Source organism: Lampetra planeri, chromosome 78 (genome assembly GCF_965212315.1).
Source record: "Lampetra planeri chromosome 78, kcLamPlan1.2.h2, whole genome shotgun sequence".
NCBI classification, from domain to species: domain Eukaryota; kingdom Metazoa; phylum Chordata; class Hyperoartia; order Petromyzontiformes; family Petromyzontidae; genus Lampetra; species Lampetra planeri.
This window is the reverse complement of record NC_136183.1, coordinates 703075-836014: the sequence shown is the minus strand read 5'-3', so window position 1 is coordinate 836014 and position 132940 is coordinate 703075. Positions and strand designations below refer to the sequence as shown.

Sequence of the window (132940 nt, the reverse complement as noted above, 5' to 3'; positions counted from 1 at the left end):
GCCCCCGTGTCCAGCAGGATTCGGGTACGCACTCTGTTTACCTCTCCGTTCACCAGCGACGTGGCCCCCGTGATCCCCGCCACCAGCTCCCGTAGCCAGTCGCCAGGAGTCACCGTTTCTGTGGGCGTTGTTGCTGGAACCTGTGTGGAGATCACTCGCTCGCCATTATTCTCATCATCGTCTATTTGTATCGGGACCGCGTCGATTGCACCCCTAGTTGGTCCGCTCTCTAGGGGGCGTTGGAGTTTAACCCCCGCGTCTGCCTAGCCCGGGTGATTTCAGGACAGTCCCTTACTAGATGCCCTCGGCGATCGCACATATAACATGCCCGGGGAGGGGGGGCGGCTCCGTAGTGGGCCCCCTGCCCGCTCCCTCTCCCAGTTTGTCGCTGCCTGGACTCCACCTCTAGTTGGGTTACCCTTCCCGTTAGCCCTCCCACCGTGGCGCGCAGCTCCCCCATCTCGGACTGGATGGCCTCAACGGAGGACTGCAGCTTGGTCATATTTTTATTCGCTTCCTCGCGTATATCTCCTATGCCAGCCTGTAACCCGGCTACCCACCCTGGGGTGGTCTCGCTGGGTCTCTGGGGCTCCCTTGCCCGTCCCCTTACTGCGATGGCGATCTCTTCCTCCTCGTCGGAGAGTAGGCTCGCCACGGCGCACTCTCGTCCCCTTCCTCGATGCTGCGCGCGCTCACCCGAGAGTTTCTTGCATTTGCGCGCGCGCTCGACGAGGGTGTTAAAGGAGAGGCGTGCACCGTCTACATTTGGCTGCCACCACGGGGTGCGTGCCAAATATCGTTGGATTTTACCGGCGGCGAGGCCCTCAATTATGTTGGCCTCGTACTCTGGGTACGCGAGCTGGGTCAACATGCGTACATCCTCGGCGTAATCTCGTAAATCTTCGCCGGGTTGGCGGCGGCGTGCCTCTAAGGCAGTCTGCGCATCCTCCTCGTCATATGCGCCGAAGCGCCGTTCGAGTTCGCACATTAATTTTTCCCACTGAATTTGTGCGCTTGCGGGCAAAGCTTCCACAAAGTCAGCTGCCCGCCCATCTAAATGTAACTCTAACTGCTGTAACGCCTCCTCATCTGACCACCCATTAACTTTTTTAGCCCCTCTGATGCTGCGGGCAAACGATTTCCATGATGGAATTCCTTTGCCCGTAAATGTGCATTTGATTTTAATCTGGGTTGGGGGGCCTCTTTCCCTTGGGGGTGCGGGGGATCATCCCACTTCTGACACCAATATGTGGGGGTCGCTGGCCCCCGAGATCCCTCCCTCGGTACCCCTAATGGCCTGGTTAACCTCATTACTCGCCCCCTCGCTGCTAGGCGAACCGCTGCTGGGTTCTTCACCCATGGGGTGAGAGCCGTCGCTCGAGGATCCCCCTCCCCCGCGGGTCCGCGTAGTAGGCATGGTTAATTACGTACGCGCACACTCACACACAGCTCTGCGCGGCACTCACTCAACACTGACCACTCACGTTAGGACCGCGCACCTGTATTATACACGTCGTGAACGTGCGCGCACACCCACATACAGCTCCACACGCGTTACCCACTCTTGCGCCGCTCTGCGCCGCGCTCGCCGCCCGCTGGCCACTCACGTTATGATCGCGCACCTGTATTATACACGTCGTGAACGTGCGCGCACACCCACATACAGCTCCACACGCGTTACCCACTCTTGCGCCGCTCTGCGCCGCGCTCGCCGCCCGCTGGCCACTCACGTTATGATCGCGCACCTGGGGTACGCCGATTACGCACGCCGCGAGCTTACGCATACACAGTACCACACGCGTTCACACTTATAACACGAGATCACACGAGGCCACGATCAGCTATTAATGATTTATTATCTGCTACCTGGGACTGGTTGTTGAGTCAGTATGAATCGACGAGGCTTGCCTACTCTACTAACCCGGGACCTATTCCCTATTTATCGTTCACGAAATACTTTTACCTCCTTACTCACGGTTTGAGGCACTCGACGTTCCGTGGGTTTTCCTCGCTGCTTGCCTCGACACGTCGCACGGACGTCCGGAGGGCAGAGCTGGGGCCGTCTTCGACGCTGGCTTCTCGGAGTAAGAGAGAGCTATACCTCGCTACGCTCCCTTTTTTATCCTAATTCCCGGACTCAGGCCCCTACCCCCTTCCCACGTACCGTGCGCCTTCGCTATGCTAATTAATCCTCTGTCCGCGCGGCGTAAACTCTAAACAATGGCTCGCGCCCCCCTTGCACGAGCACCGCGGCTCCGCGGCACCTCCGCGGCGCTTTTGTTCTGCTAATCAATGAGCGACCTGCGCGGCGCAAATTCCAATCAATCCCTTTCTCCCGCAGGCCCCCCCATTATTGCAGTTCATGCGGCGGCGTCCGTCACAAAGGTGCGCCGTGGGAATTTGTGCACGGCTCCCCGCGTGACCCCGCTCTCCCGATTACTCATACTAACAGCCTTATCCTTTAACTCCCCTAACAATGGTGCCTGCGTGCCCGAGCGTAATTATGCCGTCCCTCCGCTGCCTGTGCGGGGGGTGCCTGATTATGCAATTCAGATGCGCTGCGTGTTTTCTAATGATGCTCCTCTATCACAATGCTTATTCCCTCTGCCTGCCCCGTCGATACTTGCGTGTGTGGGGGGAAATGCGCCTCAACCGCGGTGGCCGAATGCCCCACGCTGTGACCACACCATATTAAGGCCGGTCGCAGCGCCGCGGCGCAACGTAGCACGGGGGAGGTCATCCAATTCCCTGGTCGCCGGAAACCGTGAAAGTTTAATCCCGATAAGGGCTTCTCGGATAAAAACCGGTCGGCCAGGTGACCTCCCCCCGGAGCTCTATGGGGGGGGGGGGGGGGGAATGCGTGCGGGTGTGTTCATGTGAGGTGAGGTGAGGGGGACGCGGGGTCGGCTCCGTCGCTTGGTGGTGGCGAGGTCGGAGATGGGGCGCCTGCTGAACGGCTTCGTGGCGGCGGCATGACACATTCAGAACGGGTGCGGGGCTTAATTCCATTAGGAAAATAACCAATAAAAATTGCCAAAACCCAGCCCAAATTTCGTAAAGAAACCCCCTCCCACACATTTGAGATGCGGGGTGAGACCACGGCATAACGAAACGAACCACGAGCATCTGTCAAATATCCAGCTCGCAGTAAAGAGAGCTGACCATGGCGAAGAGCCAGACTTGGTTGTCTGGTTGTTGCGCAGAACATTTATTCAATGGGGCGAGTGCAAGGAGGCGGCTTCTAGCGCCATCCGGCGGTGGGAAGGAGTGGTGCAAGCATTTAAGCAGAGCCCACAGAAGCCAGGAATCCGCTCTCACTATCCAACTCGTGCCGTTTAGTTTGATAGTTCTGCAGAGCATCGTAATTGTGGCTGAGAAGTGATGGTCTGTGATTGAAGAACTAAATTGTGGCGAGGTGGTAGAAAGCAACATTAGCGAGTAATCTCAAACCCATATTGTGTAGCGATGGTGCGTGGCATGTACTCTAGTGCAAAGGTGACACGTGAGGTTGCTGTGCGAGTACCCAGTAGGAGTAGTGTGGTGTAGGGGAGTGTCTGCTTTAAATAAAATGTTTGGAAGACCTACGGGGGTCTCAAACACTCCCAGAACCATGAAGACGAAATGAGAGCAGGGTTAAAGTGCGAAAACCTTTGACTCGCACTCCATTGGTGAAGTGGGAACATTCCCATATCAGGATGGAGATAGAAAACAGTCTGAATGGCTAACGGTGGTTAAGGTCGCCTTATCGAAAGGTGTACGAGTTCAGAAACGGACACGGACATAGTTTGAGTGGATGTATATTTTTGGTTATTACTTGTAAGATACTGTATGTTTGTGACATGCTCTTCGAAGTTGCACTATCATGTGGAAATGTATAAAAGGAACAGGTGGTGGATCCAAGTCATCTCAGTCAGACATCCCGTGACACCTGGGCGTCCCGTTACCTCCTCTCTGTGAGCTTTTGACACTTCACGTGTCCTCGAAAAGCACCTGGTCTGGCACAAGTGCCATGGTGACATCACCACCACTTAGTGTTAAATGGCGGATCTTGATGTTGTTGGTGACTGGCCTATAATTAAAGACAGTCAACGTTAATAACCTGTCGCCTCAAGTTAAAAGTTGTATAACAAATCGCACAAATTAACCCACCATACAGGCACTAGTAACCTGGCCAACATTAATGAGTGATCCCGGCAATTGTTTATATGGTTGTTGACTACGTCACAGCTTAACACAGTCGATGAAAAGATGATGCGAGTGCGATTTGTATATTGCATTCAAGCACACTGTGTGAAGTAAATCATAATTAAACCGATTAAGAAATAAATTGGGAGCTTTGCCGAAAGGCAACACGATACACGGCCGCCAATTTAATGGTAATGTCCAACAGTTAACGTATAGAATCAACATCACTTCATGCATAACCATCAAATTATGCTACTAGATTACGAAAAAAGGCACTCTTTGCATTTCGAAAATATTTCACGACACTGTGATTGCATATTTATTGAAAGCTCATAACTTGACTGGATGACGCCTACAGCTGCATCCATTCTTGTGTAGTAAGTATTCAGGAGGCTTTGACGACGGGGTCGGAGGCACACTTATTTATTAACACCAACTTGTGCACAGTAACGGGTACACACAGTACTTAAAGGGGTATCGTCCCCTTCACTCGGCTAACAGGGAGACACAAAATCTAACCCCGCTAACCTACACCCAAGTCCTCTACTACGGAGCTAGGGGAGGCTACCTATCCCAGCCCTGGTCAAGCTGGGATCCCGGCACCCTGAGTCTCCAGACCGGCTCTTATAAGAACGTCAGTCTGGGCTCTCGGGGCCACGCCACCGGCTTGCCCTGGTCGGCCCTGACAAGGACAGCGAGCCAGGGGAGCTCCGGGGCCTATTCTAGCTGGTCTTCAGTCTTCGCTGGTTTAAGCTACTACTCGACCTCGAGCTCTCCGGCTCACCACCTTTTATAGTACTCGGCCCCCGGGAGGGGCCCGTGGGGGATGCAGGTGCGGACGTCGGTGTGAGCACCTCCTCTGTGTACGACCCTAACCACGCCCCTTGTGTTTGTTAGCCATCCGCGCCCATACACAATTACACCTCTACACTTGTATTGAGAACAGCCTGTGAATGAGTTTTTTTTTGTCAGTCCTGGTTGGCGATCTTCCCAGACTCCACTTCACACGTGCAGGCCCCTCCTACTCTGCTGTGTCCAAAAGCCCCACTCACACATTCACAAACTCCTGCGGGTCGCCTCGCCCTCCTTCACAGTCCGAATGCTCCTCCTGCTTCACGCTGCCTGCATCCACATGGAGGTCGCGTCCTGGAGTAGAATCTTCCACTTCCACTCCTGGCCATGTGTAGTGACTGTGAATGTCACTGTGTGGTGCCGAGCTTACGAAGCCACGGCAGATAATGTGTTGGCATTACGTGTAGCCCGCTTACTGGGCGTAGTACCAGCCCAAGCGGGGCTTGGGTGAGCGCTGGTCAGTGCGGAGGCACCACATAGAGTGTGCGGTGCGGGCTCCCGGTGAGGGAGCGAGAGGGAGCATCAGCCAGGCAGGGTTACGTTGGGGCATAATACGCTGGTTGACCTGCCGACACGTGACCGGATGATATTGGACGGGGGCCGCTGGGCAATCACGTGGTAAAATAGCTCTCCGGAGCCTTCGGGTCAGAGCTTGAGAGATCTAGAAGGTGGGTGGGGCGAGGGGCGGAGCCAGCCCCAGCCCAGGCCGATATAACGGGGGGCCCGTGAGGGGCTCAGATTTTTTCGGGTTGCTGGTGAAGATCCACGTCGGGTTAAAGAACCCTCTAGCCACGCGGTCCGGGACCCAGCTTGTGGTCCGGGCCGGGATAGCGAACAGTGTCTAGTTCTGCCGTAGCGTGGCTAGATGGGGATTCAACACCCAAGTGTAGGTTGTGTTATGTTATGTTGAGTTGGTGGAATAAATAGTGTTGCTCTCAAGACAATGTCTGCGACTCAGTTGAACTCACTACACATGTTCTTCAAGTGTTTGAGATGAGATAAAAAAAAACTTTGAGTTGCTGAGGCAATTAAACAAGCACCGTATAAATGCAATTATTATAACATAGTGAATGATTGGGAGCTTGAATTGAGTGTTCAAATTCATTCGTTTCATTAGAAATGCCTGTGACAAAGGTGCATCTATTGGATTTTTATTATCTCAAACTTGCACATCTACCTGGTCTCTTTCACTTTGTACTGTTGAAGAAGTCCACCCACACCTCCACTTCCACAAACTGCTGGGAGTTACCTCGCTCTGCCTCACAGTCAGAAATCTCCTCCTGCTTCACTTTGCCCCCCTCCAAATTTCACCTTCGCCTCTTCATATTTCACCTTGATACCTTTCAAAGTATAATAACCTTTCAAAGTGTCCAAGCAGGAATTTTCTTCTGGTTCTTGTTTCATGAGGGATGGGCTCATTGCAGCACTTTGGCTTTTACAAGTCGATTTCAAACTCCACCCCTTCTTCTGATGACTATGTGTTCTCTGGTGTCTTTGCAGACCTGATGACTGTGCAAATGCCTTCTCACACACAGTGCACTTGAAAGGTTTCTCTCCTGTGTGCGTTCTCTTGTGTTGTTTAAGAATAGCTGAACTTGAAAATGCCTTCTCACACACAGTGCACTTGAAGGGTTTCTCTCCTGTGTGTGTTCTCTGGTGCCTTTTAAGATTTTGTGACTGTGAAAATGCCATCTCACACACAGTGCACTTGAAGGGTTTCTCTCCTGTGTGTGTTTTGTGGTGCTTCTTCAAGTTTCCAGCGTAATTCGTGATGTAAGGACACTGGTCACAGTGGTGTTTTTTTATACTGAGCTGTGCCGAGTGTCTTTGCTCCATCAGACCAATTCTGCAGAGGAAGCATCAGAAGAAGCGTCAGCTGCAGACAGAAAAAAATATGCACACCATCTACGTCAGCATCGAGTCACAGAAGAATGCATATATACAGTCACACTTTAATTTACCGTCTATACTTATTCATATATTTATGATGTAGTGAAAAAGATTCCCCAATTCAACATACGGGCTGTTAAGGCACACTATAAGAGGGCAAGTGGTTAGAAATATGCCTGAAAGACCGAGTATCTTCAAATTAATGTTAACCCAAAACTCCACACACACAATTTCGGCTGTCTACAAAAGGAACATTTATTTAAGCAACATTAATCTAACATAGCAAAGGGTGTTGGACATAATAGTATTATGCACACATGTATAAATTCATATTCAATCGTAACTTAAGTGAAGCCAGGCTCAGTTGTGCTTGAAAGCTCGGATGAACAGATCTAATTTCAGCTGCATATGTGCTGTGTTAATTTTATGACTGTTACCATGCTAATAAAAAGTTCCAGAGGAAAACAAAAAAAATATTGTTTTGATTCAATCTCCGATTTCAAAAGAGTAATTATACAGCAAATACAAACTTGACACTGTTACACACTGACATGGTAAAAATGTGGTGTTTTGTTGTATATATAGGCATTTTCCCAAAATTGAAATCAAGAATAATTCTTCCAATATTTTTTGGGACATGAAAGGGTGAGGTACAACCCGCTCCCTCACAACAGATACCTTTCACACCGACCAAGCAACAGAGATAAGCCATAAAAGGTAATTTTAAAAAAACCCAAAAACAAGAGAAGGGGGAAGGGGTTTTGCTAATGAGATTCTGGAAAATCTCGACAGGACTTCAAAAGGCCCCCTCAAAACAACAGACAGTAGACGCCACGATATACATATTTTTTTTCGTTTCTCTTAATACAACGGTTAAAAGTTCAGAACTTAGCGACAAAGATGAAGTCGATATCATAGTCTGCCACACTCACCCAGATTAAAAACCAGACTGCAGTCCCATTGGTGGGCTTGATTTATTAATTACCTTATTTTACTCCCATTCACCTGACATATTGTTTCTTGTTGTATCTTGCTATCTACATGACGTTACCAAAAACCAAGAAATACGAATTCCAGCAGTCAAGAAAGCTTAAGTAACAACTAAATATAACGTGTAAAACAGCACAATCCCTGGATACAGACACACGAAGGTTAATAAAACCATAGGAATATACGTGGTTATAACAATGATAAATCACAAATCTTGAATAAACAAACCAAATAATAATTATGAAGTATTAGACCAAGGGTCATCCAGGAGGGATGAGGCGAAATAGGTCAATCACACATAACCAAGATAAATGCATCTCATAGAGAGAGCCTCCCAACCGCTTTTGTCTCCCAGCAGCACGTGATAGAAATTGCATACGCATGCAGAGGGCATCTCCCCTTAAAAATAAAAATCAGATACCACGATGGAAGTACGGTAAACACTACATAAAACATAATTTAAGTCACTGACAGAAATCAGAACTACAAAAGTGGTACGGTATCAAGCTATAAGAGGTAAAATAATATTGTTTTACTTTCAAATGGTACAACAGAGAAATAACTTCAAAAGCCACAACACACCTCTTTGTGAGAGGCAAAGAATGCCACACCCAGCCGTGGGGGAAGAGGGGGAAAAACATACCCGGACAGGGGGACCCCCCCCCTCCTTCCAGATTAATTATTGCAGAGGGTTGGAGGACTGAAAGGACGCACTTGGGGGCAATCTGGAGCAGCTGTTTCCATTGATGGCAGGATGGCTTGAGGAAGGCGCCGGGAACCAGGCTTTGATGAAACTTATATTTAAAAAAATCAGAACACACACACGTATGCCGGACAAACAACTATTCCCACAGGCTGAGAGCGAAATCAAAGGAAGTTCCGGTGGTTTTTGAGAAGGCGAGCCGAGGGGAGAGATTTTCACGTAAAAACAGAGACACTACCCATACATTACTGCTACTGCAAGGGACAGAAGAGCTACGACCAGCGAGCAGACTCCGGGGCACGGCCTCGAGATCAACAATGGGTGGTGTCTCGCAGAGAAGAGGGGGGAGGTGATACTCGGTGCTGAGTTCGGCATGGACCGACATAGTATCGCTGAAAGTTTTATTCTACATTTATCCTGATGTTTTGAGTCGCTTGCAAAGTCAAGGATTGCGATAAGTTGTATTGTACTAAGCTATCAGAGTTGTGTAAGAGGTGTGCAAATACAATTTACAAGTTTTGAGAGCGAGTGCCAGCTCCCACAAACCAGCAGGGTTGCGATCGGCAGGCTCCGGGAACCTGCCCCCGTGACTGGCACATTGTCAACGAGCTGCACCAGCAGAAGCCACGAGTCTACGAAGTCAACGCAAAGAGTTGAGTACTGCAAGCAGCAGGCTCCGGGGTGAGAATCTGCAATCAACCAAGGATGGCGAGGCTTGCTGTGTAGCGACGGGTCACGGAGTCAGAGTTCAGCGCTGACAGAAGAAGTGTCGCTCAAAGTCACTCTATACTGAGTGTCAGCTCCCACCCACCAGCTGCACGATCAAGGAGAGCAACGTCAAGCAATCAACCTCGAGAAAGGGCGGAAAGCGCCCAGCATCGTCCAAGCCAGCATCGCTGAGAACCAGATGCACGCGCAATCGTGCACCGCCAGAGAGCACGGAGCAGGAGAGAGAGTACGGAGCAGGAGAGAGAGCACGCAGCAGCGCCACCGAGCGCCACCGAGCAAGGGTGTCAGCTGCCAGCGAACAAGCGACAAGCGTTTTGCCGACTCCGAGGAATTAATCGATTGTTCCGATTACCCAGTTTGACAACGTAATCATTGAGGGTTAAATGTAAGGAACAATGAGGAGAACATCTCCAGGAGTACGGTGTTAACAATTCCAAGCATAAGAGTTCGCATATTAGAGTGTTATGTTTTTGCTTAGAAATTAAAGTTGCTTAACACAGAAGTGTCTGAGTGGTGCCTTCCTACGTTCATGCATAATAATCTTAATTGTAAGAACTGTATCGTGTGGTGAGATGTGAATTTGGAGACCTGACATAAACAAAACACAGACATGATCAGTCAATGTTAAAGCGAGAATAATTGTATTACCCGATTGATAATACAACCCTAGACAACGATGCCGAGCTTAATTTAGCATAATTACATCACACTTGCATAACTTCCTACAACTCATTGTTATTATCCCGTTTGATAATACGACTCTAGACAACGAAGCTAAGCCCAGAGGCGTAGCTAGGATATTTTGCGCCCGGGGACGAACTATAAAATTGGCGCCCCCCCCCCCCCCCCCCGTTTAATCACATTTTCCTATTACATCGAATAAGGAATAACAATTTAAATTTTAATGAAACATTGTATTTAAAGAAGCAAATTTATAGAAATTATATTACATGGCTCACTAAGTCACTGTCGTAGACTGGTTGACATAGTCTACAAAAGATTAATTTTTCTTGATTTCACTGTCGCAAACTGGTCAATCACGTAATCAAAATCTGTTTTTTCCAATGTTTCTCTTTCAACGCTAAGAAGAGCAAGATCGCTGAGACGATCTTGTCCCATTGAAGCACGCAAATACGACAAAATAAGTTTCAATTTGCTGAACGACCGCTCACAGCTTGCAATTGAAACTGCTATTGTTAATAAAATTTGCAGTGAAATTCGCAAATTCGGAAATATGTCGTCTCCATCAAACACAATAAAACTAAGAAGATCCAAAGAAGTTTCTGGTAGAACTTCATTCCGGTTACTGAGCAGCATTTTGCAATCTCCAATTTCTGTGAAAAAGTTCGTGGCCATTGATGTCGGTGTCATAGAAATTTTCAAAATCTGTGCAATTTCGACGAATTGCATCGACATCTGTGTCGGATAGAAGAGTTTTGACGTCCAGCAGAAATCCAAATTTTGTGTTCATGTCTTTTAGTCATAAAAACCGTGTTGACATCTCCTGTTGAAGTCGATAAAATACGCTCTTCATAACCCGCACAATTTCTTCTTCTGCTGAAAGTCCTGCATCTCTTGCCAGTTCTCCTGGCATCTTCCGACGTCGCCTAATTCTTCTGTCCACATCGATCCCCCAGGCTGTGCATCGTGTTTTGGCGTTTTCTACAGCAACTTGGCTCAAATCATCCCGAAACTTGACACATTCATGCTCCAAAGATTCAAGATCAGTTGCTGCTTCCTTGAAATTCATAGTAGGATCCTGTAAGCGCTTCTGAACACGATAAAATTTTCCAAGAATGACATTCCAGAAATGTAATTAAACTATGAAGTTAAAAATTAATACGCATGCCTGTAACTGTTCTGCATCACTTCTGGTTTCAGGCGTCATAGTTACGTCCTCCGATAATTTGTCTAGCAGCCCTACTAGTTCATCCAGTCCTTCATAGATAGCTTTAACAGCTTCTGATCGTGCACTCCAGCGTGTTTCAGACTCCCGCTTTACTGTGATGGGCACAGCGTTTTTTAACTCTTCCCAACGAATTGTTGAACGAGAGAAAAAAATATATATACTTTCAACTGTTCCAAAAAATATGACGACAAGTGGATCCTGTTTAGCTGAGTGTACTCCTGCTAAGTTTAAGCTGTGGTTGTCACAGTTGACAAACAATGCTCTGTGATTTTTGTCACATATTCGTTGTTGAAGGCCGGATATATGCCCAGTCATCACAGCAGCATTGTCATAACATTGTGCCCGACAGTCGGCTAGAGGTATGTTGTCAAATTTCAGTCTCTCGACGATGGCTCTATCTAGGCTTGCTGCATCTTTTGCATGTATCTCGATATAACCTAAAAATGATTATTTGATAGTTACTTTTTTAGTTTGAAAATCCACATCCACAAATCTTATGACCTGAGAAAGCTGTTCCCGATGTCCTAGATCAGGAGTTGAGTCAAGTAAGATACCGTAGTACTTGTTTTTCCTGATATCACTCAACAAATGGTTCTTTACAGTCGACGCAAGTATGTGAATACATTCATTCTGGATTTCCGGTGACAAATAAGAAACTGATCCCGGATTTTCTCCTGCGGGTTGTACGTGTTTTGCTAACAATGGGTCATACTGAGCAACGAGTTTGATCAACGCGAGAAAGTTTCCAACATTTTTATCCTCATCCGCATTCAAATTTTCCTCATGGCCACGTAGTGACAAATTTTGTGAAACCAGAAACTTAATACAGGTGAGTATTCTTTGCAGTATATCTCGCCAACGTTGTTTTTCCAAATGAATCTGAGCTTGAACCACTGCGTCAATTCCAGTACCATCAATTATCCTTCGTTCGGCTTCCTTCCATGTAGTAAAAGCTGTGCGGTGGCTAGGATTGTTTTCATCAGAATTTAGTTTTTCTGGCTTTCTCCACTTGTTGAAACCGTTTGTTAACTCAAATGAAGCTCGTGAGTTTGAACTCGATGATGTAAATAATAGACAACAGAAACAGTAAGCAGCGGTATTGATTGGTGAATATAATAGCCACGAACGATTCACTTCCTCTCCGTTCGCTAGTCGGCGTTTAAACCATGCTGATGTAATTGAACGTTCTCTGGATACTGATGGTAGATTGTCTCTGTGCTGAAAAGGCAAGGATCCGAGAGTAATCATTTCATTCAGAAGAGGCTGTGATATTTTCGATAGCTTTGTCGTTTTATCAAATTCTAAGTAACCAACATCGTGAAACCTTAGTACAGCAGGAACAGCATCATAATGAGTATCTTCAGCTTCTCTATCAGAAGATTCTTCTATCTCATCTTCCCCGTTACTGTCAACAAGTTTATCATCATGTTGAACCTGTTCAACGACGACGCCCTGGTCCTCAGTGTTTTCGGAGTCTTCCTCAGCATAGACAGTAACATCTGTCTGAACCATGTTTTTCTCAGAGTCCTCAATGTCTTCAACCTTCTCGTTTACATGCTCTGAAATAGGTGATTGATAGCCGCCATCTTCTGATTCTGAAGAGTTGGAGTTTGCAGCTTCAGCTTCTTTCTTCTTGGCTTTCTTTAAAAAGCTAGCCAGTAATGTACTTGACTTTTTTGATGCCATTTCAGATTTTTTTTTTCTTTTACGACATTGAGCGCCACTTCGTTTTCTCCCTGACATGGCTGACAAAAATGATAAATATATTATTATATCACTGAGTGCACTGAAGTGAAAAAAATGTGTAGGCCTAGACAATAACATAGTGGCACTGGAATAGTGCTACTACATGCAGATTAAAAGTACATAATTTATACGCTTAAAGACAGATTATGCTGCAGATATTTAAAAATATCGATATAATAAATTGTATTCTATATTTTAAAAGTATTAATTTATTTATCAAAAAATATCATAAAACATACCTCTTGTTGTTCAAGTAACCAAAATAGGTCGCCGCTTTGGACGCCACCGCTTATAAGCTTCTACTGTCGGTCGTATGCGGCCATGTAACGGCATAGACTTTCCTGCCGAGGTTGACGCTCGTCCGGTGGCTTGTAGTCGTGGCACGGTGGTCTAGCTAACACAGTAACACTCTCACTTAGTGTCCGCCAGCAAGCATGGCTCGGCTCTTAGGTCAGTTCAAATGTAAGGTACGAGCGACGTACACGTATAAGTGAGCCTTGTAGTTAATGCTGCTAAATGAAGGCCACGCTCTGTTGACGTGCGTGGGCTGCTCCGGCTGCTGCAGCTGCCTGGAGCGTGGTGTCACTAATAATAACAAATAAGTATAACCCGTAAAAACAAAGTTTTTCACTATAAATCCTTTATATGCGTGGCAGCGAACTTAATATAAAGGATTTAAAAATATATTCGCCTGTGGAGGACGCCGGGATCGATCCTGCGACCTTTGTTATGGGAAGCGAGGGCGCTACCAACTGCGCTACTCCGCCACGGCCTGTGGAGGGGTTACGCTCTGGGCTCTTATACTGTGACGTTCAGCCAAAGCGATGAATGAGTTATATTTGAATATATGTAAAATATTTTTTTTTGCCTAAAAGTGTAAAATTTTGGGAATTTTTTTTCACGAACATTAATTGTCTGGCACAACGAGTCTGTGTGGAAAATGTCAGCTCGGTTGGATCACGGGAAGTGGGTTAAAAAACGAGCCAAAGATTTGCACGGTCCTAAGCAAGCAAGCAAGCACGCAAGCAAGCAAGCACGCAAGCAAGCAAGCAAGCGAACTTAATATAAAGGATTTAAAAATAGGCCGTCGTAATTTCCGCCACCAAAAAACAGGCCAGTGACTAAGGCTGAAAGACTGCGCCTGTCTGTTGTTTGGGACGTTCTTTCATGTACGTTCTTAATAGGCGCGCGTACCAAAATGTAATTACATGACATGTAGGCTATGTGTGGCGGGATATATAAACTTTTAGGTTGAGGTGTAGATTTGTGCAGTAGTTTCAGGCTGCCGCGCCCGCCGCAATAAGTTATAATGTAACGTTGTAAGCCTCATTTTGGCGCCCCTTAACCTTGGCGCCCGGGGACATATGTACCCCCCTGCCCCCCCCCCCCCTAGCTACGCCTCTGGGTATGACTGTGGCCGAGAAGAACCGAAGCTTCGTTCGGAGCAAAGAGACCACGTAGCTACCACACAGCATTGCGCAGCTGATTAAAAGAATGCCGCCCGACTGATTCGGATCGCCTCCACACTTTGAACACACATACGCAGTGTAGACATGTATTGTGTACAGTGTACACACAAGGTACACACAGTGTACCCACAGAGTCTGCACATACACAGTGTATACACACAATTTATACACACACACACAATGTATACACACAGTGTACACACTATACACACAATAATGTTCACGTTGTTGAGCTCACGCACCCAAGGGGTCTCTGTTCAAGAGAGGGAGCAATGGAAAATAAATGTAAATAAACTTAAACTCAAACCCCGCTCTCTGACGTCACCACTCCGCAGGACCTCATCGGCGTGAGACGTCAGGGGGAGGTGTACCCCGCTAGTGACGTCATGTCACCAAGGTATTCGCCCCCCAATCCCCCCTCCCCCGCGATTTTGAGCGTGACGTCATGTCTAGTTGGTCACTGCTGATTTCCGTTACAGTAAAATCTTTATTTGGGCAAAGCTACGCCGAGTCATTTGCGGCTCATTAACATAATTTGTTCATAAATACGATGGGTTTAGCAGCCAAGCCTAATCATCCGACATGGGCCCGGTTCATTAACATAATTTATTCGGTACACCGCTGCTTGTCGGGGGAGAGGACTGTGTTGAACCCGGAAAGTGACGTCATGTCACCTCCTGCTGTCTCGTGACGTCACGAGATACCAGGAGGCTGCTGCTCCTCGCGCGCGCTCACTGAGATCCCGAGGTGAGAAGTTCACATCGTTGCTGTGGTTGTTGTTTACCCAGGTAGAACCTCGCTCCTTCTCCCCCTCGTAGGGATATCAATTGAGTAGCAGCGCGTATGGAATCGATGTCCTGGTTGGAACATTACAACGCGGGGCCTTGCCTCCTACCCTCGCCTGATTGCATTTGCTTTAATTCTCTGCTTAAGTTTAATTTGTCTTTACCTGGCTTACTACTTTAAAACTTTTTTCATTTCTACAGTGTATTTATTTATTTTAGCGGTCCAAGCTCACTGAGCTATACCGCTCTTTTTCAGAAGCGACCTTCCCACGAAGTGGCTTATCAACGTGTGGGACTGTATATATAAAATGGAAATTTGTGATTATGTGTGTCTGTTAATAATGTTTAGCGTACTTCTCGACATGCAACAAACTTGAAATTTTCCATGTGGGTACTTTCCAGGCTATACACCATGCAAAAATTATAAAAATAGACTTTTGTATTTTTTTGGGGGGGGGGGGGGCAATTATGCATCTATATTTTGCACGGCAAGTGAGCTATGACGTCACATCTGTCATGTGAGCCGTGTGCGGAAGCGTCACCCAGTGTGCCTGCTCATGTCACGCACCCCCCGAACCCTCCGCGGCTAAAGTTAAATACAAATGTGTTGCAGGTCTCAGGCGTTCTTTGCGCAGCATTGCTTTATTATTTCAGTCGTTTACTGCCGTACGCCAGAGGTGTGGACTCGAGTCATGCGACTTGGACTCGAGTCAGACTCGAGTCATGATTTTGATGACTTCAGACTCGACTTGGACTTGCCTCATCTTTGACTCGACTTGAATCGGGACTCGAGAGCAAAGACTTGAGACTTACTTGTGACTTGCACAACAATGACTTTGTCCCACCTCAGAGGTGTGGACTCGAGTCATGCGACTTGGACTCGAGTCAGACTCGAGTCATGATTTTGATGACTTCAGACTCGACTTGGACTTGCCTCATCTTTGACTCGACTTGACTCGGGACTCGAGAGCAAAGATTTGAGACTTACTTGTGACTTGCATAACAATGACTTTGTCCCACCTCTGCCGTACGCACACTGAACGTTGTGTGTGTCTGCTGCAAGCGCGTGTATGTGTACCTATGTACGCGCACACGTTTGGGTGTGGGGAGCGGAAGTGTAGTGGTTAGCGCGCTGTGCTATGAACCCGGCGACACGAGTTCGATTCCCGCTCACGGCCACCACCGGTGACGATTATTTGAACCGGTCCTTGGCCTCCCCTAAGTCGACTCAGCCTCAAACGAGTAACTGGTGTGGTGTGTGAACATCGCCACTGGGGAGACAAAGGCGGCCGGGCGTCGTGAATCCAAGTCCCGGGCGAAGCCGGGTAGTAAAGCTAGTCAGTCAATACTCTAAACACGTGGTGATGTTGAGGGAAAAACCGGAGGATCCGGAGGAAAATCTATGCGACCACGGGGTGAGAGAGACACTCAAACTCCAAATATACATCCATAATTCAGGTTTGTTTGGGTTAGATGGCGTAAATATATATGAAGGTGTCGTTAAACCCACCAACACTCGACAGCCAATTAGTAAGGGTTGTCACGTAAACAGAACGTGGCCAATTCGTCAAAAGTACAGCACACCGGTTGTGTGTTGGAGAGCCAAGCCACAACATTTACAATCTGAGTATGACGTTTTGCCAGTAATTACAACCAGCTTCATCAGGCGACAGCCAAATGTTGTGGCTTGGCTCTGTAGGAATAGAAATCGGCTCGCTGGGTTTATAGCTCAGCACGCTAACCGTTGCACTACCACTCCCCACTCAAGCACAAATATTGTCGGAAGTATTGTATTTATTCAGTACTAGCTAAGTTACCCGGCTCCCACAGGTCTCAGTAATCAAACATTAATAGTAATCTTGATTTTAAGCTTTCGTGACTGCAGGAATCCATACTCTTTGGTTCTTTCGGTAAAGTCACGTAGTTAGAACTAAAATGAAACATATCACGACGTTTCGATCGCAACACAAGCGGTCGTCATCAGGATGTGAAAACCCTCCCCGTAGAGGTGGTTAAATCTTGATTTGAATTCTAGATTTGAAGCTTTCGTGACTGCAGGGATTCATATTCTTAGGTTTTTTTCGGTAAAGTCACGTAGGTAAAAAACATTAAAAAGTAAAATAAAATAAAAAATAAAAAATCACGACGTTTCGGAGGCAACACAAGCTTCCGTCTTCAGGTGGTACCGTCACAGCCACGACAGCTGTATCAAGTAAATGAGAGATTGCAGTAGCTACCACTCCGTTTATATAATGGTTGGAGAAGATCGTGGTGCAAGGGGCGCATACTTATTATTAATATGGTAAGGTGAGGCTTGAGACTAAGAATAGACTGCATAACAAAGGCTGAGCCTTTGTTGTGGAGAGGTGCGGTTTGTGACTCAACCTGTGGCAGGGATACCACCACTAAACATGGTAAAACTGTAATAGTTGTCTGTCAAATAAGATTGGCAAATAAGTGTAGTTAAATCTTTTTTGCATGGTTAATCACATACTTCCAATGATTACCTAGTTTGTAACCGTCATCACGGTTGAAATTATGTCTGTGTTTGTATATTTGTATGGCTTCGTGCACATGATTTGAAGCTTTCATAACTGCAGGAATCAATATACTCTTTGATTTATGACGACCGCTTGTGTTGCGATCGAAATGTCGTGATTTGTTTTATTTTATTTCTAACTACGTGACTTTACCGAAAGAACCAAAGAGTAATGTAATGTCTTGCCATGCTGGTTTTGTTAGAATAATTTATTTCTGCCAATGAAGTCAGTAAATCTGTTTTTTTGTGACGGTTTTTTGCTTGTGTTATTCAATCACAGGGCTTGTTTGTTTCATAATGAGGACAGCTTTTAAATCTGTTTCCCTTGAAGAGCTTCAGGATAGACAATGTTGGATGGTTTGTCATCTGATGGGTTTAATCGAATGAAGCTTCAATTTTGGCATACATGTCGATAGCAAATTGGTGGAAGAGCTCTTTGCATCTCAAGAAGAGATTGAAGCTGCCGTTTCGCACCATGATTCTGAAGGCAAAGAAGTCCATGGCAGAAATATTATTTTGTGTTTGCAAGCCTGTTGCTGGGTCAGTTTGGCGAAGTAGGAAATGGTAGCCATCATCAACTTGCAGGGTTTGCATCTTGGTATTGATGACGTTGTTGCAATGCTGGTGAGCCTGTCTAGTGTTGTCAGACATGCAAGGAGATTTGTGAGAACAAATATAGCAGTGCAGTGGAGACACTTATGTTATGGTGAGTGTAGCCATCATCACCTTGCCAGAAAATCAGTAGACATTGAAGAGTATCATAGGATCTGTGTGTTTTATTTCTGTGTAGGTTATTGTTTCTCAGTTGCAAGACGATGCCTCGAGTGCCATGTTGTTCAGCAGTCAGAATGACAGCGACTTCAGATGTTGTGAGTGCATTTAAGCAGCACTCATGTTGACCATGTGCAGTTTAGTTGGCATGAATGACAACATTGTACTCTGAAGTCATCTTCTCCATGGCACACTTGAAACTGTGACTATAAGAGTTTTCCTTATGGAGCATATCTTGCCACAGCAATAGGAGTTGATGACATTTTTACAATGCTGGTGAGCCTGTCTAGTATTGTCAGACATGTAAGTAGATATGTGCTAATGTAGGTAGGTCATTAGTTAGTGGCAGCAGCCTGCCAATCCGATCATGTACCTGACCCTGCACTTTAAATGTGGGCATGCAGCCAGATGTCGGGACGAGTTGGTTGGTGCCAAAACATGTTATTTGAAAGCACGAGTTCTCTCTTCTATTGTTTTTCGAAATTAGCTTCCATAGGTAGTGTTGGCACATATCAATACTTCTAGATTTGAAGCTTTCGTGACTGCAAGGAATCATCTTCTTAGGTTTTTTCGGTAAAGTCACGTAGAAAGTAAAATAAAATAAAAACAAAAATCACGACGTTTCGGAGGCAACACAAGTCTCCGTCATCGGGTGGGACCGTCACAGCCAGATTAGCTGTATCAAGTGAGGCAATGATTCAAGATGTAATCCCTTAAAAGCGCAGCGGATGTGAGTGTGAAAGCGATGGGTATTACCTTGTTATCTCGGCATCTCTTGAGGAAGGCCAGCGTCTCGAGAAGCTGTGACTTCTTGTCTCTTTGTCTGTTAAAAACTCTAACAGATAGGTGGAATTCCTCCCCGTAGAGGGCATTAATTCTAGATTTGAAGCTTTCGTGACTGCAAGGAATCATCTTAGGTTTTTTCGGTAAAGTCACGTAGAAAGTTAAATAAATAAAAACAAAAATCACGACGTTTCGGAGGCAACACAAGTCTCCGTCATCAGGTGGGACCGTCACAGCCAGATTAGCTGTATCAAGTGAGGCAATGATTCAAGATGTAATCCCTTAAAAGCGCAGCGGATGTGAGTGTGAAAGCGATGGGTATTACCTTGTTATCTCGGCATCTCTTGAGGAAGGCCTTCCTTTCACGAAAATTAATTGTCACGCACAACGAGTCTGTGTGCAAAATGTCAGCTCGATTGGATCACGGGAAGTGGGTTAAAAAACGAGCGAAAGATTTGCACGGTCCTAAGCAAGCAAGCAAGCACGCAAGCACGCAAGCAAGCAAGTGAACTTAATATAAAGGCTTTAAAAAAACTACGACATTTCGATCGCAACACAAGTGGTCGTCTTGAGGAAAAGGGGAGTTAGCTTCCAAGGCAAATTGTTTATAAGGGGTTTGAAATGGGCATAGCCCAAATGTCAGCAGCCAATGATAATGCAAGTTGTGGGCAGCCAAACTGACGGTGGTTGGTTTTCCACCAAAGAAAATTACAAAAAATAACAAAAAACTATGAAGTTTCGATCGCAACACAAGCACTTTAACATATGGCAAGAGAAAGAGAGGGGGGGGGGGGTGTTGAGGAGCGGGGGGGAGTTGGACGCTTCGGCAGGGGGTTGGAGTGTGCAGGTGTTACAGGTGGTGAAGGTGAGCAGGTAAAATAAAAATAGAGCGAAAAACACTAACTCACCAGTAAGTACGCATGGAAAGCTCGTAAGGTGTAGGTTTCATGGTGTTGGCACAATTTGGTTCCCAAAGTAACGTATACGCGTGCAAAGTCTGCTTTATTTATATAGATGTGTCCTATTTTTTGTCTCAGAATATTTTTTGTATACGGTTTACCAATGTTTACTTAAATTGTTTCGTTTTTAGTTTATTTGGAATACAGTACAGTTCTTATTTCAATTGTGATGTACCTAACGCCATTACTTGGGTAAAGCTTAAGTATTGAATATCGCTCTTTTAGCTGTCGCATGCCACTTTCCAAGAACGTAACCTCTGATAATTAAGGGGCGGCTGTATTTTCTGTCAATCGAGTACAGCAGAGAAGTATGGAAATTTTACCAGAAACGAGATCTCTGCTTTCGTGATGTAATTAAGGCCTATCTTTCTTCTTTCTTCTTACCTATAAACGTCACTTTTTGTCTGTCTGTCCGTCTGTCCGTCTGTCTGTCTGTCCGTCTGTCTGTATGTCTGTCTGTCTGTCTGCGTACGCTCGCTTTGGAGGGATTTGGCGCTTGGGCCGTGGGGTTTAGGAAGAAAAAATTTTGCAGGTGGGCACGCCCCCGGCTCCGCGGTGACCGTAGGCATTTCAGATTTTTCGTCCGTCGCCTTTACATCGGTCCGATTATCGATTTCGTGTGATTTCTCTTTATTTATGTATTTACTCTTTATTTATTTATTTACTATTACTATTGCCGACCGGCGCTGACCACGGCGGTTGCCCCTGGCAACAGGTAGCGACGCCTTCGCTGCGGGGTGGACGCCATTTTTAATTCCCGTTAAAAATATGCACACGCATTAACACGCGACGCTGAGGTAAATACATCAAAGTTTCACTTCCCCCCCACTCCAATGTGTGCACTTACTATTATAGAGTTGGTAGATAATAAAATTATAGCGATTATACAGTATTTTTGTAGCGCGGGGGGGGGGGGGGGGTAGCGGCCCAGCCCCTAGCCTCAGCCGGGTGGGCCATCTAGGCGAGGCCGGAGGCTCTGCACGGTACTAGGCCTCGACACCCTACACGTGTCAGGAGAAGACTTTTTGTGCTATAAACTCGATATACCCAGCGTTGCCCGGGGGGGAAATACATTTAAAATCTTCTGAAAACTTTAAAACATTACATACCAATGAAAATACAGCTGTGTAATTACTTTTAAACCCGACGCGCCAAGAATCGATTTTCTGAATTGCGCAGAGGAATCGATGGTTGTAGATTCATTTAGAATCGCCCTGTTCCCCTTTAAAATAAGTAGATTATAGAGTCGATATAAACTGCTACGAATGGGAAATATCCGGCGTTGACCGGGGCAAAAATATTATTAAAAACTCCTGAAAACTTTCAAACATAACATACCAATGGAAATAAAACTCTGTAATTAAACATGTAGCCCAAGCGCGAAAAGAAGCGATTCTTTGCTATCGTTGCGAAGGAATCAAGGGTTGTAGATTACTTTAAAATCGCCCTATTCCCTTTTTAACAAACTGCGTGTCGCAGACACACACATTCACACATTTTGCTTTTACATTTAACATACAAAACGTCAGCATGTACTGCTGTCATCATAGACACAAATATATACACCCTCACCACTCTCCCTCACTCACCCTTTGTGATGATGGTGAGTGGTGAGGGTGAGTGGTGAGAGAGTGGTGAGGGTGAGTAGTGGTGGTGAGGGTGAGTAGTGAGGGTGAGTGAGTGGTGAGGGTGAGTGGTGAGGGTGAGTGGTGACGGTGAGTGGTGAGAGAGAGGGGTGAGGGTGAGTGTTGAGGGTGAATGGTGAGGGTGAGTGGTGAGGGTGAGTGGTGAGGTTGAGTGGTGATGTTAGGTGGTGAGGGTGAGTGGGGAGGGTGAGTGCTGAGGGTGTGGTGAGAGTGAGTGGTGAGGATGATTGGTGAGGGTGAGCGTGAGTGTTGAGGGAGAAGGGTGAGTGGTGAGTGGTGAGACAGTGGTGAGGGAGAGTGGTGAGGGTGAGTAGTGGTGGTGAGGGTGAGTGGTGAGCGGTGAGGGTGAGTGGTTGTTGTGACGGTGAGTGGCAGTTGTGAGTGGTGATGGGTGAGTGGTGAGTGGTGAGCGTGAGTGGTGAGGGTGAGTGGTGAGGGTGAGTGCTGAGAGGTGAGGGTGAGTGGTGAGAGAGTCGTTAGTTTTGAGGGTGAGTGGTGAGGGTTAGTGGAGAGTGGTGAGTGGTGATTGGTCAGTGGTGATTGGTCAGGATGAATGGTCAGTAGTGAGGGTGAGGTTGAGTGGTGAGGTTGAGTGGTGAGGTTGAGTGGAGAGGGTGAGTGGTGAGGGTCAGTGGTGAGGTTGAGTGGTGAGTAGGAAGGGTGAGTGGTGAGGGTGAGTGGTGGGTGGTGAGGGTGAGTGGTGAGGTTGAGTGGTGAGGGTTAGTGGAGAGTGGTGAGTGGTGATTGGTCAGTGGTGATTGGTCAGGATGAATGGTGAGTAGTGAGGGTGAGGTTGAGTGGTGAGGGTGAGTGGTGAGGGTGAGTGCTGGTTGTGACGGTGAGTGGTGAGGGTGAGTGGTGAGGGTGAGTGGTGAGGCTGAATGGTGAGGGTGAATGGTGAGAGTGAGTGGTGAGTGGTGAGGGAGAGTGGTGAGGGTGAGTGGTGAGGGGTGAGTGGTGAGGGTGAGTGGTGAGGGTGAGTGGTGAGGGTGAGTGGTGAGGGTGAGGGGTGAGGGGTGAGTGGTGAGGGTGAGTGGTGAGGGTGAGTGGTGAGGCTGAATGGTGAGGGTGAATGGTGAGAGTGAGTTGTGAGTGGTGAGGGTGAGGGGTGAGGGTGAGGGGTGAGTGGTGAGGGTGAGTGATGACGAAGAGTGGTGACGTTGAGTGGTGAGTAGTAAGGGTGAGTGGTGATGGTGAGGGTTAGTGGTGAGGGTGAGTGGTGAGTGGTCAGTGGTGAGCGGTCAGGGTTAGTGGTGAGGGTGAGTGGTGATGGTGAGGGGTGAGTGGTGAGTGGTGAGGGTGAGTGGTGACGGTGAGTGGTGAGGGAGAGTGGTGAGGGTGAGTGTTGAGGGTGAATGGTGAGGGTGAGTGGTGAGGGTGAGTGGTGAGGGCGAGTGGTGAGGGTGAAGGGTGAGTGGTGAGGGGTGAGTGGTGAGGGTGAGTGATGACGAAGAGTGCTGAGGTTGAGTGGTGAGTAGTAAGGGTGAGTGGTGATGGTGAGGGTTAGTGGCGAGGGTAAGTGGTGAGTGGTCAGTGGTGAGCGGTCAGGGTTAGGGGTGAGGGCGAGTGGTGATGGTGAGGGGTGAGTGGTGAGTGGTGAGTGGTGAGGGTGAGTGGTGAGGGAGAGGGGTGAGGGTGAGTGTTGAGGGTGAATGGTGAGGGTGAGTGGTGAGGGTGAGTGGTGAGGTTGAGTGGTCAGGTTAAGTGGTGAGGGTGAGTGGGGAGGGTGAGTGCTGAGGGTGTGGTGAGAGTGAGTGGTGAGGGTGAGTGGTTAGGATTTGTGATGATGGTGAGTGGTGAGGGTGAGTGTTGATGTTGAGGGTGAGTGGTGAGGGTGTGTGGTCAATAGTAAGGGTGAGTGGTGAGAGTGAGTGGTGGGTGGTGAGGGTGAGTGGTGAGGTTGAGTGGTGAGGGTTAGTGGAGAGTGGTGAGTGGTTATTGGTCAGTGGTGATTGGTCAGGATGAATGGTGAGTAATGAGGGTGAGGTTGAGTGGTGAGGTTGAGTGGTGAGGGTGAGTGGTGGTTGTGATGGTGAGTGGTGAGTGGTGAGGGTGAGTGGTGAGGGTGAGTGGTGAGGCAGAATGGTGAGGGTGAATGGTGGGAGTGAGTGGTGAGGGAGAGTGGTGAGGGTGAGTGGTGATGGTGAGGGGTGAGTGGTGAGGGTGAGTGGTGAGGGTGAGTGGTGATGGTGAGTGGTGAGGGTGAGGGGTGAGTGGTCAGTGGTGAGCGGTCAGGGTTAGTGGTGAGTGGTGATGGTGAGGGGTGAGTGGTGAGGGTGAGTGGTGAGTGGTGACGGTGAGTTGTGAGGGAGAGTGGTGAGGGAGAGGGGTGAGGGTGAATGGTGAGGGTGAGTGGTGAGGTTGAGTGGTCAGGTTGAGTGGTCAGGTTAAGTGGTGAGGGTGAGTGGGGAGGGTGAGTGCTGAGGGTGTGGTGAGAGTGAGTGGTGAGGGTGAGTGGTTAGGATTTGTGATGATGGTGAGTGGTGAGGGTGAGTCTTGATGTTGAGGGTGAGTGGTGAGGGTGTGTGGTCAATAGTAAGGGTGAGTGGTGAGAGTGAGTGGTGGGTGGTGAGGGTGAGTGGTGAGGTTGAGTGGTGAGGGTTAGTGGAGAGTGGTGAGTGGTTATTGGTCAGTGGTGATTGGTCAGGATGAATGGTGAGTAGTGAGGGTGAGGTTGAGTGGTGAGGGTGAGTGGTGGTTGTGACGGTGAGTGGTGAGTGGTGAGGGTGAGTGGTGAGGGTGAGTGGTGAGGCAGAATGGTGAGGGTGAGTGGTGAGGGAGAGTGGTGAGGGTGAGTGGTGATGGTGAGGGGTGAGTGGTGAGGGTGAGTGGTGAGGGTGAGTGGTGAGGGTGAGTGGTGAGGGTGAGGGGTGAGTGGTGAGGGGTGAGTGGTGAGGGTGAGTGATGACGAAGAGTGGTGAGGTTGAGTGGTGAGTGGTGATGGTGAGGGTTAGTGGTGAATGTGAGTGGTCAGTGGTGAGGGGTCAGGGTTAGTGGTGAGGGTGAGTGGTGAGTGGTGACGGTGAGTGGTGAGGGAGAGTGGTGAGGGAGAGGGGTGAGGGTGAGTATTGAGGGTGAATGGGAGGGTGAGTGGTGAGGGTGAGTGGTGAGGTTGAGTGGTGAGGTTAAGTGGTGAGGGTGAGTGGGGAGGGTGAGTGCTGAGGGTGTGGTGAGAGTGAGTGGTGAGGGTGAGTGGTTAGGATTTGTGATGATGGTGAGTGGTGAGGGCGAGTGTTGATGTTGAGGGTGAGTGGTGAGGGTGTGTGGTGAATAGTAAGGGTGAGTGGTGAGAGTGAGTGGTGAGGGTAAGGGTGAGTGGTCAGTGGTGAGGTTGAGTGGTGAGTAGGAAGGGTGAGTGGTGAGGGTGAGTGGTGGGTGGTGAGGGTGAGTGGTGAGGTTGAGTGGTGAGGTTGAGTGGTGAGGGTTAGTGGAGAGTGGTGAGTGGTGATTGGTCAGTGGTGATTGGTCAGGATAATGGTGAGTAGTGAGGGTGAGGTTGAGTGGTGAGGGTGAGTGGTGGTTATGACGGTGAGTGGTGAGTGGTGAGGGTGAGGGTGAGTGGTGAGGCAGAATGGTGAGGGTGAATGGTGAGAGTGAGTGGTGAGGGAGAGTGGTGAGGGTGAGTGGTGATGGTGAGGGGTGAGTGGTGAGGGTGAGTGGTGAGGGTGAGTGGTGAGGGTGAGTGATGACGAAGAGTGGTGAGGTTGAGTGGTGAGTAGTAAGGGTGAGTGGTGATGGTGAGGGTTAGTGGTGAAGGTGAGTGGTGAGTGGTCAGTGGTGAGGGATCAGGGTTAGTGGTGAGGGTGAGTGGTGATGGTGAGGGGTGAGTGGTGAGGGTGAGTGGTGATGGTGATTGGCGAGGGAGAGTGGTGAGGGAGAGGGGTGAGGGTGAGTGTTGAGGGTGAATGGGAGGGTGTGTGGTGAGGGTGAGTGGTGAGTTTGAGTGGTGAGGTTAAGTGGTGAGGGTGAGTGGGAAGGGTGAGTGCTGAGGGTGTGGTGAGAGTGAGTGGTGAGGGTGAGTGGTGAGGGTGAGTGGTTAGGATTTGTGATGATGGTGAGTGGTGAGGGCGAGTGTTGATGTTGAGGGTTAGTGGTGAGGGTGAGTGGTGATGGTGAGGGGTGAGTGGTGAGGGTGAGTGGTGATGGTGATTGGTGAGGGAGAGTGGTGAGGGAGAGGGGTGAGGGTGAGTGTTGAGGGTGAATGGGAGGGTGTGTGGTGAGGGTGAGTGGTGAGTTTGAGTGGTGAGGTTAAGTGGTGAGGGTGAGTGGGAAGGGTGAGTGCTGAGGGTGTGTTGAGAGTGAGTGGTGAGGGTGAGTGGTGAGGGTGAGTGGTTAGGATTTGTGATGATGGTGAGTGGTGAGGGCGAGTGTTGATGTTGAGGGTGAGTGGTGAGGGTGTGTGGTGAATAGTAAGGGTGAGTGGTGAGAGTGAGTGGTGAGGGTAAGGGTGAGTGGTGAGTGGTCAGTGGTGATTGGTCAGGATGAATGGTGAGTAGTGAGGGTGAGGTTGAGTGGTGAGGGTGAGTGGTGATGGTGAGGGGTGAGTGGTGAGGGTGAGTGGTGAGGGTGAGTGGTGATGGTGAGTGGTGAGGGTGAGTGGTGAGTGGTCAGTGGTGAGCGGTCAGGGTTAGTGGTGAGTGGTGATGGTGAGAGGTGAGTGGTGAGGGTGAGTGGTGACGGTGAGTGGTGAGGGAGAGTGGTGAGGGAGAGGGGTGAGGGTGAGTGTTCAGGGTGAATGGTGAGGGTGAGTGGTGAGGTTGAGTGGTCAGGTTGAGTGGTCAGGTTAAGTGGTGAGGGTGAGTGGGGAGGGTGAGTGCTGAGGGTGTGGTGAGAGTGAGTGGTGAGGGTGAGTGGTTAGGATTTGTGATGATGGTGAGTGGTGAGGGTGAGTGTTGATGTTGAGGGTGAGTGGTGAGGGTGTGTGGTCAATAGTAAGGGTGAGTGGTGAGGGTGAGTGGTGGGTGGTGAGGGTGAGTGGTGAGGTTGAGTGGTGAGGGTTAGTGGAGAGTGGTGAGTGGTTATTGGTCAGTGGTGATTGGTCAGGATGAATGGTGAGTAGTGAGGGTGAGGTTGAGTGGTGAGGTTGAGTGGTGAGGGTGAGTGGTGGTTGTGACGGTGAGTGGTGAGTGGTGAGGGTGAGTGGTGAGGGTGAGTGGTGAGGCAGAATGGTGAGGGTGAGTGGTGAGGGAGAGTGGTGAGGGTGAGTGGTGATGGTGAGGGGTGAGTGGTGAAGGTGAGTGGTGAGGGGTCAGGGTTAGTGGTGAGGGTGAGTGGTGAGTGGTGACGGTGAGTGGTGAGGGAGAGTGGAGAGGTTAAGTGGTGAGGGTGAGTGGGGAGGGTGAGTGCTGAGGGTGTGGTGAGAGTGAGTGGTGAGGGTGAGTGGTGAGGGTGAGTGGTTAGGATTTGTGATGATGGTGAGTGGTGAGGGCGAGTGTTGATGTTGAGGGTGAGTGGTGAGGGTGTGTGGTGAATAGTAAGGGTGAGTGGTGAGAGTGAGTGGTGAGGGTAAGGGTGAGTGGTGAGTGGTCAGTGGTGAGGTTGAGTGGTGATTGGTCAGTGGTGATTGGTCAGGATAATGGTGAGTAGTGAGGGTGAGGTTGAGTGGTGAGGTTGAGTGGTGAGGGTGAGTGGTGGTTATGACGGTGAGTGGTGAGGGTGAGTGGTGAGGGTGAGTGGTGAGGCAGAATGGTGAGGGTGAATGGTGAGAGTGAGTGGTGAGGGAGAGTGGTGAGGGTGAGTGGTGATGGTGAGGGGTGAGTGGTGAGGGTGAGTGGTGAGGGTGAGTGATGACGAAGAGTGGTGAGGTTGAGTGGTGAGTAGTAAGGGTGAGTGGTGATGGTGAGGGTTAGTGGTGAAGGTGAGTGGTGAGTGGTCAGTGGTGAGGGATCAGGGTTAGTGGTGAGGGTGAGTGGTGATGGTGAGGGGTGAGTGGTGAGGGTGAGTGGTGAGTGGTGACGGTGAGTGGTGAGGGAGAGTGGTGAGGGAGAGGGGTGAGGGTGAGTGTTGAGGGTGAATGGGAGGGTGTGTGGTGAGGGTGAGTGGTGAGTTTGAGTGGTGAGGTTAAGTGGTGAGGGTGAGTGGGAAGGGTGAGTGCTGAGGGTGTGGTGAGAGTGAGTGGTGAGGGTGAGTGGTGAGGGTGAGTGGTTAGGATTTGTGATGATGGTGAGTGGTGAGGGTGAGTGTTGATGTTGAGGGTGAGTGGTGAGGGTGTGTGGTGAATAGTAAGGGTGAGAGTGAGTGGTGAGGGTAAGGGTGAGTGGTGAGTGGTCAGTGGTGATTGGTCAGGATGAATGGTGAGTAGTGAGGGTGAGGTTGAGTGGTGAGGGTGAGTGGTGGTTATGACGGTGAGTGGTGAGTGGTGAGGGTGAGTGGTGAGGGTGAGTGGTGAGGCAGAATGGTGAGGGTGAATGGTGAGAGTGAGTGGTGAGTGGTGAGGGTGAGTGGTGATGGTGAGGGGTGAGGGTGAGTGGTGAGGGTGAGTGGTGAGGGTGAGGGGTGAGGATGAGTGGTGAGGTTGAGTGGTGAGTAGTAAGGGTGAGTGGTGATGGTGAGGGTTAGTGGTGAGGGTGAGTGGTGAGTGGTCAGTGGTGAGGGATCAGGGTTAGTGGTGAGGGTGAGTGGTGATGGTGAGTGGTGAGGGTGAGTGGTGACGGTGAGTGGTGAGGGAGAGTGGTGAGGGAGAGGGGTGAGGTTGAGTGGTGAGGTTAAGTGGTGAGGGTGAGTGGGGAGGGTGAGTGCTGAGGGTGTGGTGAGAGTGAGTGATGAGGGTGAGTGGTTAGGATTTGTGATGATGGTGAGTGGTGAGGGCAAGTGTTGATGTTGAGGGTGAGTGGTGAGGGTGTGTGGTGAATAGTAAGGGTGAGTGGTGAGGGTGAGTGGTGGGTGGTGAGGGTGAGTGGTGAGGTTGAGTGGTGAGTAGGAAGGGTGAGTGGGGAGGGTGAGTGGTCAGTGGTGAGGGAGGGGTCAGGGTTAGTGGTGAGGGTGAGTGGTGAGGGTGAGTGGTGAGGGTTAGTGGAGAGTGGTCAGTGGTGATTGGTCAGTGGTGATTGGTCAGGATGAATGGTGAGTAGTGAGGGTGAGGTTGAGTGGTGAGGGTGAGTGGTGGTTATGACGGTGAGTGGTGAGGGTGAGTGGTGAGTGGTGAGGCAGAATGGTGAGGGTGAATGGTGAGAGTGAGTGGTGAGGGTGAGTGGTGATGGTGAGGGGTGAGGGTGAGTGGTGAGGGTGAGTGGTGAGGGTGAGGAGTGAGTGGTGAGGATGAGTGGTGAGGTTGAGTGGTGAGTAGTAAGGGTGAGTGGTGATGGTGAGGGTTAGTGGTGAGGGTGAGTGGTGAGTAGTCAGTGGTGAGGGATCAGGGTTAGTGGTGAGGGTGAGGGGTGAGTGGTGAGTGGTGAGGGTGAGTGGCGACAGTGAGTGGTGAGGGAGAGTGGCGAGGGAGAGGGGTGAGGTTGAGTGGTGAAGTTAAGTGGTGAGGGTGAGTGGGGAGGGTGAGTGCTGAGGGTGTGGTGAGAGTGAGTGGTGAGGGTGAGTGGTGAGGGTGAGTGGTTAGGATTTGTGATGATGGTGAGTGGTGAGGGCAAGTGTTGATGTTGACGGTGAGTGGTGAGGGTGTGTGGTGAATAGTAAGGGTGAGTGGTGAGAGTGAGTGGTGAGGGTAAGGGTGAGTGGTGAGTGGTCAGTGGTGAGGTTGAGTGGTGAGTAGGAAGGGTGAGTGGTGAGTGGGGAGGGTGAGTGGTCAGGGGTGAGGGTTAGTGGTGAGGTTGAGTGGTGAGTAGGAAGGGTGAGTGGGGAGGGTGAGTGGTCAGTGGTGAGGGAGGGGTCAGGGTTAGTGGTGAGGGTGAGTGGTGAGGGTTAGTGGTGAGGGGTGATTGGTGGTGGTGAGGGTGAGTGGTGATGGTGAGTAGTGAGGGTGAGTGGTGATGGTGAGTGGTGATGGTGATGGGTGAGTGGTGACGAAGAGTGGTGACGTTGAGTGGTGAGTAGTAAGGGTGAGTCGTGAGGGTTAGTGGTGAGGGTGAGTGGTGAGGGTGAGGGTGAGTGGTTAGGGTTTATGGTGATGGTGAGTGGTGAGGATGAGTGGTGAGGGTGAGTGGTGAGGGTGAGTGGTGAGTAGGAAGGGTGAGTGGGGAGGGTGAGTGGTCAGTGGTGAGGGAGGGGTCAGGGTTAGTGGTGAGGGTGAGTGGTGAGGGTGAGTGGTGAGGGTTAGTGGTGAGGGGTGATTGGTGGTGGTGAGGGAGAGTGGCGAGGGAGAGGGGTGAGGTTGAGTGGTGAAGTTAAGTGGTGAGGGTGAGTGGGGAGGGTGAGTGCTGAGGGTGTGGTGAGAGTGAGTGGTGAGGGTGAGTGGTTAGGATTTGTGATGATGGTGAGTGGTGAGGGTGAGTGTTGATGTTGAGGGTGAGTGGTGAGGGTGTGTGGTCAATAGTAAGGGTGAGTGGTGAGAGTGAGTGGTGGGTGGTGAGGGTGAGTGGTGAGGTTGAGTGGTGAGGGTTAGTGGAGAGTGGTGAGTGGTTATTGGTCAGTGGTGATTGGTCAGGATGAATGGTGAGTAGTGAGGGTGAGGTTGAGTGGTGAGGTTGAGTGGTGAGGGTGAGTGGTGGTTGTGACGGTGAGTGGTGAGTGGTGAGGGTGAGTGGTGAGAGTGAGTGGTGAGGCAGAATGGTGAGGGTGAGTGGTGAGGGATAGTGGTGAGGGTGAGTGGTGATGGTGAGGGGTGAGTGGTGAGGGTGAGTGTTGAGGGTGAGTGGTGAGGGGTGAGTGGTGAGGGGTGAGTGGTGAGGGTGAGTGATGACGAAGAGTGGTGAGGTTGAGTGGTGAGTAGTAAGGGTGAGTGGTGATGGTGAGGGTTAGTGGTGAATGTGAGTGGTCAGTGGTGAGGGGTCAGGGTTAGTGGTGAGGGTGAGTGGTGAGTGGTGACGGTGAGTGGTGAGGGAGAGTGGTGAGGGAGAGGGGTGAGGGTGAGTGTTGAGGGTGAATGGGAGGGTGAGTGGTGAGGGTGAGTGGTGAGGTTGAGTGGTGAGGTTAAGTGGTGAGGGTGAGTGGGGAGGGTGAGTGCTGAGGGTGTGGTGAGAGTGAGTGGTGAGGGTGAGGGGTGAGGGTGAGTGGTTAGGATTTGTGATGATGGTGAGTGGTGAGGGCGAGTGTTGATGTTGAGGGTGAGTGGTGAGGGTGTGTGGTGAATAGTAAGGGTGAGTGGTGAGAGTGAGTGGTGAGGGTAAGGGTGAGTGGTGAGTGGTCAGTGGTGAGGTTGAGTGGTGATTGGTCAGTGGTGATTGGTCAGGATAATGGTGAGTAGTGAGGGTGAGGTTGAGTGGTGAGGTTGAGTGGTGAGGGTGAGTGGTGGTTATGACGGTGAGTGGTGAGGGTGAGTGGTGAGGGTGAGTGGTGAGGCAGAATGGTGAGGGTGAATGGTGAGAGTGAGTGGTGAGTGGTGAGGGAGAGTGGTGAGGGTGAGTGGTGATGGTGAGGGGTGAGTGGTGAGGGTGAGTGGTGAGGGTGAGTGATGAGGGTGAGTGATGACGAAGAGTGGTGAGGTTGAGTGGTGAGTAGTAAGGGTGAGTGGTGATGGTGAGGGTTAGTGGTGAAGGTGAGTGGTGAGTGGTCAGTGGTGAGGGATCAGGGTTAGTGGTGAGGGTGAGTGGTGATGGTGAGGGGTGAGTGGTGAGGGTGAGTGGTGAGTGGTGACGGTGAGTGGTGAGGGAGAGTGGTGAGGGAGAGGGGTGAGGGTGAGTGTTGAGGGTGAATGGGAGGGTGTGTGGTGAGGGTGAGTGGTGAGTTTGAGTGGTGAGGTTAAGTGGTGAGGGTGAGTGGGAAGGGTGAGTGCTAAGGGTATGGTGAAAGTGAGTGGTGAGGGTGAGTGGTGAGGGTGAGTGGTTAGGATTTGTGATGATGGTGAGTGGTGAGGGTGAGTGTTGATGTTGAGGGTGAGTGGTGAGGGTGTGTGGTGAATTGTAAGGGTGAGTGGTGAGAGTGAGTGGTGAGGGTAAGGGTGAGTGGTGAGTGGTCAGTGGTGATTGGTCAGGATGAATGGTGAGTAGTGAGGGTGAGGTTGAGTGGTGAGGGTGAGTGGTGGTTATGACGGTGAGTGGTGAGGGTGAGTGGTGAGGGTGAGTGGTGAGGCAGAATGGTGAGGGTGAATGGTGAGAGTGAGTGGTGAGTGGTGAGGGTGAGTGGTGATGGTGAGGGGTGAGGGTGAGTGGTGAGGGTGAGTGGTGAGGGTGAGGGGTGAGGATGAGTGGTGAGGTTGAGTGGTGAGTAGTAAGGGTGAGTGGTGATGGTGAGGGTTAGTGGTGAGGGTGAGTGGTGAGTGGTCAGTGGTGAGGGATCCGGGTTAGTGGTGAGGGTGAGTGGTGATGGTGAGTGGTGAGTGGTGAGGGTGAGTGGTGAGGGAGAGTGGTGAGGGAGAGGGGTGAGGTTGAGTGGTGAGGTTAAGTGGTGAGGGTGAGTGGGGAGGGTGAGTGCTGAGGGTGTGGTGAGAGTGATTGGTGAGGGTGAGTGGTTAAGATTTGTGATGATGGTGAGTGGTGAGGGCAAGTGTTGATGTTGAGGGTGAGTGGTGAGGGTGTGTGGTGAATAGTAAGGGTGAGTGGTGAGAGTGAGTGGTGAGGGTAAGGGTGAGTGGTGAGTGGTCAGTGGTGAGGTTGAGTGGTGAGTAGGAAGGGTGAGTGGTGAGGGTGAGTGGTGGGTGGTGAGGGTGAGTGGTGAGGTTGAGTGGTGAGTAGGAAGGGTGAGTGGGGAGGGTGAGTGGTCAGTGGTGAGGGAGGGGTCAGGGTTAGTGGTGAGGGTGAGTGGTGAGGGTGAGTGGTGAGGGTTAGTGGAGAGTGGTCAGTGGTGATTGGTCAGTGGTGATTGGTCAGGATGAATGGTGAGTAGTGAGGGTGAGGTTGAGTGGTGAGGGTGAGTGGTGGTTATGACGGTGAGTGGTGAGGGTGAGTGGTGAGTGGTGAGGCAGAATGGTGAGGGTGAATGTTGAGAGTGAGTGGTGAGGGTGAGTGGTGATGGTGAGGGGTGAGGGTGAGGGGTGAGGGTGAGTGGTGAGGGTGAGGAGTGAGTGGTGAGGATGAGTGGTGAGGTTGAGTGGTGAGTAGTAAGGGTGAGTGGTGATGGTGAGGGTTAGTGGTGAGGGTGAGTGGTGAGTAGTCAGTGGTGAGGGATCAGGGTTAGTGGTGAGGGTGAGGGGTGAGTGGTGAGTGGTGAGGGTGAGTGGTGACAGTGAGTGGTGAGGGAGAGTGGCGAGGGAGAGGGGTGAGGTTGAGTGGTGAAGTTAAGTGGTGAGGGTGAGTGGGGAGGGTGAGTGCTGAGGGTGTGGTGAGAGTGAGTGGTGAGGGTGAGTGGTGAGGGTGAGTAGTTAGGATTTGTGATGATGGTGAGTGGTGAGGGCAAGTGTTGATGTTGAGGGTGAGTGGTGAGGGTGTGTGGTGAATAGTAAGGGTGAGTGGTGAGAGTGAGTGGTGAGGGTAAGGGTGAGTGGTGAGTGGTCAGTGGTGAGGTTGAGTGGTGAGTAGGAAGGGTGAGTGGTGAGTGGGGAGGGTGAGTGGTCAGGGGTGAGGGTTAGTGGTGAGGTTGAGTGGTGAGTAGGAAGGGTGAGTGGGGAGGGTGAGTGGTCAGTGGTGAGGGAGGGGTCAGGGTTAGTGGTGAGGGTGAGTGGTGAGGGTGAGTGGTGAGGGTTAGTGGTGAGGGGTGATTGGTGGTGGTGAGGGTGAGTGGTGAGTGGTGATGGTGAGTAGTGAGGGTGAGTGGTGATGGTGAGTGGTGATGGTGATGGGTGAGTGGTGACGAAGAGTGGTGACGTTGAGTGGTGAGTAGTAAGGGTGAGTCGTGAGGGTGAGGGTTAGTGGTGAGGGTGAGTGCTGAGGGTGAGGGTGAGTGGTTAGGGTTTATGGTGATGGTGAGTGGTGAGGATGAGTGGTGAGGGTGAGTGGTGAATGGTGAGTGGTGAGGGTAAGTGGTGATGGTGAGTAGTGAGGGTGAGTGGTTAGGGGTGAGTGGTAGGGATGAGTGGTGAGGGTGAGTGGTGAGGGGCAGTGGTGAAGGTGAGTGGTGAAGGTGAGTAGTAAGTAGTGAGGATGAATGGTGAGTGGTGAGGGTGATTAGTGAGTAGTGAGGGTGAGTGGTGAGGGTGATTAGTGTGTAGTGAGGGTGAGTGGAGAGGGAGAGAGTGAGTGGTGAGCGTGAGTGGTGAGGGTGAGTTGTGGTGGTGAGGGTGAGTGGTAAGCGTGAGTGGTGAGGCAGAGGGTGAGTGGTGAGGGTGAGTGGTGAGGCTGAATGGTCAGGGTGAATGGTGAGAGTGAGTGGTGAGGGTTAGTGGTGAGGGTGTTTGGTGATTGGTGAGTGGTGACGGTGAGTGGTGAGGGTGAGTGGTGAGGGAGATTGGTGAGGGAGATTGGTGAGTTGTGAGGGTGAATGGTGAGGGTGAGTAGTGAGTGGGAGTGGTGAGTGGTGAGGATGAGTGGTGAGGGTGAGTTGTGAGTGGTGAAAGGTATTGTCAAAGCCCACCGGGCTTTGACAATACCTTAGTATCTGTGTATATATGTAAGGTTATTAAGAAATATATTTTTCACCCGGGCAACGCCGGGTACTTCTGCTAGTTATATATAAAAGTCTCCGCGCACGCGGGCTTGCGGGGGATTTGGCTCTCAGACGGTGGGTTTTAAATGCAATTCCCACCGCGGGGCTTAGGGCGTGCCAGCCGGCACGCCCTAAGCCCCGCGGTGGGAATAGGCTATTCCGTTTTCACGTCCGTAAAATTTAAAGTCGTTTAATTAACGATTTTGTGGCATTCTTATTTAAATTATTTACTTATTGCGCAACATCGACCATACCAACTCACGACAATTGCCTGGGGGGGGGCGGACCCTGCCAAGTGATGCGCGTTCGGTCGAGCTCACGGGAGACATTTTATTTTACGCGTTTAACATGAAATAAATATACACATCACCCTGCGGATTTTTCTTCACAGTCTCATGTCCTCTTCGCCCCCCCCCAACACGATGCGTGCAGTTACTGCTATAAGGTTCCTAGATATTAATATTATTAAAGCGCTTACATAGTATTATTATGGCTCGGGCAGGGGGATGGTGGGGGGTAGCGGCCCAGCCCGCAGCCTGGCAATGTCTCACCTCCTCCGGCTTGCCAATCTAGGCGAGGCCGCGGGCTCTGCGCTGGACGAGGCGTCACCACGCCAATATAAAGTACAATTTTATTGAATCTTTCGCTAATAACTCAGGTTTATTGTTTACTATTATTAACAAATAAGTTTACAAATATTACTAACATTATGTTTGTGCAGAGAACAACTCTGCTTCATTGTTTACTATAATCAAACTAATACGTTGCCTAATATTACAATCATAATGTTTGTGTGCAGAAAACTACATTTTCATTCTTAGGTTGCTAAATATTTCCCTTTTTGTGTGCCTTTTTACGACGCTGCGACGGTGTACTGCCATTCTGTGCTGTCGACTACTGATTCATTAACGTCAGTGCACTGTCACTATTATCTACACTGTTAATTTTGCTTTTACCCATTATGAGTGAATGCCAGTCTATAATCTGTTGCCTGCTTCTTTACCTCACTAAGTGTACTGCCAGCCTTTCATGTCGACTGTATCCTGCTTTTCAGCTGCTGCCTGTATTGTCAGCTTTTTATCGCCACTGTAGCAATGCTTATGTCATTGAGTCGGCGTACTGCCAGTCTATAATCTATACTATAGCCTGCTTCTCAACGTACCTGTGCGTACTGCTGATATTTAATATACACTTATTTCAGATTATTTCTACTATGCATTTCTATTGTTTCAATTGCTCACGTCCTGCAATTTACTGATACGTAGTACTGCGATGCTGATAGCTGTGCCATCATCGGGGATTGCTGTGCACGTCGATGTGTGTGTGAGAGTCGATGTGTGTGTTTCAGTCCATATGTGTGTGCGTGTTAGTCGACGTGTGTGCATGGCTCCATGTCAGTGTGTAAGTCAATGTGCGTTTGTGTGTCTATGTGTGTCAGTCAGTGTGTGTGTGCACGTCCATGTGTATGTATGTGTCAGTCCATATGTGTGTGTGTTAGTCTACATGTGTGTATAAGTTCATACGTGTGTGCGTGTCATTCGATGTGTGTGTAAGTCAATGCATGTGTGTGACTTGATATGTGTGTGTTACTCCATGCGTCTTTATTTAAAGTATATGTCTGTGTATGAGAGTCCATATGTGTATGTGTGTGTACGCCAATGTGTGTCAGTCTATGTATGTGTGTGTGAGTCTATGTGTGTGTGTGAGAGTTGCTGTATGTGTGTACGTCGATATGTGTGTGTGTGACACCATGTGTGTGTATATCTCAAGTTTATGTGTGTCAGTCCATGTGCATGTGTGTTAGTCGCTGTGTGTGCGTGGCTCCATGTTAGTTAGTGTAAGTCCATTTCTTTGCGTGTCTGTTGGTCCTTGTGTGCGTCTTAGTCCATGTGTGTGCTTTATTGACCTGGTCAAGGCCTATGATACCATCAGTAGGCCTTGTCTCTGGGTTGTTCTTCGTGGTTTCGGAGTCCCTGACCCTCTGCTCACGATCCTTAAGGACCTTCATGATGGTGAGCGGCCCCGTGTCAAACTACGTGGCCGTGAGTCAGAGACATTCCCTTTACACCTTCGGGTGCAACAGGGACGTCTGGCTCCCACATTATTTTACATATATTTTTACCACGTACTTCGGAGGAATTACCATCTGCTACAGGTACAATGAGAGGCTGATCGATGCCCGGGTGCAGTCAAGGGATGGCTCCCTATTGCTCAACCACGTTATGTATGCCAATTATCTGCTAATTGCTGCTCACTCGGAGGAGTTCGAGGTGCTGCTGCTGAACCTGGAGCTTGCCACCAACAGGTGGGGCCTTACCATCAGCCCCACCAAAACTAAGCACCTGCCTGGCTATTTTATACCATCGGACACTTCACCCCCACAACTCCCAATTGGTGATGGGGCTGTTGTGGAGACAGTGGAGAGTTTCCCATACCTTGCCAGTGTGCTAATGACCGGCTCCGGTTTAACAGCAAAGGTCTCACTCCAAATTAGTCGAGCTGCATTATCTTTTCATTGGCTGCGTAACGCTGTGTGGAAGCTACCTGCTCTATCACTCTGTACGAAGCTTCAGGTCTTCTCGGCCACCACGGTCATTCCCTCCAAACTCTATGTTTGCGAAACTTGGACCCCCCTAATGGAACATTTTCGCCGGTTAGAAACATTTAGGATGGCCTGCCTACGATCCATCCTGGGTTTAACCTGGCTGCATTGTGTGAGGAGCTCACAAATCCTTGAAAGATGTGGACCAAGTCCCATCGGTGACCTCTGGCAGGCAAGGCTGCGTTGCTTGAGTCATGTAGCCCGCACAGCTTTTGTTCGGCCGGATCCAGGGGGCTGGAGAAGACATGGAGTTATGTGGTACAGGAGGATTTGTAGCTGAGTCCACTTGCGGATGACTGCTACCAGCTGTGTCAAGATCGGCCTCTGTGGAGGAGGCTCCTGAAGGACGCTACTGGGCAGTTGGAGGCAGTCACCCTCCAACAACAACGGAGGGCGGAGGAGCGACGCTCGCAACAATGAGCGGAGCGCCGCGTGGCTAAAGCACAGAAAGTTGCCACAGTAGGGGCCACAGGTGGTGCATCAGCCAGTCGTCTCAGTCAGTCGACCTGTGCCATCTGGGTTTGCTCCGTGACCTCCTGCCAGCGGGCATTCGACACTTCACGTGGCCTCAAGGTGCACATAGCCTGGCACAAGCGTTGTCGTGACGTCACCGCCACTTAGTGGCGAATGGCGGTTGTTGTTGTTCAGTCTATGTATGTATGTGTGAGTCCATTTGTGCGTGTAACTCTATGTGTGCGTGTTAGTCGATTTGCGTGTGTAACTACATGTGTGGCTGCCTTTTTTGCCCGGGCAACGCCGGGTACTAACCGCTAGTGTGTGTATAAGTCCATACATGTGTGCGTGTCATTCGATGTGTGTGTGTAAGTCAATGCATGTGTGTGACTTGATATGTGTGTGTTACTCCATGCGTCTTTATTTAAAGTATATGTCTGTGTATGAGAGTCCATATGTGTATGTGTGTGTACGCCAATGTGTGTCAGTCTATGTATGTGTGTGTGAGTCTATGTGTGTGTGTGAGAGTTGCTGTATGTGTGTACGTCGATATGTGTGTGTGTGACACCATGTGTGTGTATATCTCAAGTGTATGTGTGTCAGTCCATGTGCATGTGTGTTAGTCGCCGTGTGTGCGTGGCTCCATGTTAGTTAGTGTAAGTCCATTTCTTTGCGTGTCTGTTGGTCCTTGTGTGCGTCTTAGTCCATGTGTGTGCTTTATTGACCTGGTCAAGGCCTATGATACCATCAGTAGGCCTTGTCTCTGGGTTGTTCTTCGTGCTTTCGGAGTCCCTGACCCTCTGCTCACGATCCTTAAGGACCTTCATGATGGTGAGCGGCCCCGTGTCAAACTACGTGGCCGTGAGTCAGAGACATTCCCTTTACACCTTCGGGTGCAACAGGGGTGTCTGGCTCCCACATTATTTTACATATATTTTTACCACGTACTTCGGAGGAATTACCATCTGCTACAGGTACAATGAGAGGCTGATCGATGCCCGGGTGCAGTCAAGGGATGGCTCCCTATTGCTCAACCACGTTATGTATGCCAATTATCTGCTAATTGCTGCTCACTCGGAGGAGTTCGAGGTGCTGCTGCTGAACCTGGAGCTTGCCACCAACAGGTGGGGCCTTACCATCAGCCCCACCAAAACTAAGCACCTGCCTGGCTATTTTATACCATCGGACACTTCACCCCCACAACTCCCAATTGGTGATGGGGCTGTTGTGGAGACAGTGGAGAGTTTCCCATACCTTGCCAGTGTGCTAATGACCGGCTCCGGTTTAACAGCAAAGGTCTCACTCCAAATAAGTCGAGCTGCATTATCTTTTCATTGGCTGCGTAACGCTGTGTGGAAGCTACCTGCTCTATCACTCTGTACGAAGCTTCAGGTCTTCTCGGCCACCACGGTCATTCCCTCCAAACTCTATGCTTGCGAAACTTGGACCCCCCTAATGGAACATTTTCGCCGGTTAGAAACATTTAGGATGGCCTGCCTACGATCCATCCTGGGTTTAACCTGGCTGCATTGTGTGAGGAGCTCACAAATCCTTGAAAGATGTGGACCAAGTCCCATCGGTGACCTCTGGCAGGCAAGGCTGCGTTGCTTGAGTCATGTAGCCCGCACAGCTTTTGTTCGGCCGGATCCAGGGGGCTGGAGAAGACATGGAGTTATGTGGTACAGGAGGATTTGTAGCTGAGTCCACTTGCGGATGACTGCTACCAGCTGTGTCAAGATCGGCCTCTGTGGAGGAGGCTCCTGAAGGACGCTACTGGGCAGTTGGAGGCAGTGACCCTCCAACAACAACGGAGGGCGGAGGAGCGACGCTCGCAACAATGAGCGGAGCGCCGCGTGGCTAAAGCACAGAAAGTTGCCACAGTAGGGGCTACAGGTGGTGCATCAGCCAGTCGTCTCAGTCAGTCGACCTGTGCCATCTGGGTTTGCTCCGTGACCTCCTGCCAGCGGGCATTCGACACTTCACGTGGCCTCAAGGTGCACATAGCCTGGTACAAGCGTTGTCGTGACGTCACCGCCACTTATTTGCGAATGGCGGTTGTTGTTGTTCAGTCTATGTATGTATGTGTGAGTCCATTTGTGCGTGTAACTCTATGTGTGCGTGTTAGTCGATTTGCGTGTGTAACTACATGTGTGGCTGCCTTTTTTGCCCGGGCAACGCCGGGTACTAACCGCTAGTGTGTGTATAAGTCCATACATGTGTGCGTGTCATTCGATGTGTGTGTAAGTCAATGCATGTGTGTGACTTGATATGTGTGTGTTACTCCATGCGTCTTTATTTAAAGTATATGTCTGTGTATGAGAGTCCATATGTGTATGTGTGTGTACGCCAATGTGTGTCAGTCTATGTATGTGTGTGTGAGTCTATGTGTGTGTGTGAGAGTTGCTGTATGTGTGTACGTCGATATGTGTGTGTGTGACACCATGTGTGTGTATATCTCAAGTGTATGTGTGTCAGTCCATGTGCATGTGTGTTAGTCGCCGTGTGTGCGTGGCTCCATGTTCGTTAGTGTAAGTCCATTTCTTTGCGTGTCTGTTGGTCCTTGTGTGCGTCTTAGTCCATGTGTGTGCTTTATTGACCTGGTCAAGGCCTATGATACCATCAGTAGGCCTTGTCTCTGGGTTGTTCTTCGTGCTTTCGGAGTCCCTGACCCTCTGCTCACGATCCTTAAGGACCTTCATGATGGTGAGCGGCCCCGTGTCAAACTACGTGGCCGTGAGTCAGAGACATTCCCTTTACACCTTCGGGTGCAACAGGGACGTCTGGCTCCCACATTATTTTACATATATTTTTACCACGTACTTCGGAGGAATTACCATCTGCTACAGGTACAATGAGAGGCTGATCGATGCCCGGGTGCAGTCAAGGGATGGCTCCCTATTGCTCAACCACGTTATGTATGCCAATTATCTGCTAATTGCTGCTCACTCGGAGGAGTTCGAGGTGCTGCTGCTGAACCTGGAGCTTGCCACCAACAGGTGGGGCCTTACCATCAGCCCCACCAAAACTAAGCACCTGCCTGGCTATTTTATACCATCGGACACTTCACCCCCACAACTCCCAATTGGTGATGGGGCTGTTGTGGAGACAGTGGAGAGTTTCCCATACCTTGCCAGTGTGCTAATGACCGGCTCCGGTTTAACAGCAAAGGTCTCACTCCAAATAAGTCGAGCTGCATTATCTTTTCATTGGCTGCGTAACGCTGTGTGGAAGCTACCTGCTCTATCACTCTGTACGAAGCTTCAGGTCTTCTCGGCCACCACGGTCATTCCCTCCAAACTCTATGCTTGCGAAACTTGGACCCCCCTAATGGAACATTTTCGCCGGTTAGAAACATTTAGGATGGCCTGCCTACGATCCATCCTGGGTTTAACCTGGCTGCATTGTGTGAGGAGCTCACAAATCCTTGAAAGATGTGGACCAAGTCCCATCGGTGACCTCTGGCAGGCAAGGCTGCGTTGCTTGAGTCATGTAGCCCGCACAGCTTTTGTTCGGCCGGATCCAGGGGGCTGGAGAAGACATGGAGTTATGTGGTACAGGAGGATTTGTAGCTGAGTCCACTTGCGGATGACTGCTACCAGCTGTGTCAAGATCGGCCTCTGTGGAGGAGGCTCCTGAAGGACGCTACTGGGCAGTTGGAGGCAGTCACCCTCCAACAACAACGGAGGGCGGAGGAGCGACGCTCACAACAATGAGCGGAGCGCCGCGTGGCTAAAGCACAGAAAGTTGCCACAGTAGGGGCCACAGGTGGTGCATCAGCCAGTCGTCTCAGTCAGTCGACCTGTGCCATCTGGGTTTGCTCCGTGACCTCCTGCCAGCGGGCATTCGACACTTCACGTGGCCTCAAGGTGCACATAGCCTGGCACAAGCGTTGTCGTGACGTCACCGCCACTTAGTGGCGAATGGCGGTTGTTGTTGTTCAGTCTATGTATGTATGTGTGAGTCCATTTGTGCGTGTAACTCTATGTGTGCGTGTTAGTCGATTTGCGTGTGTAACTACATGTGTAGCTGCCTTTTTTGCCCGGGCAACGCCGGGTACTAACCGCTATTAGTACCATAAAGAGGCTTGGGGCATTGGGTTCTTAGTTTTCAATGTCTCTGCTTCTGCTCACATTCGTTGAGGCTTTTTATGATTTTGGGCAGGCGTGTCTAAAGCTGCGTGACCAGGAGTTTGGAGCCATTTCCTGTTCAACTCGGCTTGTGACAGAAATTCACTCTGGTCTCATGCATTACATTACATAGGATCTTCAATAATCATGTAGTTTGAGAAGCTCACAATGGGCATAACAATTAATTGCATTCATTGCAGTTACAATAATATGCTTATCTATGCCTGGTTATAGTTAAGGGATCGTTTCCTGCTGGTCAACCCTGTTGCATCTGAGGATGATCTGGTAATGGCTACTCAATGAGATGGAGTTAAGGAATCTTTTTATGGATTATTCCATCATGAAATGGGGCCATCCCTCTCCCTGCCATACTGGCATCGCACCCGCCCCTTACCCTTCGTCCTGCGGATGGCGGGCAAACAGGATAGTGCCACGTAGATATTTCAGGCTGGGCCCGACCAGGTTACGTGAGTCACCCGGCCACAAGGCGCTTGTTGGCGAACACAACCCCTGGGCCTTGCTCCAGGGGTGATATCAATATAGAATATATGTAAGGATGCTCCTCAATGGGCTCCCTCTGGAACTCTATCAGGCATTTCCTACTGGGCGAAGACCCTGGGGCTGGCCCAGGACACGCTGGCAGGACTATGTCACTCGGCTGGCCTGGGAACGCTTGGGAATTCCCCACGAAGAGCTGGAGTCTGTTGCAAGGGAAAGGGAGGCCTAGACCGCCCTACTCAACGTGCTGCCACTGCTACCCTCACCAGGACAAGCAGATTTATAAAGGAATGAGCAAACAAAGCTGTGACTTTTCTTGGCCACAGATATTACTCCTTTCTCTGTGGTTGTACAATATTAACTTATTTAAATGACCGTCTGTGCTGGCTTATACAATGAAGGCTGGCCTGCCTATGAGCCATCCTCTATTGAACCAGACTATATTGTAATAGAAGCTTACAGATCCTCAAGATATCAATATTAAATATAATCAGTGAGTCTCTTTAGCAGGCAAGGCTGCATTGGTTTGGCCATGAATCCCACATTCCCAGACACCGCATGCTCAAGCAGCTTCTGTTAGTCAAGATATGAGGGCTAAACAGGCATGCCATTGGCTAGAGAATAGATTGGAGGATGTGATCAGACCTGCAGATGACTGGTACCAGGAGTGTCAAGATCGGCCTCTGGAGGAGGCCTGTGAGCTATGCTGCAGGGCAGTTGGAGGTATTTGCTCTTCAACAACAATGAGGTCGGAAGAGCGACGCTCACATGAATGGGTGGAACACTGGCTTCCTAAAACCCAGCAAGACAGTGGGGGCAAAAGCTGGTGCATCTGTCAGTCATCCCTTGACACCTGGATCATTCCCATGACCTACTGGGATCCACACTGACATGGCCTTAAATTGCACCTGTCATGGCATGAGCACTGATGAGGTTACTTCCAATTCGTCATGAATTGTGGCTGATTTTTATAGAAAATATTAATTATCCATGTGCAATGTATTTATTTGTAAGAGTTTATCTATCTTGGCAGCGGTGGCGCAATTATTTCACTACATTATGAACTCAACAATTAGAGTTTGATTATCACCGACAGCAAACACGATTGAGCAGTGAAAACTGAACTTATTGTGGGCCTATGCTATGTTGATTTATCTTAAATTAATTACATGGTGAAGTGAGGAAGCATTAATACTGAGCAGATGAAGGTGGCCAGGCATGGTTCTGGACACACCACCACATTTTTACCATGCCTGTGTCTGACAGTGTAAAGTTTGTATTTGCAGTAAAGTATATTAACTAGTGAACATGGAGGTTAAATAAAAAAATAGTTTATTTTTGTTTTCCTCTGGAACTTTTTCTAAGAATGGATACAGTCAGAAATTAACACAGCACATATGCAGCTAACGTTAGATCTGTTAATCCATGCATTCAAGCAAATCTGAGCCTGGCTTCACACCTATAAGTTGCGATTAAACATTAATTTATCGATTTCTGCATAATACAAATATTATTTTCAACACCTTTTGCTATTTTAGATGAATTTTGCTTTTATAAATATTCTTTTTGTAGCCAGACAGCCAAAATTGTGTGCTTGGAGTTTTGGGTTGACATTTATTTTGGAGATACTAGGGCTTCCAAGCATGTTCATGACCATTGGCCCTCTCATTGTGTGCCTTAACAGCCCGTGTGATGAATTGGGGAATCTTTTTCACTGTATTATGAAAATAAGAATAAGTATAGACGTGTAAGTCATGTGTGACTGTATATATATGCATTCTTCTGTGCCTCGATACTGACGCAAAAGGTGTGGATATTTGTTTTCTGTTTGCATCTGCGCTTCCTCTGCAGAATTGGTATGATGGAGCAAAGACACTCGGCACAGCTCAGTACAAAAGGCAACAATGCGACCAGTGTGCATACAGCACGGATTGTACTGGAAATTTGACACGGCACCAGAGAACTCGCACAGGAGAGGAACCCTTCAAGTGCACTGTGTGACAAGGCATTTGCATGGTCATCAGTTCTTCAGAGCCACTAGAGAACACACACAGGAGAAAAACCCTTCAAGTCCACTGTGCCGGAATGCATTTTCAGAGTCATCGCCAGAGAGAGGGGGAGGCGCCGACTGATGGTGACGTCATCCCGCGAGACTACCACTCCCCACGTTATCCAGAGTATACACGCACATACAGTACACCTAGTCATTACACACTCGAACACAAAGTACACTGACACTAAATATACAGTTTGTTTGAGTGCTGTTTACCAGGACTTACTAATGCTGCCATAGCACGCAATGTTTTGTTTTGGGCAGCATCACCACTGCCAGCTGAGCAGAATCAGAATATGTATTTATACTGAAAGAATCCGACGGGCTATAAAGCTCTTTTTCACAGATGCCCAGTAGGGGCGGATCAAAACATTCTAACACACAATACAAAAACCTATAGGATTGCAAAGTATAGCAAAGGTAAACAAGCCACTTAAAAATAGATATACCAAAAAAAACTGAACGATAATTTTCTTACCAGGAACGACCCACTAAGCTACGTTTCTTTTTCAGAAGCGATCTGACCACAAATGCTAGCTTAATGAAGTGGCTTATGTTGAAATTTATCGCAGCTAAATAATCAAAATTATCTTGATGCATGTGTAATGAGCAACTTCCCACGACACGTCGTGTAGAAGGTTCTTCTTCTTTATTACTCACAGTGGGCACAACACAGGCCAACACTTGTTCTTCCTCGCACTGAGTATAACTCTAGGTAATAACACCTCTACTGGCTACACACATTGCCAATCACTCGGCATGGTCCCATCGTCCTCACTCGGCTACGCCGCTGGCTGGCGGCGTGACGATGACGGCGATGGAAACCACACGAGATCTTCCACGTGGCCGGACGCCGGAGAGAGATGTTGGTGAACAGCGACGAGCCCCCGGGTCCGCTCCCCCTGATATCCCCCCAGGCGGGGCCAGGCCCCGCCTCCTGCCACACCCTCTGGTGGAACCTTTGAGCAGTATCTCGGCTAACCCCACCTGTTAACTTTGCCCCAGATACACCTCCTTCTCTGATTGGTTGGTACTTTACTGTGCCCGTACCCGTGATTCCTTTTACGGCTAGCAGGTGTCAACCAGAGGTCGCAAACGGGTTTTGATTCCTTACCCGTACCCGGCCTTACCAGGGCCGCAAATTGGTACCCGTACCCAGCCGCTGCATGCTATTAATACAGCAGTGCATACTGTGGTGGTACCTGCTATCAGTACAGCAGTGCATACTGACTGGTGGTAGCTGCTATGATAGCAGTGCATACTGTGGTGGTACATGGTTTAACAACAGCAGTGCATACTGAATGTGCTGGTACCTGCTATGATTACAGCAGTGCATATTGTGATGGTACCTGCTATGATGACAGCAGTGCATATTGACTGGTGGTAGCTGGTATAATTACAGCAGTGCATACAGTGGTGGTACCTGCTTTAGCTACTGCAGTGCGTACAGACTTTGGTACCTGCTTTCACTACAGCAGTGCATAGTGACTGTGGTGGTCCCTGCTATGATTACAGCAGTGCAAAGTGTGGTGGTACCTGCTTTCCCTACAGCAGTGCATGCATACTGTGGTGTAAGCTGCTATGATTAGAGCAGGGCAAGCGACAGTGGTGGTACCTGCTATGATGACAGCAGTGCATAGTGACTGTGGTGGTACCTGCTAGCACTACAGTAGTACATGCGGACTACTGTATCGCATTATATATGGAACTAGCTTTACTACCCGGCTTCGCCCGGGACTTGGATTCACCTTTGTCTCCCCAGTGGCGATGTTCACACACCACACCAGTTACTCACCACTTTACGATTTAAATGTTGTTTTCGTCGAATGTGTTTGCTAATGTGTCTCCAATGTTACAATTGTTATGCTGCAGATAATTTTTTTCATAAAAAGCTTAAGGACTAATGTTTTTCTTAACCAAATGAACGAATAAAATAAATTCATCTCATTCCCCATTCAGCCTCTGAGCTCGCGACTCCGCGTGACGTCACGAGACCAGCTGGAGCCATGAAGTGGTCACGAAGTCGAATCCATGGATCTCTGCTGACTCTGACCTGAGGTAAGAAGTTAACATTGTGGCCGTGATTGTTGTTGTTTACCCAGGTACAGCCTCGCTTCTTTCTTTCGTAGGGATATCAATTGAGTCGCATAGTTGTGGAATCGATGTCCAGGTTGTATCATTAACACATTGCAGCGTGGGGCAAAGCCATGCAGGGCTGGTTACCACTTTTCTCGCCACTCACAGATCTGAGCTGAGAAGTTCATATCGTGGTGGTGGTGGTTCTTGTTTACCCAGGTGTAATGCGAGCGTGAATGAGGTTGCTGCTGGACTCTAGCCCAATCACACGACCCGGGGTATTGGAGGTGGAGCCAGCAGGGCAGTATGAGAAGAGCGGATCTGACGATCCGGAAGGGAGGAGTCAGGGTCACGTGAGAGAGAGAGGTTATAGCGGGGATCGTGGCCACTCGATGGAGTGAAGAGGCGGGACCACGTTGGGTGGCCGCCGCGCCATCAGCCACGGGGCTGATGGGGCTGATGGGGTTTGGCACACCGTCGGCCAACGGTGTGCGAAGCGAGAAGAGTGAGCGGGGCTAGCGGAGTGGCTAGCGGAGTGGCTAGCAGAGTGTGCGGGGCACACGGGGCTAGCGGAGTGGCTAGCAGAGTGTGCGGGGCACACGGGGCTAGCGGAGTGGCTAGCAGAGTGTGCCGAGCACACGGGGCTAGCGGAGTGGCTAGCAGAGTGTGCGGAGCACACGGGGCTAGCGGAGAGGCTAGCAGAGTGTGCGGGGCATACGGGGCTAGCGGAGTGGCTAGCAGAGTGTGCGGGGCACACGGGGCTAGCGGAGTGGCTAGCAGGGCGTGCGTGGCACGCGAGAGGAGACGCTGGTCCCGTGTCAGGACCAGCGGGGTGAAAGGACGAGCGGAGGAGCTGAGGAGGAAGCGAGTGCGCGGGGCGCGTGAGAGACGATGCTGGTCCGAGGAGGAGGCCAGCGGGGTGTGGAGGAGAAGAACCCAAATAAAGGACGAACGGAGACTTACATCGCCTGACAGAGTCCTTTATTACACAGGTATAGACTCACTTTCTCGTATCTCGTAGGGATATCAATGTAGTAGCAGCGAGTATGGAATTGATGTCCAGGTTGGACGATTACAACGTGGGGCCTAGCCATGCGGGCCCTTATCCCCTGCCCTCGCCTGATTGTATTTGCTTTAATTTTCTTCTTAAGTTTAATTTGTCTTAACCTGGCTGATTACTTTAAAACGATGTTTTAAAAATGCCGACCATTTTTGTTTTCCGTGGCAAAACCCACTGAGCTCTTTTTCAGAAGTGACCTGCCCACAACAGTGGCTTATAATCGTGTGGAAATTTATAGCAGCCAAATACTCCAAACGCGTGATGTTGACGAAATGGGGAGGGAAAACCCGGAGGACCCGGAGAAAAATCCATGTGACCACGGGGAGAGAAACATGAAAACTAAAAAAACAGAAGGCGTCATGGTCCGGATCGAACCTACGCTTTCCTTTATACCAGGAGAGGTAGTTAACATCTCGTCATAATGGTGCCCACTCGAGTACATGACCACACCAAGTCTCAGTACTCAAGTTCAGGAGCGTTCTGCCGAGTTAGTTTTGCAGTCGGGGAAGAGGTGATGCTTCTGCATGAATTGGCGATTGAGTAATCTGTGCGCAGTTTTTTCAGCATTGTTATATTTGGACGATACCAGTCCATACGTTTCTTTCAGTCAGATTTGGTTAAGCCCTGAGTGCAGTCCATTTAGGCCGCTGTACGTGAGCTGTATCGTTCAGTTTCGTTCCAACAAACGGGGCACTACGTTTTCTTTTGCTCAATATGTTCAACGTTAATAAAAGGTATCCAAGCAAAAAGTTCTCCATGCATTATCCTGCAGTTAATGAGAAAAGTCTAATTTATTGGCGCACTATATTGACTGCGTATTGAGACATAAAACTGTTGAGCTAGATTTTCAACCAATCAGCATCGAAAATGTAAGTAGGTCAGAGCCAAAATCAAGCCAATATCACTACGCACATGTAAACATGGAGGAGGACGTAAGCAGCACAGCTTTATCTGATAGCGGCGATCAAGCTCGATTAACACCCGTAAAGTGTATTCTTCATGTCGGAAAAGATGGTGGGAATCTGAAGCAGCGTATCATCCCAAGACTAGGTGAGTTCCACACAGCCATGTCCTTTATGGCAGTGATAGGCAAACGTTTCAAATAAGCAGGACTACAGGATATGCTGATTGAATCAAATGTGGTAGCTGTTGGTTCAATAAATGGAGTCATTAGTGGACATCACTACAACCGTAGCATTCGTGCACACAAACTCCTATTTGAGGCAATGCATTTCTTGCGGTTGAGGTCATTTCTTCAGTCCCTTCCTGAGCAACAGCACACTCGTTACATATCAGCCATGGAAGATCTAGTATGAGAGTACAAGTCTGAGGCAGAATTTTCATCTAACTCAGTGTCTGATATATTATCAGATATGCTGTCCTGCTATGATAGATATGTACATGAGATGAACTCTGTTAATCCCACCTTTGGACTTTGGAGCTCATACATTCAAATGGTTCAACTGTTACTGAGTTTCATTAGAGCAACCAGAGACTCTGACTGGAGCCTTCACTTAGCAACAGTGAGACGTATGCTGGCATGGTATTTTGCATATGACCGCCAAAATTATGCAAGGTACCTATCAGCATATTGGGTCGAGATAATCAATCTTCCAAAGACTCATCCACACTGCTATGAAGAAGTTACTGCAAAAGGAAACTGGACAGTACAGCGTAAGGATGCTAACAGGTTCTCATCCATAGCTTGTGACCAAGCAATAGAACAAACCTGCAACCGTGATTCAAAGACCAAAGGCGGCATAACTGGGATAACATTGAACAGAGGTGCCGTCCAGCGATGGATACTGTCTCATCCTGAACGTTCTGCAATCACAAGGCAGTGTGAAATGATGGCTGGAATGCAACATGAAGAGAGGGGTCATAAAGAGTTGGATGCAACAAGATTTGCAAAAGACAATGCTGCTGTTATATCTTTGGTTTCAGCGGTTGAGTCTATGATCAATCCCTTCCTGCCTCGTGAAGATCTTGTATGTATTAGCTCTGGTGTTGTTGCTACAAAGACTGTCAGAGATGACATACAAAGTGCTTGTGATAAAGGTGAAACAGCTCTGAAAATTTTCATCCAAGATCGAGTCCAGTCATCAAAAACAGACTTCTTCTCTCCAATAAAGTCCTTGAAGCTCACTACGTTTGGGGATCAAATGAAGAAATCATCCAAGACAAAATATTGAAATCAAGTCATTCTAAAAAATGACAGGAGACTCTTTGCACGACTATTAGTGATAAGTCAATCCCAGTCTGTAAACTTGAAAGAGATTCTGACATTCACTTGGCAATATCTCATCCCCGCTAGCAAGCACTGATGGTTCATTAGCCAAAACAAATAAGGCTGCTCTTCTAGCTTGTTTAGAATCAAAGAACAAGGACTGTCATGTGAACAAGACTGTTGGTGATAATGGTGCCCTACTGCTAGATGGCATGGCATTGATCAGGAGTTTCAAGAATATACCAGACACATTCGGTGAGCTTGCTGATGATCTTCTTCAACTTATGATTAAGATGGGTAGAAAGTTCAGTTGTCCAAGGGTCGATTTTGTCATTGATCGCTACCCGGCAGTGAGCATCAAAAATGCTGAACGATCAAGACGTGCTGTTACTGGACAACAATTACTGCAAATATACAGCATCAAGCAGAAGACTCCAAGTCAGTGGACCAAGTTTCTAGCCAGTAGTGAAAATAAAGAAGCCTTGACAGACTTTCTCTTTGAGACATGGAGAACTGTGCCTTTACAAGCAGCTGGAAAAGACATAGCTATCTTTGTGGCACACAGAAATGTATGTCATCAACTCACTCTTAAAGATGGCATTATGTCTGTCAAAGAGGTAGAATCTTTGACTTGTGACCATGAAGAAGCTGACACGAGGCTCCTACTTTATGCAAAACATGCCTGGAGTGAACTTTATAATAAGATAATCATCCAGAGTCCTGACACTGATGTTGCTATCATTTCACTTTCAATAATGGCTAAGCTTCCCTCAGCAAAGATGTACTTTCTGACAGGAACAAAAGACAGGCAAAGAATGTTAGATCTCCAGGCTATTGGTTCTACTTTGGGTCCTTCACTAACAGAGGCACTGATAGGACTACACACATTCACTGGCTGTGACTCAACTAGTTCCTTTTTATGGGAAAGGAAAAGAGAAACCACTAAATATAGTGTCTGGAAATGCAGAGTACATCAGTGCATTTGTTGCTCTTGGGAGACAATTTGAAATGGACAGCACCACATTTGTGACCATAGAACGTTTTGTGTGTGAGCTGTATGGAGAAAAGGTATCAGATGTTAATTTGGCCAGATACAATAGGTTCTGTGTCCAGGCCTCTTCCGAACAGGCATTACCTCCAACAAAAGATGCACTTACAGAGCACTTCAAGCGTGCTAACTACCAAGCTGCAATCCACAGGAGAGCATTGGATCCTTTTATAAATGCTCTCAGTCCAGACGGCTTTGGATGGATTGTCAAGGATGGTGATCTCATCATATCATGGATGACTAAAGATCCAGCTCCTCAACAGATTTTGGGGTCACTCCACTGTGGGTGTAAGTCTGGTACTTGTACATGTGGAAGGTGCTCATGCCACAAGGCTGGCCTGGCCTGCACTGACCTATGTAAATGTGTTCATTGTGATAATGTGAGATTAATTGAGGATATTGTTTCATGTGAATCTGATAGTGAGGACAGTGATCTTGATATTTAGTGATGTGTATATGATAATAAAATTAATATAGGACATATATATTTAATATAAATAAATCAAAATTAAATCTTGTTTACAATAATTATTCCTGTGAATATGTACATGTAGTGCAGTTACTGCTCGTGTATGCGAATTGACAATTCACCATTAAATGTGTTATTTTGAAAAGTGTTTTTTTTATATTATATTTTGGCTTAATTCTATTTGTTATTCAGATTTTACCTCAAATATTACCTTTGAATTGGAACAGCATAATGAGAAGTAATTGGGATGTTAATGCAAGAGTAGAAGTTTTTTTGATAATCTTATCATGTTTACTGTGCATATATAGCAACTTCAGGTATATCACACATTTCAAACTGGTTTATTTTGTACTTCAAGTGGTAATTCTGCATTTTTGGGTTTATATGATAAACAGGTTTGAAAGTGCAAAATTCCCTATGGTTTCCCTTTTTTTCAAAATGGGCACCTTTAGCATCATTTTTCTCAAAACTGCAAGGTTGTGTGCGGAGAACTTTTTCCTAAGGAATCTCTATATATTTCTGATGTTAAATATAAAAAAGTAGGTAGTGCCCCAAATGGTGGAACGAAACCCTATTTCTAGGCCTCTTTTAGGCTACCGACAGCGGCCTAATTGAGCTAAGAAGCTTATTTTAAAGGGTGACTCGGTCTGCAGAAATCAATGCATTCCACAATTACACTCCCTCAATGGCCCACCCACTCAATCACTTGCCACTCACTCGCACACTCACCAATTCACTCAACCATTCACCCACACCTACTCACTCATCCATCCGCTCTCCCACTTGCTCACACACTCTGCCACTCATCCATCCACTCTCAAACTCAATCACTCCCCCACTCACATACTCCCTCACTCACGCACTCACTAGAGCGTGTGTTTTGTAAGTACGGTCGCATGCTGGGTAGATAACTATGTGTTTGTATTTTAAAATATCTTATTTTTGCACATTCTTGCGTAACGTTTTTAGGTGTTGTGTTTCTGTTTTTGTCTTTTAAGTTTGTTTACCATCTGAAATTAGCACAAATAAACATCAAAATAGACAAAAATACATATCCTGTAAAAAGTCGTTTAATGTACGATACTTACCACTCCATCTCGAAGACTACATGGGGTGATGTACGTACGACCCTTTTGTTTCCACAACCTGTGTTTGACGATCTGATGCGAATGCAAATTACACGCACTTTTCGCCGTATCGCACTGTATATTTTATGTTTTTATTACTGTAGTTATTAGCCATGAACATTTTATTCGTGTAGTATTTTCATTGTTTGAGTTGTATGTCGTGTATAATGTTTGAATTGATTCAGATTTCCATCATTGGTGTTGGGCATGAGTGGGAATATAAATCATGTCGCTGGGTTCATATCGCAGTACGCTAAGCATTGCACTACCGCTCCTCACTCATGCACAATCATTAGCATCGGAAGTATGCGTATTTTTTCAGTACTAGCTAAGTTACCCAGCTTCGCACGGTTCTCGGTCATCAACTTAAGAACAATGTCTTGCCATGCTGGCTTTATTGGAATAATTTAATTATGCCAATGATTTTGTTAAATGTGTATTTGGTCATGGTTTTTTGGTAGTGTTATACAATCGCAGGGCTTGCTTGTTTCATAATGAGGACAGATTTTAGTTTTGTTACACTTGGAGAGCTTCAGGATAGACAATGTTGGATTTGTTGCCATTTGATGTTTTTAATCGAATGAAGCTTCAATTGTGACATACATGTCGACAACAAATTGGTGGAAGAGCTCTTTGCATCTTGACTTAAAGCTTTCGTGACTGCAGGAATTAATGTTCTTTGGGTCTTACATTAACATGCTAATCTCTCACATTAACATAGCCACCTCCACGCTGTCGTTTTATTCGTCTCTCTCCGATCTGACATTAACATGCTAATTTCTCACATTAACATCACTAGCCCCGCCCACTTCATTTATGACCCTTGGGTTACACCCATTTTAAACCTTTAAAACAGTGCCTCAGCAGCTTTCCTCTTTTCTCCTCCTGATGATGATCGCTTGTGTTGTGAAACGTCGTTGTTTTTTGTTATTTTCTTTCAACCTATCTATGTGACTTTACCGAAAGACCCAAACAATATAGCTCTTTGCATCTCAAGAAGAGATTGAAGCTGCTGTTTCGCACTATGATCCTGAAGGCAAAGAAGTCCATGGCAGAAATCTTCTTTTGTGTTGGCAAGCCTGTTTCTGCGTCAGTTTGGCGAAGTAGGAAATGGTAGCCGGTCATCACCTTGCCAGAAAATCAGTGGACATTGAAGAGCATCATAGGATCGTTGTTCCAATTCTGTGTAGGGTATTGTGCCTCAGTTACAAGACGATGCCTCAAGTGCCATATTTTTCAGCAGTCAGAACGAAAGATACTTCAGATGTTGTGAGTACATTTAAGTGGCACTCATATTGACCATGTGAAGTTTAGTCTGCATGAATGACAACATTGTACTCTGAAGTCATCTTCTCCATGGGGCACTTGAAACTGTGAACATGAGAGTTTTCCTTATGGAGCATGTCTTGCCACAGAAATAGGACTTGCATCTTGGTGTTGATGACATTTTGCAATGCTGGTGAGCCTGTCTGGTATTGTCAGACATGCAAGTAGAATTTAACACGTAGGCTTTCGCGACCAATATTGTTCATAATCAACGATTTTTGGGTTTAGATCGCGTTATTTATAAATGTGTCGTAACCCTCCACCACCCGACACGGCCAATCAGTAAAAAAAGTGTCACGTTGACAAAAGACAAATAGTTCACTGCTTTAGCCCACCGGTGTGTTGAAGCGTGAAACCACAACATTTACAATTTGAGTACGACGTTTCGCTGGTAATTGCATCCAGCATCATCGGGCAATTCGCCAGAATGGTGAGGCTCTGCTGTGTCTCCCGTTCTTATATAGAGCAGCAGCAGGGTGACGTCATCATTAACTCATTAACTCATCAGGTGCAAAGATTTGAGGGGGGGGGGGTTATTGTAATTATATACTTGATTAGTAATAAGGCTATTGTTACGATGCGAGTTGTAGATTAGTAATCATTTGGAATGTGTTCTATTGTGATTATGCTACATTAATAATCAGTTAGTGCTTGTTTCCCTTATAAGGAATTGTAATGCATCTTATTTAATAATACGCTTCTAGGCCGCACTAAGCCTGTAGCTGTCTGAGCGATTAAAGTTATTTCTGTTTCTCTCAATCTCAATGGATTCTCTAATTAGTCTTTGCCAGTAGTAAAACTAGTTACTAAACTAGTTTAGTTACTACTGGCAAAGACTAATTAGAGAATCCATTGAGATTGAGAGAAACAGAAATAACTTTAATCGCTCAGACAGCTACAGGCTTAGTGCGGCCTGGAAGCGTATTATTAAATAAGATGCATTACAATTCCTTATAAGGGAAACAAGCACTAACTGATTATTAATGTAGCATAATCACAATAGAACACATTCCAAATGATTACTAATCTACAACTCGCATCGTAACAATAGCCTTATTACTAATCAAGTATATAATTACAATAACCCCCCCCCTCAAATCTTTGCACCTGATGAGTTAATGAGTTAATGATGACGTCACCCTGCTGCTGCTCTATATAAGAACGGGAGACACAGCAGAGCCTCACCATTCTGGCGAATTGCCCGATGATGCTGGATGCAATTACCAGCGAAACGTCGTACTCAAATTGTAAATGTTGTGGTTTCACGCTTCAACACACCGGTGGGCTAAAGCAGTGAACTATTTGTCTTTTGTCAACGTGACACTTTTTTTACTGATTGGCCGTGTCGGGTGGTGGAGGGTTACGACACATTTATAAATAACGCGATCTAAACCCAAAAATCGTTGATTATGCAAGTAGAAGTGTGGTAATGTAGGTTAGGTAGTCGCAGCAGACTGCCAATGCGATTTTGTATCTGGCCCTACACTTTAAATCTGGGCATGTAGCCAGATGTTGGGATGAGTTGGTCAGTGCCAAAACATGTTATTTGAAAGCATGAGTTCTATCTTATATTGTTTTGGAAATGGCTTTCCTACGTAATGTTGGCAGGTATCAATACATGAAAAGGCTCGGGATGGTCATTAATTTTAGGCAGCTGAACCATGGTAGTGTTGCAGCATAGCCCTGGAGGGTCTCCTTTTCATGGCATTGCATGGCAGTAGCTGCAAGAAGTAGACATGGAACGAATGGCAACGAATGGATCATAAGTGTAAATGAAGAGGAATGTATGGAAAAGACGATTTTTCCTTTTGGCTGCAGGTTAGGCACCTGGGTGCAGCCATTGTAGTGCTATTAGAAAGCTGCCTTGCTTGTTGGTGGACTGGAGTTTTATTAGCTGTGGCAGCAGCCATTTATGCTGTGTTAGTTTTCTGTGTAGCTTATTGCTGTTAAGGAGTTGCATTCGTTGTAGGTGCAGGCATAGCAGCACGGGTCGCATGCTGTCTTGCTTCTTGGTGTTCAAGAGATTAATTAGCTGTAGGTGTAGCATAGGTAGCATGCTGTCTCGCTTTGTGTTCATGAGTATCATTAGCTCTAGATGCAGCCATTACAGCACTTGTACGAATGGCATCAATTATTGTAATCGGCTTTGGTGAAGAGAAGCACACAAATAGTAACTGTTTTTAAAATAAATATTGCAGTGTGTGTTTAGAGGTGAGCCGTGCACATGCAGAGAGGACAGTTATGAGCTAGAAGTGGATGAATTTGGCGGCAAAACCGCAGGGCTGATAACCTGCGTATCTACCGGCTGTGCAGCAGTCTATACTGAATATAGTGGTATTTGCTGACTATAGTAGTATCTACCGACCCTACAGTCATATCTCCCGACTCAATTGTAGCATCTTCCGAATCTATAGTAGCATCTACCGACTCTATAGTCGTTACTACTGACTCTGCAGCAGTATATACTGACTGTAGTGGAATCTACTGACTGTAGTATTATCTACTGAATATAGTAGTATCTACTGACTCTACAGTAGTATCTACTGACCGTAGTAGTATCTACTGACCGTAGTAGTGTTTACTGACGGCAGTAGTATTTACTAACTATACAGTAATATCTACTGACTATAGTAGTATCAACCAAATCTATTGTTTTAAAAACTGACTCTACAGTAGTATATAATGACTAAAGTAGTTTCTACTGAATCTATAGTATCTATTGACTGTAGTAGTATCCACTGACTATAGTAGTAACTTCTAACTCTATAGCAGTATCTACAGACTCTATATTAGTATCTGCAGACTCTATAGCACACACTCATCCCCATCTCGACTCACTAGCTTGTCTCCGTGCTCTCAACTGGCTACCCATCGCCAGTAGGGTCACATACAAGACCGCCTGCATCTGCCAAAATGCCTTCATATCCGCCTGCCCGCCGTACCTTCATTATTGACAACTTGCAGCTCAGCACACGGCAGATGCCTGCGCAGCGCGACTCACGACCTCCTCTTGATACCAAGATCCAGGATGGTCATGTCTATGCGCCGCTTCTCGGTGGCAGCCCCAACAGTCTGGAACGATATCCCTCTGCACATTCGCAGCATCACCTCAATCTCCTCCTTCAAGAGAGACTTAAAAACTCACCTCTACAATCATGCTTTTGAGCGACTCTGAGCTTGGCTCCGCGCCTCTGAGTTGCGGCCACTACGTCTGAAAATTTGCGCGCGTTACAAATTGAACTATTATTATTATTACTGATTATAGCAGTATCTGCTGATTATAGCAGTATCTACCGACTACAGTAGTATCTACTGAATCTATAGTATCTATTGATTCGATAGTAGTATCCACTGACTATAGTAGTAACTACTAACTCTGGCAGTATCTACTGACTCTATAGTCGTATCTGCAGACTCTATAGCAGTATCTGCTGATTATAGCAATATCTACCGACTATAGTAGTAACTACTGACCCTACAGTAGAATCTACTGAATCTATAGTCCTATATATTGACTCGATAGTAGTATCCCCTGACTATAGTCATAACTACTAACTCTATATCAGTGTCTCCTTACTATAGCAGTATCTGCTTACTCTATAGCAGTATCTACTGACTCTACAGTAGCATCTACCAACTTTACAGTAGTATCTACCGACGCTACAGTAGTATCTTCCGACACTACAGTAGTATCTTCTTGGTTCTTTCGGTAAAGTCACGTGACTTTACCGAAAGAACCAAGAAGATGAATCCCTGCAGTCACGAAAGCTTTAAATCGAAACTACAGTAGTATCTACCGACTCTACAGTAGTATTTACCGACTCTACAGTAGTATCTCCCGACTCTACAGTAGTATCTCCCGACACTACAATAGTATCCACCGACTTGACAGTAGTATCCACCGACTCTCCAGTAGTATCTACCGACTCTACAGTAGTATCTACTGACTCTACAGTAGTATCTACTGACTCTACAGTAGTATCTACCGGCTTTAATGTACTATCTCCCGACTTTACATTGGTATCTACCGACTCAACAGTAGTATCTCCCAACACTACAGTAGTATCTACCGACTCTACAGTAGTATCTACCGACTCTACAGAAGTATTTACCGACTTTACAGGAGTATCTACCGACTCTACAGTAGTATCTACCGACTTTACAGTAGTATCTACCGACTTTACAGTAGTATCTACCGACTCTACAATAGTATCTACCGACTCTATAGTAGTATATACTGACTCTACCGTAGTATCTACAAACTCTACAGTAGCATCTCCCGACTTCACAGTAGTATCTACCGACTTAACAGTAGTTTCTCCCGACTTAACAGTAGTATCTACCGATTCTAGATTTGAAGCTTTCGTGACTGTAAGGATTCATACTCTTAGGTTTTTTTTCAGTAAAGTCACGTAGGAAAATAATAATAAAATAATAATAAATCACGACGTTTTGGAGGCAACACAAGTCTCCGTCTTCAGGTGGGACCGTCACAGCTAAATTTACTGTATCAAGTGAAGAGAAATCCAAAAGACAAGATCTTAAATACTGGTTAAGGGGAGGGTGGAGGGGCTTATCTAAATGTGGCAGTCAGGGACTGGGAGGGTGGGGGGTGGGGCTAGAAGGGAAGGTACAAATGAAGAACCTCACAGGGGGTACACGGCCGATGTTGGCTGCCAAAACCAAAATAGCAGCACTGTTAAGTGCTGGGGATGTCAGCAACTCGGTAAAATCGACTAGTACCTGTCAAATAAGATGGTACAAATATGCATAGTTAAATCTTTTTTTACATAGTTAATAACATTTCCAATGATTGCTCAATTTGTACCCATCATCACGGTTGAAGTTATGTCTATGTTTGTATATTTGGATGGCTCGGAAAAGACAATGTCATGAGAACCCACAGCGTTGTAACAATGATCGGCAACGGCAGAAGACTTAGTTTTGCCGTGTTTCAGATCTGTCTTATGCTCGCGGACACGATCAGAGACATGACGTTTCGTTTCCCCAATGTAACAATCACCACAGATGCAACTCAGTTTATAGACTCCAGAGTATTGCAAGTCAGGAATGACATCTTTCACAGATGGGATTAGATCACGGATTGGATGTACTGTACTGAATTGGACTTGGATCTTGTGTTTCTTTAGAATTTTGGACATCTTTTTGGTCATGCCTGCTATGTATGGCAACGTGATGGTTTTGATCAGAGTTTCAGGTGGTTGTTTCTGTATGGTGGGAGAAACAGCTTGGCGGATAGTACGGTCAGAGTATCCGTTCATCTTGAGGGCCAGATGTACATGTTTTAATTCACTGGCCAGGTGGTGTTGGTCAGATATGCAATGAGCTCTGTGGTATAGTGTTTTGATGAGAGAATTATTTTGAGCCGGGTGGTGGTGGGAATCAGGATTCAAGTAGGAATCTGTGTGGGTGGCCTTCCTGTAGACAGAATGTCCCAAGGATCCATCAGGTCTCCTCTCAAACAGCACATCCAAGAATGGTAGTTTGCCATCTTTCTCCACTTCCATGGTGAATCTGACGGATGGGTGTCTGGAATTGATGTGGTCCAGGAAATTATTCAATGCTGGGAGGCCATGTGGCCAAATGACGAAAGTGTCATCCACATATCTCTTCCACAGGGAAGGACGCAGGGTGGACGTCTGGATGGCGTCTGATTCAAACTTTTCCATGAAAACATTGGCTATCACTGGTGACAAGGGGGAGCCCATAGGTGTGCCCTCATTCTGTTTGTAGAAGGTGCCATTCCAGGAAAAGTAAGTGTTGGTGAGGCAATGCCTAACCAGTGCAGGTACATCCGAGTTCAGTCCATGTTGGGCCAAATCTTAAATTATTGTTAAGGTGTCAGGCACTGGGACTTTGGTAAACAGGGATACCACATAAAAACTGACGAGGATATCGTCAGGAGACAGTACCATGTCCTTGACCATAGAAACCAATTGGGTTGAGTTAAGTACTGCTGAAGTGGTCTTGCCAGTGAAGGGAAGCAGAGTATCTGATAGAAAACGGGCTAGCTTGTAGGTAAGAGAGTTGATCGTGGACACTATTTGCCGTAGTGGGGTGCCTTCTTTATTGATCTTGGGAAGACCATAGAATCTGGGAGGTCTTGCAGCCGAGGGTTTTAGGGAGAGACGTTTGGTTGGTTCGATTAGGGAAGTCGAACTAGTGATGATCTTGTTGGTTTTTGTCGTTAGGCTGTTAGTAGGATCACTTTTAATTTTGGAGTAACTACCATCATTGAGTTGGTCCAGGATTTTGTTGTTGTATGAGCCTTTATCCATGATAACCATAGCCTTGCCCTTGTCGGCCGAGAAGATGACTATATCATATCTCTTTTTAAATTCGCGAGTTGAGAGCGTTCGTTTTTGCTAATGTTGCTAGTGGGTTTTTTAGCATTCTTGAGAATCGTGGCTATTTCAGCTCTTGCTACATCCGCATGGATGTGTCCTATGCCTCTGAGGGCTACATCGACTATCAAAACACTATACCACAAAGCTCATTGCATCTCTGACCAACACCACCTGGCCAGTGAATTAAAACATGTATATCGGGCCCTCAAGATGAACGGATACTCTGACCGTACTATCCGCCAAGCTGTTTCTCCCACCATACAGAAACAACCACCTGAAACTCTGATCAAAACCATCACGTTGCCATACATAGCAGGCGTGACCAAAAATATCTCAAATTCTAAATAAACATAAGATCCAAGTCCGATTCAGTACAGAACATCCAATCCGTGATCTAATCCCATCTGTGAAAGATGTCATTCCTGACTTGCAATACTCTGGAGTCTATAAACTGAGTTGCATCTGTGGTGATTGTTACATTGGGGAAACAAAACGTCATGTCTCTGATCGTGTCCGCGAGCATAAGACAGATCTGAAACAGTCTTCTGCCGTTGCCGATCATTGTTACAATGCTGTGGGCCCTCATGACATTGTCTATTCCAAGACCAAGGTGCTCTGCAAACCTTCTGGCTACCATCAAAGGTTTGTCCACGAAGCCATCCAGATATACAAACATAGACATTACTTCAACCGTGATGATGGGTACAAATTGAGCAATCATTTGAAAGATGTTATTAACCATGTAAAAAAGATTTAACTACGCATATTTGTACCATCTTATTTGACAGGTACTAGTCTATTTTACCGAGTTGCTGACATCCCCAGCGTTTAACAGTGCTGCTATTTTGGTTTTGGCAGCCAACATCGGCCGTACCCCCTGTGAGGTTCTTCATTTGTACCTTCCCTTCTAGCCCCGCCCCCCACCCTCCCAGTCCCTGACTGCCACATTTAGATAAGCCCCTCCCCCCTCCCCTTAACCAGTATGTAAGATCTTGTCTTTTGAATTTCTCTTAAATTGAGAAATGCAAAAGACAGCTGTGATGGTCCCACCTGAAGACGTGATTTTTTTATTTTTTATTTTTTGTTTCCTACGTGACAAAAAAAACATAGAGTAGTATCTACCGCCTCTACAGTAGTATCTACTGACTCTAAAGTAGTATCTACCGGCTGTACAGTAGTATCTATCGACTTAACAGTAGTATCTACTGACATGCTATACACACAATACTATACACACCATGCTATACACACAATACCATACACACAATACCAGATACACCATGCTATGCACACTATACCATACACAACATAATATACACACAACACCATACACACCATGCTATGCGCGCACTACCATACACACAATACCATACACACCATGATAACCACATTAACGTACACAAAATACCAGAAACACACTACTATACACATCATGGTATACAGACAATAACATACCATGCTATACACACAATACCATACACACCATGCGAAACGCACCGTGCTATACACACAATACCATACACACAATATAATACACGCCATGCTATACACAATACCATACACACCATGCTATACACATTATACCATACACACAATACCATACACACAATACTGTTATAATGGGTTCGACGACGACTCGGGACTTGACGACCGATGATGTCTTCACTTTGGAGTCCAGTACAACAGCCTCGCTCTGCGTTCACACCACGCTTATATCTGGTTTGGCGTGGCTGGCTAAGCCCCGGCGTGGCTGGCTCTCTTTAGGCCACGCCTCCCTTCCCAGGACACGCCTCACTTCCCCCACCTCTGGGAAGGTCCGGATCCCTCCACCATGTGACCCCCCAGGCACCCCCTTGGGGCCCCCAGCCTTCGTACAGGCCGGCACAGTAGTGACCATTCTATGTCACTACATCACCCCCCCCCTGTATAAACACACAGCCGCCCCCGGCTGTAACACAACTGTGAAAAATCGAAAAGGTGTGCCTCCGAACCAGCAACATCAATAAATGACCGGCGACCGATAAGAAATACAATCACGTAATATATACAGAATCGACGAGGGTAAAAGGGAACCGCACAGAAAACGGGGAATTAACAACAAATATACATGAAAACTGGCTAACCCACTCACGCTCCAGCACAGCCCCCCCCCCCCCCCCCCCGTGAGAATCACGCATGCACTGACATGTGAGTGTGGCCATTGGAACGACGGCGTAGGCAATGAGCAAGGAGTCTGAGAGGCATGTAGAGCAGCCAGTCTTCAACGAGTCCATGTGGCCGGGCCTGGGGAACCAGAAGCGGCCCAAAGGGCACGGCCCCTCCCCCTAGGAGTCAGAACAGGAGGAGCAGGAGTAGCTGACGCATGCTCCACTCCCCCCCCAGTCCATAGCCGGTCGGCATAACCGGCGACTCCAAGGTGCCAGGTAGATACTGCCTCATGTGACGAGAACCAAACCCTCTTGAGGCATCACTCAACGAACACTCGCCTCCGCTCTTCGGACATGACAGTCACCCGTTAGCACCCCCCCGCCTTTCCGACGTGGCGTCACAACTAGTAGCACGCGTCGGCCATATCGGGGGGAAGAATTTCCATGTTAACCCCCCACCGCCTTTCCGACGCGGCGTCACAACCAGTAGCACGCGTCGGCCATATCGGGGGGGAATTTCCATGTTACTACCCCACCGCCTTTCCGACGCGGCGTCACAACCAGTAGCACGCGTCGGCCATATCGGGGGGATTTTAACCCAGTCCCTCTCCAAGACTCGCATCGCAGCATATAGCTGTACCGACCGAGCTGAGACCCAGTCACTCTCCAAGACTCGCATCGCAGCATATAGCTGTACCGACCGAGCTGAGACGACCCAGTCTCTCTCCAAGACTCGCATCGCAGCATATAGCTGTACCGACCGAGCTGAGACGACCCAGTCTCTCTCCAAGACTCGCATCGCAGCATATAGCTGTACCGACCGAGCTGAGACGACCCATCGTTCACTCACTGCACAACATGCACCCTAACAACTGAGGGATACAGTCCCAACGTAACAGGACAACTCCACCTGAACCTTACGAATCTCCAACCCACTGTTTCAACGCACCTCGGAGTGTCTCACTCTCCGGGCCGTCAGGTCAAGCCATCAGACACAGCATGATGGGACCACACTCTCTGAGCCATGTGAGCGCACAGCCCACTAGGCTAGACAAGCCACGGAGTGTCTCGATCTCCGGGCTGTCAGGTCAAGCTGTCAGACACAGCATGACGGGACCACACTCTCTGAGCCATGTGAGCGCACAGCCCACTAGGCTAGACAAACCACGGAGTGTCTCGATCTCCGGGCTGTCAGGTCAAGCCGTCAGACACAGCATGACGGGACCACACTCTCTGAGCCATGTGAGCGCACAGCCCACTAGGCTAGACAAGCCACGGAGTGTCTCGATCTCCGGGCTGTCAGGTCAAGCCGTCAGACACAGCATGACGGGACCACAATGTTCGTGTTAGACACGCAACTCTCACTGGGCCATCCTGGTCAGGATCTGCGCCCCAAGATAGGTGACAGCCAGCAGCACAATTCCAAATCCCTGGCAGCACGTCACCATCGCAATTTAACACCATCACAACACATACAATTTGAATTATGATCCCCCACAGAACTGATCCAATGCCGAACAGGTACGCACAATTTGTGACGATCCCGAATATTCAATGGTCACAACAATACACCTCACGTCCCGTATCCGTACACATCATCTCCGAGACTCGCATTGCAGCATGCAGCTGTACCAACCGAGTGGAGAGAGCAACGCAATTTGACAGCAATTAACGGAAACGCACCCCCGATCCATGTAGAACACAAGGGGCATTCCCGCACAAAAGACATCATCTGTGCAACAACGGACAGGGGCCAACCAGTGAGGTTGAAACACACCGAACCTGTCATTTCAAAAACCCCTTCAACATTAACCATGGGACTCAGGGCATTCGAATTTTGAGAGCAAAAAAACTATACACAAACCCCAAGAATCGCCAAATTGATTAATACAGTATATGCAGTATATGAAATTCGTACAGTCAATAATTTGGCGCAATGCTCCATCCAGTCCCCACATGGCAACACACACAATCAATACTCCAGACAATCCGTACATAGTAAATAATCACAAACAAGTACCCAACAGTCCCTACACTGTTAACAATTTCAAGTAAAGCTCCATACGGTCTGTACATTGGCAACAATGACGATCAAAGTTTCTGACAGTTACAAGTGACAATCACGAGCGAACCTCCATACAGTATACACAATAACAATGGCGATTTCGCAACACAACGATGTAACAACACGAGTCATTAACACGGCAACATACAGGATATCAACGGAACTCGGGACACCAACAACGAATTAATCATTAACTACACCCAGAAGATACCGATCTCGACGCCGTAATTAACAACAACACTGTTACAAGCAGAAACCCGCATGGTCGCGGCGTCATTTTGTCACGCACACAACCGGACGAACACGCTCCGCAAACCAGCGAGTAAAAAAAAACCCGCGATCACAACCCGGCACACGCAAGATCGGTGAAGTTATTATTATTTTTCTCGTGTCATGTCACGACTCGCCTGGCAAACTGTGAATATCGGAGGGCGGCAAGGTGGAGCACTGGGACGGCCCGAAGAATCTTGCATGGTGAATATGGCCTGCTCTTGCGAACCCCCATCCACCTCTCGCGCTCGAGCAGAAGGCTGGAACTCCCCCTCTGCAGGCGTTGATGTCGGCGGGAGCGGCATTTCGGCAGCAGGAGCGGCGTTTTGGCGGGAACCGCGCCCCAACCAGTCCTCGAGTTGGCGGGAACCGCGCCCCGACCAGCCCTCGAGTTGGCGGGAGCGGCGTTTTGGCGGGAACCGTGCCCCGACCAGCCCTCGAGTTGGCGGGAACCGCACCCCGACCAGCCCTCGAGTTGGCGGGAGCAGCGTTTTGGCGGGAACCGCGCCACGATCAGCCACCGAGTTGGCGGCCCCACCGCGTGGCCCGCATGCCTGGGCCTCCCCCCGCCAGCCCCCGCAGAGACGACGGTGTCCTCTCCCCGCGGCTCCATCGCTCCGTTCCCGATGGCGGCGAAGCAGCGGTGCGATGCCAGTCCCGCCGCTCCGCGTGCAGCGCCATCTTTCTCTCTCTGTCACCGGGGCTGCCATCCCCGGGGCTGTCCGAAGGATGGTCGTCACACCATCCCCGTCGTACGAAGGCGTCCAGATGAGTTTTGTCTTTGTTTTTCGTGTGCCCATTTTACTTCCCTAGGATAACACCTAGCAATATTTATATTTCCACAACTTCTGACACCAAATGTAGTAGATTCGAATTAGGTGCACACACACACAGCTTGGAGGCAACACTATTTATTAAACGGTAAGTAACATAACGCTGTACATGAGGTGGTGACCACCTTCCTCAACTCACTAACACTCTGGAACGCGACACAGACTGGACCAGGCAGGCAACGGCCTGCCTGGCCCAGGACGACGACTCGGGACTTGACGACCGATGATGTCTTCACTTCGGAGTACAGTACAACAGCCTCGCTCTGCGTTCACACCACGCTTATATCTGGTTTGGCGTGGCTGGCTCCGCCCCGGCGTGGCTGGCTCTCTTCAGGCCACGCCTCCCTTCCCAGGACACGCCTCACTTCCCCCACCTCTGGGAAGGTCCGGATCCCTCCACTACGTGACCCCCCAGGCACCCCCTTGGGGCCCCCAGCCTTCGTACAGGCCGACACAGTAGTGACCATGCTATGTCACTACACTGTTAAGACCCGACTAGGCACGCCGTGGTATACACACAATAACATACGCATCGTACTATGCACACAATACCATACACAACATGATATACACAACACCATATACACCATGGTATACACAATACCATACACACCATGCTATACACACCATACCATACACAGTGTTGTGTGTTTGGTATTGTTTGTGTACCATGCTATGTTTGGTATTGTGTGTATACCATGGTGTTTATAGTCGGGTGTTTACAGTATTGTGTGTATGGTATTCTGTGTATGCTATTGTGTGCATAGCATGGTGTGTATGCTATTGTGTCTATGGTATTGTGTTTATAGCATGGTTTGTATGGTATTGTGTGCGTGGTATTGTGTGTATAGCATGGTGTTTAAGGTATTGTGCGGTTTTAGGAAAGGGCGGTCCTGCACAGATGCCATATTTTCTGTCCGTCTACTACAGCAGAGGTGTAGGGAATTCTAACAAGACCTACATTTCTGCTTTTTTGACCTGGTCAAGCCCTATGATACCATCAGTAGGCTTGGGCTCTGGGTTGTTGTGCGTGCTTTTGGAGTCCCTCACCCTCTGCTCATGATCATTAAGGACCTTCATGATGGTGAGCGGGCCTGGGTAAAACTACGTGGCCAAGAGTCGGAGCCATTCGCTATACACCTTGGGGTGCGACGGGGATGTCCTCTGGCTCCCACATTATTTTATATTTATTTTAACCACATAGTTCGTGAAGCCTTCAATAGCTGTACCGGAGCAATTTCCATCTGGTACAGATACAATGAGAAGCTGATCGATGCCCGGGTGCGGTCAAGGCATGGCTCCCTATTGCTCAACCATGATATATATGCCAATGATCTAGTAATTGCTGCTCACTCACAGGAGGAGTTGGAGGTGCTGCTGCTGAACCTGGAGCTTGCCACAAAGAGGTGGGACCTTGCCATCAGCCCCACCAAAACTAAGCACCTGCCTGGGTAATTTGTACCATCGGACACTCCACCCCCACAACTCCAAATTGGTGATAGGGTGGTTGAGGAGAGAGTGGAGAGTTTCCCATACCTGAGCAGTGTGCTCATGACCGGGTTCCGGTTTAACAGCAGAGGTCTCACTCAGAATCAGTCGAGCGGCATTGTCTTTTAATCGGTTGCGTAACGCTGTGTGGAAGTTACCTGGTCTGTTGCTCCACACGAAGCTTCATGTTTTCTCGGCCACGGTCATTCCTTCCCTTCTCTATGCTTGCGAAACGTTGACCCCCCCTAATGGAACATCTTGGCCGGTTAGAAACATTTAGGCTGGCCTGCCTACGATCCATCCTGGGTCTAACCAGGCTGGATTGTGTGAGGAGCTCACAAATCCTTGAAAGATGTGGACAAATTCCCATCGGTGAGCTCCTCCGGCAGGCAAGGCTGCGTTGGCTGGGCCATGTAGCCTGCATGCCCAGCCACCGCATGCCTAAACAGCTTTTGTTCAGCCGGATCGTGGGGGCTAAATGGGCAAGGCACGGGCTAGAGATGAGATGAAGTGATGTGGTACAGGAGGATGTGGAGCTGAGTGGACTTGCCGATGACTGGTACCAGTAGTGTCAAGATTGGCCTCTGTGGAGGAGGCTCATGAAGGACGCTACTGGGCAGTTGGAGGCAGTCGCCCTCCAACAACAACGGAGGGCGGAGAAGCGACGCTCACAACGCCAGGTGGCTAAAGCACAGCAAGTTGGCACAGTAGGGGACACAGGTGGTGCATCAACCAGTCGTCTCAGTTAGTCGACCTGTGGCATCTGGGTCTGCCCCGTCACCTGCCAGCGGGCGTTCGACACTTCACGTGGCCTCAAGGTGCACATCGCCTGGCACAAGCGTCGTGGTGACGTCACCGCCACTTAGCCTGCCATTTCTGTACCAAATGGAAATTCCTCCGGTACATCTATTAAAGGCTTCACGAACTACGTGGTCAAAATAGATGTTAAATAATGTGGGAGCCAGAGGACGTCCCTGTCGCACCCCAAGGATTACATGGAATGGCTCTGACTCCCGGCCACGTAGTTTTACCCGGGCCCGCTCACCATCATGAAGGCCCTTAATGAGCGTGAGCAGAGGGTCAGGGACTCCGAAAACACGAAGAACAACCCAGAGCCCAGGCCTACTGATGGTCTCATAGGCCTTGACTAGGTCAATAGAACAGAGATGTAGGTCTTGTTGGAATTACCTATATCTCTGCTGTAGCAGACCGACAGAAAATATGGCATCTGTGCAGGACCGCCCTTTCCTGAAACGCACACATTGACTCTCACACACACACATGGACCTACACACACACGAATAAATGGACTTACTCACTCACATGGAGCCATGCACACGCATCAACTAACACACACACACATATTGACTGACACAAACACACATCGACGCAGACACGCACATCAAATCACACGCACACATCGACTTGGACACACATAAATATAAAAAAATGTACTAACTTAATCTTAAAATCTTAGTTGTCTACACACACACATCACGCACACACATTGACTAACACACATTGACTAACTCACACATCGACTCACACGCACTAATGGACTCACACATGGACTTACACGCACAGCGACTTACACACACATATCGACTTACAAAGACACAGCTACTCACACATACACACACATACATCGACTCACACAGATTTACACTTACACACACACACACATCGACTCACACATCGACTCACACATGCAGCTACACACACACAACGAAATGGACTTACACACTCACATGTAGCCACACGCACACATTGACTGACACACACACACATAGACTCACACACTTCGACGCAGACAGGCATATCGACTCACACGCACACATGGACTTAGACACATTATTTTTAAAAAATTTAGTAACCGAATAGTTACATATTAGTTGTGTACACACACACGCCACGCACACACATTGACTAACACACAGACACACATCGACTGACACACAGACATATCAACTCACGCACAGACACATCGACTCGCACACACATCGACTGATAAACACCTTGGCAGGCTGGGGGCTGGGCCGCTACCCCCGCCCTCCCACCATCCCCACGCCTGCGCTACAATAATACTATCTAAGCGCTATAATATTAATATCTACGGACTCTATAGTAGTAACTGCACGCATTGGGGTGGGGGAGGGGGGAGAAAAGGACATCACACTGAAAAATTTACCTTAAGTGTTATGTGTGTTTTGATTGAATTTTTTACGCGTAAAATAAAATGTCCCTCTCACCCCCACCAAACGCGTGTCACTGGGTAGGGGCCGTCATCCCCAACGAAGGCGTGTGAGTTGGTATGGTCGATCGCGTGCTATTGAATAAATATATAAACGAAAACTGCACAAAATCGCTTATTAAAGTACTTTAAATTTGATGGATGGGAAAAAGGATAGCGCTTGCTCACGTCGGGACTTACGGCATGGTACCTGCCTATTTTCTTTTTCACATAAACCAAAATGCCTCGCAAGCGTGCGCACACACAGACAAAATATTACATAAGTAAGATGTTAATGATCCATGTGCAATGTATGTGTATCTATGTGGGGAGCGGTGGCAGTTATTTCATTGCATTATGAACTCATGAATTAGAGTTTGATTATCACTGACAGCAAACACGATTGATAAGTAAAAGCTGACCTTATTGTGGGCCTCTGCTATGTTGATTGATCCTCAATTAATTACATGGTGAAGTGAGGAAGCATTAATACTGAGCAGATGAAGGTGGCCAGGAATGGTTCCAGACACACCACCACATTTTTACCATGTCAGCGTGTGACAGTGTTAAGTTTGTAACTGCTATAAAATATAACTTTTGAAAACGGAGGATAAATCATAACAATAGTTAATTTAGTTTTCCTCTGGAACGTTTTTCTTAGAATACATAGTAAATTGACACAGCATATATGCAATTGATGTTAGATCTGTTAATCCAAGCTTTCAAGCAAATCTGAGCCTGGCTTCACACCTCTAAGTTGCGATTGACATTAATCTGCATAATACAAGTAGTATTATATTTGCTATATTACCTGAATTTTGCTTTTATAAATATTCATTGTGTAGCCAGACAGCCGAAATTGTGTGTTTGGAGTTTGGGTTAACATTCATTTTGAAGATACAAGGGCTTCCAGGCATATTTATGACCATTTGACCTCTCATTGTGTGCCTTAACAGCCCGTGTGATGAATTGGGGTATCTCTTTCACTATCATGAATATATGAATAAGTATAGATGTGTAAGTCATTTGTGACTGTGTATATATGCATTCTTCTGTGCCTTGATACTGACGTAAATGTTGTGGATATTTTTTTTCTGTCTGTAGCTGACGCTTGCTCTGCAGAATTGGTCTGATGGAGCAAAGGCACTCAGCTCAGCTCGGTACAAAAAGGCAACAATGCGACCAGTGTGCATACAGCACGGATCGTACTGGAAATTTGATGCATCACCAGAGAACTCACACAGGAGAGAAACCCTTCAAGTGCACTGTGTGTGACAAGGCATTTGCACATTCATCGGTACTTAAAAATCACCAGAGAACACACACAGGAGAGAAACCCTTCAAGTGCACTGTGTGTGAGAAGTCATTTGCGCAGTCAACATATCTTCAAACACACCAGAGAACACACACGGGAGAGAAACCCTTCAAGTGCAGTGTGTGTGCGAAGGCGTTTTCACAGTCATCTCCTCTTGTATTACACCAGAGAACACACACGGGAGAGAAACCCTTCAGGTGCACTCTCTGTGAGAAGGCGTTTGCACGGTCAACATATCTTCAAATACACAAGAGAACACACACGGGAGAGAAACCCTTCAGGTGCATTCTGTGCGGGAAGGCGTTTGCACAGGCACCACATCTTCAAAGACACCAGATAACACACAGGCATCAGAAGATCCCCAAGGAGCAGAGTCTCAAATCGGCTTGTGAAAGTCAAAGTGCTGCAATGAGCCCATCCCTCATAAAACAAGAACCACATGAAAATCCCAGCTTGGACAATTTGAAAGTTATCAAGGTGAAATATGAAGAGGTGAAGGTGAAATATGAAGAGGCGAAGGTGAAATGTGAAAAAGTGAAAGTGAAGAGTGAAGAAGTGGAGGTAAACTGTGAAAATGAAGATTCAACAAAAAAATCGGACCTTCACATCGATGGAGGCAACGTAAAGCAGGAGGAGAATTCTGACTGTGAGGCAGAGCGAGGCAACTCCCTGCAGTTTGTGGAAGTGGAGTTGTGGGTGGACTTCGACAATTCAAAGTCAAGTGGAGACCCGGGAGATGTGTAAGCTTGAGACACTGAAGCTCCAATAGATTGACCTTTGTCACAGGCCTTTAATGAAAGAATGTGAAGTTGAACACTCAATTCCTAGGTTCAACCTGCAGAGTAAGAATGGCAAGTATTTGTGGACCTGTGGGTTGGGTAGATCTCTAACCAGGAGCCAGAGCCAATAAGCTCCCAAGCATTCACTACCCTCCCCTCCCCACTCAGCCCCTCCCTCCCCACCCAGCCCCTCCCTGCACGACGGACGCAATAATCCCCTGTGGGCTGGTGTAACCAGGAGGTTCCTACCAGCATAATTGCATATATATGGTGCTTGCTTAATTGCCTCAGCAACTCGGAGTTTTGTATCATATCTCATCAAAAACATTCGATGAGCACCCCAAAGTGGGAGCTGCCCCTGTGTGGCATAAGGTGGCCCTGCATCAGCCTGCATGTGGGCATGAGTCTGTCAGTAGGGGGCAATAACTGATGTGTAATCTCAGTTGTGTAATGTGTGGGTAATGTTTCGAATTTGACAAACTTTAACCACGACGTCAGCATGCAATGGCCTCGTTTTCAATGACAATAGTACGTTTTACTTTCACTGTTAAGCAGACGGTGTATAGTTGTAATGAATGTTCCTGGACTAACCGGGATGCCTGTCGGACTTGAACCTTGAACCTCTGCAACAAAAATAGAATGCACTACCACTTAGATTCCATCAAACTGAGTGCTTCAGTGTAGGCCTCGTCCAGACAGAGATCAACTTCTTGTACATCTTATATATAAAAGTCTCCATGCGCTCGCGCTTGCGGGGGATTTGGCTCTCGGACGGTGGGGTTTAAGACCGAAATAATTTGCCAGCCGGCACGCCCTAAGCCCCGTGGTGGGAATAGGCTATTCCGTTTTCCCATCCGTAAACTTTAAAGTAGTTTAATGAACACATTTGTGCCGTTTCTATTATTCATTATTTACTTATTGCGTGATGTCGACCGTACCAAGTTTCGCCAATTGCGTGGGGGGGACGGACCCTACCAAGTGCTGCGCGTTCACTCGAGCTCACGGGGACATTTTATTTTACGCGTTTTACAGCCAACACATACACACAACGCTGCGGACATTTCTTCACAGTGTCATGTCCTCTTCGCCCCCCCCCCCCCCCAACAAGATGCGTCCAGTTTCTACTACAGACTCCGTAGATAATAATATTTTACTGCTTACATAGCATTATTCTTGCAAGGGCAGGGGATACTGGGGAGGGGGGGGGGGTAGCGGCCCAGCCCCTAGCCTGCCAACGTGCCAACTCCGCCGCCTCGCCAATGTAGGCCAGGACGGGAGGCTACGCATGGCACAAGGCCTCAACACGCCTATGCTAAGAGAAAATTTCCTTGCTTCTTACGCTAACAACTCAAGCCCATTGTTTACTATTGTTAAACACATTAGTTGACAAACATTACAATAATAATGTTTGTGTGCAGATAACAACTCAGGTTCATTGTTTACCATTATGAAACAAGTTGACATGTTACAATAATTATGTTTGTGTACGCAAAACTCTTTTTGGATTTTTGGGTTGCTCAATTTCCCCTTTTTTTGCTGCGCTTTTATAACGCTGCCACAGTCTACTGCCAGTCTGTGATTTCTGCTTATTTCTTCAATGCATTTCTATTGTTTCCATCGCTCGCGTCACGCTATTTACTCATACGTAGTACTGCGATACTGATAGCTGTGCCATCATCGGGGATTGCTGTGCCCGTCGATGTGTGTGTGTGTGAGTCCATGTGTGTGTGTTCGTGTAGAGCCATGTGTGTCTTTAACTCCATGTGGGTGTCTTTTTCGAACGGACAATGTCAAAGTGTTTATGTGTGTGTGTTAGGCAATGTGTGTGTGTGTCAGTCGATCTGTGTGCGTGTACGTCGATGTGTATGTCAGTCCATATGTGTGTGTGTTAGTCCACATGTGTGTGTAAGTCTATACATGTGTGTCACTCGATGTGTGTGTGTAAGTCAATGCGTCTGTGTGTGAGTCCATATGTGTGTTAATCCATGTCTGTGTATCTAAAGTACATATCTGTGTTTCACAGTCCATATGTGTATGTGTGTGTAGGGCTATGTGTGTGTCAGTCTATGTATGTCTAAGTTCATGTGTGTGTGTCTTAGTCCATATGTGTGTGTGTAAGTACATATGTGTGTTTACGTCAATGTGTGTTTTAGTCCACGTATTGCTGTGTGCGAGTCGGTGTGTGTGTGTGAGTCGCTGTATGTGTGTACGTCCATATATGCGTGTGCAACTCAATGTGTGTATATCTCAAGTGGATGTCTGTGTGCCAGTCCACATGTCTATGTGTGTGTACGGCAATGTGTGTCACTCTATGTATGTGTGTCGCTGTATGTGTACGTCGATATGTTTGTGTAACTCCATGTGTGCGTATCTCAAGTGCATGTCTGTGTGTGTGAGTCCATATGTGTGTGTGTCTGTAAGTCGATGTGTTTGTGTGTGTCAGTCCATATGTGTGTGTGTGTCTCAGTCCATCTGTGTGTGTGTTAGTCGCTGTGTGAGCATGGCTCTATGTTAGTCAGTGTAACTCCATTTCTTTGCGTGTCTGTAGGTCCATGTGTGCATCTTAGTCCATGCGTGTGCTTTATTGACCTGGTCAAGGCCTATGATACCATCAGTAGGCCTGGCCTCTGGGTTGCTCTTTGTGCTTTCCGAGTCCCGAACCCACTCATGACCATCCTTAAGGACCTTCATGATGGTCAGCGGCCCCGCGTCTTAACTACGTGGCCGTGAGTCAGAGCCATTCCCTTTACACCTTGGGGTGCAACAGGGATGTCCTCTGGCTCCCACATTGGACCACGTAGTTCCTCGAGCCTTCAATGCCTGTACCGGAAGAATTCCCATCTGCTACAGATACAATGGGAGGCTGATCGATGCCCGGGTGCGGCCAAGGGATGGCTCCCTATTGCTCAACCACGTTATGTATGCCGATGATCTGCTAATGGCTGCTTACTCGGAGGAAGAGTTCGAGGTGCTGCTGCTGAACCTGGAGCTTGCCACCAACAGGTGGGGCCTTACCATCAGCCCAATCAAAGCTAAGCACCTTCCTCGCTATTTTGTACCATTGAACACTCCACCCCCACAACTCCCAAAATTGGTGATGGCGTGGTTGTGGAGACAGTGGAGAGTTTCCCTGGGCAGTGTGCTAATGACCGGCTCCGGTTTAACAGCAGAGGTCTCACTCCGAATCAGTCGAGCTGCAGTATCTTTTCATTGGCTGCGTAACGCTGTGTGGAAGCTACCTCGTCTATCACTCCGTACTAAGCTTCAGGTCTTATCGGCCACGGTCATTCCCTCCCTTCTCTACGCTTGCGAAACTTGTACCCCCCTAATGGAACATCTTCGCCGGTTAGAAACATTTAGGCTGGCCTGCCTACAATCCATCCTGGGTTTAACCAGGCTGCATTGTGTGAGGAGCTCACAAATCCTTGAAAGATGTGGACAAAGTCCCATCGGTGACCTCCGGCAGGCAAGGCTGCGTTGCCCGAGTCATGTAGCCCGCATAGCCAGCCACCACATGCCTAAACAGCTTTTGTTCCGCCGCATCGAGGGGGCTAAACGGGCACGGCACGGGCTGGAGAAGACATGGAGTGATGTGCTACAGGAGGACTTGGAGCTGAGTCCACTTGCGGATGATTGGTACCAGCTGTGTCAAGATCGGCCTCTGTGGAGGAGGCTCCTGAAGGACGCTACTGGCCAGTAGCGTCCTGAAGGGCGGAGGAGCGACGCTCACAACAATGAGCGGAGTGCCGGGTGGCTAAAGCACAGAAAGTTGCCACAGTAGGGGCCACAGGTGGTGCATCAGCCAGTCGTCTCAGTCAGTCGACCTGTGCCATCTGGGTTTGCCCCGTGACCTCTTGCCAGCGGCCGTTCGACACTTCACGTGCCCTCAAGGTGCACATAGCCTGGCAGAAGCGTTGTTGTGATGTCACCGCCACTTAGTGGCGAATGGTGTTGTTCAGTCTATGTCTGTATGTGAGTCCATTTGTGCATGTAACTCTATGTGTGTGTATCAATGGATTTGCGTGTGTAACTACATGTGTCTGCCTTTTTCGCCCGGGCAACGCCGTGTACTAACCGCTAGTAATAAAATAATTCTCACGACGTTTCGGCCACAACACAAGCAGCCGTTCTCAGGTGGAGAACACGTCTGTCGAGGAGACAGTCTGAATGACACGCCCCAGGCTTGGAGCGACTATTTAAGCTGGGATGGAGGGGCGAAGAGCACTTTGACAAAATAATTTGCATATCAAGTGAAATTTAGCATATTTATGGGAAATGCAGATATGCGATTAGTACTACTTGTGAAATGCGTAGGAGATTTGGCGAGGGGTTTAAAGTCATTATGCCCGTGCATTATGCAGGATTAGCAGCATCAAAGGGAGGGGATAGGGGTAACATTAATAAAGGGAAGGAATGTTAATAGCATGTAGCTGCAGTAAATAAACCACCACGTAAACAACTAAAGTATTAACTACATAGTATCATCAGTATACTAAATATACTCTCCAATAAGCTGAGCTACTAACAGTAAGTAATACATTACAATTCTACGTCGCAAAAAATATGTGCTTCCAGCTAAACTTTATTCTCTTACATCACACGGGAAACCCCGTACTATATACTGCCATAGACAAACCCAACATTAAATTATATACTGTATTGCTATAAACCTTATACATTGTAATATAACACTATGTATTATTCTACCTACCCTACTCTATATCACACTGCTGTATATTCACTATACAATTACGATACTATATATTACTTTTTACATTGTATAAAACATTACAATTGTATACTATTTATTATTATAAAATCAGCTATACAATATACCATTGACCGTCGCGTAAAAGGAAGCAACGAAATATGTCAATGGGAGAGTATATTTAGTATACTGATGATACTATGTAGTTTATACTTTAGTTGTTTACGTGGTGGTTTATTTACTGCAGCTACATACTATTAACATTCCTTCCCTTTATTAATGTTACCCCTATCCCCTCCCTTTGATGCTGCTAATCCTGCATAATGCACGGGCATAATGACTTTAAACCCCTCGCCAAATCTCCTACGCATTTCACAAGTAGTACTAATCGCATATCTGCATTTCCCATATGCAAATTATTTTGTCAAGGCGCTCTTCGCCCCTCCATCCCAGCTTAAATAGTCGCTCGAAGCCTGGGGCGTGTCATTCAGACTCTGTCTCCTCGACAGACGTGTTCTCCACCTGAGGACGGCTGCTTGCGTTGTGGCCGAAACGTCGTGAGAATTATTTTATAATGTTTGATTTTTATTATTTTATTATTTCCATTCTACGTGACTTTACCGAAAGAACCAAGAAGATGAATCCCTGCAGTCACGAAAGCTTTAAATCGAAATGTAACAGTGATCATAGGAACTGTGATTCAAATTTAACAATAAACGATAAAGATAACATGTACGACCAAACTTTGCAGCCATAGCTGGCTGCATGAGTCACTCCATCACAGCAGGAGTACCCAGTCGTAGTATCAATTTTTTTTTAAATACACCTTTAAAGATCAGCACACTATTCAAGTGTACAACTATTGTACAATTGATTGAAAAATTAGTTTTGGTAACAAAGTTATTTCTTTTAAACAGACAAATATTAACAAGCACTGTTTATTACATTAACTTTGCTAAACTTTTTGGTCCCAGTTGAGACAGGCAGAACTGTCGCAAAACAAATAATTGTTCTCTGATCTAATGTGCAATCTGTGGCATATAAAGTTGATAAGGTGATGTTGTCTGGCCCTGTACAGATCAGGTAGATCCCACCTCACCTTGAGACACCATATCAAACACCTTCCTCATCCATTTGTAATAAACGACTGGACCACGATGTCTGGCTCAGTGTCCTTTATTCGGTTCGTACTGTATTCCCACACGGCTGTCTCTACTCTGTAGCTTCTCCACGGTGCTGACTCCGATGTCGGCCCGATCCACAACAGCAGCCCCGCTGCTGTTACTCTCACACAGCCCCCCTTGGCTGTATTCGCTGCAACTCCTCTCTCCTTCGTCCTCTCTGCAGCTCTGACAGCCTCGGGCTGTCTCTCCCTCTTCTCTCCCGCCACACCTGGCAGCCACACCGCTGCCTCTAACACGCAGCCCTTCTGGCTGTCTTCTCCGCAGCTGCACACCACTCCGTAGTTTCCTCCTGTCTTCGGGGTTGGCTCCCGATGGCCGTCGGTGCCCCCCCTCTTCTCACTCGCCCGCGTGGCCTCACTCTTTTCCGCTCACACCCCGACTGACTTCCCCTTCCGGTTTACCCGCTTAAGGACCCGAACCTTCCACCCACGTCACATGGCTCCACCCCCCGTGACGTCACATCTGGAAGGTCGCTTACGCCCGCATTACACATTGATCAATTTCTGCATATAACAAACACAAAACAAACGAAATGAAAGTGACCATTAGAATGCAAACATTGTCACATTGTACATATTCTTGATTGAAATATATTTTGTGATATTGAAAAAAAAATACTTACTTATTTCTTTTCTGTTTGGAAAGCGGACAACGTTTTTCTGAGGTCAGTCCGTCGATGTCCGTAAAACAGCGTGGAGGTTGTCATCGGTGATGCGTGATCTGTGCTTGGTCTTGTTCAGATTCATAACTGAAAACATCTGTTCGCATAGGTAGGTGCTTCCAAACATGGACAGAACACGGGCAGCTTGAAGTCGGAGCTGTGGCATCAAAGCAGGGGGATGAGACGGTAAAAGTCCTCGACTGAAGTATCCTGGAACTTTGCTCTCAGGCTACTGTTGCACTGAAGCTCTATTAATTCCATCTGAAGGTGATGTGGTGCACTGTCAACATCAATAGTGAAAGGATTGGCAAAGTTGGTAAAAGTTAAATGCTGTTCTTTAAAGTCAGAGAAGCGCCGATCGAATTCATTAATCAGCCAATTCACTTTGGTAGCCAATCGAGCACATGAAAAAGCACCCGGGAATGAGGCTGAGATGCTCTGACAGATAGGAAAGTGGGCAAGACTGTCTTGTTCAAGCTGGGACTTCCATAAGCGCAGTTTCTCCTGAAAAGCTGTGATTGCGTCGTACATGGCCGTTATGACTTGTTGGCGGCCCTGCAGCCTCTGATTCAGTTGGGCGAGATGCTCTGTTATATCACACAACATGGCAAAATCGCACAGCCAGTTTGGATCTGAAAGTTCGGGCAAGGGCTTCCCTTTACTTTGCGTGAAAAGAGCAATTTCTTCCAAAAGCTCAAAAAATTGCTTGAGAATGGTGCTCCTACTCAGCCACCTTACTTCTGTATGGTATGGCACGACCGTATGTTCCGTGCCCACCTCCTTCAAAAATAGTTGGAATTGACGATAATTCAGGCCCCGTACACGAAGGAAGTTCACAGTTTTTGTGACTGTGGCCATTATGTTATCCAGTTCCAGAATCTTGCCACACAGAGCTTCTTGGTGGATAATGCAATGGTAAGTTATTAGCGGTTTTTGCATTTTATTTTTCAACAGTCCAACCAAGCCAGTTCTCTCTTCACACATTGCAGGTGCGCCATCAGTAGTAAGCCCCACCAACTTTTCCCAGGGTAATTTTATTTTACTTACAGACTCCTCCACTGCATTGAATATGTCCCTTCCAGTTGTTTTCCCGTGCATGGCGACCACATCCAAGAGCTCCTCACTGATAGACAAGTCTGCCTTCACGCCTCTTACAAAAATGGATAGATGAGCTGTATCAGTATTGTCAGTGCTTTCGTCAACAGCTAATGAAAACGCGAGATAACTGCGGGCTTCTTCAGCCAGCTGTGTTGTCAGATTACCTGCTAGTACGATATAACATGAAGTACATGTCAGTGCAGTAATTAAATTTTTTCAATATGCCTATCGATAATTTAGAATTATAATTTAGTGAATACTTGTCTGATTTTGTGCATACAGGTAACATTTTGTCTAAGGGTCAAATATAGAATACGTGAAAAAGTGGGTGCTAGGTAGTAACCTGCACATATGACTCACGTGAGAGCTGTTGTTCTTGTGATACAAGTCCAAGAATATTTTTCGTGATTCAGGAAGCCTCTGCCTCTGGAGCAAGTCATTGTCTTTGAAATAAGGATCATTCGCATCATTCATCAGTTACAAGGCATACCACTTAAAAGTTATGGATAGGAGATACATTCCCTACAACACGAATTATAATTTTCTTTATATAGATGTTGTCGAATTAGGACTAAAAATGATCCTTGCTGATTAACATCTGCATATTCCTAACTATCTGTTGAAGCAAGCCCGAATGCTGTTGAGACGCTACACCAAAACCGGTCCACAGTTGGCTTTTGCTGAATCAATGATGCACTCCCAGAGCTGGTGGTATTTATAGTTTGTGTAAAACATTCCTTTGTTTCGTGGAGAGACTGATGAATGAAATAGATGTCGTGTCTGCTGATCTGTTTCATAGCAAGGAGGTAATTTTAAGAGCACATTTGCTTAAATAAAACGTTTTTAAATCACTACATCGATATCACACATTGCTTACCACGTTTACTTAAATATTTAAAACCCCCCTCTGGAGACGTCACCTCAAAGTCACGAGTAGGTGATGTCAGCGCCTCCCTATCTGGTTTGTGACCTCACCAAGAGCACAACTCACTCCGTCGACGGGGGGGGGGGGGGTGATGACGGTGCACTGAGTTTTATAATTCACTAGCGGTAAGTACCCGGCGTTGCTCGGGCGAAAAAGGAAGATACACACATTGACTTACACACATACATTGACTCACACACATAGAAACACATCAACTTAGACGCACACACACACATATATGGTTAAATGCAGGAAAGGATCGTTAGCAGGCCAGCCTAAATGTTTCTAACTGGCGAAGATGTTCCATTAGGGGGGTGCATGTTTTCGCAAGCGTAGAGAAGGGAGGGAATTACCGTGGCCGAGAAGACCTGGAGCTTCATGCGGAGCGAAAGACCAGGTAGCTTCTACACAGCATTACGCAACTGATGAAAAGAGAATGCCGCTCCACTGATTTGGAGTGAGACCTCTGCTGTTAAACCGGAGCCGGTCATGAGCACACTGGGCAGGTATTGGAAATTTTGGCAATCTCTCCACAACTGCCGCATCACCAATTGTGAGTTGTGGGGGTGGATTGTTCGATGGTACAAAATACGCAGGCAGGTGCTTAGTTTTGGTGGGGCTAATGGTAAGGCCCCACCTCTTAGTGGCAAGCTCCAGGTTCAGCCGCAGCGAGCAGCAATCACCAGAGCATCGGCATACATAACATGGTTGAGCAATAGGGAGGCATCCCTTGACCGCACCCGGGCATCGATCAACCTCCCATTGTATCTGTACCATATGGTAATTCCTCGGGGACAGCCATTGAAGTCTTCACAAACTACGTCGTAAAAAGATATGTTAAATAATGTGGAGCCAGAGGACATTCCTGTCACACCCCAAGGTGTAGAGGGAATGGCTCTGACTGACGGCCACGTAGTTTGACGCGGGGCCGCTCACCAACATGAAGGTCCTTAAGGATCGTGAGCAAAGTTTGAGGGACTCCGAAAGCATGAAGAACAACCCAGAGGCCAGGCCTACTGATGGTAGCATAGGCCTTGAGCAGGTCAATAAAGCACATACATTCACTCACATACACACATGGACCTACAGACACGCAAATAAATGGACTTACACTGACTGACATGGAGCCATGCACAAAGCGACTAACACAGACGGCCATGGACTGACACACAGACATATCGACTCACACACACAAAGACATGGACTTACACACACACACATATGGACTCACACACGCATAGACATGCACTTTAGATACACACACATGGAGTTACAAACACATATATCGACGTACACACATACAGTGACTCACACACATCGACTCACACAGACATACGTGGACTCACAAACACATTGATGTAAACACATATGTACTTACACATATCGACTAAGACACACACACATGGACTTACACACACTTACATAGACTGACACACACATTTCCCTACACACCCATAGACATATGGACTGTGACACACAGACATCTACTTTAGATACACACACATGGATTAACACACACACACACATCGACTGACACAGACACACAAACACACATTGACTTACACACTCAGATGGAGCCATGCACACACATCGACTCACACACACGCATTGACTTACACACACACATCGAGTGAAACACACACGTATGGACTTACACACACATGTGGACTAAAACACACACAGCGACAGATACGCACACAAATGGACTGACACACACACACACAAACAATTGTACGTACACACACACGGGGCGTTGTCCGTTTGAAAAAGACACACACATGGACTTACACACAGACATGGGCCCACACACGTAGAAACCCATCGACTTACACGCACACAAACACAAATAGACTCATACACACAGACATCGACTTTAGGCACACGCATGTAGTTTCTGCACACGAACATTATAATAGTAATAGAGTATTAAGCAACTTATTAGTTTAATAATAGTAAAGAATGAAGCCGAGTTGTTATGTGTACACAAACATTATCATTGTAATATTTGTAAATGTATTTGTTTAATAATAAAAAGCAATAAACCTGAGTTCTTAGCGAAAGATTTAATAAAATAGTACTTTACATTGGCGTAGTAACGCCTCGTCCCGTGCAGAGCCCGCGGCCTCGCCAGATTGGCAAGCCAGAGGAGGTGAGATATTGCCAGGCTGCGGGCTGGGCCACTACCCTCGCCCCCCCCCACCATCCCCCCGCCCTCGCCAGAATAATACTATGTAACCGCTTTAATAACATTAAATTAATATCTAAGGACTTTATATCAGTAACTGCACGCATTGGGGTGGCGGGGGGAAGAGGACATCACACTGTGAAGAGAAATCTGCAGCGTGATGTGTATATCTATTCCTTGTTAAACGCGTAAAATAAAATGTCCCCGTGAGCTCGAGTGAACGCGCACCACTTGACAGGGTCCACCCCCCCCCCCCACGCAATTAGCGTCACTTGGTACGGTCGATGTGGCGCAATAAGTAAATAATTAATCATAGAAACGGCACAAATGTGTTAATTAAACTACTTTAAAGTTTACAGATTGGAAAACGGAATAGCCTATTCCCACCGCGGGGCTTAGGGCGTGCCGCCTATCAAATTTTTTTTTACGTTCAGCCCACCGTCCGAGAGCCAAATCCCCCGCAAGCGCGAGCACGCGAAGACTTTTATATATACGATTTGCACGATTATCAAATCTTGACCGAAACCAGAGAACACGCACAGAAGAGAAGCCCCTCACTTGCACTGCATGTGGTAAGACGTTTACACGGTCATCAAATCTTGACAACCGCCGGAAAACACATTAAGAAACCCTGTCAAGTACACTGTTTGAAGGCATTTGAAGTGTTTTGAAACCGAAACGCGGATAATGAGATCCATAAGGAGCAGAGTCTGCATTCGAGGTGTGAAATTCAAAGTGCCAAAATAATCCCATCCCTTGTAATGCAAGAACCATAAGAAATTTCTAGCTTGGATAGAGGGCCAGAAGGAAAGGTGGCATGAAGACTCCAGGCTTTGACCTCCAGGTCGTCGATGAAGGCAGCTGAAAGCGGGAGGAGAGGTTTGACTGAGGGAGCTCGGGACAAATCGGACTGTTTTGGGATTTGGAGGTTTGGGTGATTTTTTTTTTATAATGGAGAGTAGGAGCAGCCAGTATATTTGGCCATACGTGTTGGGTAGTACCTGTATCCAGGAGCGTGAGGCACGCAAGCTCCATAGCATGCACCTTGGGATACTAATGTAGTGTCTTCAAAAATTACGACACGTAACAAGTCACCTGCTTACACTTTATTCGCCTATTCTTGCACCAGTTGTAAGCACTCCTATAACTATCTGTCCGGTCACATATATAACTTATTCCACTCGTCTACGTTATACCTCACTTATCCTGCACTCGGCAACTCTGCTCTCAGCGACTCCGCACACAGCGTAGTTGCACACAGCGTAGTCGCACACAGCGTCTCTGCACACAGCAGCTTCACCCACAGCAGCTCGACATCTCCACCACTGCCCTCACCTACGTTCCCTCGACCCGCTCACCCGTCTGTCGGGGGGATTAGCCATCACCCGCCCGGCGACGCATGAAGGTTGAGGTCTGTTGACAGGTTGAGCAGCAGCCGCGAGATGTCTTCACTCTTGTCCCCAGTAACAACTCTCCGCCCCGCTCATGCACACGCTCTTATGTCCCCCTGCCAATTATCCGAGACCTCTCGTGTGTCTCTTTTAGTTCAGCCAGGCTGGCGCCTGTTTGCCCATCAATCAACCCTTATCACCCGTCTCCCTGGCAACACCTCTGGTCTTGATGTACACAACCGGTCGACCCCGTTTGTACCTGCTTTGCCCCTTAACAACTGGCAGTTTGTCCGTACAAACCTAACGTTTGCACCCGCGCACCCGTTTGCTCTCATTTGCCTTCGGCTAACTGTGCGCACCATGCATTTCACTCTACATCATTCCCCCATGAATAAAAACGCAGCCGTCCCAGCTGTCAATATATACAAACGTGCATATATGTGTTGTGACCGACCCATGACTAACGTCATCATGAGCAGTGACCGTGGAAGAACAACGAACAACAACAATAAACAAGAACAAAGGAAATGTGACGGCGTGAACCAACTGTCCTAATTAATGAATAATGACGTGTCGTGAGCGAGTGCGTGTGGCAAGACCGTCCCCGCGGTGATGAATGGTCCGCGGCAGGAGTCCTCATCGCTCTGTCCGTGGCCATTAGGCTCTCCGGTCCTGAAGGCGGTAGAGAACAATCCTCATGTCCCATTTCCTCAGGCGTGGCGGTCGGTGCACCGGACACATCAAACATTGCCTGCAAGGGACGTGGAGATCAATTGACAGGACTGGGCGAGATGTATAATTTCAACCGCGACGGATAGATGAACCAGCGCTGGTGGCCCAACCGAATACACACACTGCGGCCACCGGACCTCAATAACCTCGACTGGTCCTTGCCAAGGACAGTACAGTTTTGGGGACGTGCCTACGGGCACTTGAGGGAAATGCAACCACGCCATGCCCCCCTCTTTCCAAGGCACCCCCAGCCCTCCCTGTCCCAGCAGCCGCTCGTTCCCGGCCTGCCTGCGGTCCCAGTTGTTCCTAGCGGCCTCGTGGGCCAACCACAGCTGCTCAAGCATTTGCGACATGGGGTTCGGCACTACTGACCCCTTCTGAGGAGGGCGCAATCCCAACTGAACCTGCACCGGGGGTTCGGGCTCTCCCATCAAATAAAACGGCGAGAATCCTGTCGAGGCATGAGGAGCTAGTCTGTAAGCAGCAAGGACCCCTGGAATGTTAAGATCCCAGTCCAACTGGCCCATGGTCACTTACTAGTTTAGCATGGCAGTGAGGGTCCTGTGCAACCGCTCCACCATCCCATCCCTCTGCAGATGATACGGTGAGGTGCGTATCTTCCGCGTGCCCAGAGAATCGCACACCTCCTGAAACAACTTGGAGGTAAAATTCCTGCCCTGATCCGTGAGGCATTGCTCAGGGGTCCCTTTATCAAGGACATAGTCATGTAAAAAGGCATCGGCTATAGACGCAACCGATTGGTCAACCAGAGGCCAAGCCATAGGTTAACGAGTTAGATATTCAATAGCAACGAGACCGGAAAGGGCCCCAAAATGTCAAGGGCCACCAATTAATTCACCTGCGACACAACGATGGACTGTAACGGCATTTGCGGTCGCAGGGCAGGAGATTTCCGAAGTGCACAATTGGCACAACCTTTAATCAGGAAGAGCACATCGGCTTCAATGCCGGGCCAGTAAAAGTCTTAACTATATGGCCCAAGTATTTAACCGATTTCTGAGGCTTGAATTTCAACTTAGCCGCACGTACTTTCTTAAAGACCGAGCACAATCGCTGTAAATGTTCGTCCAAGGTACTGCCAAAAACGATGACGTCATCCAAATATATAAGATAAGAATCCCATTGCAACCCTGCTAGGACCAATTCCATTAATCGCTGAAAGGTGGCTGGTGCTGAATTAAATTTCATCGTAAGACAATTGAAGTGGTAGAGCCCTTGTGGCGTGTACGAAAAGCGGTTTTTGGTTTGGATGCGCCCGACAACGCATCTAGCAAGTCGTCCATATGAGGGAGGGGATATGAATCTGCCACCGATATCTTATTTAACTTGCGGAAATCAATGCAACATCTTAAGTTCCCATCACGTTTTTTCACTAGGACTATGGGCGCCCCCCACGGGCTATTGGACAGGGAAATAATATCAGCTGCCAGCATCGCATCAACAGCCAGGCGTACCTGTACTGGCCATAGTAGTAGCTATACTAACTCTATAGCAGTGCGTACTGGCTGCAGTAGTAGCTATACAAACTCTATAGCAGTGTGTACTGGCTGCAGTAGTAGCTATATGAACTCTATATCAGTGTGTACTGGCTGTAGTAGTAGCTACTATCATTACAGTAGTGTGTACTGGCTGTAAAGTAGCTATACTAACCCTATAGCAGTGTGTACTGTATGTAGTAGTAGCTATACAAACTATATAGCAGTGTGTACTAGCTTTAGTAGTAGCTATACTAACTCTATAGCAGTGTGTACTGGCTGTATTAGAAGCTATACTAAATCTATAATAGTAATCTTTGGTTCTTTCTGTAAATTCAGGTAGATAGAAATGTAATAAAAAAAGAGTTAATAAAAAAAATAACCATTAATGTAAACTGTAGTCTGGTTTTTAAACGGAATGATGGTGTAATGCGGGCGTAAGCGACCTTCCGGATGTGACGTCACGGGGGGGTGGAGTCATGTGACGTGGGAGGAAGGTTCGGGTCCTTAAGGGGGTAAACCGGAAGGAGAAGTCAGTCGGGTTGTGAATGGAAAAGAGGGAGGCCACGCGGGCGAACGAGAGGAGGGGGGGCACCGTCGGCCATCGGGAGCCAACCCCGGGGACAGTAGGGAGCTACTGGGTGGTGTGAAGCTGCAGAGAAGTACAGCCAGTAAGGCTGTGTGTTAGAGGCAGCGGTGTGGCTGCCAGGAGTTGCAGGAGCAACGAAGAGGGAGACAGCACGAGGCTGTCAGAGCTGCGGAGTGACTGAGAGAGAGAAGAGCTGCAGCAAGTACAGCCAGGGGGCTGTGTGAGAATAACAGCAGCGGAGCTGCTGTGGTGCTACGGGAGCGACAAGGAACAGCAGCGGGGCTGCTGATGGTGACTGGAGGGACATCGGAGCCAGCACTGTGGGGACTGAACAAATAGGAGACAGCCGTGTGGGAAATATAGTACGAACCAAATAAAGGACACTGAGCCAGACATCGTGGTCAAGTCTTTTATTACACTGGTGTCAGAAGTGAAACGGCATGTCGAAGCAAGTAAGGAAGAAAATTACTCCGGCGCCAGCATCGGCTTCTTCGTCCGACGACGACGATTTCCCTCCAACCATGGATCCTGCTGGGGTGGTGGAGGAGAGCCCTGCTGAAGCGAGCACGGGGACGGGAGTGGAAGATGTTGGCGCGATGGCGGGTCCGTCAACATCATCGGACGCTGATCGAAGATGGCAACAGATGGCGGAACAACTGGAGGCACTCAAGGACGTCCTGGCGCAACTATGTCATCTCGTCACACCAAGGACGACGGAGGAAGCGGAAGGTGCTCCACGGGCCGCCACGTTGCCTGCCCTGCCGCCGCCATTGGCCACGCGGCAAGAAGCCGCCATCTTGCGCGCTCCGCGGCGCCAAACCGCCATCTTGGCCACGCCGCAGGCCGACGCCATTTTGAATTTGCCTCCAGAACAACCACCATTGGAGGACGGTGTGAAGAGGAGTCGGAGTCGCCACCTTACCACAGTTAAGGAATTCTCCATCGGGGGCGATTGGAGCGCTTTCGCCTGCCGATTCTTGGCGGCGGTTCGTTCAGCAAGATGGTCCGATGCTGAGGCCTTGGAGGTGTTGCCGACTCTACTGGACGACGAATCTGTTCGATTTTTCCGTTCTATAATGACCGATAAGAAGAAGACTTTATGTGGAGTTTTTGAAGAAATGGCCGACGCTTATGAGCCACCTGACGACGCGCATCGGCGATTCGCTCAACGACAACGAGCACCCGAGGAATCGCCCGTGGCGTTCAGGGGTGCGGTGCTGGAGCTGGCCATGGCAGCATATCCTGAGACGCCACAGGACCTGCTCGAACCTCTCATTTTAGGTAAAATGCTGGAGCTGTCTCGGGATCTGGGGATCCCCATGCCTGTGTGTGGGCATGAGAAGCTCACTTCCCGGGCGGCAGCAAAGTGTCTGGATGCGCAATTTAATCTCCGTCGATGGAAGCAAGTGGCGGCGTGGACGGGGGGGCCCATCAAAGAGGGGGGCGCGCTGGGGTGGGACCCTACGAAGGCGGTCTACGTGCCGGAGGAGCGGGGCCCTCAGGAGCTGACGGCCGCCTCCGCTCCATGGTCGGGACGCGGCGGGCCGGGGCCGCGCGCTACGCTACCGGAACGGAGCCGTCGGGATGCAAGGCCTGCGCTTCGGCGCAACGATGTCGACTGCTTCCGCTGCGGGCGTAGGGGCCACTACGCAAAGGACTGCTGGGCCCGCTTCCCGGGTCCGCCACAGCAGGAGGCCTCAGCACCGGACAAACCGACCAAAGAACCTCCGAAACAGGCATGTCGGCACGCACCAGACACCCGGCAAGGCTTTGCACCTCACCCACCACCTTCGTTGCGTGATCCTAATGTTGTTGTTAAAGAAGGGCCATCGACGGGGCCTTGTCGCTCGGTGACGCAGTGGCGCAAATTGGCACGGAGAGTCGTCGCGGCCGCTACGGGGTCGTCCACTGTACCGGGGTCTGTTGCTGCTGACTCTCCCCTGCCTGCGTCCATTGATCTTGCTAGAGCGCCTGTCGTACCTGTTCTAGACAGGCCGGCCGTGACACCGCGGGGGACGAGGGGCCCTGCTCGGAGGGCGCCTGCCAGGTCTGCGGGACCCTCGAGCCCTGCAGCCCTTCCGACCCCGCCGCAGGCACAGTCGCGGGACACGGCCAAGACTAATTCTTCAGGGACACGGGACGTTGGTGGACTTCCAACCGCAACAGGGGAATTACCCCCTGTCATTCCTCGAGTTCCATCGCGTCCCCGTTCTGCAAGTGGGCCGCCGACCGTCCGGGACGGGCCGGCGACCCGCACACGTTCCAAATCGCTTACGTTTCGTTGATTGTATGTTGTGTTATTGTTCTTGTTCTTACCGCTGTATTTATTGCATGCTTCTCGTACGTTCGTTGATGTTACTTGTGTTGTTGTTCTTGTTGTTATATTGCATGCTTAGTGTCCTTTACGGGGGAAGGTCGGTTCGCCGCATTACGGTTTGGTATTGTTCAGCCGAGGTCGGCTGGGGTTTTCTCTATGGGGGAGGGTGGTGTAATGCGGGCGTAAGCGACCTTCCGGATGTGACGTCACGGGGGGGTGGAGTCATGTGACGTGGGAGGAAGGTTCAGTCAGGTCCTTAAGGGGGTAAACCGGAAGGAGAAGTCAGTCGGGTTGTGAATGGAAAAGAGGGAGGCCACGCGGGCGAACGAGAGGAGGGGGGGCACCGTCGGCCATCGGGAGCCAACCCCGGGGACAGTAGGGAGCTACTGGGTGGTGTGAAGCTGCAGAGAAGTACAGCCAGTAAGGCTGTGTGTTAGAGGCAGCGGTGTGGCTGCCAGGAGTTGCAGGAGCAACGAAGAGGGAGACAGCACGAGGCTGTCAGAGCTGCGGAGTGACTGAGAGAGAGAAGAGCTGCAGCAAGTACAGCCAGGGGGCTGTGTGAGAATAACAGCAGCGGAGCTGCTGTGGTGCTACGGGAGCGACAAGGAACAGCAGCGGGGCTGCTGATGGTGACTGGAGCGACATCGGAGCCAGCACTGTGGGGACTGAACAAATAGGAGACAGCCGTGTGGGAAATATAGTACGAACCAAATAAAGGACACTGAGCCAGACATCGTGGTCAAGTCTTTTATTACAATTGTACTGAAAATCTATCATGTAGATTGTAGCCTGTTTATTAAGTTTGGTGAGTGTACTGGCAGTCTATAATGTAGACTGTATCAATGGTTATTGAGAACCAAGAATAAGTCTACATTATACTGTCAGTACACTCACTCAGGTTAAGAACCAGGCTACAGTATATATTATAGACTGCCAGTACGCTCACTCAGTTTCATAACCATTTCTACAGTCTACATTAGAGACTGCCAATATGCTCACTAAGCTGATAAACCAGGCTACAGTCTACATTATAGACTGCCAGTATGCTCACCGAGGTGAAGAATCTGGCTACCGTCTACATTATAGACTGCCTGTACGCTCACCCAGCTTAACCATTGCTACAGTCTACATTCTAGACTGCCAGTACACTCACTCCAGGCAACAGTCTACATTTGTTTTTATTTTATTTTTAATCATTTTATTTTTTTTATTATATTTCCATCTACGTGACTTTACCGAACGAACCAAAGATATGAATTTCTATAATAGTACCAACTTTACAGAGTGTTGTGGTGAGGCCTAACAGATTGCCCAGCCAGCCGAGGTGGCACCTTGGCAGGCTGGGGCTGGGCTGCTACCCCCACCCCCCATGATCCCCCCACCCACTCTACAGTAGTATCTACAGCCTATAGTAGTAGTATCTAGCGACTCTATAGTAGTAACTGCACATATTGGGGTGGGGGGGGGGGTAAGAAGAGAACATGGCACTGTGAAAAAGTTACCTAATTCTTGCATGTATTTATTTTAAAATTTTAACGCGAGTGAACAATTCCCCATTCCATCGAACGCTTACTCGGGGCAACCACGGCTCTGTCGCACATGGGCAGATGCGTGCTGTGGCGCGCGGTGAGCGGCGTAATATAATAAATAGCACTAAATTGTTTATTTAACTACTTTCAAGTTGACGGATGCGAAAATCGAATAGTGCTGGCTCACCATGGGGCTTAACGCATGGTACCCGTGTACTTTTTTAATACGAGAACCCCACGGTTCGTGAGTCAAATCCTTCGTAAGACAGTGAGAGAGACACAGACAAAAATGTACTTTTATAAGTAAGACTAGCGGTAAGTACCCGGCGTTGCCCGGGCGAAAAAGGCACACACACACATTGACTTACACACAGACATCGACCCACACACATAGAAATCCATCGACTTACACGCACACACAACAACAACCGCCATTCTTCACTAAGTGGCGGTGACGTCACCACGACGCTTGTGCCAGGCCATGTGTACCTTGAGGCCACGTGAAGTGTCGAACGCCCGCTGACAGGAGGTCACGGGGCAGACCCAGTTGCCACGGGTCGACTGACCGAGATGACCGAGATGACTGGCTGATGCACCACCTGTGCCCCCTACTGTACCAACTTGCTGTGCTTTAGCCACCCGGCGCTCCGCTCGTTGTTGTGAGCGTCGCTCCTCCGCCCTCCGTTGTTGGAGGGCGACTGCCTTCAACTGCCCAATAGCGTCCTTCACGAGCCTCCTCCACAGAGGCCGATCTTGACACCGCTGATACCAGTCATCGGCAAGTCCACTCAGCTCCACGTCCTCCTGTACCACATCACTCCATCTCTTCTCTAGCCCGTGCCGTGCCCGTTTAGCCCCCTCGATCCGGCCGAACAAAAGCTGTTTAGGCATGCGGTGGCTGGGTATGCGGGTTAAATGACCCAGCCAACGCAGCCTTGCCTGCCGGAGGAGCTCACTGATGGGACTTTGTGTACATCTTTCAATGATTTGTGAGCTCCTCACACAAAGCAGCCTGGTTAAACCCAGGATGGATCGTTAGCAGGCCAGCCTAAATGTTTCTAACCAGCGAAGAAAGGGGATGCACGTTTCGCAAGCGTAGAGAAAGGAAGGAATTACCGTGGTCGAGAAGACCTGGAGCTTCATGCGGAGCGAGAGACCAGGTAGCTTCCACACAGCGTAACGCAGCCAATGAAAAGATAATGGCACTCGACTGATTTGGAGTGAGACCTCTGCTGTTAAACTGGAGCCGGTCATGAGCACACTGGCCAGGTATGGGAATCTTTCCAATCTCTGCACAACTGGTGCATCACCAATTGTGAGTAGTGGGGGTGGATTGTCCGATGGGACAAAATACGCAGGCAGGTGCTTAGTTTTGGTGGAGCTGATGGTAAGGCCCCACCTCTTAGTGGCAAGCTCCAGGTTCAGCAGCAGTGCCTCCAATTCCTCCTCTGAGTGAGCAGCAATCACCAGAGCATCGGCATACATAACGTGGTTGAGCAATAGGGAGGCATCCCTTGACCGCACCCGGGCATCGATCAGCCTCCCATTGTAGCTGTACCAGATGGTAATTCCTCTGAACGACAGTCATACCTCGGTATACGACCGCTTTGGAATACGTCAAATTTAGTATACGTTATGTTTTGACGAGAAAAAATTGTCTTCGGATACGACATCTTGCTTGGGATACGACGTGCTTGCTAGAACTTGTATGGGTCGGGATGAGTCACTACATACCCGCGTATGCCCCGTTCACGACTGAAACAAAGCGCCGCTCTTCAATCTGCCTGTAGATCTCGTTCAGTGCACAACCGTTGCTATAACTCTGTGAATTTTCACGTGTTTTTTGTCATTTTAACGTGAATTTTCAGCAAGGTAAAGTGATGTTAAATTTAGTTTTTATTTCAATTTATTTTCATTTATTTATGCATTTATTTTAATGTATTATGCATTTTAATAATAAGTAGTGTCTAAATTATTTTATACAACCCCATTAATGTATAAAAGGCCATATAAAATATAATTTCTTATACTCTGGAACGGATTATTTCCTTTCCCTTTGTAGGGGTGTTACGGGAGGGAAACGGACAAACACACAGGGGTGTCCACATCCACGTCTGCAAACGGCTAATACCCTGAGGGGCTGTGGGGGGATGCTGGGATCCCACACAGCCCCACCCCTCGGTGGCAAATTGGTATAAAAGGCGGGGAGCGAGGGCTCGTGGTTCAGTGTTGGGAAGCCTAACCAGTGAAGACTGAAGACCGGCAGATAGGCCCTGGAACTCCTCTGACTCGCCGTCCTACTCAGGACCGAGCAGTGGCGTGGCCCCAGAGCCTCAGAGCCGATGTTCTTCTAAGAGCCGGGTCTGTCTGGCTGGGTGTCGTGACCTGTGCCTTGACCAGGGCCGGATCAGATAGCCTCCCCTAGCACCCTTAGCGGAGGACCTGGGAGCAGACCAGTTGGGCAATAGCTCTCGGGGTGTATCCCAGTCCAGTACGGGTGAAGGGGCTATTACCCCTTCAAGTGTTTTATACGTTGCCCTGTGTTAAATGTAAAGTTATAATAAATAGTGTGCCTCGACTACACCGTCTCTGTCGCCTGTGAACCTACTACACCTTTATTTCTTATGGGAAAAAATCATTTGGTATACATCATTTTTGGTTAAAGTCCTACCTTCTGGAAGAATTAACGACCTATACCAAGGTACCTACTGTACGTGGTAAAAATATAGATGTAAAGGCTTCACGAACTACGTGGTCAAAATAGATGTTAAATAATGTGGGAGCCAGACATCCCTGTTGCACCCGAAGGTGTAAAGGGAATGGCTCTGACTCACGGCCACGTAGTTTGACGCAGGGCCGCTCACCATCATGAAAGTCCTTAAGGATCGTGAGCAGAGGGTCAGGGACTCCGAAAGCACGAAGAAAAACCCAGAGCCCAGGCCTACTGATGGTATCATAGGCCTTGACCAGGTAAATAAAGCACACACATGGACTAAGACACACACAGGGACCAACAGACACGCAAAGAAATGGACTTACACTAACATGGAGCCATGCACACACAGCGACTAATACACACGCACATGAACTGACACACACACACATATCGACTTACACACACACATATGGACTCACACACACATAGACATCCACTTGAGATATACACACACATGTAGTTACACACACATATCGACGTACACACATACAGCGAATCACACGTGTGCGTGTGATTCACATACATAGACTGACACACACATTGCCATACACACACATACACATATGGATTCTCATACACAGCCATATATACTTTAGATACAGACACATGGAGTTACACACACATATCAAGTCACACACACGCATTGACTTACACACACACACATCGAGTGACAGGCACACATGTATGGACTTACACACACATGTGGAGTAACACACACACAGCGACTGATACACACACATGGACCGAGACACACACTTGGACTGACACACACACACAAACACATCGACGTAAACACACAGACACATCGGGCGTTGTCCATTCGAAAAAGACAGACACACACATGGACTTACACACAGACGCATGGACCTACACGCACACACATATGGACTCAAACACACATCGACACATACACCCATTGGCGTGCACAGCAATCCCCGATGATGGCACAGCTATCAGCATCGCAGTACTACGTTTCAGTACATGGCGGGACGTGAGCAATCAAAACAATAGAAATACATTAAAGGAAAAAATTGAAATAAGTGTACATGAAATAGCAGCAGTACGCACAGATAAGTTGAGAAGCAGGCTACAGTCTAGATTATAGACTGTTTAACACGTAGGCTTTCGCGGGAGCAAGAGCAGAGCCTCACCAATCTGGCGAATTGCCCGATGATGCTGGATGCAATTACCAGCGAAACGTCGTACTCAAAAATTGTAAATGTTGTGGTTTCACGCTTCAACACACCGGTGGGCTAAAGCAGTGAACTATTTGTCTTTTGTCAACGTGACACTTTGCTGATTGGCCGTGTCGGGTGGTGGAGGGTTACGACACATTTATAAATAATTCGATCTAACCCAAAAACGTTGATTATGGATAGATTATAGACTGCCAGTACGCCGACTCAATGACATAAGCATTGCTACAATGGATATAAAAAGCTGGCAATACAGGCAGCAGCTGAAAAAGCAGGATACAGTCGACACGAAAGGCTGGCAGTACAGTGAGTTCGACCGAACGCGCATGACTTGGCAGGGTCGCCCCCCCCCCCCCACACACAATTGGCGTGAGTTGGTACGGCCGATGTCGAGCAATAAATAAATAGAGCCTTTTAATACAATGTAAGCGCTGTAATAATATTAATATATATGTACTTTATAGCAGTAACTGCACGCACCGTGTTGGGGGGGGGGGGGGTGAAGAGGACATCACACTGTGAATAAATAGCCGCAGGGTTACGTGTATATTGATTGCATGTTAAACGAGTGAAAGAAAATGTCCCCCGTGAGGTCGACCGAACGCGCATCACTTGGCAGGATCCGCCCCCCCCCCCCCACACACAATTAGCGTGAGTTGGTATGGTCGATGTCGCGCAAAAAATAAATTAATATATCGATATCCCACAAATTCGCAAATTTAACTAATTTAAAGGTGATGGACGTGCTGCCCGGCAATTTTTGTTCGTCGTATAGCCCACCGTCCGAGAGCCAAATCCCTCGCAAGCGCGCGCGTGGAGACTTTAATCTACAGTGGTACCCCGGAGATCGAGCTTAATTCGTTCCAGAAGGCAATTCGAACACCGAATTGTTCGAACACCGAATACATTTCCCCCATAAATATTAATGTAAATTACATTAATTGGTTCCAGACACAAGAAATCTCTCATTATAAAGCATTTTTTTACACGAAGTTTACAGTAATTACATGCATAAAAGCATACAAAAAACAAGAAACACAATAAATAAATAGAATAAATATATGGAATAAATGAAATAAATGAACATTGAACTTCACTTTACCTGTAGTAAGGAGAGTTTATGGCTTGAGTGGAAGGTGGTGAGAAGGTGGTGTTATTGTTTGGAAGGGGAGTCCCCTTCCATAATAACGTCGGGTAACTGCCCTTCTGGGGTTCTTTCTCTTTTGTGCCTCTTTTCTGCCACTAACTGTGAGTCACTTGAGCTCTTTCTGAATAAAAACTTATCTAAAGAAGTTTGTTTCTGCCTCCATTTTAGGATGTTTCGAAAATGACACATTGCATTATCATTGGCTTATCACGACCACTAACCTTCTTATGAGACATTGTGTATGGATTAACACCAAAAAAACACTAAAATAAAGGAAATTAACGAAAAAGTTCAGGAACGATGTTTTGCGGGTCTGCACTGGGTGAGAGCTACGTGTTAACTGAGCCTCTCACACGGTAAAACCTTTATTTGGGCAAGCTTCATGCACGCTGGCCATATGCGTCTCAGCCGTACAGGTTCTTTCAAGTCGCGATTGCCCGTTCGACCTCCGATTTTCGTTCGGTTTCGTATATTTTCCTGCATAGATTAGGCCCCACATTTGATGTGAAATAATCAGACAAAGAAAAACTACACGAGAATCAAATACAATAACAGCGGTAAGTGTTGCAGGTCAGTCCTGCATGGCTGGACGCTGTTAATGTTACAAACTGGATATGGATTCTACTGCTTAGCTGGATAATCAGGAGCAAGTGGTTTATTTTGATTCTTAGTAAGCGGCCATCTTTAGTTTATTTAGGACAGGTTGAAAATTGAGTAAGGTACAATACATGATGACTGAGGATCTGTTTGGAAGTGTTTGTATTGTATTATGATTAGGTCCATGGAACAAATGTAGTTGAGCAAGGTACAATACATGAGGATTACCGAGGATCTGTTCAGGAAGTGTTTTCTCAGGTCATTAATTGAACCTTATGGTGGGACTCCGGGGTCCCGAATAAACGGAAGTCAAAATCGCAATTAATTAATTTATTTTTGGCAACTCCGTCCCACCGCGCATATAAAGCTGCTACCCACCAGAAATAAATCCTCTCGTTCTTCACCAAGCACCCGTCGTTGCCAACATGTCCGTAGTCATAAAGAAAACTTTGATTAGCGCATCGTGTAGAGTTAATCGAGAGGAATAGATTGCCTATTTGTCCGTCTTCGACAGATGGAATGACGTCACAATGCAGTTTATACGACAGCTGGGGGTTTATGGGACCCCGGGGTCCCGCCATAAGGTTCAATTGTCAAAGTCCTCTCCCTTTGAAGGGGTTCAAGGTTCAAATTCTGCAGGCAGCTCTGGTTATTATGGCTGCAGTAACCTGAAAAAAAGATGCACCATCTGCTTCACAGTGGATGTTAAAATGCCTCCCATGTCATTCAAAAGAAATAAGCCATTCCATGCAAATGTAATTGTTAACATTTACCAAATTTTTACAAGTATCCAAAGGCTTCCCACCTAAGATCATTCATCGCCCCCTACTGGCAGAAGAATGTCCACTTACAGACCGCTGCCGAGTCAACTCGTGTGGCACAGGGACAGTTACACCATGGGAGTGGCCATCGACTGTTTGAGATGATATATGATACAAGCCACTTTGAGTTGCTGAGGCCATTAAGCAAGCACCATATTAATACAAATATTATTCGTATCCCAAGGTGCATGCTATGGAGCTTCCATGTCTCACGCTCCTGGTTCAAGGATCTAACCAACACATATACTGGCTGCTCCTACTCTACATTATTAAAAAATTCCACCCAAACCTCTAAATCTACAAACGGCTGTGATTTGTACCGGGCTCCCTCACAGTCCAACGTCTCCACCCGCTTTTAGATACCTTCATCGACGACCTGGAGGTAAAACCCTGGAGTCTTCATGTCACCTTTCCTCCTAGCCATGTATCCAAGCTAGAAATGTGTTATGGTTCTTGCATTACAAGCGATGGGCTTATTGTGGCACTTTGAATTTCACACCTCGAATGCAGACTCTGCTCCTTATGGATCTTGTTATATATATTCGGTCTGGAAAAAAATTATATTGAATACAAATATGTATTTTGATCATGTATGTAATTATGATAATTGTGTAGTATGCTAATTATTATAATTTATTCAATTTTGATAATTAGGCTGGAATTCGTTGTCTCAGGTTGTATTATCAATCGGGATAATACAATGATTCTCGCTTTAACTTTTACTGATTATGTTTTAGTGAAGATCAGCTGGAAGGATCTGTGGGCCATGGAAGCGAGGCGGTTGAGCTTTTCCATCAGAGCAACATATGATGTCCTTCCAACACCAGTTAATCTTCACCAATGGTATGGTGAAGATCCGGACTGTGCCCTCTGTTCCATACCAGCCAACCTCAGGCACATTCTCACAGGGTGTAAAACAAGCCTCACCCAAGGACGCTACACTTGGCGTCACAACCAAGTCCTTAAAAACCTTGCGTCCGCCCTGGAGGACAAGCGAGCTGCCACCAACTCCCTACCACCCCCAGCAGCATCACACCCCTTACGGACGACCTTTGTCCGCGAAGGGGCTAAACCACCGAAGAGCGGCTCTACACCATTAGAGCGAGACCAGCTGCGCTTGGCCCGCGACTGGAAAATGCTAGCTGACATTGGCCGGCAACTTGTGTTTCCTCCGGAGATCGCAACCACCACCCTAAAACCTGACATGGTGCTCTGGTCCCGTTCGCTCAAGAAGGTCTTCATCATTGAGCTCACAGTACCCTGGGAGGACTCACTAGATGAGGCTTATGAGCGAAAACATCTGCGCTATGCCGATCTAGCTGCCGAAGCACGGCATCATGGCTGGAACACAGAAGTCCGACCAGTGGAGGTGGGCTGCAGAGGTTTTGTGGCAACATCTACAACCAGACTGCTTAGAGACCTGGGAATTAAGGGCCAGAGCCAGCGTTCGGCAATCAGAGCCGTATCGGAGGCGGCAGAAGGCAGCAGTCAGTGGCTCTGGATGAAGAGGAAAGACCCCAGCTGGGCCCCGAAGTGAGAGGGCCGGGAGGTATGCGGTCAACAATGCTTGACTCAGGGAGGAGGACGCCCCTGCCATGCATAGTCCCATGGGATGTTGGCTATCAACAACAAGGCAACTCCTATGTCTATTTGGGAATGGGACGCAAGCGTAGGATTGATCACCCTGTCGCTGGCCGCCTTTGGGGAGGGTGTATAGTGTGAAAGACCGAAACACCCTAGGAACCAAAGGTACACTACTGACGATGCGCTCCCCAAATTTCACCAGGCTCACTGTTCATGAACTCTTGGAAGTGCTTGCACAAAGGATAGTAACATCTCATCCTGTGTTCTTGGAATCTAGTGCGTTTATGTCAGGTCTCAAAATTAACATCTCACCGCAGAAAACAGTTATTATAATTAATATTATGCATGAACTTAGGAAGGCACCACTCAGACTCTTCTGTGTGAAGCAACTTTAATATCAAAAACAAAATTAACCCGTAAAATATAAATCCTTTATATGCGTGGCATCGGTTTTATTTTATTATTCATTTCTGTTTTTCTTGAGTAAGAGTTTCATTTTTATCACATTGGTATTTTAAATTAAATATAAGGAAAGTCGTATATAAGGATTATGAGGTTTTCAGTTTTTGTATGATTGTTTATATTGTACATTTTTGTTGTTTTCTTGAATATTTTTCCGTGTTTAGGAAAAATATATGATTGTTAGTGAAAATTTTTTTTCCTAAAAAGTGGAAAATTTTGGAAAAAAATTTTCACGAAAATAAATTGTCACGCACAACGAGTCTGTGTGCAAAATGTCAGCTCGATTGGATCACGGGAAGTGGGTTAAAAAACGACCGAAAGATTTGCACGGTCGTAAACGCGCAAGCAAGCAAGTGAACTTAATATAAAGGATTTTTTTTTTCCTAAAAAGTGGAAAATTTAGGAAAAACATTTTTACGAAAATAAATGATCACGCACAACGAGTCTGTGTGCAAAATGTCAGCTCGATTGGATCACGGGAATTGGGTTAAAAAACGACCGAAAGATTTGCACGGTCGTAAGCGCGCAAGCAAGCAAGCAAGTGAACTTAATATAAAGGATTTTAAAAAAATACCTGTAAAAACAAAGTTTTTCACTATAAATCCTTTATATGCGTGGCATCGGTTTCATTTTATTATTCATTTCTGTTTTTCTTGAGTAAGCAAGCAAGTGAAGTTAATATAAAGGATTTAAAAATGAAAGATCACCTCTTGACATGCCCCGTATATTCCCGAGGGCACTAGCGTTGACCCGTTTTACCACTTTCAAGAGCCTGGCGGCTTCAATTTAACTGCTCTATAAATAGTATCCACTGTACAGCGTGGGGGCAGGGATTTCATGCCATGTGGTTAGTCAATATTTGCGTCATCATTAAACGGGCGGCTACAGTCCTCTCGTCCTCTGGCTTGAGATGGCTGCCACCTATGGGTCAGATGATTGTCTGCCACCATTAAGCAATTGGTAATTAAATATTTTTAAAAAATTCCCTAAACAGTGTCAAATTTTGGAAAAAAAATTCACGAAAATTAATTGTCACGCACAACGAGTCTGTGTGCAAAATGTCAGCTCGCTTGGATCACGGGAAGTGGGTTAAAAAACGACCGATAGATTTGCACGGTCCTAAGCAAGCAAGCAAGCACGCAAGCAAGCAAGCAAGTGCACTTAATACAAAGGATTTAAAAACACAATACTCCTCGAGATGTCCTACTCATTGATCCATACATTTAACCCTCAATGGTTACGTTTGTTAAACTGGGAAACAGAACAATCGGCTAATTCCTCAGAGTAAAGCGAGCATACACGGCGATAGGAAAAAGTCCTTAAAAATGTATGTGACAATATTCATACGAACAGTAATAAAGAAACATGTGCCTAAAACAAGAGTAGTTATCAATTAATTCATTGGTAAGATTATGCAATTAACGAAAGCGAATGACTAAAATACTTCTAAACAATCGTATTCATGTAATTCGACGGGCAGCAATGATTTTCACGATCAGCTGATGTTTAAAGCACCACCTTGGAATTGCAACCCTTCTTGAAACACAAAGATAACTTTTTGGAACAATCTTATTAGTTCCGATATGCCCGTTGTGTCTTCTTTGTCACTTGATTTAGCGGCTTAGGCGGTACAGCTTTCCTTGTGTAATTAACGACTTCCATGACGACTCTGGACTGTTGTCTTTTATTTAACAAAATGTCTGCACAGCTCCGTGCGCACTTTCTTTCTCTGGGTAGTTCTCTCACTTCCCTGTCCGCTGCTGCGGTACGTCTCCCTTTCTCTCTTTCCGTTCACGCCACTGGCTGGCAGCGTGCCTGGAGGAATGGCGGCTTCGCTGGAGGTTTGCCACGTGGTCATTGGCGAGGAGAGGTAGAGCGGCGATGCAGTCCGGACCCGAGGCTTCCCACACCGACCACAAGTTGTATTGTACTAAGCTATCAGAGTTGTGTAAGAGGTGTGCTAATACAATGTACGAATTTTGAGAGTGATCCAGCCAGCGAAGCAGTGGAAAGAGCCGGAACTGGCGCAGCCTGAAGTAAGGGCGGGAGAGGGCACCGCCGTGTGCCTGCGCGAAGCTGGCAGCTAGACGATAAAGGTGAGAGCACGGAGAGGGCAAGGAGAGAGCACGGAGCAGGGGAAAGAGCCTGACCAGCCACCGTGAGGAAGTGTAAGAGCTGGCGAGAGCGCCATGGGTTCTACCCACACACACACCGACAAGCACCAGCTGGGAACCAAGACAAGAGTGAGGAACGGCGAACAGCCGTTCCTCAGCAGTGCTGCGTATATTTATTGTTTACCGTCACTTTATGTAAAGAAACGTCTGAGTAGAATTATTTGATTAACTTTCAATAAAGAAACATCAAATGTAAAGCGAATTTGCGTAAAAAAATGTATTGCTTATTATAGTCATCACGGGGGGCTCTTTTGCAGTGACATCACGTACAGATGTAGCACTGTGTTGCGTAGATTTATTTTTTACTTTCTGTAAAGAAACATCATATTTGAAGCGACTTTGCCGCTCGACTTTCTTCCGCGTGAGTGTAAAAATTCACCCGCGCATGATTGATTTATTATTGACGGGGGGGGGGGAGTGACGTCACACGCGTTACACATTTCTGGGCTATTATAGTGAGGGAAAAAAGTATTTGATCCCCTGCTGATTTTGTACGTTTGCCCACTGACAAATAAATGATCAGTCTATAATTTTAATGGTAGGTTTATTTGAACAGTGAGACAGAATAACAACAACAAAAATCCAGAAAAACGCATGTCAAAAATGCTATAAATTGATTTGCATTTTAATGAGGGAAATAAGTATTTGACCCCTCTGCAAAACATGACTTAGTACTTGGTGGCAAAACTCTTGTTGGCAATCACAGAGGTCAGACGTTTCTTGTAGTTGGCCACCAGGTTTACACACATCTCAGTAGGGGTTTTGTCCGAATCCTCTTTGCAGATCTTCTCCAAGTCATTAAGGTTTCGAGGCTGACGTTTGGCAACTCAAACCTTCAGCTCCCTCCACAGATTGTCTATGGGATTAAGGTCTGGAGACTGGCTAGGCCATTCCAGGACCTTAATGTGCTTCTTCTTGAGCCACTCCTTTGTTGCCTTGGCTGTGTGTTTTGGGTCATTATCATGCTGGAATACCCATCCACGACCCATTTTCAATGCCCTGGCTGAGGGAAGGAGGTTCTCACCCAAGATTTGACGGTAAAAAAAACACCCCCAAAGCATAATGTTTCCACCTCCATGTTTGACGGTGGGGATGGTGTTCTTGGGGTCATAGGCAGCATTCCTCCTCTAAACACGGCGAGTTGAGTTGATGCCAAAGAGCTCCATTTTGGTCTCATCTGACCACACCACTTTCACCCAGTTGTCCTCCGAATCATTCAGATGTTCATTGGCAAACTTCAGATGGGCATGTATATGTCCTTTCTTGAGCAGGAGGACCTTGCGGGCGCTGCAGGATTTCAGCCCTTCACGGCGTAGTGTGTTACCAACTGTTTTCTTGAGGACTATGGTCCCAGCTGCCTTGAGATCATTGACAAGATCCTCCCGTGTAGTTCTGGGCTGATTCCTCACCGTTCTCATGATCATTGCAACTCCACGAGGTGAGATCTTGCATGGAGCCCCAGGCCGAGGGAAATTGACAGTTCTTGTGTTTCTTCCATTTGCTAATAATCGCACCAACTGTTGTCACCTTCTCACCAAGCTGCTTGGCAATGGTCTTGTAGCCCATTCCAGCCTTGTGTAGGTCTACAACCTTGTCCCTGACATCCTTGGAGAGCTCTTTGGTCTTGGCCGTGGTGGAGAGTTTGGAATCTGATTGATCGCGTCTGTGAATAGGTGTCTTTTATACAGGTAACAAGGTGAGATTAGGAGCACTCCCTTTAAGAGTGTGCTCCTAATCTCAGCTCGTTACTTGTATAAAAGACACCTGGGAGCCAGAAATCTTTCTGATTGAGGGGGTCAAATACTTATTTCCCTCATTAAAATGCAAATCAATTTATAACATTTTTGACATGCGTTTTTCTGGATTTAGTTGTTGTTATTCTGTCTCTCACTGTTCAAATAAACCTACCATTAACATTATAGACTGATCATTTCTTTGTCAGTTGGCAAACGTACAAAATCGGCAGGGGATCAAATACTTTTTTCCTTCACTGTAGTAGTAATAATAACAGCCACTAATGTAGACTGTGGTCTGGTTCTTAATCTGAGTGTCCTGACAGTCCATAATGCCGATTTATTATTGTCGCTAAGTTTCGAACTTTTAAGGTTGTTAAAAAAACGCCAGTTGTAATGTCCGATTGCCCCTGCTCTGCGTCCGTGGAGATCTGAATGGGGTGATGCAACGACCGTTCCAGCAAGTTTCGATTTGAAACTAGGCTGTTCCTCCCGCGCCAGCGAGTCTGGAGATTTGTTTGTAAAACTGTCCAAAACGTCCGTGGAGGTGTGTCCCATGGTCCCCCACATCGTGAAGATTTCCCAGATCGTGATTAACCTCCCTTTGCCCAAGGGTTTTATTATTTCATGGCCTCTAGCTGCTTTGTGTGGCTTGTGAGAGGTAGCAGGGTGAGGGTGTGCCTCACCGTTTTTCGTGCCCCATGCTACACCGATTATTATTTTAAAAAATATTGGCAGAATTATTCTTTATATAAATTTTTGGAAAAAGGCTTATATATACAACACTCTCCTGACATGTGTTTCAGTTTCAAAACACTTAAAAGGCTTTCAAACACAGTGTACTTGACGGGCTTTTGAATGTGCATTCCCTGGCGGTTGTGAAGATTTGATGACCGTGCAAAAATCTAACCAAACAGTGCACCTGATGGGCTTCTCTTCTGTGTGTGTTCTCTGGTGTCGGTACAAATTTGACGAGGCGAGTTCTGCTCTTGGTGACGTGACAAACCAGATAGGGAGGTGCTGACATTACCCACTCGTGATGTTGAGGTGACGTCTCCAGAGGGGGCTTTTACATATTTAAGTAAAGATGTGGCAAGCAGTGGGATATCGTTGGACACGGTTATTTTCAAAAGTTTTATTTAAAAAGATATTAAAATTCAATGAAACCTAGGTTAGAATACAAATCGGTAACAAAAATACATGATGGATTTCAAATGTGCTCTTAAAATGACCTCCTTGCTATGAAACAGATCACCAGACACGTCTCTTTCATTTATCGGTCTCTCCACAAAACAAATACATGTTTTACACAAACTATAAATACCAGTCTTCTGGGAATGCATAATTGATTCAGTGCAAACCATATTCTTAGGTTTTTTCGGTAAAGTCACGTAGGTAAAAAATTTTAATTAATAAAAGTAAAATAAAATAATAAAAATCACGATGTTTCGGAGGCAACACAAGCTTCCATCTTCAGGTGGAACCGTCACAGCACGCTAGCTCTATCAAGTAAATGAGAAATTCCAAGAGATACTACCCCGTATATATGCTGGTTGAGGGGGGGATGAGCCAGTACAGGCCCCCTTTTTTATTATGGTAAGGTGCGGCTTGAAACTACGGCTAATCTACATAACAAAGGACTGAGCCTTTGTTATGTAGATTGTCTGAGAGGGGGGGGGGGAAGGGTGCCAGAGTTGTTAAAGTGCAACTGCTGCTAATGGGACCGAGCCTTTGCCATGTAGATGGTAAAAGCAAAAAAGCAGGTCAGAAAGAAACAGCCTCCTGCTATGTTGCTTGGTGGGTAAAACATATAGCAGGAAACCAGCGTGTGAAAAAAGCTAAACATGATAAAACAAAACTGGCTGTCTATCAGTAAACTGTACAGTAACTCAAGAATAGTTGTCTGTCAAATAAGATGGTCCAAATGTGTAGTTAAATCTTTTTTGCATGGTTAATCACATATTTCCAATGATTACTCAGTTTGTACCCATCATCACGGTTGAAATTATGTCTGTGTTTGTATATTTGTATGGCTCCGTGTACAAACCTTTGATGGTAGCCAGGAGGTATGCAGAGCACCTTGGTCTCGGAAAAGACAATTTCATGAGAGCCCACAGAGTTGTAGCAATGATCAGCAACGGCCAAAGAATCAGTTCTGCCATGTTTCAGATCTGACTTGAGCTCGCGGACACGATCAGAGACATGACGTCTCGTTTCTCCAATGTAGCAATCACCACAACTACAACTCAGTTTTAGACTCCAGGGTATTGTACGTCAGGAACGACATCCTTCACGACGGAATCAGATCACGGATTTTATGCAGTGTACTGAATCGGACTTGGATCTTATGTTTGTTTAGAATTTTGGAGATCTTTTTGGTCACGCCTGATATGTATGGCAACGTGATAGTTTTGATTGGAGTTTCATGTGGCTGTTTCTGTATGGTGGGAGAAACAGCTTGACGGATGGTGCGGTCAGAGTATCCGTTCATTCTGAGGGCCCGATGTACATGTCTTAATTCACTGGCCAGGTGGTGTTGGTCAGAAATGCCATGAGCTCTGTGGTATAGCGTTTTGATGAGAGGATTCTTTTGAGATGGGTGGTGGTGGGAATCAGGTTTCAAGTAGGAATCTGTGTGGGTGGCTTTCCTTTTTTTACTGAAAAAACCTAGGAATATGAATCCTTGCAGTCACGAAAGCTTCAAATCTAGAATCAGTGCAAACCACTTGTGGACCGGTATTGGTGTACAATGTCTCAACAGCAGTTAGGCTGGCTTCAAACGATGGTTACGAACATCCACATGTTAATCAGCAAGGAGCATTTCTAGGCCTAGTTCGATAAAATCTATGTTAAAACATAATACAAATTCTAATTTGTGTTGTGGAGAATGTATCTCCTATACGTAACTTTTCAGTGGTATGCTTTGTAACTGATGAATGATGCGAATGCTTTTATTTCAAAGACAAATACTTTCTCCAGAGGCATATGCTTCCTGAATCACGAAAAAATTAACCCGTAAAAACAAAGTTTTTCACTATAAATCCTTTATATGCGTGGCATCGGTTTCATTTTATTATTCATTTCTGTTTTTCTTGAGTAAGCAAGCAAGTGAAGTTAATATAAAGGATTTAAAAATGAAAGATCACCTCTTGACATGCCCCGTATATTCCCGAGGGCACTAGCGTTGACCCGTTTTACCACTTTCAAGAGCCTGGCGGCTTCAATTTAACTGCTCTATAAATAGTATCCACTGTACAGCGTGGGGGCAGGGATTTCATGCCATGTGGTTAGTCAATATTTGCGTCATCATTAAACGGGCGGCTACAGTCCTCTCGTCCTCTGGCTTGAGATGGCTGCCACCTATGGGTCAGATGATTGTCTGCCACAATTAAGCAATTGGTAATTAAATATTTAAAACATTTTCCCTAAACAGTGTAAAATTTTGGAAAAAAAATTTTCATTAAAATTAATTGTCAAGCACAACGAGTCTGTGTGCAAAATGTCAGCTCGATTGGATCACGGGAAGTGGGTTAAAAAACGACCGAAAGATTTGCATGGTCCTAAAGCAAGCAAGCACGCAAGCACCCAAGCAAGCAAGTGAACTTAATATAAAGGATTTAAAATACTCTATGACCTGTATTAAAAGAACAACAGCTCGCACGCGAGTTATATGTGCAGGTTACTACCAAGCACACACTTTTGTCATCACGTATTCCATGTTTGAGCCTTATAGACAAAATATTACCTGTATGCACAAAATCAGACAAGTGTACATTAAATTATAATTGTAAATCATCGATAGACATATTGAAAAAATGTAATTACGGCACTGAAATGTACTTCATCATGTTATATCGTATTTGCAAGAAGTTGATCTCTATCGGATGAGGCCTACACCTGCAGCACTCAGATTGAGGGAAGCCAAGTGGTAGTGTATTATCTTTTTGTTGCAGTGATTCAGGGTTCAGGTCCGACAGGCACCCCTCGTTAGTCCAGGAACATTAATAAAAACAAATATGCACTGTCTGCTTAACAGTGGATTTAAAACATATTATTGTGTCATTCAAAACGAGTAGGCCATTGCATGTTGGTGTCAGTCCAAATTTGGGTGATTCCAAATATTATCCAGAAATTACATGGAGATTACACAAAATATGGCCCCCTGCTGACAGACTCATGCCCAGATGCAGGCTGGTGCAGGGCCACCTTATGCCACACAGGGGCAGCTGCCACTTGGGGGTGCTCTTCGAGTGTTTGCGATGAGATATGATACAAAACTCCGTGTTGCTGAGGCCATTAAGCAAGCACCATATAAATGCAATTATTATAACATAGTGAATGCTTGGGAGCTTATTGGCTCTTGCTCCTGGTTAGAGATTGACCAAACCCACAGGTCCACAAATACTGGCCACTCTTATTCTCCAGGTTGAACTGAGGAATTGAGTGTTCAACTTAAATATTATTTTCGTTAAAGGCCTGTGACACAGGTGAATCTATTGGATCTGCATTGTCTCAAGCTTACACATCTACCAGGTCTCCATTTCACTTTTTATTGCCCAAAAAGTCCACTCACACCTCCACTTCCACAAACTGCTGGGAGTTGCCTCGCTCTGCTTCACAGTCAGAATTATTCTCCTGCTTCACATTGCCTCCATCGATGTGAAGGTTCGATTTTGGAGTTGAATCTTCATCTTCACATTTTACCTTAGCCTCTTCATATTTCACCTTGATACCTTTCAAAGTGTCCAAACTGGGATTTCCTTCTGGTTCTGGTTTCATGAGGGATGGGCTCATTGCAGCACTTTGACTTTCACAAGCTGATTTCAGACTCCCCTCCATGGGGATCTTCTGATGCCTGTGTGTTCTCTGGTGTCTTTGAAGATGTGATGAATGTGCAAATGCCCTTCCGCACAGAGTGCACTTGAAGGGTTTATCTCCCATGTGTGTTCTCTGGTGCCTCCGAAGGTCTGATGACTGTGCAAACGCCTTATCACACACAGTGCACTTGAAGGATTTATCTCCTGTGTGTGTTCTCTGGTGGCTCTGAAGAACTGATGACCATGCAAATACCTTCTCACAGACAGTGCACTTGAAAGGTTTCTCTCCTGTGTGTTCTCCGGTGGCTCTGAAGATCTGATGACTGTGCAAACGCATTCCCACACAGAGTGCACCTGAAGGGTTTCTCTCCCGTGTGTGTTCTCTGGTGCCTCTGAAGGTCTGATGACTGTGCAAAAGCCTTATCACACACAGTGCACTTGAAGGATTTCTCTCCTGTGTGTTCTCTGGTGTCTTTTAAGATGTGTTGACTGTACAAACGCCTTCCTGCATAGAGTGCACCTGAAGGGTTTCTCTCCCGTGTGTGTTCTCTGGTGGGTCTGAAGAATTGATGACCATGCAAATGCCTTCTCACAGACAGTGCACTTGAACGGTTTATCTCCTGTATGTGTTCTCTGGTGCTTCTGAAGGTCTGATGACTGTGCAAACACCTTGTCACACACAGTGCACTTGAAGGGTTTCTCACCTGTGTGTGTTCTCTCGTGCTGTATCAAATTTCCAGTACGATCCATGCTGTTTGCATACTGGTCGCATTGTTTAATTTTTGTTCCGAGCTGCGCTGAGTGCGTTTGCTCCATCACACAAATTCTGCAGAGGAAGCGTCAAAGGAAGCGTCAGCTACAGACAGAAAAAAATATCCTCGCCATCTACGTGAGTATCGAGGCACAGGGGAATGCATTTTTCAAATGGTCATAAATAAGTCTGGATGCCAAGTATCTTCAAAATTAATGTTTACCAAAAACTCCAAGCACACAATTTCGGCTGTCTAGCTACAAAAGGAAAATTTATTTAAGAAAAAGACAGCTAACATAGCAAGGGTGTTGAAAATAAAACTACTTGTGTCATGCAGAAATACATAACACCTCCATATCCTCTAATAGTTTCTCTACCAAATGCCATGCCTGTTTAACCCCTAATATCTGGACTAACAGAAACTGCGTACGCATTCGGGGTCTGGGAATGTGGCATTCATGACCGAGCCAATGTAGTCTCGCTTGCCAAAGAGACTCACTGATTATATTCTATAATGATATCTTAAGGATCTGTAAGTTTCTAAAACAATATATGCTGGTTCAATCGAGGATGGATGATAGGCAGGCCAGCCTTCATTGTATAAGCCAGCACAGGCAGTCATTGAAATAATTTCATATTTTGCCTCCACAGAGAGGAGTAATATACGTGACTAAGAATAATCACAGCTTTGTTCGTTCATTCATTTCTAAATCAGCTTGTGCTGGTGAGGGTTGTGGCAGTTGCACATTGAGTAGGGCGGTCCAAACCTCCCTTTCCCTGGCGACATCGACTCTAGCTTTTCCTGGGTAATTCCCAGGCATTCCTAGGCCAGCCGAGCGATATAGTCCCACCTGTGTGTCCTGGGCAGGCCCTGGCATTTTTGCCCAGTGGGATGTGCCCAGTAGACTTCCAGGGGAAGTCTATTGGAGGGAATCCTTACAGATATTCTATATTGAAACCACCCCTGGAGCCAGGCCTGGGGTTGGTGTTCGTCAACAAGTGCCTGGTGGCCGGATAACCCACATAACCCGTTCGGGCCCAGCCCGAAATGGCTACGTGGCGCCGTCTTGTGCACCCACCATCCGCGGGACGACGGGTGAGAGGCAGCTGTAATGCCAATATGGCAAGGAGAGGGATGGTCTCAGATGGACTGGACCTTGGCGATGGACACTTACAACTTTGTATGGAACTAAATTCCAGGCAGCTTCTACACAGTGTTACACAGTCTAATGAAATAATTCTACTCGACTAATTTAAAGTGAGACTGCGGATGCCAAACCAGAGCTGGTCGTGAACACATTAACCAGGTACAGGAGCTCCTCCACCACTTGTAGAACTGCTTCATTATTCATAAAGAGCTGAGCAGGTGCAGTGTTGTATGACATGAAATTCCCAGGGAGGTAATATATTTTTGTTGAACATATGCAAGGACCCATTTCATAATGGAATTCTCCAGGTACAGAACAAGATTCCCCTACTTAACTATAGCCAGGTATCGATTAGCGTAACATTATAATCATTGTAACTGTATTGATTGGCCATTGTGAGCTTCTCAAACCACATAATTCTTGAAAATGCAAAGTAGTGTAATGCAATGCAAGGGACCAGAGGAAAATTCCACCAGAAGCCAAGTTGAACAGGAAAGGGCCCTGACTCCTGGTCACATAGCTTTAGACAGGCCTGCCCAAAATCATAAAAATACTCAACGAATGTGAGCAGAGGCAGATACATAGAAAACTAAGAACCCAAAGCCCCAAGCCTCTTTATAGTACTATAGGCCTTAATTACATCAAGCAGAGATCTAGTTTCTGATGAAAATTCGTACACCTGTGCTATATCCGATGGACAGAAAATACAGCAGCCCCTTGAATAGCACAGAGGTTACATTCTTGGAAAGTGCCGCGTGAAAGCTAAAACAGCGATATTCAATACTTAAGCCTTACCTAAATAATTGAGTTAGGTAAATGGTAATTAAAATATTGATAATAGGTTTTCCCCTTTTTTCTGGCAACAAAACAGGTGTTAAGATGTTAAAACAGCAAGGAATCATGTCTGCATTAATCACAATGCTTGTGGTCAGAATGCAAACCAAAAACATACTCTGATAATATATGTATTGTCCTTGAAACTGATTGGTCCACACCAGAGACAGCTTTCTTTTGACCCTCGTCTCAAACGGTGTTAGACCAGAGGACACCAAAAGGAGACGCCAATTTTCTGTCGAAATGTATGCCAAAATGTAAAGCTTTATTCCATTAAACCCACCAGATGGCAAAACACCCAACATTGTTTATCCTGAAGCTCCCCAAGGGAAACAAATTTAAAAGCTGTCCTCATTATGAAACAAACAAGCCCTGCGATTATATAACACAACCAAAAAAACCGTGACAAAATACGCACATTTACAGAATTCATTGGCAGAATTCCATAATTCTAATAAAGCCAGAATGGCAAAGACATTACTCTTAATGTTCGATTACTGAGACCTGTGCGAAGCCGGGTAACTTAGTTATCTAACCTATATAATTAATTTTTTGTCTGTCTGTCTGTCTGTCCGTCTGTCTGTCCGTCTGCGTACGCTCCCTTGCGGGGGATGTAACTCTCGGACCGTGCGGTTCGGCGAGATTAAATTTTGCAGGTGGGCACGCCCCCGGCCCCGCGGTAAACTTAGGCATTTCCGATTTTTCGTCTCTAAACTTTAAATCGGACCGATTATCGATTTAGTGTGATTTCTCTTTATTTATTTATTTAACGCTTTATTTACTTATTTACTATTTCCGACCGGCGCGGCCCACGGCGGTTGCCCCTGGCAACGGGTAGCAACGCATTCGCTGCGGGGTGGACGCCATTTTTAATTCCAGTTAAAAATATGCGCACACATTAACACGCGATTCTGAGGTAAATTCATCAAAGTTTCATGTCCTCTTCACTCCCCCCCCACCCCAATGTGTGCAATTACTATTATAGGGTCGGTAGATAATAAAATTATAGCGATTAGACAGTATTATTGTAGCGCGGGGGGGGGGGGGGGTAACGGCCCCAGTACCCAGCCTCAGCTGGGTAGGCAATCTAGGCGAGGCCGGAGGCTCTGCACGGTACTAGGCCTCGACACCCCACCCGTGTCAAGCGACGACTTTGTGGTATAAACTCGATATACCCGGCGTTGCCCGGGGGGAAAATACATTTAAAATCTTCTGAAAACTTTAAAACATTACATACCAATGAAAATACAACTGTGTAATTACTTTTAAACCCGACGCGCCAAGAATCGATTCTCTGAATCGCGCAAAGGAATCGAAGGTTGTAGATTCCTTTAGATTCGGACGATTCCCGTTTACTATAAGTTGGTTAAAGTAGATATAAACTGCTACGAACGGGAAATATCCGGCGTTGACCGGGGCAAAAATGTTATTAAAAACTCCTGAAAACATTAAAACATAACATACCAATGAAAATAAAACTCTGTCATTCAAAATGTAAACCCCCAACATGCCAGGAATCGATTCTTTGAATCGCACAAAGGACTAATCGAAGGTTATAGATTACTTTAGGATCGCGCTTCCTGTTTAATAGAAGTTGGTTATAGAGTTGATATAAACTGCTACGAATGGGAAATATCCGGCGTTGACTGGGGCAAAAATATAATGGTGAGGGTGTGATTGGTGAGGATGAGTAGTGAGGGTGAGTGGTGAGGGTGAGTGGTGAGGGTGAGTGGTGAGTGGTGAGGGTGAGTGGCAAGTGGTGAGGGTGAGTAGTGATTGGTGAGGGTGTGATTGGTGAGGATGAGTGGTGAGGGAGAGTGGTGAGGGAGAGTGGTGAGGGTGAATGGTGAGGGTGAGTGGTGAGTGGTGAGGGTGAGTGTTGAGGGTGAGTGGTGAGTGGTGATTGGTGAGGGTGTGATTGGTGAGGATGAGTGGTGAGGGAGAGTGGTGAGGGAGAGTGGTGAGGGAGAGTGGTGAGGGAGAGTGGTGAGGGTGAATGGTGAGGGTGAGTGGTGAGTGGTGAGGGTGAGTGTTGAGGGTGAGTGGTGAGTGGTGATTGGTGAGGGTGTGATTGGTGAGGATGAGTGGTGAGGGAGAGTGGTGAGGGTGAATGGTGAGGGTGAGTGGTGATTGGTGAGGGTGTGATTGGTGAGGATGAGTGGTGAGGGAGAATGGTGAGGGAGAGTGGTGAGGGTGAATGGTGAGGGTGAGTGGTGAGTGGTGAGGGTGAGTGGCAAGTGGTGAGGGTGAGTGGTGATTGGTGAGGGTGTGATTGGTGAGGATGAGTGGTGAGGGAGAGTGGTGAGGGAGAGTGGTGAGGGTGAATGGTGAGGGTGAGTGGTGAGGGTGAGTGGTGAGTGGTGAGGGTGAGTGTTGAGGGTGAGTGGTGAGTGGTGATTGGTGAGGGTGTGATTGGTGAGGATGAGTGGTGAGGGAGAGTGGTGAGGGAGAGTGGTGAGGGAGAGTGGTGAGGGAGAGTGGTGAGGGTGAATGGTGAGGGTGAGTGGTGAGTGGTGAGGGTGAGTGTTGAGGGTGAGTGGTGAGTGGTGATTGGTGAGGGTGTGATTGGTGAGGATGAGTGGTGAGGGAGAGTGGTGAGGGTGAATGGTGAGGGTGAGTGGTGATTGGTGAGGGTGTGATTGGTGAGGATGAGTGGTGAGGGAGAATGGTGAGGGAGAGTGGTGAGGGTGAATGGTGAGGGTGAGTGGTGAGTGGTGAGGGTGAGTGGCAAGTGGTGAGGGTGAGTGGTGATTGGTGAGGGTGTGATTGGTGAGGATGAGTGGTGAGGGAGAATGGTGAGGGAGAGTGGTGAGGGTGAATGGTGAGGGTGAGTGGTGAGTGGTGAGGGTGAGTGTTGAGGGTGAGTGGTGAGTGGTGATTGGTGAGGGTGTGATTGGTGAGGATGAGTGGTGAGGGAGAGTGGTGAGGGAGAGTGGTGAGGGTGAATGGTGAGGGTGAGTGGTGATTGGTGAGGGTGTGATTGGTGAGGATGAGTGGTGAGGGAGAGTGGTGAGGGAGAGTGGTGAGGGTGAATGGTGAGGGTGAGTGGTGAGTGGTGAGGGTGAGTGTTGAGGGTGAGTGGTGAGTGGTGATTGGTGAGGGTGTGATTGGTGAGGATGAGTGGTGAGGGAGAGTGGTGAGGGAGAGTGGTGAGGGTGAATGGTGAGGGTGAATGGTGAGGGTGAGTGGTGAGTGGTGAGGGTGAGTGGCAAGTGGTGAGGGTGAGTGGTGATTGGTGAGGGTGTGATTGGTGAGGATGAGTGGTGAGGGAGAGTGGTGAGGGAGAGTGGTGAGGGTGAATGGTGAGGGTGAGTGGTGAGGGTGAGTGTTGAGGGTGAGTGGTGAGTGGTGATTGGTGAGGGTGTGATTGATGAGGATGAGTGGTGAGGGAGAGTGGTGAGGGAGAGTGGTGAGGGTGAATGGTGAGGGTGAGTGGTGAGGGTAAGTGTTGAGGATGAGTGGTGAGTGGTGATAGGTGAGGGTGTGATTGGTGAGGATGAGTGGTGAGGGAGAGTGGTGAGGGAGAGTGGTGAGGGTGAATGGTGAGGGTGAATGGTGAGGGTGAGTGGTGAGTGGTGAGGGTGAGTGGCAAGTGGTGAGGGTGAGTGGTGATTGGTGAGGGTGTGATTGGTGAGGATGAGTGGTGAGGGAGAGTGGTGAGGGAGAGTGGTGAGGGTGAATGGTGAGGGTGAGTGGTGAGTGGTGAGGGTGAGTGTTGAGGGTGAGTGGTGATTGGTGAGGGTGTGATTGGTGAGGATGAGTGGTGAGGGAGAGTGGTGAGGGAGAGTGGTGAGGGTGAATGGTGAGGGTGAGTGGTGAGTGGTGAGGGTGAGTGTTGAGGGTGAGTGGTGATTGGTGAGGGTGTGATTGGTGAGGATGAGTGGTGAGGGAGAGTAGTGAGGGAGAGTGGTGAGGGTGAATGGTGAGGGCGAGTGGTGAGGGTGAGTGTTGAGGGTGAGTGGTGAGTGGTGATTGGTGAGGGTGTGATTGGTGAGGATGAGTGGTGAGGGAGAGTGGTGAGGGAGAGTGGTGAGGGTGAATGGTGAGGGTGAGTGGTGAGTGGTGAGGGTGAGTGGCAAGTGGTGAGGGTGAGTGGTGATTGGTGAGGGTGTGATTGGTGAGGATGAGTGGTGAGGGAGAGTGGTGAGGGAGAGTGGTGAGGGTGAATGGTGAGGGTGAGTGGTGAGTGGTGATTGGTGAGGGTGTGATTGGTGAGGATGAGTGGTGAGGGAGAGTGGTGAGGGAGAGTGGTGAGGGTGAATGGTGAGGGTGAGTGGTGAGGGTGAGTGTTGAGGGTGAGTGGTGAGTGGTGATTGGTGAGGGTGTGATTGGTGAGGATGATGAGGATGAGTGGTGAGGGAGAGTGGTGAGGGAGAGTGGTGAGGGTGAATGGTGAGGGTGAGTGGTGAGTGGTGAGGGTGAGTGGCAAGTGGTGAGGGTGAGTGGTGATTGGTGAGGGTGTGATTGGTGAGGATGAGTGGTGAGGGAGAGTGGTGAGGAAGAGTGGTGAGGGTGAATGGTGAGGGTGAGTGGTGAGTGGTGAGGGTGAGTGGCAAGTGGTGAGGGTGAGTGGTGATTGGTGAGGGTGTGATTGGTGAGGATGAGTGGTGAGGGAGAGTGGTGAGGGAGAGTGGTGAGGGTGAATGGTGAGGGTGAATGGTGAGGGTGAGTGGTGAGTGGTGAGGGTGAGTGGCAAGTGGTGAGGGTGAGTGGTGATTGGTGAGGGTGTGATTGGTGAGGATGAGTGGTGAGGGAGAGTGGTGAGGGAGAGTGGTGAGGGTGAATGGTGAGGGTGAGTGGTGAGGGTGAGTGTTGAGGGTGAGTGGTGAGTGGTGATTGGTGAGGGTGTGATTGGTGAGGATGAGTGGTGAGGGAGAGTGGTGAGGGAGAATGGTGAGGGTGAATGGTGAGGGTGAGTGGTGAGTGGTGAGGGTGAGTGTTGAGGGTGAGTGGTGAGTGGTGATTGGTGAGGGTGTGATTGGTGAGGATGAGTGGTGAGGGAGAGTGGTGAGGGAGAGTGGTGAGGGTGAATGGTGAGGGTGAATGGTGAGGGTGAGTGGTGAGTGGTGAGGGTGAGTGGCAAGTGGTGAGGGTGAGTGGTGATTGGTGAGGGTGTGATTGGTGAGGATGAGTGGTGAGGGAGAGTGGTGAGGGAGAGTGGTGAGGGTGAATGGTGAGGGTGAGTGGTGAGTGGTGAGGGTGAGTGGTGAGTGGTGAGTGGTGATTGGTGAGGGTGTGATTGGTGAGGATGAGTGGTGAGGGAGAGTGGTGAGGGAGAGTGGTGAGGGTGAATGGTGAGGGTGAGTGGTGAGTGGTGAGGGTGAGTGTTGAGGGTGAGTGGTGAGTGGTGATTGGTGAGGGTGTGATTGGTGAGGATGAGTGGTGAGGGAGAGTGGTGAGGGAGAGTGGTGAGGGTGAATGGTGAGGGCGAGTGGTGAGGGTGAGTGTTGAGGGTGAGTGGTGAGTGGTGATTGGTGAGGGTGTGATTGGTGAGGATGAGTGGTGAGGGAGAGTGGTGAGGGAGAGTGGTGAGGGTGAATGGTGAGGGTGAGTGGTGAGTGGTGAGGGTGAGTGGCAAGTGGTGAGGGTGAGTGGTGATTGGTGAGGGTGTGATTGGTGAGGATGAGTGGTGAGGGAGAGTGGTGAGGGAGAGTGGTGAGGGTGAATGGTGAGGGTGAGTGGTGAGTGGTGATTGGTGAGGGTGTGATTGGTGAGGATGAGTGGTGAGGGAGAGTGGTGAGGGAGAGTGGTGAGGGTGAATGGTGAGGGGTGAGTGGTGAGGGTGAGTGTTGAGGGTGAGTGGTGATTGGTGAGGGTGTGATTGGTGAGGATGATGAGGATGAGTGGTGAGGGAGAGTGGTGAGGGAGAGTGGTGAGGGTGAATGGTGAGGGTGAGTGGTGAGTGGTGAGGGTGAGTGGCAAGTGGTGAGGGTGAGTGGTGATTGGTGAGGGTGTGATTGGTGAGGATGAGTGGTGAGGGAGAGTGGTGAGGGAGAGTGGTGAGGGTGAATGGTGAGGGTGAGTGGTGAGTGGTGAGGGTGAGTGGCAAGTGGTGAGGGTGAGTGGTGATTGGTAAGGGTGTGATTGGTGAGGATGAGTGATGAGGGAGAGTGGTGAGGGAGAGTGGTGAGGGTGAATGGTGAGGGTGAGTGGTGAGTGGTGAGGGTGAGTGTTGAGGGTGAGTGGTGAATGGTGATTGGTGAGGGTGTGATTGGTGAGGATGAGTGGTGAGGGAGAGTGGTGAGGGAGAGTGGTGAGGGTGAATGGTGAGGGTGAGTGGTGAGTGGTGAGGGTGAGTGGCAAGTGGTGAGGGTGAGTGGTGATTGGTGAGGGTGTGATTGGTGAGGATGAGTGGTGAGGGAGAGTGGTGAGGGAGAATGGTGAGGGTGAATGGTGAGGGTGAGTGGTGAGTGGTGAGGGTGAGTGTTGAGGGTGAGTGGTGAGTGGTGATTGGTGAGGGTGTGATTGGTGAGGATGAGTGGTGAGGGAGAGTGGTGAGGGAGAGTGGTGAGGGTGAATGGTGAGGGTGAATGGTGAGGGTGAGTGGTGAGTGGTGAGGGTGAGTGGCAAGTGGTGAGGGTGAGTGGTGATTGGTGAGGGTGTGATTGGTGAGGATGAGTGGTGAGGGAGAGTGGTGAGGGAGAGTGGTGAGGGTGAATGGTGAGGGTGAGTGGTGAGTGGTGAGGGTGAGTGGTGAGTGGTGAGTGGTGATTGGTGAGGGTGTGATTGGTGAGGATGAGTGGTGAGGGAGAGTGGTGAGGGAGAGTGGTGAGGGTGAATGGTGAGGGTGAGTGGTGAGTGGTGAGGGTGAGTGTTGAGGGTGAGTGGTGAGTGGTGATTGGTGAGGGTGTGATTGGTGAGGATGAGTGGTGAGGGAGAGTGGTGAGGGAGAGTGGTGAGGGTGAATGGTGAGGGCGAGTGGTGAGGGTGAGTGTTGAGGGTGAGTGGTGAGTGGTGATTGGTGAGGGTGTGATTGGTGAGGATGAGTGGTGAGGGAGAGTGGTGAGGGAGAGTGGTGAGGGTGAATGGTGAGGGTGAGTGGTGAGTGGTGAGGGTGAGTGGCAAGTGGTGAGGGTGAGTGGTGATTGGTGAGGGTGTGATTGGTGAGGATGAGTGGTGAGGGAGAGTGGTGAGGGAGAGTGGTGAGGGTGAATGGTGAGGGTGAGTGGTGAGTGGTGATTGGTGAGGGTGTGATTGGTGAGGATGAGTGGTGAGGGAGAGTGGTGAGGGAGAGTGGTGAGGGTGAATGGTGAGGGGTGAGTGGTGAGGGTGAGTGTTGAGGGTGAGTGGTGATTGGTGAGGGTGTGATTGGTGAGGATGATGAGGATGAGTGGTGAGGGAGAGTGGTGAGGGAGAGTGGTGAGGGTGAATGGTGAGGGTGAGTGGTGAGTGGTGAGGGTGAGTGGCAAGTGGTGAGGGTGAGTGGTGATTGGTGAGGGTGTGATTGGTGAGGATGAGTGGTGAGGGAGAGTGGTGAGGGAGAGTGGTGAGGGTGAATGGTGAGGGTGAGTGGTGAGTGGTGAGGGTGAGTGGCAAGTGGTGAGGGTGAGTGGTGATTGGTAAGGGTGTGATTGGTGAGGATGAGTGATGAGGGAGAGTGGTGAGGGAGAGTGGTGAGGGTGAATGGTGAGGGTGAGTGGTGAGTGGTGAGGGTGAGTGTTGAGGGTGAGTGGTGAATGGTGATTGGTGAGGGTGTGATTGGTGAGGATGAGTGGTGAGGGAGAGTGGTGAGGGAGAGTGGTGAGGGTGAATGGTGAGGGTGAGTGGTGAGTGGTGAGGGTGAGTGGCAAGTGGTGAGGGTGAGTGGTGATTGGTGAGGATGTGATTGGTGAGGATGAGTGGTGAGGGAGAGTGGTGGGGGAGAGTGGTGAGGGTGAATGGTGAGGGTGAGTGGTGAGGGTGAGTGTTGAGGGTGAGTGGTGAGTGGTGATTGGTGAGGGTGTGATTGGTGAGGATGAGTGGTGAGGGAGAGTGGTGAGGGAGAGTGGTGAGGGTGAATGGTGAGGGTGAGTGGTGAGTGGTGAGGGTGAGTGGCAAGTGGTGAGGGTGAGTGGTGATTGGTGAGGGTGTGATTGGTGAGGATGAGTGGTGAGGGAGAGTGGTGAGTGGTGATTGGTGAGGGTGTGATTGGTGAGGATGAGTGGTGAGGGAGAGTGGTGAGGGAGAGTGGTGAGGGTGAATGGTGAGGGTGAGTGGTGAGTGGTGAGGGTGAGTGTTGAGGGTGAGTGGTGAGTGGTGATTGGTGAGGGTGTGATTGGTGAGGATGAGTGGTGAGGGAGAGTGGTGAGGGAGAGTGGTGAGGGTGAATGGTGAGGGTGAGTGGTGAGTGGTGAGGGTGAGTGGCAAGTGGTGAGGGTGAGTGGTGATTGGTGAGGGTGTGATTGGTGAGGATGAGTGGTGAGGGAGAGTGGTGAGGGTGAATGGTGAGGGTGAGTGGTGAGGGTGAGTGGCAAGTGGTGAGGGTGAGTGGTGATTGGTAAGGGTGTGATTGGTGAGGATGAGTGGTGAGGGAGAGTGGTGAGGGAGAGTGGTGAGGGTGAATGGTGAGGGTGAGTGGTGAGTGGTGAGGGTGAGTGTTGAGGGTGCGTGGTGAGTGGTGATTGGTGAGGGTGTGATTGGTGAGGATGAATGGTGAGGGAGAGTGGTGAGGGAGAGTGGTGAGGGTGAATGGTGAGGGTGAGTGGTGAGTGGTGAGGGTGAGTGGCAAGTGGTGAGGGTGAGTGGTGATTGGTGAGGGTGTGATTGGTGAGGATGAGTGGTGAGGGCGAGTGTTGAGGGAGAGTGGTGAGGGTGAATGGTGAGGGTGAGTGGTGAGTGGTGAGGGTGAGTGTTGAGGGTGAGTGGTGATTGGTGAGGGTGTGATTGGTGAGGATGAGTGGTGAGGGAGAGTGGTGAGGGAGAGTGGTGAGGGTGAATGGTGAGGGTGAGTGGTGAGGGTGAGTGTTGAGTGAAGTGGTGATGGTAAGTGAGTGTGAGTGAGTTGAGGGTGAGTGGTGAGGTGAGGGTGATGGTGAGGGTGAAGTGGTGAGTGGTGAGTGGTGAGGGTGAGTTGTGATTGGTGAGGGTTTGATTGGTGAGGGTGATTGGTGAGGAGAGTGGTGAGGGAGAGTGGTGAGGGTGAATGGTGAGGGTGAATGGTGAGGGTGAGTGGTGAGTGGTGAGGGTGAGTGGCAAGTGGTGAGTGGTGATTGGTAAGGGTGTGATTGGTGAGGATGAGTGGTGAGGGAGAGTGGTGAGGGATAGTGGTGAGGGTGAATGGTGAGGGTGAGTGGTGAGGGTGAGTGTTGAGGGTGAGTGGTGAGTGGTGATTGGTGAGGGTGTGATTGGTGAGGATGAGTGGTGAGGGAGAGTGGTGAGGGAGAGTGGTGAGGGTGAATGGTGAGGGTGAGTGGTGAGGGTGAGTGGCAAGTGGTGAGGGTGAGTGGTGATTGGTGAGGGTGTGATTGGTGAGGATGAGTGGTGAGGGAGAGTGGTGAGGGTGAATGGTGAGGGTGAGTGGTGAGGGTGAGTGTTGAGGGTGAGTGGTGAGTGGTGATTGGTGAGGGTGTGATTGGTGAGGATGAGTGGTGAGGGAGAGTGGTGAGGGAGAATGGTGAGGGTGAATGGTGAGGGTGAGTGGTGAGTGGTGAGGGTGAGTGGCAAGTGGTGAGGGTGAGTGGTGATTGGTGAGGGTGTGATTGGTGAGGATGAGTGGTGAGGGAGAGTGGTGAGGGGGAGTGGTGAGGGTGAATGGTGAGGCAGAGTGGTGAGGGTGAGTGTTGAGGGTGAGTGGTGAGTGGTGATGGTGTGATTGGTGAGGATGAGTGGTGAGGGAGAGTGGTGAGGGAGAGTGGCAAGTGGTGAGGGTGAGTGGTGATTGGTGAGGGTGTGATTGGTGAGGATGAGTGGTGAGGGAGAGTGGTGAGGGAGAGTGGTGAGGGTGAATGGTGAGGGTGAGTGGTGAGGGTGAGTGTTGAGGGTGAGTGGTGAGTGGTGATTGGTGAGGGTGTGATTGGTGAAGATGAGTGGTGAGGGAGAGTGTTGAGGGAGAGTGGTGAGGGTGAATGGTGAGGGTGAGTGGTGAGTGGTGAAGGTGAGTGGCAAGTGGTGAGGGTGAGTGGTCATTGGTGAGGGTGTGATTGGTGAGGATGAGTGGTGAGGGAGAGTGGTGAGGGAGAGTGGTGAGGGTGAATAGTGAGGGTGAGTGGTGAGTGGTGAGGGTGAGTGGCAAGTGGTAAGGGTGAGTGGTGATTGGTAAGGGTGTGATTGGTGAGGATGAGTGGTGAGGGAGAGTAGTGAGGGAGAGTGGTGAGGGTGAATGGTGAGGGTGAGTGGTGAGTGTTGAGGGTGAGTGGTGAGTGGTGATTGGTGAGGGTGTGATTGGTGAGGATGAGTGGTGAGGGAGAGTGGTGAGGGAGAGTGATGAGGGTGAATGGTGAGGGTGAGTGGTGAGGGTGAGTGGCAAGTGGTGAGGGTGAGTGGTGATTGGTGAGGGTGTGATTGGTGAGGATGAGTGGTGAGGGAGAGTGGTGAGGGAGAGTGGTGAGGGTGAATGGTGAGGGTGAGTGGTGAGGGTGAGTGTTGAGGGTGAGTGGTGATTGGTGAGGGTGTGATTGGTGAGAATGAGTGGTGAGGGAGAGTGGTGAGGGAGAATGGTGAGGGTGAATGGTGAGGGTGAGTCGTGAGTGGTGAGGGTGAGTGGCAAGTGGTGAGGGTGAGTGGTGATTGGTGAGGGTGTGATTGGTGAGGATGAGTGGTGAGGGAGAGTGGTGAGGGGGAGTGGTGAGGGTGAATGGTGAGGGTGAGTGGTGAGGGTGAGGGTTGAGGGTGAGTGGTGAGTGGTGATTGGTCAGGGTGTGATTGGTGAGGATGAGTGGTAAGGGAGAGTGGTGAGGGAGAGTGGTGAGGGTGAATGGTGAGGGTGAGTGGTGAGGGTGAGTGTTGAGGGTGAGTGGTGATTGGTGAGGGTGTGATTGGTGAGGATGAGTGGTGAGGGAGAGTGGTGAGGGAGAGTGGTGAGGGTGAATGGTGAGGGTGAGTGGTGAGTGGTGAGGGTGAGTGTTGAGGGTGAGTGGTGAGTGGTGATTGGTGAGGGTGTGATTGGTGAGGATGAATGGTGAGGGAGAGTGGTGAGGGAGAGTGGTGAGGGAGAGTGGTGAGGGTGAATGGTGAGGGTGAGTGGTGAGGGTGAGTGTTGAGGGTGAGTGGTGATTGGTGAGGGTGTGATTGGTGAGGATGAGTGGTGAGGGAGAGTGGTGAGGGAGAGTGGTGAGGGTGAATGGTGAGGGTGATTGGTGAGTGGTGAGGGTGAGTGGCAAGTGGTGAGGATGAGTGGTGATTGGTGAGGGTGTGATTGGTGAGGATGAGTGGTGAGGGAGAGTGGTGAGGGAGAGTGGTGATGGTGAATGGTGAGGGTGAGTGGTGAGTGGTGAGGGTGAGTGTTGAGGGTGAGTGGTGAGTGCTGATTGGTGAGGGTGTGATTGGTGAGGATGAGTGGTGAGGGAGAGTGGTGAGGGAGAGTGGTGAGGGTGAATGGTGAGGGTGAGTGGTGAGTGGTGATTGGTGAGGGTGTGATTGGTGAGGATGAGTGGTGAGGGAGAGTGGTGAGGGAGAGTGGTGAGGGTGAATGGTGAGGGTGAGTGGTGAGTGGTGAGGGTGAGTGTTGAGGGTGAGTGGTGAGTGGTGATTGGTCAGGGTGTGATTGGTGAGGATGAGTGGTAAGGGAAAGTGGTGAGGGAGAGTGGTGAGGGTGAATGGTGAGGGTGAGTGGTGAGGGTGAGTGTTGAGGGTGAGTGGTGATTGGTGAGGGTGTGATTGGTGAGGATGAGTGGTGAGGGAGAGTGGTGAGGGAGAGTGGTGAGGGTGAATGGTGAGGGTGAGTGGTGAGTGGTGAGGGTGAGTGTTGAGGGTGAGTGGTGATTGGTGAGGGTGTGATTGGTGAGGATGAATGGTGAGGATGAGTGGTGAGGGAGAGTGGTGAGGGAGAGTGGTGAGGGTGAATGGTGAGGGTGAGTGGTGAGTGGTGAGGGTGAGTGTTGAGGGTGAGTGGTGAGTGGTGATTGGTGAGGGTGTGATTGGTGAGGATGAGTGGTGAGGGAGAGTGGTGAGGGAGAGTGGTGAGGGTGAATGGTGAGGGTGAGTGGTGATAGGTGAGGGTGAGTGTTGAGGGTGAGTGGTGATTGGTGAGGGTGTGATTGGTGAGGATGAGTGGTGAGGGAGAGTGGTGAGGGAGAGTGGTGAGGGAGAGTGGTGAGGGTGAATGGTGAGGGTGAGTGGTGATTGGTGAGGGTGTGATTGGGGAGGATGAGTGGTGAGGGAGAGTGGTGAGGGAGAGTGGTGAGGGTGAATGAATAGTGAGGGTGAGTGGTGAGGGTGAGTGGTGAGTGGTGATTGGTGAGGGTGTGATTGGTGAGGATGAGTGGTGAGGGAGAGTGGTGAGGGAGAGTGGTGAGGGTGAATGGTGAGGGTGAGTGGTGAGGGTGAGTGGCAAGTGGTGAGGGTGAGTGGTGATTGGTGAGGGTGTGATTGGTGAGGATGAGTGGTGAGGGAGAGTGGTGAGGGAGAGTGGTGAGGGTGAATGGTGAGGGTGAGTGGTGAGGGTGAGTGGCAAGTGGTGAGGGTGAGTAGTGATTGGTGAGGGTGTGATTGGTGAGGATGAGTGGTGAGGGAGAGTGGTGAGGGTGAGTGTTGAGGGTGAGTGATTGGTGAGGGTGTGATTGGTGAGGATGAGTGGTGAGGGAGAGTGGTGAGGGTGAATGGTGAGGGTGAGTGGTGAGTGGTGATTGGTGAGGGTGTGATTGGGGAGGATGAGTGGTGAGGGAGAGTGATGAGGGAGAGTGGTGAGGGTGAATGAATGGTGAGGGTGAGTGGTGAGGGTGAGTGGTGATTGGTGAGGGTGTGATTGGTGAGGATGAGTGGTGAGGGAGAGTGGTGAGGGAGAGTGGTGAGGGTGAATGGTGAGGGTGAGTGGTGAGTGGTGAGGGTGAGTGGCAAGTGGTGAGGGTGAGTGGTGATTGGTGAGGGTGTGATTGGTGAGGATGAGTGGTGAGGGAGAGTGGTGAGGGAGAGTGGTGAGGGTGAATGGTGAGGGTGAGTGGTGAGTGGTGAGGGTGAGTGGCAAGTGGTGAGGGTGAGTAGTGATTGGTGAGGGTGTGATTGGTGAGGATGAGTGGTGAGGGAGAGTGGTGAGGGTGAATGGTGAGTGTGGTGAGTGGTGAGGGTGAGTGGCAAGTGGTGAGGGTGAGTGGTGATTGGTAAGGGTGTGATTGGTGAGGATGAGTGGTGAGGGAGAGTGGTGAGAGAGAGTGGTGAGGGTGAATGGTGAGGGTGAGTGGTGAGTGGTGAGGGTGAGTGTTGAGGGTGAGTGGTGAGTGGTGATTGGTGAGGGTGTGATTGGTGAGGATGAGTGGTGAGGGAGAGTGGTGAGGGAGAGTGGTGAGGGTGAATGGTGAGGGTGAGTGGTGAGGGTGAGTGGCAAGTGGTGAGGGTGAGTGGTGATTGGTGAGGGTGTGATTGGTGAGGATGAGTGGTGAGGGAGAGTGGTGAGGGAGAGTGGTGAGGGTGAATGGTGAGGGTGAGTGGTGAGTGGTGAGGGTGAGTGTTGAGGGTGAGTGGTGAGTGGTGATTGGTGAGGGTGTGATTGGTGAGGATGAGTGGTGAGTGGTGAGGGTGAGTGTTGAGGGTGAGTGGTGAGTGGTGATTGGTCAGGGTGTGATTGGTGAGGATGAGTGGTAAGGGAAAGTGGTGAGGGAGAGTGGTGAGGGTGAATGGTGAGGGTGAGTGGTGAGGGTGAGTGTTGAGGGTGAGTGGTGATTGGTGAGGGTGTGATTGGTGAGGATGAGTGGTGAGGGAGAGTGGTGAGGGAGAGTGGTGAGGGTGAATGGTGAGGGTGAGTGGTGAGTGGTGAGGGTGAGTGTTGAGGGTGAGTGGTGAGTGGTGATTGGTGAGGGTGTGATTGGTGAGGATGAATGGTGAGGATGAGTGGTGAGGGAGAGTGGTGAGGGAGAGTAGTGAGGGTGAATGGTGAGGGTGAGTGGTGAGTGGTGAGGGTGAGTGTTGAGGGTGAGTGGTGAGTGGTGATTGGTGAGGGTGTGATTGGTGAGGATGAGTGGTGAGGGAGAGTGGTGAGGGAGAGTGGTGAGGGTGAATGGTGAGTGGTGATAGGTGAGGGTGAGTGTTGAGGGTGAGTGGTGATTGGTGAGGGTGTGATTGGTGAGGATGAGTGGTGAGGGAGAGTGGTGAGGGAGAGTGGTGAGGGAGAGTGGTGAGGGTGAATGGTGAGGGTGAGTGGTGAGTGGTGATTGGTGAGGGTGTGATTGGGGAGGATGAGTGGTGAGGGAGAGTGGTGAGGGAGAGTGGTGAGGGTGAATGAATAGTGAGGGTGAGTGGTGAGGGTGAGTGGTGAGTGGTGATTGGTGAGGGTGTGATTGGTGAGGATGAGTGGTGAGGGAGAGTGGTGAGGGAGAGTGGTGAGGGTGAATGGTGAGGGTGAGTGGTGAGTGGTGAGGGTGAGTGGCAAGTGGTGAGGGTGAGTGGTGATTGGTGAGGGTGTGATTGGTGAGGATGAGTGGTGAAGGAGAGTGGTGAGGGAGAGTGGTGAGGGTGAATGGTGAGGGTGAGTGGTGAGTGGTGAGGGTGAGTGGCAAGTGGTGAGGGTGAGTAGTGATTGGTGAGGGTGTGATTGGTGAGGATGAGTGGTGAGGGAGAGTGGTGAGGGTGAGTGTTGAGGGTGAGTGGTGATTGGTGAGGGTGTGATTGGTGAGGATGAGTGGTGAGGGAGAGTGGTGAGGGTGAATGGTGAGGGTGAGTGGTGAGTGGTGATTGGTGAGGGTGTGATTGGGGAGGATGAGTGGTGAGGGAGAGTGGTGAGGGAGAGTGGTGAGGGTGAATGAATGGTGAGGGTGAGTGGTGAGGGTGAGTGGTGATTGGTGAGGGTGTGATTGGTGAGGATGAGTGGTGAGGGAGAGTGGTGAGGGAGAGTGGTGAGGGTGAATGGTGAGGGTGAGTGGTGAGTGGTGAGGGTGAGTGGCAAGTGGTGAGGGTGAGTGGTGATTGGTGAGGGTGTGATTGGTGAGGATGAGTGGTGAGGGAGAGTGGTGAGGGAGAGTGGTGAGGGTGAATGGTGAGGGTGAGTGGTGAGTGGTGAGGGTGAGTGGCAAGTGGTGAGGGTGAGTAGTGATTGGTGAGGGTGTGATTGGTGAGGATGAGTGGTGAGGGAGAGTGGTGAGGGTGAATGGTGAGTGGTGAGTGGTGAGGGTGAGTGGCAAGTGGTGAGGGTGAGTGGTGATTGGTAAGGGTGTGATTGGTGAGGATGAGTGGTGAGGGAGAGTGGTGAGGGAGAGTGGTGAGGGTGAATGGTGAGGGTGAGTGGTGAGTGGTGAGGGTGAGTGTTGAGGGTGAGTGGTGAGTGGTGATTGGTGAGGGTGTGATTGGTGAGGATGAGTGGTGAGGGAGAGTGGTGAGGGAGAGTGGTGAGGGTGAATGGTGAGGGTGAGTGGTGAGTGGTGAGGGTGAGTGGCAAGTGGTGAGGGTGAGTGGTGATTGGTGAGGGTGTGATTGGTGAGGATGAGTGGTGAGGGAGAGTGGTGAGGGAGAGTGGTGAGGGTGAATGGTGAGGGTGAGTGGTGAGTGGTGAGGGTGAGTGTTGAGGGTGAGTGGTGAGTGGTGATTGGTGAGGGTGTGATTGGTGAGGATGAGTGGTGAGGGAGAGTGGTGAGGGAGAGTGGTGAGGGTGAATGGTGAGGGTGAGGGTGAGTGGTGAGGGTGAGTGGCAAGTGGTGAGGGTGAGTGGTGATTGGTGAGGGTGTGATTGGTGAGGATGAGTGGTGAGGGAGAGTGGTGAGGGAGAGTGGTGAGGGTGAATGGTGAGGGTGAGTGGTGAGGGTGAGTGGTGAGGGTGAGTGGCAAGTGGTGAGGGTGAGTGGTGATTGGTAAGGGTGTGATTGGTGAGGATGAGTGGTGAGGGAGAGTGGTGAGGGAGAGTGGTGAGGGTGAATGGTGAGGGTGAGTGGTGAGGGTGAGTGTTGAGGGTGAGTGGTGATTGGTGAGGGTGTGATTGGTGAGGATGAGTGGTGAGGGAGAGTGGTGAGGGAGAGTGGTGAGGGTGAATGGTGAGGGTGAGTGGTGAGTGGTGAGGGTGAGTGGCAAGTGGTGAGGGTGAGTGGTGATTGGTGAGGGTGTGATTGGTGAGGATGAGTGGTGAGGGAGAGTGGTGAGGGAGAGTGGTGAGGGTGAATGGTGAGGGTGAGTGGTGAGGGTGAGTGTTGAGGGTGAGTGGTGAGTGGTGATTGGTGAGGGTGTGATTGGTGAGGATGAGTGGTGAGGGAGAGTGGTGAGGGAGAGTGGTGAGGGTGAATGGTGAGGGTGAGTGGTGAGGGTGAGTGGCAAGTGGTGAGGGTGAGTGGTGATTGGTGAGGGTGTGATTGGTGAGGATGAGTGGTGAGGGAGAGTGGTGAGGGAGAGTGGTGAGGGTGAATGGTGAGGGTGAGTGGTGAGGGTGAGTGTTGAGGGTGAGTGGTGAGTGGTGATTGGTGAGGGTGTGATTGGTGAGGATGAGTGGTGAGGGAGAGTGGTGAGGGAGAGTGGTGAGGGTGAATGGTGAGGGTGAGTGGTGAGGGTGAGTGGCAAGTGGTGAGGGTGAGTGGTGATTGGTGAGGGTGTGATTGGTGAGGATGAGTGGTGAGGGAGAGTGGTGAGGGAGAGTGGTGAGGGTGAATGGTGAGGGTGAGTGGTGAGTGGTGAGGGTGAGTGGCAAGTGGTGAGGGTGAGTGGTGATTGGTAAGGGTGTGATTGGTGAGGATGAGTGGTGAGGGAGAGTGGTGAGGGAGAGTGGTGAGGGTGAGTGGTGAGGGTGAGTGTTGAGGGTGAGTGGTGAGTGGTGATTGGTGAGGGTGTGATTGGTGAGGATGAGTGGTGAGGGAGAGTGGTGAGGGAGAGTGGTGAGGGTGAATGGTGAGGGTGAGTGGTGAGGGTGAGTGGAAAGTGGTGAGGGTGAGTGGTGATTGGTGAGGGTGTGATTGGTGAGGATGAGTGGTGAGGGAGAGTGGTGAGGGAGAGTGGTGAGGGTGAATGGTGAGGGTGAGTGGTGAGGGTGAGTGTTGAGGGTGAGTGGTGATTGGTGAGGGTGTGATTGGTGAGGATGAGTGGTGAGGGAGAGTGGTGAGGGAGAATGGTGAGGGTGAATGGTGAGGGTGAGTGGTGAGGGTGAGTGGCAAGTGGTGAGGGTGAGTGGTGATTGGTGAGGGTGTGATTGGTGAGGATGAGTGGTGAGGGAGAGTGGTGAGGGAGAGTGGTGAGGGTGAATGGTGAGGGTGAGTGGTGAGTGGTGAGGGTGAGTGTTGAGGGTGAGTGGTGAGTGGTGATTGGTGAGGGTGTGATTGGTGAGGATGAGTGGTGAGGGAGAGTGGTGAGGGAGAGTGGTGAGGGTGAATGGTGAGGGTGAGTGGTGAGGGTGAGTGGCAAGTGGTGAGGGTGAGTGGTGATTGGTGAGGGTGTGATTGGTGAGAATGAGTGGTGAGGGAGAGTGGTGAGGGAGAGTGTTGAGGGGGAATGGTGAGGGTGAGTGGTGAGGTTGAGTGTTGAGGGTGAGTGGTGAGTGGTGATTGGTGAGGGTGTGATTGGTGAGGATGAGTGGTGAGGGAGAGTGGTGAGGGAGAGTGGTGAGGGTGAATGGTGAGGGTGAGTGGTGAGTGGTGAGGGTGAGTGGCAAGTGGTGAGGGTGAGTGGTGATTGGTGAGGGTGTGATTGGTGACGATGAGTGGTGAGGGAGAGTGGTGAGGGAGAGTGGTGAGGGTGAATGGTGAGGGTGAGTGGTGAGTGGTGAGGGTGAGTGGCAAGTGGTGAGGGTGAGTGGTGATTGGTAAGGGTGTGATTGGTGAGGATGAGTGGTGAGGGAGAGTGGTGAGGGAGAGTGGTGAGGGTGAATGGTGAGGGTGAGTGGTGAGGGTGAGTGTTGATGGTGAGTGGTGAGTGGTGATTGGTGAGGGTGTGATTGGTGAGGATGAGTGGTGAGGGAGAGTGGTGAGGGAGAGTGGTGAGGGTGAATGGTGAGGGTGAGTGGTGAGGGTGAGTGGCAAGTGGTGAGGGTGAGTGGTGATTGGTGAGGGTGTGATTGGTGAGGATGAGTGGTGAGGGAGAGTAGTGAGGGAGAGTGGTGAGGGTGAATGGTGAGGGTGAGTGGTGAGGGTGAGTGTTGAGGGTGAGTGGTGAGTGGTGATTGGTGAGGGTGTGATTGGTGAGGATGAGTGGTGAGGGAGAGTGGTGAGGGAGAATGGTGAGGGTGAATCGTGAGGGTGAGTGGTGAGTGGTGAGGGTGAGTGGCAAGTGGTGAGGGTGAGTGGTGATTGGTGAGGGTGTGATTGGTGACGATGAGTGGTGAGGGAGAGTGGTGAGGGAGAGTGGTGAGGGTGAATGGTGAGGGTGAGTGGTGAGTGGTGAGGGTGAGTGGCAAGTGGTGAGGGTGAGTGGTGATTGGTAAGGGTGTGATTGGTGAGGATGAGTGGTGAGGGAGAGTGGTGAGGGAGAGTGGTGAGGGTGAATGGTGAGGGTGAGTGGTGAGGGTGAGTGTTGATGGTGAGTGGTGAGTGGTGATTGGTGAGGGTGTGATTGGTGAGGATGAGTGGTGAGGGAGAGTGGTGAGGGAGAGTGGTGAGGGTGAATGGTGAGGGTGAGTGGTGAGGGTGAGTGGCAAGTGGTGAGGGTGAGTGGTGATTGGTGAGGGTGTGATTGGTGAGGATGAGTGGTGAGGGAGAGTAGTGAGGGAGAGTGGTGAGGGTGAATGGTGAGGGTGAGTGGTGAGGGTGAGTGTTGAGGGTGAGTGGTGAGTGGTGATTGGTGAGGGTGTGATTGGTGAGGATGAGTGGTGAGGGAGAGTGGTGAGGGAGAATGGTGAGGGTGAATCGTGAGGGTGAGTGGTGAGTGGTGAGGGTGAGTGGCAAGTGGTGAGGGTGAGTGGTGATTGGTGAGGGTGTGATTGGTGACGATGAGTGGTGAGGGAGAGTGGTGAGGGAGAGTGGTGAGGGTGAATGGTGAGGGTGAGTGGTGAGTGGTGAGGGTGAGTGGCAAGTGGTGAGGGTGAGTGGTGATTGGTAAGGGTGTGATTGGTGAGGATGAGTGGTGAGGGAGAGTGGTGAGGGAGAGTGGTGAGGGTGAATGGTGAGGGTGAGTGGTGAGGGTGAGTGTTGATGGTGAGTGGTGAGTGGTGATTGGTGAGGGTGTGATTGGTGAGGATGAGTGGTGAGGGAGAGTGGTGAGGGAGAGTGGTGAGGGTGAATGGTGAGGGTGAGTGGTGAGGGTGAGTGGCAAGTGGTGAGGGTGAGTGGTGATTGGTGAGGGTGTGATTGGTGAGGATGAGTGGTGAGGGAGAGTAGTGAGGGAGAGTGGTGAGGGTGAATGGTGAGGGTGAGTGGTGAGGGTGAGTGTTGAGGGTGAGTGGTGAGTGGTGATTGGTGAGGGTGTGATTGGTGAGGATGAGTGGTGAAGGAGAGTGGTGAGGGAGAATGGTGAGGGTGAATCGTGAGGGTGAGTGGTGAGTGGTGAGGGTGAGTGGCAAGTGGTGAGGGTGAGTGGTGATTGGTGAGGGTGTGATTGGTGAGGATGAGTGGTGAGGGAGAGTGGTGAGGGGGAGTGGTGAGGGTGAATGGTGAGGGTGATTGGTGAGTGGTGAGGGTGAGTGTTGAGGGTGAGTGGTGAGTGGTGATTGGTCAGGGTGTGATTGGTGAGGATGAGTGGTAAGGGAGAGTGGTGAGGGAGAGTGGTGAGGGTGAATGGTGAGGGTGAGTGGTGAGGGTGAGTGTTGAGGGTGAGTGGTGATTGGTGAGGGTGTGATTGGTGAGGATGAGTGATGAGGGAGAGTGGTGAGGGAGAGTGGTGAGGGTGAATGGTGAGGGTGAGTGGTGAGGGTGAGTGTTGAGGGTGAGTGGTGAGTGGTGATTGGTGAGGGTGTGATTGGTGAGGATGAATGGTGAGGGAGAGTGGTGAGGGAGAGTGGTGAGGGTGAATGGTGAGGGTGAGTGGTGAGTGGTGAGGGTGAGTGTTGAGGGTGAGTGGTGAGTGGTGATTGGTGAGGGTGTGATTGGTGAGGAAGAGTGGTGAGGGAGAGTGGTGAGGGTGAATGGTGAGGGTGAGTGGTGAGTGGTGAGGGCGAGTGTTGAGGGTGAGTGGTGATTGGTGAGGGTGTGATTGGTGAGGATGAGTGGTGAGGGAGAGTGGTGAGGGAGAGTGGTGAGGGTGAATGGTGAGGGTGAGTGGTGAGGGTGAGTGTTGAGGGTGAGTGGTGATTGGTGAGGGTGTGATTGGTGAGGATGAGTGGTGAGGGAGAGTGGTGAGGGAGAGTGGTGAGTGGTGATTGGTGAGGGTGTGATTGGTGAGGATTAATGGTGAGGGAGAGTGGTGAGGGAGAGTGGTTAGGGTGAATGATGAGGGTGAGTGGTGAGGGTGAGTGTTGAGGGTGAGTGGTGAGTGGTGATTGGTGAGGGTGTGATTGGTGAGGATGAGTGGTGAGGGAGAGTGGTGAGGGAGAGTGGTGAGTGGTGAGGGTGAGTGGTGAGTGGTGAGTGGTGATTGGTGAGGGTGTGATTGGTGAGGATGAGTGGTGAGGGAGAGTGGTGAGGGAGAGTGGTGAGGGTGATGGTGAGGGTGAGTGGTGAGGGTGAGTGGCAAGTGGTGAGGGTGAGTGGTGATTGGTGAGGGTGTGATTGGTGAGGATGAGTGGTGAGGGAGAGTGGTGAGGGAGAGTGGTGAGGGTGAATGGTGAGGGTGAGTGGTGAGTGGTGAGGGTGAGTGGCAAGTGGTGAGGGTGAGTGGTGATTGGTAAGGGTGTGATTGGTGAGGATGAGTGGTGAGGGAGAGTGGTGAGGGAGAGTGGTGAGGGTGAATGGTGAGGGTGAGTGGTGAGGGTGAGTGTTGAGGGTGAGTGGTGAGTGGTGATTGGTGAGGGTGTGATTGGTGAGGATGAGTGGTGAGGGAGAGTGGTGAGGGAGAGTGGTGAGGGTGAATGGTGAGGGTGAGTGGTGAGTGGTGAGGGTGAGTGGCAAGTGGTGAGGGTGAGTGGTGATTGGTGAGGGTGTGATTGGTGACGATGAGTGGTGAGGGAGAGTGGTGAGGGAGAGTGGTGAGGGTGAATGGTGAGGGTGAGTGGTGAGTGGTGAGGGTGAGTGGCAAGTGGTGAGGGTGAGTGGTGATTGGTAAGGGTGTGATTGGTGAGGATGAGTGGTGAGGGAGAGTGGTGAGGGAGAGTGGTGAGGGTGAATGGTGAGGGTGAGTGGTGAGGGTGAGTGTTGATGGTGAGTGGTGAGTGGTGAGGGTGTGATTGGTGAGGATGAGTGGTGAGGGAGAGTGGTGAGGGAGAGTGGTGAGGGTGAATGGTGAGGGTGAGTGGTGAGGGTGAGTGGCAAGTGGTGAGGGTGAGTGGTGATTGGTGAGGGTGTGATTGGTGAGGATGAGTGGTGAGGGAGAGTGGTGAGGGAGAGTGGTGAGGGTGAATGGTGAGGGTGAGTGGTGAGGGTGAGTGTTGAGGGTGAGTGGTGAGTGGTGATTGGTGAGGGTGTGATTGGTGAGGATGAGTGGTGAGGGAGAGTGGTGAGGGAGAATGGTGAGGGTGAATGGTGAGGGTGAGTGGTGAGTGGTGAGGGTGAGTGGCAAGTGGTGAGGGTGAGTGGTGATTGGTGAGGGTGTGATTGGTGAGGATGAGTGGTGAGGGAGAGTGGTGAGGGGGAGTGGTGAGGGTGAATGGTGAGGGTGAGTGGTGAGTGGTGAGGGTGAGTGTTGAGGGTGAGTGGTGAGTGGTGATTGGTCAGGGTGTGATTGGTGAGGATGAGTGGTAAGGGAGAGTGGTGAGGGAGAGTGGTGAGGGTGAATGGTGAGGGTGAGTGGTGAGGGTGAGTGTTGAGGGTGAGTGGTGATTGGTGAGGGTGTGATTGGTGAGGATGAGTGGTGATGGAGAGTGGTGAGGGTGAATGGTGAGGGTGAGTGGTGAGGGTGAGTGTTGAGGGTGAGTGGTGAGTGGTGATTGGCGAGGGTGTGATTGGTGAGGATGAATGGTGAGGGAGAGTGGTGAGGGAGAGTGGTGAGGGTGAATGGTGAGGGGTGAGTGGTGAGGGTGAGTGTTGAGGGTGAGTGGTGAGTGGTGATTGGTGAGGGTGTGATTGGTGAGGATGAGTGGTGAGGGAGAGTGGTGAGGGTGAATGGTGAGGGTGAGTGGTGAGTGGTGAGGGCGAGTGTTGAGGGTGAGTGGTGATTGGTGAGGGTGTGATTGGTGAGGATGAGTGGTGAGGGAGAGTGGTGAGGGAGAGTGGTGAGGGTGAATGGTGAGGGTGAGTGGTGAGGGTGAGTGTTGAGGGTGAGTGGTGATTGGTGAGGGTGTGATTGGTGAGGATGAGTGGTGAGGGAGAGTGGTGAGGGAGAGTGGTGAGTGGTGATTGGTGAGGGTGTGATTGGTGAGGATTAATGGTGAGGGAGAGTGGTGAGGGAGAGTGGTTAGGGTGAATGGTGAGGGTGAATGGTGAGGGTGAGTGGTGAGGGTGAGTGTTGAGGGTGAGTGGTGATTGGTGAGGGTGTGATTGGTGAGGATGAGTGGTGAGGGAGAGTGGTGAGGGAGAGTGGTGAGTGGTGATTGGTGAGGGTGTGATTGGTGAGGATTAATGGTGAGGGAGAGTGGTGAGGGAGAGTGGTGAGGGTGAATGGTGAGGGTGAGTGGTGAGTGGTGAGGGTGAGTGTTGAGGGTGAGTGGTGAGTGGTGATTGGTGAGGGTGTGATTGGTGAGGATGAGTGGTGAGGGAGAGTGGTGAGGGAGAGTGGTGAGGGTGAATGGTGAGGGTGAGTGGTGAGTGGTGAGGGCGAGTGTTGAGGGTGAGTGGTGATTGGTGAGGGTGTGATTGGTGAGGATGAGTGGTGAGGGAGAGTGGTGAGGGAGAGTGGTGAGGGTGAATGGTGAGGGTGAGTGGTGAGGGTGAGTGTTGAGGGTGAGTGGTGAGTGGTGATTGGTGAGGGTGTGATTGGTGAAGATGAGTGGTGAGGGAGAGTGGTGAGGGAGAGTGGTGAGGGTGAATGGTGAGGGTGAGTGGTGAGGGTGAGTGTTGAGGGTGAGTG

At 48.8% G+C, this 132940-nt stretch overlaps 1 protein-coding gene across 4 annotated transcripts; it reads left to right on the top strand.

The window, feature by feature from the left end:
• The first annotated feature begins 15140 nt into the window (after nucleotides 1-15140).
• On the top strand, nucleotides 15141-76947 carry LOC144738185 (uncharacterized). 4 transcript variants are annotated; one of them, XM_078621183.1, is made up of 5 exons: nucleotides 15158-15220; nucleotides 44052-44377; nucleotides 46213-46311; nucleotides 47152-52251; nucleotides 70092-76947. In XM_078621183.1, exon 5 carries the CDS (start codon nucleotides 70120-70122, stop codon nucleotides 71044-71046), a length of 927 nt encoding a protein of 308 aa, XP_078477309.1. In that variant the 5' UTR covers nucleotides 15158-15220; nucleotides 44052-44377; nucleotides 46213-46311; nucleotides 47152-52251; nucleotides 70092-70119; the 3' UTR covers nucleotides 71047-76947. The 4 variants fall into 4 exon arrangements, with proteins under 4 accessions (XP_078477311.1, XP_078477310.1, XP_078477309.1 ...); XM_078621185.1 differs by lacking the exon at nucleotides 47152-52251 and having other exon boundaries at nucleotides 15141-15220; nucleotides 44052-44334; XM_078621184.1 differs by lacking the exon at nucleotides 47152-52251 and having other exon boundaries at nucleotides 15145-15220; nucleotides 44298-44377.
• Nucleotides 76948-132940: the final 55993 nt, after the last annotated feature.

Coding starts and splice junctions, on each gene's coding strand:
- LOC144738185 (XM_078621185.1), top strand. CDS start 70,120: ATGGAGCAAAGGCACTCAGCTCAGCTCGGTACAAAAAGGCAACAATGC.